Source organism: Centruroides vittatus, unplaced genomic scaffold (genome assembly GCF_030686945.1).
Source record: "Centruroides vittatus isolate TY-2023 unplaced genomic scaffold, ASM3068694v2 contig_975, whole genome shotgun sequence".
Lineage (NCBI taxonomy): Eukaryota > Metazoa > Arthropoda > Arachnida > Scorpiones > Buthidae > Centruroides > Centruroides vittatus.
The window spans coordinates 3,242,606-3,386,784 of record NW_027122648.1 but is presented as its reverse complement, the minus strand read 5'-3'; the positions used below and the strand labels follow the sequence as shown (position 1 = coordinate 3,386,784).

Genomic DNA, 144,179 nt, shown 5'->3' with positions numbered 1-144,179 from the left:
ATGTTTGTTGAATTTTTATAATAGATTTCCAAATTTTTCAAAAATTTTTAATAATTCATAAATAATAATAATACACTTTAAACACAATAAGAATCGTATTTGAACGAACACTTACAATTTAGATTCGATTTACTTTTCATACGCTATACAAATTCATAACTGAACAGACAAACAGACAAACACCAACATAAAAGTTGAAAGTTATTTATATATGTTTTACTTATCATAAATTATTTAAAATTTACTTTAAATATCAAACCAAAATATTTTAAATCTCAATTGGTTTTACATTTATTCTTATATAATCTACGTTGTTTATAATTTTTATATTTTCATAAAATGTTTTTTAAAATAACTTAATGCTGCATTTTTTTAATCTGTGAATATTCGAAAATTGTTTTAGAAAGTCCATTGGAGAAATATTAATTTTTAAAATCAGAATACTAAAAAATTAAAATTTCATAAGTACTGAATTAGACAAGATGGCTGCATTTAGGATTCGGATCAACTTGAAATTCTGTATGATTCCCATAATTGGGGGCTTATGTTATGAGACTAGTGTAACCAGGATGGGCCGTGCGAAGCCACCTTTCTATCTTCAGGGCGCAAAGAAGATGTTTTCCGTACCAATCATACAATTTAAAAATGTACCAAATGAAATAAAATTATAATAAAAACCAAAAAATTTTAAGATATTACAAAAAGTTCGTTTCTGTAAACAAGTTTATCGGTTTATTTACATTTTTATTGCTCAAAAAGTTAAATTTTACCCATTAAATTTATCAAGAAAACTGACTTTATTCAGATATGGTCTAGATATATAGTATTGTTAATCATCATAAAATGTTATATAATTAAAAATATATTTTAAAAACTTATCTTTAATTTTTTGGAATTAAATAGTAAATAACCCTTGAAAGAAAAAGTTACAATAATTTTTTTTTCTAAAAATATTTGTAAATTTTATTTGAACGTTAGATTTATAAATACTGTAGTTCCTGCTGAACATAATTAAGTTTTCTTGGAGCTTCACGCGTACTAATTATTTATGTTCAGCAGGACCGTTTATCTTGAAGAAATGTTCCTGTTAAATAATTTTGTGTTCTAATAAAAATAATCTAAACTTAGAACGAGCAATTATTAATTGTGACGTCGTCACAATGCCGGGCTGAAATTTTAAATTATATTTTAATTAATTTAATTTAAAATATATGCTCTCTACCTCATATTAGTAATGTTTTGCCCCTGTGCATCATACTTTTCCTTTAATGATAGCGTCGTGCCGGTCATTTATCTAGCACCTTTCAGGGGAATGTTTTGAATTGAAATCACGTCACTTCCGGCCTAGCTCGGAAGTTCGTATATTAGTCAATCATCTAGTCTCGTCTTTTATCTATATAACTCCGTTCTCGATATAAGGAAAGACAGACGGACGGACGGACAGTGGGAATTTATAGGTCTACAATTTTTTTCAAATTGCAGCCCAAACACTTAACAATATGAGTATAGTTATTATAAATCATTTTTATTTTTTTTGTAATGTATTTGTAAAATTGATAAATTTGATTAATTGATAAGACCGTTGTCAGAAATGTATTTTCTCTAATGTTAATTTAGATAGAAATTATCATACCGTTTTATATATTTCATATGTTTCTTTTTTTTTGCCTTTTGTAATAATTTTAAATAATTCTATAAAATTCTTCGATTGTATTGCAACTGGAAACTGGAAAATGCATTTTCCTACATCGAACTATTTTCCAATAGAATATTCTTTGATAGAAATCGCTCGAATTGACGACTGCGCTTTCAAGCGAAACAGATTGAATCGAAAAATTTTAATTAATTTAAAACTAAAGCCATGAAGATTTTCTTTCGAAGAGTTGAATTTTTCCACATTATGTATATTACTAAAAGTAATTATATTACACAAAACCGCTTTTGTAGACTCAACTTTTTCATCTTTTTTTTCAACTTACTATCTTATGAACATTAAGAGGATCTTTTCCATACTGATTATAGGTTCATCCAGGCCCATAATAGGAGCGGCCGAGTAAGGAGGGACAGCACCAAGTTAACCTAGCCATGACATTTTGGAGACACCCAACTAAACTCGGGTTTCCGGAACGGTAGCTGGTAACATAAACCATTCAGAATGATGAATGAATTCATCATTCTGAAATGACGAGGGATGAAGAACGAAACTCCGATTCATAACACCCACGAAAAATATTAAGAATCAAATTTATTCGAACCAGGATCTGTCAAGATGATTGAAGAAATCCTTACTTCTAATTACACAGTCAACAGTAACAACTTGAAGATACAATTGTGAAAAAAGAAAAGTATTCGTGGTTATATAAAGTCATCTCACACTATTTCATGAAATATTGTGAGTATATTTCTGTTGCTAAATGTTAATATAAATAAATGTAAGGCATATAAATGAATAATTTTATTTCCAATTTGACAGCAAATGGAATGCATAAATCATATATGCCTATGTCATATAATAAAGAGATGTGATTATTAATAATTCATTTTCTCCCTCATTTTTAACAATTTACTGCATATGATCTAACAATTTATATAGTGAACAGCAATATTAATTAAAAATAATAATAACAACTTATTTATTACGTTACTGAAATTCTCATTTTGTTCTTAAATATTTGCTGAATGATCAACGGATATGAAATTTCTCATATAATAAAATTAATTTTGAAATTAAAAAAATATTAAAAATGAAATGTAAATTATAGAATGTTTTATAGAGATATTTTTCAGTTTAAATCCTTCATGCTAATATTCTCAATCATTGGTTAACTTCTAATTTTGAGTCTTGATCTTTAGTTATGGATTCGGACATCAGACGACTTTAGTCATATGTCAATGACATATTTTACAAATGTATGTGAATGGCTTAAACTGGAAATGGAAATAGCCAATGGTGGTTTTAAAGATCTCAGATACTTCTAGATACTCATCATTGATCCAGTATTTCATCATCATCATTAATGTCTCATTGCCCGTTGGTGTCTGATGCCTTTACCACTATTTTCTTCCATTTCTCTCGATCCATTGCCGATTTTCTCAATTTCCATACATTCGCTCCACACCACTTCTTCACGTCATCAATCCATTCTCTATATGGTCTGCCTCTTTTGTTGGATTCATCCATAATACCGTAGACTAAAGTCTTAATTTTTCTGTTTTCATTCATTCTTGTAATGTGCCCAAACAGATGAAGTTTTCGTTGCATAATTTTTTTTTTGTAAGAGATTCTTTTTCATATATATCCTGTTATAAAGTTCTTCGTTTGTGAGTTTCTGCATCCATCCCATTTATAAGATCTTTCGGTGACAGTGTCTTTCAAATGCTAATATTTTTCTTTCCATATCTGTTGTTATTACCCATGTCTCAGTCATACAGCACGCAGGAGAAGATGCAGGTGTTCAATACTTTTAATTTTGTCTGCAAACTAATTAATTAAGCGAAGTTAATATTAAGGAGCAATTATTTATTATATTACATCGCCACAATAAATAATTGCTCAAACGTTCTGAAATTTTTAATCATGCTTTAAATTTATTTAATTTAAAATATAGGCTATGATTTTAGTAGTGTCTGGCCGTTACAACGGTTCCAACGGTTTTCGTTTAATTAGTCATCGGATTTAAAATTGGTTTTATTATTTGCTCTGAATTATATTATTTACTGGTGGGGTCAAATGGAAGTCCCAGGAGGCATACAGCCTATGGTGGTCTCAACTCCACTGAAGGTAACACATAAGGAATCACACAAGGAAATGCCTAGGCCAAAAGAAATGGGTTCCTCAATCGAAAATCAGATTATCGTAGAAGCAGCATCTCTGCTTGATAGAATAATGAAGTTATGTCCTCCGCTCAAGTCGGGTCCGAACACCCTTCAAAGGGCTGAAATTAGGGAGAGGGTTACGCAGCTACACGGGTGTGTCCACCAGTTAGTTGGAGTCCTTAAAGAAATAAGGGGGAAGACCCAAGTCACTGACACTGGCATGCAGAAAAGCTTCGCCGATGTTGTAAAGGCTAACATAAACCACAGTGTTACCACAAAAAACAATAAGTAAGGCTATTACCGGGAAGATTAATAGGGAGGGCCCAGGAGGGGGAGTGGCACTACTCTTGTACCCCAAACCGGGCGAAGAAGGCGACGGACAAAATTCGCAAGAGATTTCTAAAACTCTGAGGACCAAGATAGAGCCTCAGAAACTGGGAGTGAACATTAAATCAATCAGAAATGTCAGGGGAAATGGAGTTTGTGTAAGGGTTGGCTCGGATAGAGATGGGGCCAAGCTTCTGAAAGCAGTCCAGGAAGTCCTGGAACTTTCAAATAAACTGAACACCAAACTCTCACAGAGACGGCAACCTAAATTAATTATGCTAAATGTACCTGAATACATTGGAGACAATGAAGTCCTTCCTACTCTCTACAGCCAAAATAAAATATGAGGGAACTTGGCACAGGAAAACTTTCTAGAGCAGTGCAGAATAACATCCTTCCTAAAGAGAGGAAACGTTAAGGAGAAGTGCAGGCATATTATTGTAACGACCATACCAGAAATTAGGAAAATAATGATCAACGAAAAATATGTTGCGTTATCATGGAGCAACATAAGGGTAGATGATTTCGTGTATATATTGAGGTGCATCAGATGCTGCGGCTACGGCCACTATGCCAGAGAGCGCGACCAGCTGGTGACTTGCAGTCACTGTGAGGAGGAACATAGGTTCCACGAATGCCCTCACAGGGAGGAGGCGCCCAGGTGTATAAACTGCAACGAAGCTAACGACATGGTTAATAAGGGGAAAAAGATCAACACAGCACACAATGCATTTGACCAGAAATGCCCAACACTGCAGAAAATGAAATCAAGGGCCATCATGCAAACCAACTATGGACAATAATATTATTACAACAGCAAGTACAGCTAGCAATCCTATAACTGCAAACACCTGTATCACTCCTCCCCAGCACAATCTTCACATCCTCCAGGCCAATTTACAGAAAAGTAAGGCCACAACTTCCCAGCTTGCCTTGGATGTCACTACCCTAAATATTGATGTCGCCCTTCTCCAGGAACCCTACACTTTTAAAAACAGGGTTGCCCTCTTGGGTAAATGCAGGGTTTTCGAGGCCATTTCTCAAGGTCCTACCTTGGCTGCGGTGGCTGTTTACAACCCCCACTTAATTGTTCAGTTTCATCCGCAATTAAGTGGTACTTACCACGCCACAATTAGTATTCAGCAAAGCAACCTCAACTGCTACATCATCTCAGCATACTTTCCTCCCTCTGTCCCCATCCTCGGATTCTGGACTACATGGTCCCTAGTGACCACAACTACATCCTCACAATACTTGCCTACACCATTCCTCCTGCCATCTGCACCATCAGTAAGCACACAAACTGGGACCTCTACGAAGACTTGGTCAAAACTCTCTGGAAGCCTGACCCTCTTATCAACATCCAAACCACTGGGGAGCTGGACCACGCTATTGAAGAATTAACCCATACCTTACACATGGCATATCGGCTAGCCACTAAGGAGAGACTTCATACCACAAAAACAGCCTGGTGGAACTCGCACCTCCAGGATCTGAGGAAGAAAACAAGAAAAGCAAAAAGAGGCTACAGGAAGGCTAACGGAAACAGTAAGGAGGACCTACGTCAGGAATACTTAAAAATCAAAAAAGTGTACAAACAGGCCATAAATGAGGCGAGAACACAATCTTGGAAACAGTTTTGCAACAGGGTGGGTGAGAAAGGGCCATGGACTATACCGTACTATATAGCCTTTAACAAAACAAAAGCTGCACACACTCCCTGCTCGGTCAAAAAGGAAGACGGGAATTATACCAAAAGCATTGAGGAAACTTACAGTTATGTTTTTAATGCTCTCTTTCCTGACGATAACCCCAGCGAAGACACTCAGTACCACGATCACATCAGGACGTGCAGCGTGACAGAGGACGAACAAATCACTGACAAAAATTTTTCAATGACAGAAATTGCCACCCTTTTCAGAAAAATAAACAACAGGAAGGCGCCGGGTCCAGACGAAATTACCGGACAAATGGCGAAAGGGGCTCTTAGGGCAATCCCAGCCCACCTCCTGGTAATTTATAACAAATGCCTACAAATGAAACACTTCCCGGACAGGTGGAAGGTGGCAAAAATTAGGCTGATACCGAAATGCGACAAGCCAAACACCCCGAATGACTACCGACCCATTTCGCTTTTATTGATAATGGGGAAAATTTTGGATTCCCTTATGGCTAGGAGGCTCCAACATCATTCAGAACTCAACAACACCCTTCACCCTCTGCAGTATGGGTTTAGAATAAAGAAAGGTACAAATTTGGCCCTCCAGGAACTAATCAACAGCATAAAGGAGGCTAAGAAGAAAGACCAACATACTCTGGCTGTAGCCGTAGACTTTAAGGGGGCGTTTAACCACGCCTGGTGGCTGGCCATCATTCTGGCCTTGAAAAACATAAATTGCCCTTCTAACATCCTTGGGCTTTATAGAAGCTTTCTCACGCACCGGCAAGCACAGTTGGGCCCAACTGGCAAGATGGTCATCAAGCAGATTACCAGGGGATGCCCCCAATGGTCGAGTTTGGCCCCCTACTTTGGATAATACTATACAATGGTCTTCTTCACATCCAGGATAAGGCTCACTCCAACTTGAAAGCCAAAATCATAGGGTTTGCAGATGATACCCTTATCCTGATGAACCACAGGAATCAAGAAGTTCTTCAAAGCGGAATGAATTCCCTGCTGGACAACATCCAGGACTGGACTGTCAAAAACAAATTAATCATCAACACCAATAAGTGTGCTTGTATCGTATTCCCAAGGAAGAAACCGCTCAATAAAAAGCCATCAATAAAAATTCGGAATGAGAGAATCAGGTGTACAGACATGATCAAATATCTTGGAATACAAGTTGACAGCCAATTGACCTGGTCGCCCCACATGGACTATGTAAAGCAAAAAGCGGTGACTATGTCGCACGCTCTTATTGTCCATTAGCAGGAACCTTTGGGGCCTCAGCCACAAAAGTTCTTCTCTTATTTACCATTGTGCACTCGAGCCAGCTGTCTTGTATGGCGCCGAGGTTTGGGGATATGCTACCCATAGGCAACAAATCAGTAAAAAACTCCAAACAATTCAACGCTGCTGTCTCATTACTGTGTGTCGGGCCTATCGGACAGCCCTGACCAGTGGGCTGCAAGTGATAGCCAACACCGTCCCTCTCGACCTCAAGGCGGCTGGTAGATACTGGTTATTCCAACTCAAGCACTTCCCTTCTCACCTGGTCACCTGCAATACTACTCCACCTCGGATTAAAACCATAGCTAAAAACATTCTCAAAAATGGTATCGATAAATATAATGATTACAGTCTAGTGCACCCCGCCACCATGCCCCCAGTGGTGGACATTAACTCTGGGATTCGTGAGAAGACTTGCACCACTATCTACACGGATGGGTCGAAAGGCCCAATGGGTGTAGGGGCTGCCTTTGTGCACCTCAACAACAACAGTAGGGTGATCCATCAGGCGTATTTCAAATTAAATCCATTCTGTACGATCAATCAAGCCGAGAGCCTGGCAATCTCCAACGCATTGAAATACGTCCAGAGGACAGTTAAACAAGGAGCCAAGGAAAAGATAGCCTTGGTTAGCGACAGTAAGGTGGCGCTCCATCAGATCCAGGCACTAAACACAAATCTAAAACTTATTAAGGACAACACGCTTATGATCAACTTGCTGGCAAAGAAAAACATTAACATCTCTTTCCATTGGACCAAGGGACATTCCGGAGTACTAGGAAACGACAAAGCAGACTTCTTAGCAAAGAAGGCCATCTGTAATATAGCGGAACCTACCTTCTCCCTCGTCCCACTCAGCTGGGTCAAAGCTCAGCTCCACGAATTCACTATCAGTAGGTGGCAAGAAAGGTGGGCCACTGGTTCTACGGGAAGGAGCACTTTTTACTTTTTCCCAACCATCGAAGAGAGGAACAAAGTGAACCACTACACTCCTGACTTCCATACAACGCAGTTCATCTCTGGGCATGGCGGCTTTAAACACTACCTTAAACGTTTCTTGAACAAAGGCAACGGAATGTGTGATTGCAAGAAGGGGAAAGAAACACCAGAACATATACTGTTCCACTGCCCAGTGTACTCTACCCACCGTGTCCAGCTGAAAAGTGTCATGTACTCCCAAGGGTTCCATTGGCCCTGTCAGAATAAGGACTTTCTCTTCAACAAGAAAACAACAACTGCCTTCAAGACCTTCATCTACAACACAGGAATCACATCTCCGAACTTTCATCCTAGTACTAACCAGTGCTCCAGTAGGCGTCCCTCCTCTGATCCTGCCACATAGATCTACACGCGGCTTTTTGTAATCCTGTGCCGGTTGTAAGTCCGATACGGCACCCAGGACCTTCCCAAGATGGGAACTTGTCAGCAAAGGTTGTCGCGAATGCTTGCTTTTCGTGTATTGTCGTGGTATTGTTCTGTTATGTCGAGCCCTGGGGCTCTCACCGGATGTTCGTCTTTGCACCCACGTTCGGCTTCTTAAAGGCTATCTCATTGTGTTCGGTTTATCGGGACCGAGTGTTCTGTCGGGCGCCTCTTCACTATCGGGCTCTGTTCCCCCACATTGGGGATGTTATGTTCTCATCTGGGGAATGTTCATCACGCGACCTTTCTTGTACCCCTGAACCTGTAGTAAGTCCTACATGGTACTCAGGGTCCCCCGAGACAGTGGTTTGTCAGTTTATGTTCATCTGCCACCCGTGCTTTACTCGGAATTCCATGTAACGGCGTTTGCTTTGTGGTGTTTTTCGTCCACTCCAAGTTGGTGTTTGTGTGCTACCTCTCCTTCGAAGGAGCATTTTGTTCTTGTTTTAGTTAAGTGTACTGTAATTGTCGGGTTTCATCTGTCACCTCCAATTTGGAGCACCCACACTGTTCTCTGTGGGCCTAGGCCCACGCTTTGTAAAAGCTTATCTTGGCATTCTTATCTCTGCCCGGTACTTACCGCTCACGGCCCTCTCTTCACACTTTTCTATCATCCTTGCCCCATCTTCCCTCCCCCTCTTCCTCTTCTCACTTCTCTTCTAAGGCTAAGCCATAGGTACGGCCTTCTAAACTTTTATAGTAGTAGTAGTAGTAGTGTCTTGCCCTGCAAGGACGACGCCAGCCAATGGGCCGGAGAGAACAAGATGATGTAAATTGATAAAGGATATGAATTGTATGTAGGTAAAATAAAAACGATTCATAAAGTTTTAATCATTTACTATGTACCGGAAAAGAAATATCTTAATTAAAACATCCTTTTAACTTACAAGAAGCCTAAGAAGATTATTTTAATTAAAACTTAGCATTTAAATAATTTTTTCGATATTCTATGAGAGGGCAGCTGCCCCTCTGCCCCTCTGGCGACGCCCTTGTTGCCCTGTACTTTATACTTTTCCTGTTAACAATAAAGTCATGTGGCCATCTATCTAACTCCGTTCTGGAGAAAATTTTTGAATTAAAACAACGTACAAATCTGGTACAAATCAGAAATTCTTATATAGTCAATCGAGGCTTCCTGCACCTATGCTTTCCTCATCTTTCTCAACTTTCATCTATCTAATTCCGTTCTTTAGATTAAGGAAGGACAGACAGACAAATGGACGTCAGTGAGAATTAATAGGTCTACATTTTAAAAATTGCAGTCCAACTAACTTATAATAGAGGTTTTAGATCTATATTATATAAATATATATAAATTTATATAATGGTACCAAGAAGTCCGTGTTTGTCCATCTTTGCACATCTAAAACAGTTATGCGAAATGACAAACATTGTTCTGTAACAACATACTCAGTTATCATTGAAACTATTGTATTAATATAATTAGAATTGTATTTTTCAATGGATTAGTTAATTTACTTTATAAATTACGGAAAGAGATGATAAAACTCGTGTAAAGAACACACACTGTACTAAAAGAATTATAAAACAAAAATTACTCTTTATTAGTAAAAGAAAAGCACAAAACGTTACATTTTAGAATGAAAAACAAAAAAAGTGAATTTGACAATTCTGGTTTTATTAAGGAAATTAATTATAATGATTGATTTTTGTGAATTTTTATATTTTTAAAACGTCATCTCCTGTCAGAATATATTTTCATACAATAATATTTACATTTGATTACTCTTCAGTAAAAAATAAAAAAAATAATAATAATAATTTTGGTGTTATTATCCACTTTACTTGTATGCAAATTTCTAATATGTTGATTGATGTTTTTCATTATAGACACTTTACAATAAATAATTCAGTAGTTTTCATATTTTATTTTATTTATAATATTTTTATATTGATGTTGCATCAGTGATAAAAAACATTGAGATAAAATCATTATATTCAAGTTTATTTTTATTAAACGCTTTTATTTAATTTCTATTGTATCATGTCTTCAAATCTTACAACTCAAATTTCATCTACTTCTAATTATTGATAAGACAGAAAAGGCTGAAGCTTTCAGGACATAACTAAGTTCGATGACAATGTATTTTAATGATGTTTCAAGGTTGGCCACTGTAAAGGTCGCCTTTGGTGGCCTGTGTCAAAGAAACCGCCCGACTGAGGTAATTGCTCCCACCTGGGGTCGGGGCCATAAACGGCCGGAAGGATCAAAGGTGGAGCGTCTCCACTTAAGGGACAATGTGTTGGCCACGTGCCGGCCAGCTTGAGAAAACAAGAATAAATAAAGCACGGACGCAAATGTGAGCTACGTCGGCGGGAGATAGGGCGGACGTCTTGGAAGGCTCTAAGAAGGGGAAGGAAGTGATTGGTCGCAGGAGGCAGTGCCAGAATCCCTTAAATTGGAAGGGTGGCAAAAAAGCGAGGAGAAAGGGCGAGGGACCTGGTACGTAGCGGTCTCTAACAACAGGCAGACCTTTGAGGCGGATAGAGAGAGTGTTCTCCTCTTAGAAAGTCCTCTGGAAAAAGGTTGTTGTAGAGACGGACGGCCACGAGGTTAAGCCATCTCCGGAAGAGTGACTCGTGTTCCCCGGCCAGCTAAGTCGACGTGCGGCACCACGGCTTCGATACAGTAGAGTACGTAATGTTATTGCATAATGTATACCTTTGTAGATATTTGTAAATAAACTGTATATAACTAATTATCGAGTGTGGAGGTGTGACTTTCAACGGACCATCAAACGGACAATCTCGAGGCGTAAAGAACGACTCGGGACGGAACATTTGTAAAGATCACGAGACGAGTAGAAAGGATCTTCACTGGCGCAGTCTTCGACAGGATTTTCTTGCAAATCTTCAGGAGATTCTCGCAAGACGACAGGAAAGTACTGATCCCACATTCGAGATAGTTGAGAACTTTGGATACTTACGGAAGGAAGAGTAGCCGGAAATCAAGGCGGAACAGAACTCAACATTGGTAAGTTGTTCTTGATTGTTTGTATTCAGAATGCCGGGACGCGGAAGGACTCAAGGGTCAAAAAGGGGTATGCCATGCTCTGAGGATCAGGGGGGTCGGGCTGATCTTAGTCAATCCCAGGAAATGGACACGGAGCCAGAAAGGGAAATTTTGGACCCCGAGGTCGAGGTTACAGACAACCAGAATGAAATAGAGGGACGTGAGTCTGACGAGTTAGAGAAATTACGCTTACAGGTCAGACTAGCTGAGATAGACTCTAGAAACAAAGAAATGGAAATGGAAAGGGACATTAGAAAAAGCGAAATCGAAATGGAAATTAGGAAAAGTGAAATAGAGTTAGAGAGAGATCGTCTACGAAGCGATTCTAGGACGAGTAATAACTCTGAGCTGGGAGGTAACCTGGATAGCCTAGCTAGAAAAATTAGATGGGCTTTACCTAAAATGCCAGACAAGGAGGCGGAAGTACCGTCGTGGTTTCGGGCCGTAGAGGTAGTTTTACAAACGTACGATGTGCCGGAAGAACTCCAGGGGCAGCTAGTTTTAACGGTGCTATCGGAGAAATGTAAAACGGCGTTAAATAGGCTTACGGCAGACGAGATCAGGGATTACCAAACCTTAAAACAATTCCTACTAGACGAGCTGAGACTGTCTGCCGCTGAGTACCTCAAAGAGTTCACTTCCGCTGAAAAGGGAAGCAAAGAAACGTGGCCCCAATTTGCAGCTAGAATGGAGGATCTGTATCGGTATTATCTGAATAGTAGAGGCGTAGATTCTTTTGAGCAGCTAACAAAATTAGTGGTCTCGGATCACCTTAAGACTAAGTTAGATGCCGACACTAAGCGTTACGTTTTATTGCAAGAAGGTAAAGGCTGGCTCCCACCGGAAGAGATAGCCAGATACGCCGACAAGCATGAAGAGGCCGTAGGAAAGGGAGATTTCAGGCGTAGGTTCGAGAGGGGTAAAGGGATACCGTACCACGACCGGTATGCGGAAGCGAAGACCACCAATAAAACGGCGGATGCGACCGCGACCAACAAGGAATCTGAGGCGAGGGAAGCCAAAATCAAATGCTTCACTTGTGGTTTAATGGGACATTTCAGCAAGAACTGCCCGCGAAGGCGTAATAAAGAGGAAAGGATAAAGCCCAGGGCGACGCGAGCGGTTAAAATAGACGAAACGGTAGAATCGGACGAGCAGCTAGTAGCTAGGGTAAAGGTGAACAGGGAAACGATCAGCGGAAACGTACCCGTTAGTGTAAACAAAAATCTCCTGCTCGCTTGTAAAGATAATAAATTTTCTGCAATAGTGGACACGGGGGTAGATATGACGGTTATTAGGAAGTCTGTAGTGCCTGTTTACGTGTCGCGGGCAGCGAGAAAGGTTAAGTTGATCAGCGCATTTGGGCAGCAGGTATCAGCAGTGTTAGCGACAATACCTGTAAGACTAGAAGGGAGGTCGAATAAAAAGAAAAATGATTACGCTCCAGCCTTGATAACTTGCGCATTAACTGACGAACTTAGCTGCGGTACAGATGCATTACTTTCGGCAGCCGATTATTGCGTTTTGAGGAGAGTCGAACGGACGAAAACGAATAGGCGACGGAAACCAGTCGCGAGGGTTACGGTTGCGAAAGAAAGCGGGGAAAATAGGACGAGCCCCACGACAAATAAAAAGAGCGATGCTAGAAAATATTGTAAGGCGGGTCATAGTCGGCAGGCAAGCGTTCCCCTTCGGCTAGTTGACCGCACGCCTCTTAAGGAACAATCGGTCCCTAGGGCATTGGTAGCGCGGGATAATAAGGCAAAAATCGCGCACAGAAGAGGGAAAAATCGTAATGAGATCGACGTACTATCCAGACGGGAAATTAGGAGCAATCCGGAACCCCCAGATCGTACAGACAAGGCAGTTTAATTTCGGTATTAAGTCCTTCGGATAGGTGTAATCAGTATCCACCAGGCGATTCTGAATGCAATGTGACGGGACAATTTGCCGGAGATGTTATTGACTGTGTAAAATATCTTTTTCTGTAAAATATTAAATACTGTATATTGTTAGTATAGTTTATTATTTGTAGTAACTTGATCCTTGTAATAAGAAAGGAGGAAGTGTAGTGTAACAAAATAATTTGTACGGTAAAGACTGCTGTGTGTCGCGGTAGTATTGTTTATGTCAAACAGGCTTTTGTTGAAGCGCAGTTTGAACCTTGTCGGTGGGAGGTGTAAAGGTCGCCTTTGGTGGCCTGTGTCAAAGAAACCGCCCGACTGAGGTAATTGCTCCCACCTGGGGTCGGGGCCATAAACGGCCGGAAGGATCAAAGGTGGAGCGTCTCCACTTAAGGGACAATGTGTTGGCCACGTGCCGGCCAGCTTGAGAAAACAAGAATAAATAAAGCACGGACGCAAATGTGAGCTACGTCGGCGGGAGATAGGGCGGACGTCTTGGAAGGCTCTAAGAAGGGGAAGGAAGTGATTGGTCGCAGGAGGCAGTGCCAGAATCCCTTAAATTGGAAGGGTGGCAAAAAAGCGAGGAGAAAGGGCGAGGGACCTGGTACGTGGCGGTCTCTAACAACAGGCAGACCTTTGAGGCGGATAGAGAGAGTGTTCTCCTCTTAGAAAGTCCTCTGGAAAAAGGTTGTTGTAGAGACGGACGGCCACGAGGTTAAGCCATCTCCGGAAGAGTGACTCGTGTTCCCCGGCCAGCTAAGTCGACGTGCGGCACCACGGCTTCGATACAGTAGAGTACGTAATGTTATTGCATAATGTATACCTTTGTAGATATTTGTAAATAAACTGTATATAACTAATTATCGAGTGTGGAGGTGTGACTTTCAACGGACCATCAAACGGACAATCTCGAGGCGTAAAGAACGACTCGGGACGGAACATTTGTAAAGATCACGAGACGAGTAGAAAGGATCTTCACTGCCACATTTCCACAATCCTTTCCACCCCGAAACCCGATAAACATATTCAGAATTTAATTGTGTAAGTGCACCGTAGTAATGTATATGGTGAAATGGCCACACCTTATCACTCCCAATCTCAAAAAAACATGACCAATAAAATCGTTTTTTAAATTAAAAAAAATATATCAAAATTATTTTTTTTTCACTAAACATTTTTTTTATCTAAATGGCAATTATTGAGAATCTTTATCATTGATAAAGATTCTCAATAATAAAAAGTTTTTATCAATAATCTTTATCAAATTATTCCTTAATGAGAAATCCTCCAAGAAAATTCTCAAAAGACCTTTTAGCAAACATGTTTTCTTTTAATGAAGATATTTTAACTTTCCAGAAGCCATTTTGTGTGTAATTTTTTCATATCTTACAGGTGAATTTCTATTAAGATAAAAATACACTTCAAACTACTTTTGCAAATATGTTCATGAAAAATCCATTGTTAACTAAAAACATTTCTAAAATATAAAACTGTAATATAGAAATATGCCTTTTAAATCTTTAAAATACAATATATTAAAATTTTATGTAAGGAAAGAATTTGAATGTAAAATTTTCATTTTATAGAAATGTGCTTTTCTTTCAAAGTCCATTTAAATAATTTTTTAGTTTCTTTGACTTTCAAAAGGATGCCATTATCTAAAAATATGGCACTTGTCACTTTTGATATTTATAAATAAAAGTCTAAAAATTTTAAACTAAATACTTATTTATATCAATTTTATTAAAATTTAAATATTACTTTTATTTGTATAATAATATATAACACACCGTTATATATAACTGCTAAAACCCAATTATAGCTTTATAATTAATGATAATGCTTAAATCTAAAATATTTTTTTTGAAAAATTATCCATACCAACCGTTAGAAGTCATGTTTAATGTTTCATTATTGATTATAAGAAAAGCAATTTTAAAAATCCAGCAACGAGTTGCTTAACTTTCCCATAACATTTAAAACTGTGTGTGGCGCCATCTGTTATGATATTTTATTATTAAAAACTTTTTATATTTTTAATTATTATAAAATGGCAAAAAGATTAATTTTGAGGGTAGAGATGGTTTTATAAAAAAAAAACATTGTAAATGCTAATAACGAGTAAAATGGTCATTACTGTAAGTCCGACCTGACTCGAGATATGACACATGACTCCCCTTTACCTTCCCACCCGCTAACCTTTAACCACCAAAATTTAATAGCATCAATTTTCTAATACACAAATCTTTCTGCAAGATTTCAGAAATTTTTGACAAAAAGCAAAGGAGTTATTATTAAGCTTTAAAGAAGGTGAAAAAATCGTGTCATACACACAAACACACTAACAGCCATACATATAAAAAGAAAACCTAATTATTTTTGCATTTCTCGACGTTTTAAAGTTCTCTGAGTCAAAAATGTAAAAGTCTTGGAGGATCATTTTTTGATCGATCACCATAATTTTTTTCTGTTATATGTGTATATAACAGAGCCGGGAGGTTGTGATTATAAAAAAGCTGTACTTTATATGCAAAATAAGTTATCGGGTAACTTAGAATTTTGTTTAAGGCCTCGCACAAATATATGTTTACATAACTCGGTCAACATCCACTGTTAGAAATATAGTATTAGGAAAATTTGTCCTGTAAAATATTATGTAACAACGAGTATTAAATATACAAATTACTTAAAAATAAAGATAAAATCCCAATAACGGTTTTAAGCCTTTTGCCTTGGGTCTGACTCTTTTAAGGTCCTCATAAACTATTCAACACTATGTCTTGTACTTGAAATTCAGCATACATGTGTGTGATCTTAAACTTTGTTCAGTATCATATGATACAATCTTACATTATATAAACATTTAAAGGACCTACTAAGTTCATGCTTGCTTAGAGCCTTGCACGACATAAAACCGCCATTGGAAATAGAAATAAGGATAAATAAAATGTATCTTATAAAAGCTCTTCTAAAATAGATGAAGTTTTTCATTAAAAAAAAGGAGTCTTATTTTAAGGAAATAAATTCTTAAGAATTTTTCATTTTAGTTTAAAAATTTAACTTTGAATTAAACTTTTAACTTCAAGTAAAAATTATTTACTATAATATGCTAATAAATAAATAAAATCAAATAAATCAAACTAAACACAAATAATTATTAGCAATTTTATTATTAATTTAAATGTTGATAATAATTACATAATCAAATAACTATAAGATCAAACTTTTAACTAAAATTATTTTTCATTGAATTGTAGGTTATATAGGCCCACTGGTTATGAATTTTATCTTCAAGTAATAACTGATTTATGCAGTGCCTGTTTGATGATATGTGAGGCACTAAGGTAAGTGTAAACTTCCGTGGCCTCTTTATACAATGTAACGTCCATATCACACAATATTGTACGAGATATAAAATCCTGGTTAACATTGGATTTTAAATTCAAAACAGAGTATCGACTATCTCAGACTCTTAAAAGCCCTAAATAAAAACTTAGATTGTCTATGCATGAGTTTATGTTTTTATTTTAAAGTGATTTGCATGTGTATATTTAGTCACCTTTGTTTACATATATTACGATGTGTTTTTGTAGTTTTTGCATTTTGCTTTATTAAGATTGAACATAAACTAGAAGTCCATAAAAATATAAAAATTCAAATGTAATAATAAAAAAGAATATATCTCTTTTCGGAATATTAAATGACTCATTTTAATGTCTATTTCATATCATTCCTATCTGAGATTACTCTCAAATAATGTAAATTTATGAGTACTGTAATATATACAATTTCTGACATTTAAAAGAAAAAAAAACCTGAAATTAGATCTGTTTTAAATTTAAAAACTGTAATTTTGAACGAATGAAATGCTAGTGCTAAATTTTAGAATACAGTAGAGCATCGATTATCCGACCCCCGATTAACCGACTTATCGGTTAACCGACCGCGTTCTAGTCGGCAAATTCAAATGTCCGCTAGTGATGTGGCGCTACAATATTTGGTTGTCTTGGCTACTTTAATATTATTTTTGTTAAATTTTTGCATGTTTTAGCTGGCAGCACTTGCTCGACCCTGAAAGGGAGGCTAGTATTTAAACCAGGTCTAATACACTATACCAGGGCTGTCCAACTGGCGGCCCGTGGGCCGTATACGGCCCGCCAAATTATTTTTACGGCCCGCGAGTACATTTTACTATGAATAAATTTATGTTACCAAATTATTATTATTAATATTAAAATTATTTTACTATGTGAAAATTACGGCCACAATGTTCTCATTAATATATTACGAATATTTTAAAGTTTCTTTTTAGTATAAATAAAATATTTTCTTAATTAACATAAACTGACTTTTCATTTATCAACCTTCTTGGCCCCCGAAATGCTTGGTGAAGAAAATATGGCCCGCGGGCTATGGTAAGTTGGACAGCGCTGCACTATACTAATAATGTATTTTTTCATACTTTTCGGTTATCCGACTTTTCAGTTATCCGACCAACCCCAGTCCCCAATTGAGTCGGATAATCGATGCTCTACTGTATCATATTAATCAAAAAATATCATTTTATTATTTAAATTATATTTTCTTTTATGAATCGCTGTAGGCATTTGAAAATTAATGCTTTTATATATATATAATTGCGATAAATGCATTAAAAAATCATTAGTGATTGTTTCAGCTTCCTTACACCTTAGGCTAGTGTGGACTTGCGATGCCTTTTTATACAAAATTTTTACGGTATAATACAGTGAAAACTATTTAAAACGAAACAGGACAATGCTGGCTAGAGTTTTCCCTTATGTCGGATTTCTGTTTTAGAGAAGGTTTGGTATTAATCATGACTCTTCTAGAGGGTTGGGGAGAAACATTTGTGTTGTATTGTTACAGCTACATTTCAGATAACGAAAGTGGTCTTTAACAGAGAAAACAAAATAATAGACTGTAACTGCGTTAACTGAAAAAGCGACCGTGATCTGAATTCGCTCATTACATTATTATCATTTGGAATTTAGTTACTGCTAAGTCGAAAGATTATTCCACTTTACTCAGATTACATTATGCAATTTATTTACATATTGTTTTCCGTTTCTGCATTTGATAGGTTTCTGGGCTTTTATGGACTTACATTATTAGTACGTTATATAGCAAATTATTCTGTGCCGAGATTTATTTTTCGTTTAGGCAGGTTTTCGTTTTGAAGCGAGTCCGTTTTAGACAGGTTTAACTAAGTAAGTCTTGTATTACATGACATTTGATATTGTACAATATCCAGGATTTTAATTAGTTCAGGATTTCGAACCACGAGAACCAAGGATACAGAACCAAGAGAAGCAACATTTGTGAGACTTTTCTGAAGCCTCTAAAGTATAGACATAGGAAAAAGTCTAGATTACCTATATCTAAAATCGTTGCTGCAAGACATGAAATTTTTTTATATATAAACGTTCCAACAATAGAAAATAATGTAAGTCCATTGCTCGTAAAAGCTAATTCAATAAACGTGCTAGGAAAAAGTAACGAGAATCAATAGAAACAGAACATGAAATTTTGATCAGAAATGAATTAAATTCTCTATGAATTAATGTTTATGATATAGTGTATATATATATATATATATATATATATATATTGTTTTTAATTCTTTTGATACACATTTCTTCATATTAAAAATCATTATACTTTATACTTTAACCTTTCTTATTTTTTTTCCACAAAATTTTACAAAAAAAAAATTCTGGGAAATAAATATTTATTTTCATATTTTTGAAGTAAAATTTTTGATTTAATCATTTTTCTATATAAAATTTCTATTTTGAAACTAAGTAATTTATAAATAAATAATAAAAAATTTAATATAATATACTATATAAATCTGTAATAAAATGGGACAAATGAAAAAATATATAATTTACGACTGTGTTTATAATATACAAATAATTATTAAAGAAAAACTATCTTAAAATTTAGAACTTGAAATTATTTTATAATATTTTATATAAACAAACTATTATTTAATAATTTAATAAATAATTTTAAAATATTTTAAAAGTGTAGATACAGTACATTATATTAGAATTGTTTTAAATTTAGAAAATTATAATACTTTTAATGCATCTTTTGAGAAAGTACTGAACTAAAACACACACCCACACACACAAAAAAAGAAGGAAAATATAGACGAAAAAGGAAAAGAAAGTGATGTTTATTGTAGAGATGTTTTTAATATTATTTACAAGCCGAGAATTGGATAAGACTGTTCTGATTTAGATAAAAAAAAAACATAACAAATTTTATAGATAATTTTCGGAATTACTAGAGCAGTAAACATTATATTGTCTGATTCCAAGTGCCAAAATATCTTACAAAGAACTTGATATATCATCTGTGTTTATTGCTTTTCTTTTTGGTTAGTTGTTTCATGAAGTCTGAATATTCTTATAGTCTTATATTGACTATTATATTCTTTGAGAACTATTACAAAAGATCATGTAAAGATCTTTATTTTAGTGTTAGTTGATTATATATTTATATACATATATCTTCTTCGGATAGGTTCTGAATGTTAACTTATCATCTTCAGGACATATAGATCTTAAGATGATAAAGGGATGATAAAAGTAAAAAGAGATGATAGGAAATGATGAAAAATTTTTTTAAAAAGTTGATGAAAGAGATTAAAAAAGATGATGCTGGAAGAAGATGATAATAATGGAAAAAAATGATGCAAGATGATGAAAAGGTGATAAATGATAAAAGTTGACATTAAAAGAGAATGAATAAAAACATTTTCTATAGAAAACAGTACTAAAAATCAGTATAACAGAGTAAATACTCAATAACAACTAATTATTTTAAAAATAATTTAAATGAATAATGTGATAAACTTAACTAATGATTTAAAATGTAATAAATTACTTGAATATTTACAGAAAACACTGAAATATTTTAAAATAAATATTATTCAAACTATACTCAAAAAATTAATTAATTAATCTTTGTAAAGAAACACTTTAATTACTTGAACTTTCTAAAAACATTTTATTTGTTTTTGACTTCTTTATTCATGTTTACAGAATTTGCATTGATCTAAGTAATTTTAATTGAACCTTTTCCTCTTTTTTTGAAGAACAAACAATTCACTATTTAAATTTTTCTAAAGAAAAAAATTTCTTCTAAAAAAATGCTACATTCTTACTTTGTGTATCCAATCAAAACGTTAGAATTAACAATTAATAAATTTTATACTTGATTAAAGATTTACTTTTTTCAAAATCAAATTCAAGAAAACGACATTTATTTTTATTTATTTCTAAAAATCACTTTCCTCTCAAATTTCTTATCTGTATTAAATAAATTATTGAAATATTTTAATTTAACTGTGGAATAAATAATTTATTTTTTAAAAGTTAATTATAATGAATTATATTTCAATTACTAAGGCTAATTAAATACATTATTAAAATTCGCAGGTATCGAAGAAACACTATAGAATAGAAAAGGGGTGTCTTCATAATAAAGGTCAATTCCGCCGAGTGACTGTTGTGTTCCTGAGGTGTGAAAAGGACGAATTATGAAGACACCCTTTTTTCTTCTGTAGTATTTTTTCCATTTCTGTGAATTTCAATTACAAATTTGTCGTTCCGCATTTTTAAATCAGTTTTAATGCAAATAATTTTTTTATTCTTTAAATTTTTGTTTTTATTAAAAATAATTTAATAATAACTAACCGACATAACAAATAATAACCAAATGTTTTATAGGGTATTTGATAATAATTTTTATAAGTTATGCTGTTTTAATAAAAACATTAGCACAACGGTCATAATTAATTTAAATCATCCAATCATATAAAAGTTTTTAACTTAATGCGTTTAACATTCGTTTTAATGCCGCACTCATTACTGTATACAGTACAATTTCATATTTCAACAACAAAAAGCATGTGTCATTTGTCGTTGTTAAAGACTGATCTTCATTGCTGTTTAATTAAATACAGTACTGTGTTGTATTTCTTAGCGTAATAGAAGAAGCAAATAAAAGCGAAGATTTGTTTCTCAAAGATTAACTAGAAATTTTATAATACTAAGTTGGTAGTGAGACAACGGAATGCTGCTACACTGTTAATACTTTCACAACCAATTTTTTGCAAGATTTTGAAATACAGAGCGAATATTAGAATGTTGACGGGAAAAAAATGAGATAATGATTCAGAACAGTAATAGAAAGAAAAATATAATGAAGTTGAGTTAGCTTTGAAGTTATGGTTTAGAAATATTCGTGAAAATTTCACCTATTAATGGTGTCATAAAGCAGAAAACTTAGTTTGGTGAAGAAAGATTTTATTGTAACTGTTGCGTAGTGGAGTACGACTGTGAAGAAGTTGGCCAAAGAGTTGAATTTTCGAAATTTGTTCGAGTTACAATTTAATTCCACAATAAGGGATTATTTTTCATTATTATTATTTATAATTAGCAGTTTATATTTCATTTTAATTGTTAGTTCCCAAAACTTCTCGAGAAGTGAGTGATTGTCTTATGTTTCAGATATAATTTCGATTGAGTTTTGTTTCTATTACAAAATTGTGTGCCCAAGTGGATGTAATCAATAATCATCATTTTACATGGACTTGATTCCTGGATGTAAGAATATTACTACTTTAAACATAGTAACCTTTGAAAGTCATTTTAAAATATTTTAATTTTTATTTAAAGTTAAATCTTTTTTATTATTATTTTTATTATTTGTATACTTACTGTATTTATAGGCTATTTACAAGGCTAGCTTCAGCTGAAATTTATATCAGACTCAATTCATAGACTGTTTAAGTTTTAATATCAACAATTAAATCTAACGAAAAGACGGGATTTCAGTTTTATACTATTTTTATTCACAGAATATATTGTATTTCCAAACTTTCTGAAGACTTACTTTTGTTTTAGGACATTTATTTCGCGATTTTCCGTTTATATTTTAATACCATAAACTCCACAAATATAAATAAAATTCTCATACTAAAGCATTACTGCATTGTAGACACAATATTTTGTCCTTTTATATGTCTTTTTATATGTATCTGTAATAAAGCCATTTCCTTTAGTTAAAATGTAGTATATTTTTTATATACTTACTATTTCGCAAGTCTATAAGTTAACCGTGACCCTCATGGATTAATGACGTGACCCTCTACAGTAGGGTGCACGAACACTGTTGTAAGGAAATCATTATTTACGAAATTTCTTATTTGTTCATAAATAAATGACATAAATGTGCTAAAAGTAAAGTTTAGCACATTTGTTTTCACTGCACAGTTAAATTGTGAATTAGAATTGACAATGTTTAATTATTTATTTTTTCGTCTTTAAGTTGCAACACTATTTTAATTTCAATTATATTAAATAAGTGTATAATATATAAGAATATTTCAACCGATTTAAATAATAAAGTTTTTTAAATAATAATACTGTATGTAGATTTATTTAATCCTGTAATTAAGCATATATCATCCTGAACATCATGGGAGCAACCTTATAGGTTGCCCCATGATGTTCAGAATTTATACATGCTTTAGTTATAATTTTAAGCATGAAATTTGTGTGTAACTGGTTTTAATAATGTTAATTTTTTTGAATCTTTGTTTTGAAAATATGTACAGTAGTCCTTCCTTACATCGCAGATTTCTTTTTGCAACAAAATAAGGTATTTTATTTCTACAGTTGTTCTTGAAACTACTACTGCAGGTGAAACAATAAATTCGTCAAGATCTAAATAACTAAAACAGGTGAACAGATCAATTATCATTTACATTTCCTTTTGATATTAAAGTTGTTTATTTATTGGTTTTAAGTACTGTCTCCCTATTTACAAGTTTCTGTGAAATTTCTAATTCATCGCATAATGTGCAAGGAAAAAAATTTTATTTCTGAACGGAAAGTTTTAAAATTTTTATACAGTAGTAACTTTATTTTGCTTTTCAGAGAATTTTTGCTGTGTGATTTTATAAGTTTTGATGTTCTGTTATATGTTCACTATTTAATTTTTAAATTTTCAATTATTGTATTTATTGAAAAATATAAATTACACGCATTTTTAATAAGCTATTTATTATGAAATATAGTACTGTATAATAAAATTGCAACTGATATTTTGTTTTTATATCGACAGTATTTGTCTTTAAATGTCATTGTTACAGAAACAATAATGCTAAATGGGCGGTCATGGTATCGATGTTTACGTAAACGTCAATTAATACAATATAACGAATAAAATTCATTATTGAGAAACTAAGCCTATTTTATATCAGAAACACTTGCTGGTAAAATAATAGAGGATAGAGATTCAACAGCATGTTTAATCTGTTTAGTGAAATTCAGAATTTTTAGCACTCGGTTATATCGCGCCGCCGGATATATTATTTGTCTCCCGATAAGCGCGATATAACGAGGGGCTACTGTATTAATAATTGTGAATGTACACCAAAAATACGTAATATTTTAATGTATATACTTTAATGGCGTAATTTGTAATTGTTCAAAAATTGGCTGATATTTATTTGTATCTTTTATTTTGTACAGTTTTAATCTCAATGACTGTAAAACAACTGAAGACGGACGATACAGGTCCGAAATGCATTTTGTTAAAGGCGCTGTACCTAAAAAGAATAAAAGAAGAGTGTTATAATACACTAAAGTCGTTGTGATAAGCTTGGCAAAAAAGCACTAACAGGTTACTGGAATAACATTTTAGTACAATATAACAAACAAGAAGCTAAATGAATGAATCTATAAAGTGTTTATTTACAATAGGTGCAACATAAAAACTTTGAGTAAGCTTATAAATTCGTATTTAATATGTTCAAAATTTAAAAAAAAGAAACTTTTTTAATAATGTAAAATTATATTTAAAAACGCCACGAAAAATAATTGTGTGATTAAAAATATATATATACATATACAAAAAGCTGTAATTGATTATAGTAAACCTATTAAAAACACGTTAAGGAAGACATGCTAAATTATTTTTTATAGGTATAGTATTGAATAATTGTATTCAATACTACATATAATAAACCGAAAATGTAAACAGGTGTTAGCACTCTTTTCTGTATTTAAAACACAATACAAATCGTTCAGTTCGGAATGTGAATAAAAAGAAAACTTGTCTACTTCAGAAAAATTACGGTTCTGGCAAAAAACAAATGTTTTCTTTTATATTTTATTTTATGTAAAACTGAAAACAGAATTAATTTAATACTATAAAATGTTAATTTTAAAGGTAACTTTTTAATTTAGTAACATATTTTATTTTGGTTTGAATCAAAGTTATAATTTAAAGGCAAAGGAGGGTAAAATTAACGAATGTGTCGTTAATTCGTCTCAAATGGACTTTCGTTTGTTTTATTATCATTATTATTATGTTGGGATAAGTGAGATATACTCGGTTAACACCGGTGGCTGTGTACTATGCCGGACCAAAGTCAAGGCATAGTAACCAAAACAGAAATTAAAGAAGTGTATCAGTGTGTGTGTCTGTATTTAAGAATTTTCTCACAATATGACATGTATTCAATATAGTGGCCTTCTGTAGTGTGATGTATGTGTTTCTACTCAATTGTAATGTGCCCAGGCTTTTGTGTAGTGTGTGTGGTATGACACCTGTAGAGGAGAGAACAACAGGTACAATAAGCACCCTATCCATCCTCCACAGATGCCTTATTTCCTGGGCGAGTTCTGTGTACTTGCTAATTTTTTCGGTGCATGCGTTTTGTATATTGTGAGTGTTTGGAATGGATATGTCTATAATGTATGTGATTTTATTGTGTTTGTCAATGAGTGTGATGTCTGGTCTGTTGTGGTAAATTGTTTTATCTGTGATTATGGCTCTGTCGTAGTACATTTTGTGCGTGCTGTTTTCCAATACTGTCTGTGGAATGTATTTGTAGTATGGTTCATGGATGTCTACTAATTTGTGTTTCTTTGCAAGCTCTTGGTGTATTATATTTGCTACTTGATTATGTCTGTGTAAATAATCTGTCTGTGCCAAGAGCTTGCAACCAGAGGTGATGTGTTGTATAGTTTCTGGCATGATGTGACATTTTCTGCACGTGTCATTCGTGAGTGTTGCATCTTTGAGTATGTGTTTTCTGTAGTTTTTAGTATTTATGACCTGATCCTGTATGGCAATCATGAATCCTTCCGTCTCCCCAAAGAGACATCCCCGAGCTAACCAGATGCAGTTTTGTTAACAAAATCCTGGGCCAGGTCGTAAGGATGCCTGCCATTGGAGTGCCTTTCGAGCCCACGATTGCTTAATGGTGTCTATGCTTTTTATATGTTGTGTTGTGTCCATATGATGTGAATGTAAGTTTAATGGTTTGTTATTTGAGTCTGCTAGAGTTACTGCTTTATGCAATTGTGATGTTTCTTGTTTCTTGTAGAAAAACTTTCGCAGTGACTGTATTTGTTTGTAGTGAAGGTTAACTATGTAAATCAGGCCACGTCCGCCATCTTTACGTGGAAGGGTTAATCTTTCTGTGGCGGATTTAGGATGATGTTGTTTATGCTTAGTAAGTGTTGTTCTTGTTTTCCTTTGGAGTTGCTCAAGATCTGTGTGAGTCCAATGTATAACTCCAAAAGAATATGTGAGTACTGGAATGACATATGTGTTTATTGCTTTGACTGTGTGTTTTGCATTTAACTGTGTTCTGAGAATAGCATTTAATCTACTTTGGTATTCTTTAATTAATCTTTGCTTTATTTGTGTATGTTCTGTTAGTTTGGCCTGTTGGAATCCTAAATACTTGTAGAACTCACCCTCTTCCATGGATTCAATAACGTCTCCATTTCCAAGCGCAAATATCTTCTTTCTTCATGATTCCTTTTTCTATGTGAAGTGTTTTGCATTTATCTAGGCCAAATTCCATTTGTATGTCCTTGGTGTATGAATGTGTGATTTGTAGGAGTTGATGAAGTTGTTTTTGTGTGGATGCATAAAGTTTTATGTCATCCATGTACATGAGATGTGACAGTGTAAACTGTGTTGTTTTTTCGTGATATTTTCTGATATTGTAACCATATTGCGTGTTGTTTAACATGTTGGATAATGGGTTCAGGGCTAAGCAGAACCAGAGAGGACTCAAGGAATCTCCTTGAAAAATTTCTCGCCTAATAAAAATTTGGTTTGCTTGTATGGAAGTGTTACTAACCCTGAGATGTAGTGTTGTTCTCCAGTGCTGCATAGTGTTTTGAAAGAATGCAATGAGCGATGGATGTATTTTGTACATGTGTAGAATATGTAGCAGCCAACTGTGTGGAACACTGTCGAATGCTTTTCTGTAGTCTTTATATGCCATGTGTATGTTTCTGTGTTGTTTGTGTTCTTGCCGTAGAATGACTGAATCTATGAGTAACTGTTCTTTGCATCCCCTGTGATTTCTACGGCTACCTTTTTGTTGTTCCGTTAGAATGTCGTGTTCTTCAATATGTTTGTATATTTTGTTTGCGATACAGGATGTCAATAACTTGTACAGTGTTGGAAGACATGTAATTGGTCTGTATTGTGTGGGGTCTGTGGTATTGTTGTTTTTAGGTTTCATGTAGGTGATGCCCTGAGTAAGAAAATTTGGCATGTCTTAAGGATTGATGATAATGTGTGTTAGGTGTTTAGCTAGTTCCTGGTGCAGTGATGTAAACTTTTTGTACCAGAAATTGTGAATGTTGTCTACACCAGGTGTCTTCCAGTTGTGTGTTCTGTTAACAGTGTATTGGAAATCATGTATGTTTATTTCAGCACAGGGCATAGTTGGTATGTTGTGCAAGTTTCTGTTCTCCTCCTCGATCCAGCCTGCATCAGCATTATGCGTGACAGCACTGGACCAAAGAGAAGACCAATATGTTGTGAGTTCTTCTTCTGTTGGTGTGCCACTGTGCTGTGTATCAGTGTTTGCTTTGTTATTAATTTGTCTGTAAAAGAGTTTTTCATTGTTTGTAAATAATTTATTTTGTTGTTTTCGTAGTGTACATGTTTTGTATCGTTTGAGTCTACGTGCTTTGGCAGCAAGTTTTTGTTTTAGTGTATCAATGTATTCTGTAATGCGTGTGTTGTGATGTTCATGTTTTGTGTGTGTTTTTATTTTCTTGAAAATGTTTTTGAGCTGTTTCCTTAATTTGGGTGTTATGTTGTTTTTAGTGTATTGTGTTAGCCTGCCTAATTGCTGTCTAATGTCATTTATTTGTGTTTCTATTCTTCTCTGCCAGGCAGGCTTGTGATAGAATTGTGTTTTCTGTGTATTTGTCTGTGATTGTACTTTCAGTCCATGGTGTGTCACTACTGTGACTGCCCCAGCATAAACTAATGTATGAATGTCTGCGAGTGTAGAAATTGAATGAATGTAGTGTGGTAGTAAGTGAGTGTTTACATAATTTAGTGTTTTTCCTACTTCCTTCGACGTGTTGATTTTTGGTATTCGTGGTCGTTGTGTGGGATCTGTACCTGTATATTTAGTGAGTGTTTCCTGAAATATAAGTGAGAGCGTATTAACTAAATTCATGTCTATGTTATCAGTGATGGATGAAGAAGTGTCTGTAGTATCATTAGTGGTAATTGTTGTATGTGTGTTATTATCAATGCTTGTTGCTGGATTATCCTGACAGGTTACATGATCTTCATTAATGTTAGATGTTTCTGTCTGCTGATGTATTTGATCAGCAACCTGTTGTTTGATAAGTTCAAGTGTTGTTTGTGGAATAAGGTTGTTGTGTATAATTGTTCTTTTTTGATCAACAACCCTTTGTTCGGTGACAGTGAGATGAGGATACTGTTGTGTGAATCTATGGTGTAGTTGTTGTCTGTATGCTGTCATGTTTGTTTCAAGTTTTGTGATTGTGTAGTAAGTACGGATGATAAACTCGTTCATTTCTACTGTCCATTTCATCCGTTGGCGTGGTTTTCCAGCCTTTGTGGTCTGTGGATGCATTGCCACAGAAACACCAAGGCTGGGTTGGTTCCTCACATTTGTTGAGGGCATTGCAGTAGCCATGCTTGGGCCGGTGCTGCTTTCGCCACCGGTAACCAAGGGAGACTGTGGCCTATTTTTCGAACGTGAGCCTCTGCCTAACTCACGAACGCGGACCTTGTTAACTCGGGCGACGTCCGAGCCGGTATCACATTTAGATCTGGTTACTACCATGATACATATCTCCACAGAATGTGGGTGTGTGGTCACTCTTAGCTTCATTTCTCCCCATAGACCTTACTGGCATGGGTGTCCCTACCAGGAGCTTGTGCTCCAGCCTGCATTGCCCTATGGATCAGTAAAATTACTGGGTTCTCCCACCACGACCAGGTGGTGACCATGGGAGAGTTATTATTATTATTATTATTATTATTATTATTACTAAAACAGTACTTATTACTATTTAATACGATAAAATATGTACGAAGTACAAAAAAGTTAAGAAAAAACGAGAAAATAAATAAGGTTACACGCTGGACAAATTCGAAAGAACATTTGGTAGCCAAAATAAAATTTTTGTTCCCATGAACAACAGACAGTTGCTAATTTCGAACCGTGCTATTAAGTATTTGAGATTAAACATCTTGGAATACTTTATATCAGGGTTATTACGTTGATAAAAATTAAATTCGAATACTCCGAATATATCCAACATTTCGCCATATGTACAGTACAGTCGCAATGGCAGATCCAGAAGTACCCAAAAGGAGGCTAACTCAAAAATTAAAAATATGTGGATAATTAATAAGTATCTTTCATTAACACGTGCATGACGATTACATTACATATAGTAGGATAAACCATATTTTCCGCCATAACTGTTTTTAAAAACAACGTTTGATATTCGAACAAATAAATTTTAATTTTATTTTTTTGGAGTTAATGGTACCTCTTTGTATTCGTCACTGCATACAGACAGCGCTTCTTCAGTATCTCTGGCTTAATTTGCATTAAGAATAGAAGCAGACTAGATCCTAAATTTTACTATTTTATTCGAATTTAAGAACAACGATATTCAATCATCTCTACTGAATATTCACCGAGGAATATTAACAATACGAAACAGCATTTATTTCCGTGCAATGCCTGATCATACTTATATGTTTATGTATGAAAGTGCTGAAAGATTTAAATCACTAAAAAAGTGTTACAGCTCTTTGCTGTATTAATATGCAAGACCAGAAATAAAGACTTTTATGATTGGAAAAAGTGAAAATCCGAGATGTTTTAAGAGTGTAAAACATTTACCAGTGGATTGCTGTTCAAATGCAAATGCCTGAATGACAACTGACATATTTAACAGCTGATTAGTTAAATGGGATATGAAACATTTTTATGTCGGTAGACAATTGTACAGCAGATTCATGAGTCATTAAAAATATTAAAATAATATTTCTTCCTGCGAATATATCACTGATTCAACCACGCGACCAAGAAATCATATGTACAGTACACTACAGAAGTAAAATTAAAGCAAGAATTTTAGAAGAACTATATTATAGTGTAGAACGTATTGTGAAAAAATTGCCCTATTTGAGGCACTACATCTTATGGCAATGTCGTAGGATCAAGCGTCTGGAAAGACGAGAAGTTATTTTAATAAACCACTCTTTTTAAAACTGAGCACGAAAACATCTGAAAACGAAGTTATGTCTGTTGAAGAGAAGACCATAAAGGTCGAAGATATGTAAAATGAAAAGGTTAAAAACTGATTGGCAATTGACAAGGAAATTACAGTTTCTGCTAAGACACTGAAGAAAATTAACATGAAAATAATCTAGATCAGCGGTCGCCAATCAGTGGTCTGTAGACCATTGATAGTCCGCGAGAAAATATGGGTGGTCCGTGAAGAAATTTGGACAGTGATCAGCTCAAGGTTACGAGAAATATTACGAAAGAAATGCAAAGTGCTTAGTTGCTTTTCCTCACTCATTGGGAGTTTTTTATTCAAATCTAAAACCAAATACGAAATGACTTATCAATAAATAATCAACAATAAACAATGTTGTGAGTGTGATTGTCGTCCTTCATGGAAATGCTCTAAGAATCCATAAACTGATTTCAAACAAGCAGCGACAAATATTACACTAATTCATTATAATTAAACAAGTGAATTTCATATTAATATAATAAAATGGAACTTTTATGATCATTATTCTATAGATTTTGTATCGTTTAAAAAAATTTATGATAGTAGGCCGCGGAATTCAAAATTGTGAGTGAGGTCAGAAAGGTTGGCGACCGCTGGACTAGATAAGGGGTTCTCAAACTACGGTCTGTGGGCCTTATCTTGCCCGCAAAATGATTTCGTTAGGCTTGCAATAGTTATGAGAGTACTTTGTTGTGGCCTATATTATATATGTGTTGACTTTCAAAAACATTATGAATATGAGCATTTTATTAACGAAATATTGCCAAAAACAGCCAGCAAATAACTTCTGGTAATTGTTATTGTTGATATAGAAATCATAAAGTGATTACAATAAGCGACACCTACTGTATATAAAATCATGCATATAAAATTATAAAATAAATATATTAAAATTATATATAAAAAGTCAAACTTTAAATTTTATATATTTATTCACTTATTTATTTACTAATTTTATTTTAATGAAAATAAAAATTAAAAAAATAGCGTATTTCTCTTTTTGTTTTTAAATGATAAAATGTAACATAAACTGAATTTTTATTGCTGTTTTTATGTAAGAAAATATGTAAAAATTTACAGTAAATTATTTTATTTTAAGGTCTTACATTCCATTTATTTGCTCGTTTTAGTGCTTGAAATTTTTATGAGAAACATTTGAATCTTTTTTATTCACATTCAAGGTGTGAAAATTAATGATGTAAGGACTATAAACGCTAAATATTTTGCTAGAAATGTGTGTCAATATTTGCATGTTTTTATGGAAAAAGTGATATTAAATGATTTCTATTTCTCATGTTATTAAAAAATATACTTTTCAGTTCAAATATATTAAAAACATTTTTAAGATACATTTTTAAAATTATAAAATAGAATAAATAAAAATATTAAATAAAAACTAATAAAAAAAAAAACACGATGAAAAATTTTTTAAAACAATTTAACAGAAAATTTTAAATTTTTTGTAATAGTTTTAATTAATGCTTTAAAAGGTAAAAGTAATTAAATTTAATAAAATTAAGTTTAAATAATAATAATTAAATAATAAAAATATTTTAATGAAAATTAAATTCAGTAGAAAATAAAAATAATTTTTTTTTAAAACTTAGATTTTAAAAAATAAAATTATAGATATTTTTAATTTTATAAAATTACATAATCTAATAATTCTCTTCTAAAACCATCATAAACATATATTTTATAAGAATATAAAAATAAATGATTATTTTTCTGTATTTATTTTTTTTTATATAATTTGTACTGATAAATAATGATAATATCACAAAATTTAGGTTAGAAAATATTAGTTTCTATATTAAACTATTAATTATCTTATTATATTAGCTTATACAAAAGCATTTTATAATTTGTTTATATAGGCTTTATAGCATATATGACCTTATAATAGTCTAGCTATAAATCAAAAGCATCTCTGTATGTTTGTCTGTAACCAGTTAATGTGACAAGTCATTAACTGGAAAAGAGATAATGTTGAATTTTCTAAAATTTCTTATAAAAAATAGCTAAAATGATAAGGTATCAAAAGAATAAATATCTATATTTGTTGTTATCCACTAAAATCTTTATTGTTCAGATGATTTTTAAGTTTTATTATAGACATAGAGATTCAAAAGTTTCCTGCAATCATAAATCAAGTTTATATTACTTGTTTTGAGACACAGTCCATATATCATTACTCTTTCAATATAAATCATTCATTTGTCCTTCATTTTACTTTTATTACTTTATTTCCAACAACAATAATAAGAAAATTACATTACAATTAATCATAATTATAGTTAAAGTTGATTTTAATTGAAAAATTTGATCACTTTTTGGATGTCATATGGAATATGACATCCAAAAAGTGATGTCATATTCCATATGACATCACTGAATGTCATATGTAATTGGAAATTTGAATTGGAATATGACATGGAAATTTCTCCGTTGCGACACGCAACGGAGAAATTTGAATGTCATATGTAATGGAATGTCATATCAATTATTTTCTTCATATTTTGTTCAATTTTCAACATCAAAATAGTTATAATTAATTTAATTAAGTAGTTTTCACATATTAAAATTAAGTTTTATCATCTATAAATTATTTTAAAATGTTTAAATGATTAAAAAATAATTATATGAAATTATAAATTCAGTATACATTTCGTTTATTAATTAAATATCTATAAAACTAAAAAAATGTAAGCAATTTAGAGAAATTTCAAAATATAATTACAGTAGAGCGTCGAAAATTGGAACGTCGGTAATTGAAATGGCCGGAAACTGGAACGATTTTCAGTCGGACTGTGTCGTGCTGAATCGAACGTTTTTGATACTAAATTTACTTCTAAAGTATAATTTTCATGTTTTTTATATTCTTCAATATATTTATTTTGTTTGTACAAAATAAAGAAATAATTTTTAACGATACGATAGCCTCGATTATTATTATAAAAATTTTCGTTATGCTTAAAATCGACGAAAATTCAACACGAAGCGACACGCAACGGAGAAAAATTCAACAGGAAGCGATACGCAACAAAGAAAAATTTGAACATCGGACAGGTTAATATATTTTTTCGTACATAATCGGAAATTGGAAAAAATCACTACTTGGAACGACCCCAGTCCCCAATTGGTTCCAATTTTCGACGCTCTACTGTATTGATAGACTATTATTGATATCAATATTTTATTTTATTTTCAATTTATTCAAACTTTTCAAGCTGTTTAGTGTTAAAAAGTAGAAAAAATCTAAATAAAATTAGTAGTGTTAAATATAAAAGCATTATTTTTAATTGTTTCACTATTCAGAAATTATTATTGAATTATAATTATCAATAATTGTTATATTATTTTTCTATAATACTATTTAAATAAAGTATTATTTTCGTGACAAAAGTCATTGATTGATATACAAACTTTGAGGTATACTGAACACAATTTTCATTAGTTTTGAAGTGATTGATGCATAGAACAGTGGTCTGCTAAAGTATCTATCATCACTAAATAATGGATAAACATATGATAATGATTCCGGTATCAAGAATTTGACATATTCATACTTTAAAATTCATTGATTTTCGGAATAGTTTACCGTAAACGGAAGTTATTTATAATTTTCTCTCGTTGCATCGCAATGAAGTGCATCAATATTTTAAAAATATCTTCAACATTTGAAAAATATAAATATATTTTTTAATCTTTATTTTTAAATATATCATTGAATTTTATTTAATATTTTAAAGTATAAATGTTATTATTATTATTATTCTCAAAGCACATCCCTTACTGAGGAGGAAGCCTTAACATGTTGAAAAAGGCTACATTTATTCTTCAAAAAACGTAATTAAAAATGCAAAATACAATCTTAAAAAGTTTAAATTTACATTTAAAAATACTATTGTTAATGAATTCTATCATAAATATTTAAAATTATGAATAAAAAAATATTTTTTTCTTTTGGTTTATATTCGATATAAAAGTTAAAATACTATCGACAATAATTCAAGGTCTAAAAAAATCATTAGATCCATAAAAATTTCTGTAAATATCAGAAAACCATAATTTACATTTAATGTAATCAGTTTTGCTCTTGTAACGGTCAAATCGCCATATCAATGGACTTCGGCCAAAACTTGACATTTAACTTTTTTTGCTAAATGAAAGTAGAACTATTTTAGTACATTTAACAAAAATAAATGGAGTAAAATGTATTAAAATCTTATACTAAATTTATCAACATTAAATAAAAAATAAAGTAAATATTTAAATTTTATATTAATTAAAACATTAACTCATCAACTACTCAAGCTCCAAGATTTAAACTATTTAATTAACTTTATAAACTTGTATCATAATTTAAAAGTTAAATTAACTGTTAATTTTCAACTAAAATGTTTTAAAATTTTATTTTTCAAGTTTACGACAAGTAAAAACGGTCTTTTAGAATAATAATTTAGAAAATATTGACTTAAATGACAATTTTCTTTAATAATTTGAAGGTAAAATTGCATCTGTGCATTCAAAAAATGTGTATTTTATAATTATAATTAAATAAACTATACTTTAATTACTATTTTGTACGATTATAATGAACTATAGGCCTATATAATTTTCAAAATCTCTTCGTAAATCTATCTTAAAATATATAAAAATTAATATTAATCTTTATAATTAAGTAACTTGCTGTAAGACAATTTTAAGCTGGTATCATTGTTTATATTATTGTTTTAATTAATGGTAAATTATTTTAATATATTCGTATAAGTTAATAAAAATATTTAATAAATATTAAAAATAATTTACAAATATAATTTATTAATTACAGCCATTTAAAATTTATATAAATTGCCACAAAAAATACTGTCTTATGTTCCTGTTTTGATTCATAGATGCTCTGCTATGATGTTAAACAATTGACTGCTCTCTCTCTCTTTCTGGCTTTTTAGAAAATGTAGTAAAATTTATTTTTAGTTTTCAAAAAAATATGTTGTAGAAAAGAAAATATCGATCGACTTTACATAAGTATATATTAATGTTACAGTATTACATGTTTAATGCTATAACTGTATCAAGATATATGAAAATAATGAAGTTAAAAAATAAAATTACATAAGATAATATGATCTTGTTAACAAATTATAACATTTTATGATTAAACTTTATATAATTAGTTTATTTAATGTTGTATAAGTTTATATCTTTAAAAAAATTATTAGTTTTTTTAAAGATATAAACTTATGTAGAAGAATGAGATAAATTTATGGTCCTGTTTTAGAGGAAGAGTGTTTTGTTATTTTTTTTTAAGAAAAGAATTATGAATAATTTACCTTTAAAGCTTTATTTTGTAAAGATAAGAAGAAATATTTTCATTTATTTATTAATATTTTTAATTATAGCAATGATTCTGTATAAACGGATTAAGAACTTGGTTATTTTAATATTAAGACTGTTTATGTATGTAAATAATGTTAAAATGCTTATTTTCATCTTTATGCGAAGAATTTATTAGAATCCAGAGACATTTTCGACCCCATAAAATTCATAGGTAGAGTAATATAATAAATGACAATTAAGTACACAAATTTACATATTTCTGTTATGGCATTCACATTTTAATCATAAATAATGTAAGTTTAATGCTTGGTATTTTTTTATAATTAATTAATTAATTAAGCTGTTGATATTTTAATTTATTTTAAAATTGTATTAATTATAAAACACTATTTATCATTAAAGCATTATAGGTTAATTAATTACTAGTAATTAGTCATAAAACTACGATTTATTGGAAAATAATATATATATATATATATTTCTTTTTTATTAAATAAATCAAGTGTGAAATTTACTAATTGGATTCTTTTTTTGGTTAGACTTCGCTAAATTAAATTCTGCATAGCCTGAATATCATCAAGGCCAAAGGTATTTTTACTGACCTATTAAATAGTCCATCTCACTTTTTCATCGTTATTACACAGGCTTCTCATATATTTGTATAGATTAAATGTTATATTATACATTTATATAATATAATAAATTATAAAAAATTGTCGAATTGTCAGCAGAATCTTCAAAAAATAGGATATGAACCATAATAAATTACATAAATATATTAATTATTGTAAAAATTTTAATATTATAATCATGTTGTCTGCATTAAATAGTAACAGCATGAAGAATTTCAGACAAATTTTTAAGATTTTCTGATATATTTTTATTTATATTTATGATAAAATCATTATAAATTCATTTTTAATTAATTATCTCATTAAGTGATAAATTTTGAAATTAATATCTCAGTATAATATTGTATCAGAATTGCTCTCATTAAAAGAATATATATTTTGTTCTTTAATGAAAGATAACAGCTATTATATAATTTTATAAGGATAATTTATAATGTATTTTTATTCTACTGTATTATAATTAAAAAATTGCAATTAGTAAATTTAAATCGTCTCAATTATGCTCTTCCGTGTACATTCTAAGACAGCAGTATTAAAATAAGCTTAAAATAATAATTTATAATTAATAAATTTATTTTAAATACTTAAAATTGAATATACAAGAAGAAAAGCTTAAACAATTTGAAAGATTGATTTTATATAACAAAAACAAGAAGTAGGGGGAAAGGAGATAAAATCAATTTTGATGCTTTCTAGATGCAATCATTTCCCTTCCTGGTGTGCTATTTTAAATATTAGTTGTTTACGAAATAGTAAAATATAAAATATTAAAAATCATATTTTCTTATTGAATATAATATATTTTTTCCCTCTAAAAAAATAAAAATATGATGTATTTCTTCTATAAAAAAATCCCTATATAATTCATACCAAAATCCACATCAATCAAGATAATCCAGGAAGTGCAATATTTGGTAAATTATCACATTTTCTACAAAAATATCAAGTTATTGGAAAACTTACAAATGATGGTGGATATATCGAATATCCATTTAGTGGTATTTTAAATAAAAAAAAGTTATCAGTTTAATGTCTTAGCTGAGCTAGAACTACAAACTCCTCGATTGATTACTTGTCAGCAAAGAACAGAGAGAACCATATTAGTGGGCTAGTTAACTGAGAAGGACAGTCTGAAGTCTGTCTTCTCCGGTAACGGAACTGATTGGGTTCTGACGATCATTTAGAAGTCAGTTATACTTAACGAACTAAATGAGGTCAATTTTTTGAAACTAGAGAACTTTATTTCTTACAAAAGAAAAGTAATTTTCTTCAGTGAACAATTGTAATATTACCTTGTTCAAATAATAAGATTCAATGATTCATTATCACTTTCAGTAAAGGAAGATATTTATTTTTATATTATAAAAGTGGAATGTTCAAAAAAGGAAAACGTTAAAATTTATGTTCAAAAAAGGAAATTATTTAATTCCAGCTTTTGAAAAAATATATTGATTCATTATATTTTTAAAATGTGTTCAGAATTTCGTATTTTAGAATGGAAAAATACTGTTTCTGGATTTTAAAAAGAGAAATGCTCAATACATTTTTGAGAAAAGAATGTATTTAGTATACAGTTTGAAAAGAAAAATATCTAGTTTTAAGTTTTAAAAAAGGAGAAATATTCAATTCCACGTCCAAAAAGAAAACTGTTCATTTCTTATTCAAGAAAGAAAAAATATTTAATTTGATGTTCAAAATATTCAATAGGCCTGCATGTTCTAAAAAACATTCATTAACTTATTTAGAAAAATAAATATTCAACTCCATACTCAAGAGAGAAAAATATTTAGTCTTGATTTTTTTTTTTTTGAACATCCAATTGATTTTTATAATATGAAACTTAACATTTCTCTATTTGAACAAAAGAACTGAACATTTTTCTTTTCTAGATATCGAACTAAACACATATTATATGAAATTAATATTTGAATAGTTTCTTTTTAAAAAAATTTATTTAAAATTCCATGTCCAGTATTAGAAAAGGAATTTAATATTTCTCTTTTTGGACTCATGTTCAAGGGGAAAATATATTTAGTTCTGTATTCAAGCAAGAAAAGATTTAAATTTTACGAAACTAAAAAATAGAAAAATATTCATTTTTATATTAAAAAATAAACATGCAGAAGAAAGGGAAATGTTCAATTGTGATAAAAAATGATAATGTTTAGTTCTTTAATAGAAAAGTAAGAAAATTCAATTGCGTGTTTAGAAAAGATAAAGAATCAATTCTGTTCAATAAAGGAAAAAATAACGTACAGTAAAACGTCGCTTTGTGGCCATCTCAGTTACATGGTCACCTTGCTTATGTGCCACCCATAAAATTCTTCGTGAAACTGCATAAGTTTTAATTAATATAAATCAAAACTTTATACATAATTTTTATACTCACTTAAATGGCCTAGATAGGAATGTCCTAAAGTGGCATTTATTCTCGTTCACGCGGCCAACAAAACAGGAAAATTCTGCATTCTTACTCTTTAAAGCGGTTTAAACTGAATTGAGCATTATTGCTCTAGGTTTGGACCAGTTTGCTGAGATCCCTCCGACAGTTGATGTTCAAATAAAATAAATCTTTATTTATACCTGAAAAATTAAATTTATCTTCAGCATTTAGAAGGACAATTATATATTTATTCAATAATTTTATACAAAATCTGATTGTATTTCGTAAAAATATAATTATATAAATCTGCGAGTACCAAACAATTCCGTTCAGCACTATACTGTATAGTACTTGAATGAACGCTACTTTAAACAATTTGCATTCATTGTACAGTACATTTACCGTGTATTTCAACACTCATTCAATGTTGAAATACGTGGTTCAACATTCAATGTTAATATATTACTCTGCATAAGATTTTGAATTGCTGTGTATTACAAAGGATTATAGTATTATGTGAATTATTTATATTTTTGTTTAGTTTTACAATCTTATGAAACTTTTAACAATATTCAGAACAATACTTTAATTACAGTTTTATACGTCAAAGTTTTTCATAACCCGATCTAGATGACCATTTCATTTATTTGTAATTGTACACCCCAAAATGAACGAGGTTTTACTGTATCGGAATTTTTAAAGAATTATACATCGAAATACTAGATTTATATTTTATAAAATTTCAAATACAAAGGAGAATATTCATTTTCCTATTGAAAAGTAAACATGTTCAAGAAAAGAAAATATTTAATTCTACGTTGAGAATAATATAATTTTTACAGGTTATTAAAAAAAACAAGAAAATTCAATTGCATGTTTAGAAGAGACAAATAATCAATTGAATGTTCAACAAGAGAAAAAGGAACCTATAAAATAATAATAATAAAAATACTGGAGTATCTAAATAAGAATACGTTGTAGTACAAGAAAACGACATAATAATTCCTCTTCAAGTCTACTTTACTGCTTGATAATCGTTAATAATAAATATACTAAGTTACTGTTTATCTTAAAATTCTTAACTTTGGAATATTCCCAAGTGACATTTCATTAGATTACGGAATGGTGCACGTTTGGAAGATAATGTTGCTAATAATTTGTTAAATTAGCCAGAACAACGACTTGATCGCTCATATATCGATCTATAATACTAAACTTTTTTCCTCCTCCCCTTTAGTAAAGTACATAATTAAATGAATATATGAATATTAAAACAAGAGCATTAAATTATTCTTTTAACGTAAAAAATTTAATAATCAATTCCAAATATTTCTATTTATTATTAATCCTATTATAATTTTGCGAGAGTTTGTATAGTTTCAGATTCTAGATTAAATCTATTTAAATTTAAATTTTGATGCTGTATTTAAGTCTCATCAATTATGGAAATTTGTTAAACAAAATTTAAGTAATGCTTTAACGTTTAAATCATTATAATTTAAATCAATTCTAAAAATTAAATTATATAATTAAATTCTCAAAAGTCATTTTTTCGAGGTGAAGATTCTTCCTGTTATATTAATATATTTGTATATTTTATAGTATAATAATCATAATTAAGAAATTTAAAGTAAATTGTATAATTTTATTATAATATATCATTATAAAATTTTTTAAACGAATTTATTCAAGCAGTTAACACTCCAGCAATAAATTTCTTGTAACTAATTCACATCGTGCAGTTCCTAATTTTATAACCAATTTATTTGAAGAAAAATTTAAGATATAAAATAATAAATATAAACAGCACTTAAGATTGTGTTTTAGCTTTTAATAAACTCAATTATTGCTTCAATTTAACGGATAATTTTTTTAAAAATTTATATTCGTGAGGTACTTTTATGTGCTGTCGTGCATCAACTGGGTCTTTGGATGACGACACAGTTTGCAGATTGTCCACCAGTAGCGCTGTTGCTGCACAGTTTGCTTCAGTGTTTGCTACCAGACTGTCAGAGAGTACCAATGAACTACACCAGTGGATCTGCATCCGCCAACATCTCGGGAAAAATCCGAGACTTGCCTGTATCCAGCAGCTCAGGACATGCTCAACAAAGTGATAAATCCAACATCAATGATCAATTTGCCGTGAGTTATATGTATATATATATTTATACTTTGAAAAATTTTCTTTTATTCCTTTTAACGGAACAGGTGGTTTGAATGTTGGACCGATGCCGAGAAGCTGAGAAAAATAAAGATAGACATACCCGAAGACGTATCTTTATACCTTAAGCGATCATTCCGTATATAAGCACATATGGTATCGTGATTTATAGTAATAAATATTTGTAAAAATTTATATAATTATATATATTATTACTTATATAAATAAATAATTTGCATTAATTTTTATACAATTTTTCTGTACAAATATTTATTAAATTAATATAGAAAGTAGTTGTTAATTCAGCAATGAAATCTGATTGTTTCCTGTAAGTCAGCTTCACTTCAATATTAAACATGAATTGTTGTAAAGCTTTCTACATTATAATTAAATGTAGTTTACTTAAATACAGTTTAACCTGCTGTAAATTTTTAATTATAATAATTTAAACATTTATATAAGTTTTATAAATATATATTTCTTTTCTAAAATGTAATGAAAGTAACCAATGACATTTATAGACAGTGAAAATGTCATTAGTAGTGATGGTTTTTATTCCTAATTTTGGTAAATTTGATTAATTTAATGTGCAAGATATGTGGAAATTATGATAAATAGGGGTTATAGTAGGCTGAGTTTAACAAAAGCAAGGTTTTTTGGGCGTGAAGCAACGTCTTGCATTCATGGGTGTGGCTATATCGTGGATTGCATTCAGAGCGCTTTCTACTATACAGCATTAGGAAAAAAAAGTATATGTATATCTGTATCTATCTATCTATCTATACATATATAAATATCCCAACGAAGCTACACATTTAATAAAGGAAATGTAATTGAATTTCTCTTTCCTTTGCATTCAATATAATGCATCATATTGAAGTACCAATAGATCCAATTTCATTAATTTGTTTTTTCACAATAAAATTTCTCTTCACAATCCAACTTTTTACGAAATTAAAAATATATTCATTTTTAAATAATTTATTTTTTTAAAAAATGTCATTTTTTAAAATTTTTAAACAAAAAATTCATAAAGAAAACGCCTTTTCTAATTATATTTTTAAATTATGTGACTTATAAAATGCATTTATTAAAGGAAATTTAATATTTTCTCATGATTTTTATTAAAAAGGAAGTTTTTTAAAAATTTATAAACACGCAAATTCGCGTGATTTATTACCTTTTTATTGATGTACATATATATAAAATGAAAGTTGATATTTTATATTTTCTATATCTGATTCGTGCATGCCTTTAAAGAAATTAAATTTAAAAAATATAATATAAAAATATTATAGAATAAATTATATTACTTATAATAAAATATATCGTATATATATATATGTGTATATAAGAATTAAATAAAAATATATTATACTGTATATTTTATATTAATGTTATTTTTTTTAAAGAATAATAAACTCAATCAGATAAATGTAACTTTTAAAATTGCGATTTTTCACTAAAACACAAATTGCAGGTTATTGTAAACATTTCTCAACATTATTATTTATTACATCGCGAATGGTCATGAATATTTATGATGTTTTCATCCAATAAGCATGAGTTACGATCTGGAAATGTATAAAAGGGTTTCTTCATTTCTTTCTTGAAAAATTACTTATTATTGAAAGATTAATATTTATTCATTTAATTATTTTTTAAAACAATTAATAATATTAAATTATAGTTTTATTTACTGAAAAGATAAAAAAAAAATAATAATAAATCGACTTGTTCTTTTCATTATTTTTTTCTACTGAAATATTGTTTCCAGTAGCAATTTTTTATTGTAAAAATTTATATTTTAGTTTGATTTATTCAGAAAAAAACCTAATTTGATTGATGTTTACGCTCTAAATTGGGGTAGTAACCAATTAAATTGTCGATAATGAAATTAAGGGTATAAAAATGTAAATATTTTAATTTTTACTACAGAATTATTGTTTTCAGCAGCACTTTTCTATTTAAAAAAATATATTTCATGATTTTTTATATAGGATAGAATTAATTTGATTAATGTGTTTGTTCTAAATTAAGAAATTAACTAATTAAATTACTCAACAAAGAAATGAATTGTATAATATTAACACTTATGCTGTTTTTATGTTGTACAGCATAAGTGTTATGTACAGCACGAACATTTTAAAACAATACCTAACATATAATTTTAAATTTATTATTTAAAATAACTGAATAAATTGATTACTTTATTAAATTATTAAATACTTTATTAAACTAATAGATAAGTTGATTATGAAATTAGTTAAATTTATTAAACTAGTTAATAAATTTATTCAACTATTATGTAAATGTTTATAATGAAAAGAGATGACAATGCTCTGATAAAGAGCAGAAAATTTAAGAAAAATTATTAATTATATTTTATAAAAATTATTTTTTATTAATATTTCTCGTTAATTTTTATATATATATGTATGTATTATTAATATATTAAAATCCAAAATTAATATTTTATATGTTAGTTTTGATTCTTATATATATTAACATTTCACAATAATTTTTAAAATAAAATTAATATCTAAAATAAAAAATTGTCCAATGAATAAAAAAATTTAATAAAAAAAGTGTGAAACACTAATTACAAATTCTTTTAATATTATGCAGTTTTTAATGTTATTTTTTAATGAAATTTTATTTTTTACGTTACGTTTATTATATTTTATATCATTTTAATTACGTAATATTTAAAAAATTCTAATTAAATTGCTTTGTTACGTCTTGCAAAACTTGTGTTTAATATTTTAATTTAATTTTATATTATACTTTTTTAGTATTCTTAAAACCATTTTAAAAATATTTTTATGTATAAAATATCAATTTTATTTTATAAATTAATATATTACACATTAATTTTATGTTTTAAAATATTTTTTTTAAATAAAACATAGAAATAATGTATGAAAAATTTAAAAATTAAATTATTTTTTGAATTTATATGTTTAATTATTTATTCTTATTTTTTTAAATGTATACTTAATGAAAAATAAACATTAATTAATATATTAAATTAATACATGGTTTTTTCGTTCAATTATGGAATTTTAGAAACATTTTTTATGTATTTTTTTATTTTTTTTTTTTTAATAGAAAAAATTTTCATTAGAGAAGTGACATATTTTCCTACATTTTTCTGACTATAATTATTATTTAGTAATGAAAAATTATGAAAATAATTATTTTTCGTAAGCGTGAAAGATGAACGTTATTTACAGACAATGCATCTATTCTTTACTCTCTAAGAATTAATTAAAATGAGATTTTAAAGAATAGCCTTTACTCCCTTTTAATCTGTCTAAAAGTCTTATTAACTTGCAACTTTAATCTTAAAACTACAATCATTAATTATCTTAAGCTTAATAAACTTTTAAAACACATCATAACTTAAAGAAAATACACAACTTTTAAACTTTCTATCAAACTCATTTGACTTTTATACATTTGAAAAATTAAAATTTATAAAATGTCAGTTTATTTATATCATTTTTACTAATTATCAATATAAAATATACATTTTAAATAATTCTTTTCCTCATTTTTTTAAAATAAAATATTCTTTAACTTTCTGTCATTTTTATGAAAATTGATAGAAGTTAAATTAGTTTTCTATTCAAATTTATTTGATACAAAGTAAAAAAATATTATGAAATCTGTCAAAAAAGTTATTTTACTTATATTATTATTCGTTAAAATAAAAAATATTATAATAAAATTGGTATTTTTAGAAATTTTTATCTCAACTTTATTATTAAGTGATCAATTTTTCTTAGTAAAGATTTATTAGAATATCTAGTAAAATATTCTTATTTCCTTTTATGTTAAACTCTATATTATTTGCTCTATATTATATCATACTGTACATTCTTGTCTACATTATATATTTTTTAAATATTTATATTACAAAAATTATAAAGAAAAACTGTTTAAATTGTTAAATATAATATGCAAAAATATATTTTTAAAGTACTTTTTATTGCATTTAACTTATATAATTTTAAATAATTTACATATGTGTAAAAAAATATATGAAAAAGTATATCTTTTAATATGAGTTTTATTCATTAATTTTTTATAATTTTTATAAAACAAAAAAATAAATAAATAAAATAAATTTGAATAATTTAAAATATATTTAAACTATTATATTCATCATCAATATCACACGAATAATTTAAACGAATTATAAACCATTTAAAAAGTAATTTTTATCATTACTTTTATCAGGCAAATTGCATTTAGTCATTGGAAATTGTAATTATTTAACTGTAAAATTTGTAATTTTATCTTATTTAAATTTAAAAAAAAATAAAAATAAAATTTATACGTTAAATTAACGACTAAACTCTCAAAATATGGCCTAAAACTCTTCTGATCCTATACAATTTAAGTAATAAATTAAAGTGGATAAACTCCAAGTAAATTTTATTGATTATTACATAAAATATATAAAAATTATATTAAAAATTAAATTTTAAAAATTTTATGTTTTAAATAACCTAAATAAATATTATTTATATATATTTATTTTCTAATAATCTTTTAAATGTCAAGATATTTAATTTCGTAAATTACATAAATCCTCATTAGAAAAATAAGTAAAATAAATTTAATTAATATTATTTTTATTTTTTTAATTGCGAATAAATTTATGAATAAAAATACATTTAAAAAACTCTAAATGGTATTTTATTGATTAATTAATTAACTTTTTATACGTTAAAAAAATTAAAATGCAACACGATATCTACAAGTTTTATCTATTTTTGATAATGAAATTCATTATAATTTTTAAAACATTTTATAATTTATTTATTAAATTTAATTATTTATATAACGTGATCCGAAAGTCAGTTGATCATTGTATAGACTAAATTGCTCTTTTTCAAATACTTAAGCACTTGATCATATTTTAAAATTCTATTTCTAGCAATCTTGTAAAAGAAAAAAAGGTATATTTGTATCTACAGAGTGGGCCAATTAACCAATGTAAAGGTTAAATTGTTGTCTTATTTAAATACTTAAATGCTTAAATATATATTTTATCATGTTTACATCAATTGTACACGCTGTTTTAAACTTAATTTTATGCATTATATTGGCATCTCCACTTGTAATATACAAAATAAAACAGAATTAACTGACTTTTTGTCCACCCTGTACATATATAGTTAAATTTAATCAATAAATTATAGTAAATTTAAGAAATTAAGTTTAGTATTAGTTTATATAATTTTAATTTGAAATTATTTAATGTATTTCTATAAATTTTAGTCTTTTTTTCTTTTGGAGTTGAGTGAGTTGGGATTTTTCCAATGTTTCCAAAATTCCATTGAGGATAAAGATGTCAGATGTCAAGAATTTTAACATTATTGTCTCAAAGAAGAGTTGAGAATAAATTTCCTGTCTTCAATAAATTTGACGTGGATTTTGTTCTTTATGAAATGAAATTTTTTAAATATTTTATCTTTCATCTGATATTGTTTATCATCTGATAAACCTCACGTCATTGAAAAGAGTCAAATTATTTTAAGATACATCATAAATTTTAAATTAGAAAATACTTATCCCATAATAAATAACTCTATAGAATATATATATAGTTTATGATGGATATAGTTTATCCTCCGTAAAAACAGAAAAATAAGTCTATACTTTTATGAAAGAATTTTTTTCTTGTTCATAAAAAACATGTAGGATCGTGAGATATCTTCTTTATTTTTGGTGTTAAGTTACTTCTGTGCTATAAAAATTTGATAAGTTATGTATAGAATGGGATTATGAGAACCTTTATTGTTATTTTTCTTCTTATGATTGATATCTGATTATAGAAAATTGCATTATATCTATTCAGGAAATTGTTTCTCTGATTATACAAGAATTTCTTTTGTGCAAAATTCTTCTAAATGTTTCGTGCCTGTGTAAAATTATGTCTGCAACGTGGCATACTTTTGTTTAAGTGCATCATATTTTTAAGTGTATGTTTGATAATTTCTCGTCACTTGGTTTAAAATTTTGTAATTTATCCTCTAGAATTGTTCTTAAAGTTTAGGTTTTAGTGCTAAAAAAGGCAATAAAATGTTAAAATTTCGACAAATGTTTTAATTATAAAACTTTAGTGTTGTAAATTTAAAAAAAAAAAATAAATCAAAATTTTAAGTGTCATTATTGAAAGAATTACCAAAATTTTCTATTTTACTATTAAAATTTAGCAAAAATTTTAAGTTTTACAACAGAGAAAAGGAAGCCAAAATTTACATTTTATTGCCAAAAAGGTGTCAAAATTTTATATTTTATTACCAGAAAACCTGAACCAAAATTTAAAATTTTAGCACTAAAATCGAACCAAAAATTTCTCGTTTAATCACAAAAAAAGAAAAAAAATGTCAAAATTTTATGTTTTAGACTTTCTTTTATGTCATAATTTCGCGAAAAGATTCCCTTTGAGACAATTTCATAAAGCGTTTCATCTAGACGAATTTAGAGAAGAATTTGAATAAAATTTTTCCTTTAAAACTGTGTAATTTCTGGTCCATATCACGTCTTCTCTGTAGATACTTTTGCTTCCGCGCCGTAAGGTCAAAGGTTACGGCGCCGAACTTTTTTGTTTCCTCTTCTTTTATTGGAGGATTTTGGAAATACCATATCATTAAATGAGGTTTATAAGAGGGAAAATAATGAAAAGAATTGAACAAGAAGCGTTGTAAGTGAAAGTCACCACTTTTTATTTATTTTTTGTGTTAAACAAGCGTGTTTAAATAGCATTACATGCACAGAAGCTTTGTATGAATCAAAATGATTTTTTATCATATTAAATAACAACAATATGAACAAAAGATCTATCCACAACATTCTTTGTTCCACATCATCTTGTTGCTATGGTTACCAACGCCTCAGGCTTTTCTACACTCTGATACGACTGTCATTCCCAACGATCGATTGAATTTCTAACGGGTGGAATCACGAAAAATGAATTACTACATGATTTAAAATTAATATTACTTCATATTTACCATTATAAGTAACTAGATATCATCAGTTAAAACCCATCTTAAGTCTAAAATTTGAATTTTGAATTCAAAAAATTAATATTTAATTAACAAAAATTCATTAAAACATCCGTAATTTAGGTCAAATAGATGTCAAAACTATTAAATATCTTATAGCGAATTTCATTATTCATTAATTCTGTTTAATAAATATTATTTAACGTTCCATTAATAATAATTCAAACTGATGTAAATATTAATTTATTAACTTTACTGTATGTATACAGCTCTACATTCGATGATAAAGCATTAATTTTGTAATTAATCAAGGGATTATTACGGTTTATAAGTAGATATTTAGCAATTGTTTACGACTTCATCACTAAAGAAATTGCATTTAATTCGAAATGATTTGCAAATTAAAGATGCAAATTGTTTCATCTTTCTTATCTTTTTTTCATCCTTCTTCATAATTCTTTCTTTTGGTTTTTTCTAATAAATATTCGAAAGGTTACTTACACAAATTTTCGGTTGTTTGAAGTGAAAGGTTGAGTAACAAAATAGCTAAATAAGTAAACAGCAATGAAGAAAAACGTCTGTTTTTTTATCTAGAGAGTAATAATGTTAATATAAAATAAAATGAAAATCACAAGAGTGAGAAGTATATGGTAAATGGTACACAGTTTTAGAACGTACGTTGAAGTGCATAGATAAAGTGGAGTGTAAACTGCACGAACGAAAAGTGTAAGGTGAAAAGTAGAGAAATGAATGGCTTCGATAGGATAGAATATGTCATAGGAATGAAAAGCACACAATGAAAAAGTATAGAATTGAATGGCATCTATAGAATAGAATGTAAGTGATAAGAACGAAGAACACACGATGAAGTATAGAATTGAATAGCACTTAAAGAGTAGAATATAAGTCATAAAAGAAAACGATAAAAAAGTATAGAATCGGATGGTATTGATGAAATAGAATAAAAACGACAAATGATTAAGCGCACAGAATTAAAAATATATAATTGAAGAGATAATATGAAGCGTAAACTGAAAAAAATGAAAATTATAAAAAATGAACGACTAACAGAATATAAACGATAAGATTGAAAAGCACATAGATGAAGAAGCATAGAATTGGTTGGCATGTATGGAGTAAGAACATGTCATAAGAAAAGTATACGATTGGATGACACTGATAAAATAGAACAATTCACAGAAATGAATAATATTAATAAAATAGAATGTAAACGATAAGAATTAAAAAGCATGTAATTGAAGAGTGTATAAGAAGTAGAATATAAATTGTGAATGAAAAGTGTGATATTTTATACAACGTCGAATAGCAATGATAAAATAAAATATAAATCACAAGAATAAAAATTTTATAATTGAACGGCGGCACTGATAACGTAAAATATAAATCGTAGGAATGAAAAAAAACACTGTGAAATATAGAATTGAATAAAGCAAATCCGAACATTCGAATGCACGTAATTGAAAAGCATAGACAAAATAAAATATAAATTGTGAGAATAAAATACATGATATGAAAATTATAGAATTGAATGGTGTCTTAAAAAATAAATAAAATAAAACGCAAAGAATGAAGAAGTGTAAAATTTTTGGAACAGTTTAATATAAAATAATAGTCATGGAAGTAAAACGTAAAAGATAAAAAAATATATACAGAGAGAGAGAGCTGTTTGGAACTGAATAAAATAGAATATAAAAATCTTTAATAGTAAAAATTAATTCTGAAATTTTCAAGAATTGTTTGGAAAGCACAGAACTGAGTGTTAAAATTAAATACAATAAAATAGAATTAAAAATGCAATTAAAAAAGGAAACAACAAAAACACAAAATACGGAAAAATTCAACAAATAGCAAAGGAAATTTTTTTTACTATTTGTTGATTTCTATTCTACTTTTTTATTGTTACCATATTTTAAAAATAGCTAAGAAAAGAATACAGAGAAGTCTTTGAGTTTTAGAAACCTCAAGAGATAAACTTGGTCTCTCACATCTTATATACGACCTATAAATAGTTGCACGTGACATTATAAATCATCTACTGATATACGCTGTAAACTATCATTTAAAACTTTAATAGTTACTCGATAAAAATATAAAAACTTATCTTCCAGTTAAACGTAATTTATTTTACGAAAAATATGTCGCCATCTTAAACGATTGTATTGCATGTTGTATAATTTCTACATTGTTTTTTAATGAAATTTTCTAAAAATGAAATTTAAGGATAAAGTTTTAAAAGTAAAGTGGTATTATTAATAATAATGGCAATATAAATATATGAAAAATTTAGGAATTTCTAAGCTATAATTAGCGAAATGTGAATATGAAAATTAAAAATCCAGAAACAAAAGTTTTCATAACGTGATTAGAAGGAAAGTAAATATAAATATTATAAAGCCAAACAATTTCACAGCTTATAACATTAGTAAAAACGTAAGTGCGACATTTAAATAACATTTTTTTAGCTATTTAAATTTGCATTTTCACTAATTATGGGCTAACCTGATGTCATAAAGGGGCATGAGGGCATTAGGAAATTAGATTTGTGTATAAAAGTATATTTGTGAATAAATCTGATATGACTTTTACTCGTAATATATGAAATAATTTTACATTATAAAAATATTTAATTAATTTATTTTTATTTTATTATTAGAAAATCATACGAATAAATAGTCATTAAATATTTATTATAAATTTCCTTATGTATTTATTGTAAATATTTGGTGAAGGAAGAGCATATATCCTTCCGTCTTTTGAAAACGCCTAAGATAAATTTTGAAATTTTTAAAATTTTATAATATTTTTAACCTGTAATTAGTGAAAATATAAATACAGATATTTAAAAGGGAAATAAAAAATTCATACTTATTATTTATTATTATTTTTTTAATTTTATTAATTTTTCTTTTGTATTAATTCTATGGGTTTTATTGGGCTATAATTTGAAAAAATTGTAGATCTATAAATTCCCACTGTCGTCCATCTGTCCGTCTGTCTTTCCTTAATCTCGAGAACTAGATAAATGAAATTCAAGACCAGATATGGAAAAATGACCGGCACGACTCCATTGCTAACGGAAAAGTATGATGTACAGGGGCAAGACATTACAGTACTAATTTGAGGTGATCACACATTTTGAATTAAATAAATTAAAAATATGATTAAAAATTCCAGCCCGGCATTATGACGATGTCACAATAAATAATTTCTCGTTGTGTTTAATTTAATGTTTTTTTTCTAATTCAGAGCTTTTAGTTCTTTACAGTTTTTGATGTTTTCACATGAAATTCTTAAGAAATAGACTCTTATAAATATATTTTATTTATGTAATTTAAATGTAATAGGTTATAATTTATTTTGCTTCCATTAAGCGCATTTTTGCGGAGTTTACAGGCAGAGACTTATATGAATAAAAAAGCAGCTTAGTTTTGTGATGGGTTTTGGGCCATCCTGTATATTTATATAGCCTCATGTAGTAAATATAAAAAGTGCTTATATTTTAGCATTTTAAATGGTTTAAAAGCAATGATTTACATACAAAATTACTGTTAGTAACATTAATTACTTTAAAGTGTAATAATTACTTATCGATAAAAGATTTTCACATAATTTGCAAAAAAAAAAAAAAAAACACACACATACACACACACACATACACAAATAAGATATCAAATTAACGATTTCCTATACGAATTAAAGTTCTGTTAATGACAATTAATAATTTAAATTTATTTAATATTTAATTTGAATTAAAAGCCCAGAAAATATATTTTCTTTTCGGAGTTTTTAAAGTAGTTTGATAGAAAAATCATGATTAGATATATTTAAAAGAATTGCATTTTATTCCGGTTTCGTGCTTGGCAAATGACATTTTCTAAAAGAAACAACTTTAAAATTTAAGTGATAAGAAAGAAAATATATCGACCCTGAAGAGATTTTTTTGACTTTTTATTTTATTTTATTTTTTTTGTTTTAGCAATCCATTAATTATTTTAATTATCTTTCAAAATATCTGAATAACTTCGATACTTAATCTGAATGCTTAAAAATTGTGTGTATATAAGTTCTTAAGGTTGTTAAAGAGTTAAAAAAAATTAGAATGTTCTAAAAATTACAAGATTCTTTAAAAATCCTAAAGTTTAACATGTTTTTTAATGAATCAATGCTTACTTTATATAGCTAAAGTTATAATTTATAAAGATTTATATATATAATTTTGGATTATTATAGGATTTAGCGCTATAAGTTATCATTACTATTATTATTTTAATTTTAAGAATTTTTAAAAACCTAAAATGAAATACAGAGTTTAGGTTTTTAAACCTCAAACTTTGTAACCTTATAATAAAAAATCCCTTATAATTAAAGGAATTAATATTTAAAGAAGAAAATTCAAAATAAAAGAATTCTATAATATAAGGGTTTTTCTTTTAAATCTTCTCTATATTGATATATAAGTTTTTTCAATTAAGAAGGTTCTTTTTTAGAAGTAGGCTTCTTAGATAACTTAAATAGTAATTACTCATATATAGCAGCTTAACATTTTCGATGATAGACTAATCTATCAACAGAACCTGAGGGAGGGAATTTGGCGTTAATGAGAAAACTGTGATGCTTCGTGAGAATAGATAAGCTGGATGGAAACTAATTAAGATCTATGTAACTAAAATTAATTATGGATTGATTTTTAGAATTCTAGAAAAGCTAATTGTTAGAAATTGTGTTATTAACAAATCAATAAAAGCTAATTTGTTGAAAGAATTTTTAAGCGGTCTTTTTTAAATAAACATTTAAAAATTTAATTAAATAATTTGTGAATAATTTTTAAGATAAAAATATTATATATTATTACTAATTTTATATTGAAATTCTTACTCAATTTTCATCAAATTTGTAATAAATATGTAAATTGAACTATTGAGACTAGTCCGAAAATTTCGTTTCCAACGTCGGATATTTGTGAAAGATTCACTAACGTACAGACTAGTAAGGTATTAACAGTAGCTATTTTTTTAAATGCCGAGAGATTTTAATACTAAAGATTCAGTCGAGAAAATGTTTTTATGAAAATTTTATCAAAATTTTTGAAATTCTTGAGCAATCTTAATGAAATTTAAAGTTTAAGAGAATTGGCAAGATTTAAGAGTTAAACCCGGAATTCGAACTCTTGAAATAAACCAGAAAATATTAATTTTTCTTCTTGAATGATTTCATAGATATTCACCTGCTAGGTAATCGAATGTTAATATAAGCTAATTTTTAATATGTAATAAATATTTTAAAAACGCTTTTGCATCACTACAATGCACTTAAACACACATATCTGAAATATTATTTACGAATATGATTATTGATTAAATTATACTTTTGGTCATGATTTTAGAGATTGGGGATGGTGGGAATGAGACCAGCTCCACCACTCCGAACTCGATCTCGAAAACAATATATACACAACACCGTCAGCATCGATCTGTAAATATTTCCGGGATCGGACCAATGAGAATGTGTAAGCATAATTTCTTAGATATCAAGTTTTGAGTGGATATAAAAAAATATCCAGTAACGAGTTGCGTAACGTTTCCGGCTGAAATTTAAAATTATGTGTGGCGCCATCTGTTATGATATTTTATTTAAAAACTTTTAATGTTATTAATTATTATAAAATGGCAAAAAACTTAATTTTGAGCGTAGAGATGAGTTTTATAAAAATTTATAAATGCTAATAACGAGTAAAACCTTCATTAAGTCCGATGTCACTCGAGATATGACACGATTCCCTTTCTATCGCCACACTCCTTCGCTTCTAATCACCAAAATTTAATAGCATCTATCCCCTAATACACAAACCTCTTAGCAAAATTTCAGAAAATTTCGACAGAACACATATTGAACAGCTCGAAGTGGGTGAAAAAAATCGTGCACTCTCACACACTAACATCCATAAATACAGAAAAAAAAACAATTTTGTTTTGCATTTCACGAAGTTTCAAGGTGCCCCGAATCCAAACATGTAAAAATCTTGGTGGTCATTTTCGACCGATTTCCATACTTTCCCTCTGTTGTATATAACAGCCGGATCAGTATCGTTTCTATTCTTAATTTTTGTAATACAACAGAAAATAAAAATGCGTTGGGAAGAGTTTTTCTAAGTTTTCTGGGTATATATTTTCAGGTACAAAATATTGATGGGGACCTCTGTCCCTTATGGATCTACGTCCGTGCGCATCAGTACAGTACAATCCAAATGCATTGTAGTGAGGCACACGACGAAGTCCAATTGATATATGCTACTGATTAAATTCTATATTTTGTAATGTTTATAGGGTTTCAGAGCGGAGAGGATATTGGGGTTGGGTCACTCCTTAAAACTCTAAAATGTATTGTACTCAAAGTTTCAGCCTTTTATTTTAAGTAGAAGAGGATGAAATTTGAGTTGCAAGATTGAGGACATGATGCAAAAAAGTTACATAAAAACGTTTAAAATAAAAAAGAAGAAATTTTAATGTTAAAAATTCGATTAGAAAAGAATGTCTCTTACTAAAAATTTTACTGAAACTCTTGAAATTCTTATCAAATTTTTGGTAAGAATGTAGGGCGAGCCTTTGAAATTAACCCGAATATTTCAGGTTTCCTTTTTAAATGGTTTTTGAGATATTCATCAGACTGACAGCCTGACAGTAGCTTTAACGTAAGCTAATTTTTACTTAAAAAGACAAATATTTAATGTTAAAAATTTAACCGAAAAAAGAATAATTTTTGTACTTTTTTTTATTTTTGTAGCGTAAGAAAAAGAATAATTGTTTCTTATTGAATTGTGATTTGGAAACGTGACAATTCCCTTGCCTTTACGATGAAGATTTCAATAAGAAAAGACATTTTCTGACCAAATTTCTCGAATCTGTTTTGAATTTGTTGTTATTCTGTCTGAGAAAAAATAAAAAATAAAAACGAAAGCACTATTCATTTTAATAGAAAAAATTAAATTTTAAACAAAATTCACTTATTTTAAACTGTTCAATTTTATAATACAAATCTAAAAGTTTATTTCGAAATATTAAACATTTTAATAAAAATATTTTAAAAAATTAAATTTTATTAAAATTATTTTTACACTAGAGCTTATTACAAACTACAATAGACATATTAAATTTAAGGCTTATTGTACTTATTTATTCAAAAATATAAAATTGTATACTTGTAATAAATTTAAATTTTTTTATAAGCATATCTTTATTTTTTAATATAAAGACATTTTAAGAAAAATAAACATAAATATATTTATAATATATCTGGCAACATTGTTATAATCCGGAACTACTGTAAGCAGCCATATTGCTTCTTTTCCTCACGCGATTTCTTGTAACAGAAAGTATTTTTAGGGTAACTGAATTTAGCCAAAATTTTCGTGACTTGTATACTCAATCCATATTACTTTCGAACTCTAAAAATAAAATAATAGCGTAAAAACATATGACAGAATCTGAAACATTTGTATTTTTCTATATTATAATATTGTTTTACTAAAAAAAAATATTTTGTTTCGAATTTATTATAAATATTGAATAAAGAGTATTTATATTATAAAAAATATAATGAATAATAATATATATTCGTTAAACTTATTTGTATTATATTATTACTTATTATTATCATTTATTGTATGTTTAAATGATATGTTTAAGAAATATAATTTTTATCTTATAAATAACATTTTTGTGTCTATATTATAGTTTGTTTTCAAATTGTTTTACTTATTTTATTAAGAATATTTTCATGTTTATAATATTCAAAAGCCGTTTTTAAGTATGGCCACTTGCCAATTCTCTAGAACGCTAAGTTATATATACATGTCAAGGTTCATTTTTTGCTTTAAAATTTAGTGTTTTTGCATCATTATTTTGGAAGTTTTTTTATTAGATTATTAAGTATATTCATAATTTAAATTTCAGCATTTATTAAAATATATATACATGGAAATTATTCACAATATTCATGTAAACAACAACTGACGCATCTAATCAATCTTAATTGTTAACCATGCTATCAATATTCATTATTAAAGTACAAAAAATATTCCGAAAATTTCGAAAAAATAAAATTTATTTTATAAATTCATTTAAAATTGTTTTTAAATTTAAACATATATGTTCCTAATTTTTCTAAATAAAATAATTCTGCATGCATGAAACGAAATTAACGAATGAAAAGAAAACACAACTCAACGAATTATTTGATAATGACTGGTATTTGCTTCCATAAAATTTCAAACACGCAATATCTAAAAATATAAATATGTAATAATATAAAAATTACTTCGATTTATTCATTATTTTTGTTTAAGCATTAAATATTCCTAACTAAAGAAGAATATGCATGTATATACTGTATATAGTGTTTTGATTTTCTAAGAAAACAAAAAATATTGTTTTATATTTTATCATGGAATATATTCTACTTTGTATAGATAGTTTTGTGTATGTTGTTATACTATATAAAATCTTACTGTAACATGTTTTTAATATATTAAATATACTCTGTTTATAATAAGTAAAATTTTGTATAGTGCAAGACTTCTTAAACTTTTTTCATTCATTTTTCAAATCTTTTACCCGAGAAAATTTTACGCGACTCTTGTTATATAATTATATAAAATGGGTATACAAATAAAGTTACTGATAAGAAATCATAATACAATTAATTCAAAAAGAATTCTTTGATGTACGTGTTACAGAATTTAACCGTTTATTACCATTTTTTAGAGACATGAGCAAATTTTCATACTAATAAGATGGAAGCGCTTGTTTATTTTTACATAAAGAATTAAAGCTTGGCTGAATATTTGATACTGCAGGACACGGAGCATTTTTAACGTTTTTTCAGAATTCACCAATATTTTGATTTTATAATCTTTATTGCTGAAAATGCCGCTTTGCATAGATACTTAGTACAAAATTTTACTGTTGCTAAATTTTTCTCAACCATCTCTGGGTCTTGATCAACAGTTTAGGAAGCTCTGATATAATGTAATGTATATATTTCATTAATATAATATATAAAGTAGAGCATCGATTATCCGTCCCCCGATTAACCGACTTATCGGTTAACCGACCGCGTTCTAGTCGCCAAATTCAAATGTCCGCTAGTGATGTGGCGCTACAATATTTGGTTATGTCTTGGCTACTTTAATATTATTTTTGTTAAATTTTTGCATGTTTTAGCTGGCAGCACTGGCTCGACTATGAAAGGGAAGCTAGTATTTAAACCAGGCCTAATACACTATACTAATAATGTATTTTTTCATACTTTTCGGTTATCCGACTTTTCAGTTATCCGACCAACCCCAGTCCCCAACTAAGTCGGATAATCGATGCTCTACTGTACTTAATATAATATATATATATAACTTCCTGAATTACGGCGATCCAAACGATCGCCGTAATTCAGGAATAATATAATATATACTAGTATAATATATACTGTTATAAACTATTATATATATATTATATATACAGTATATAACAGTATATATAATATATACTGTTATATACTGTTATATACAGTATATATAATATATACTGTTATATACTGTTATATACTAGTATATATATACTTAGTATAATATATACTGTTTAAAACAAAACAGCTTCTTTTCTATATACTATAATTACAACATAATATGAAAACATATAAAATATATAAACCTGTAAGAGAATAGATTATATAATAATTATATACTATAAAATATACTTCACACTATAGAATTTTATTAATTATATATCTCAGAAAGTAAATATCGTCATACAATAATAATTAATATATGAAGTATAAAGTGCGATGTTATATCAACGTAAGTATATAAACTAAAAATATCTAAAATATTTTTCATTATTTTAAGATATATTTTATGTATAATTTTTAGCGTTTTAATTAATTTTTTTTTAGCATTTTGAGGTAAAATCTCAAATTTAAGATATTGTTTCAAATTCTATATTTTGTAATTTTAAATTTATTTTTAAATTGATTTTTTGAAATTTTTAATTTATTTATTTTGTTTTAGAATTTGAAAATATTTTTTCATATTTTTTGGCATTTTAAGATAGTTTTCGAGATATTTTTTGAGGGAGCATTTTTTAAAATGATTTCCGGTTTCACGTATTTTGACATCATCGTCCTTTTTTTTGCCAATTTTCACGAAATATATCAGAAAAAAGTCGATGCCAAAAATATATACACGAACTACATATACACAGAACTTTGTAATTATAATTATGAATATTACACTAGAGCAATGACGTATAAAGCACGTGTGTGTGATTTTGTATTAAATAAATTATTATTAACACAAACAATGCAAATTAACAGTGATTATGTGTAATATTATTATATTACAATAAATATCACGAATTTCATTATTTTAATTAATTTTGAATTATTGCGATGATGATGATGCTCTCGTCACGTGACATGCGCGCAAGCGTCATCTCTCACGTAACGGAATTTGTAAATGCAGTCGCTTGTTAGTAATCTTCAAAATTATGAAGATAAAATGGATGAATTAAAAGGCGAAAAGGTCTGTTAATTTTTATTATATAATTATTTTTTAAATTTATTATCGGGTTAAAATTGTTATAAAATTCGATTTTTACCCAATCGCATAAACGTTTTTGTTTTAATTTTGTTTTATTTGTTTTTTTCTTTATAAATTCGAATTTTTAAACTTGTAAATATCATATTTTGATTTATATATATTGTCTAGCGTATAATAATAATAATAATAGTTTTGCCGTATCGATAAAAAAAATGATCAAATGTTATTGTAAAAATGATCGAGATTATTTTCCAATAATTCCTGTAAATGGCTGAAGGAAATCTAATGATCGTAGAAGACAGATATGTTGTTGTCATAACTGTTGTCGTCATAGCAACAAGTTACATGGCATCGATATTATTTGCACGTTCGTTACTTAACTTTATAAAAATTTATTCAAATTACGAATCTAAAATTTGTAAGAAAAGGAAATTAATAATTCTTACTTAAATAATAATAATAATAATAATAATAATGTTTGAAAAATCTAAAAATATTCTTAAATTTCAAAAAATAAATTTTTGTAAAAAATAACATTTTTGTTTATTGATAAATTGTGTGAAAAATGGAATTTGGTGAAAGCAAAATTTGTCACGATTATTAATTTGTGTATTATATTTTTAAAAATTTTACAGTTTAAACATTTGACATTTTCGAAATGTCGAATGGTGCAGTTGTTATATAGGTAACAGATAAAGTTGTTAATGCGAACGAAATGCTAACGTTTTGATTTTCGAAACGACTCTCTCGATTTGATAGTTAACATAAATCTATAACTATTGATTGGATTTGTACGAAATTTGAATAAGAAAACATATAGTGGAGATAAGAAGCAAGTATTTATGCAACTGAACACATGGTAAACAATATACAATATACCAGGGTTTTTCTCGTAAAATTTTTATTTCTGCTAGTGTAAATGAAAAATAACAATTTTCCATTCCGCGGTATTTTATTTTTCATTCTACAAACTTGCAATTGTAAAAAAACAATGAAATTGTTTTTTTTTTACAATTGCAAGTTTTGTATAGAGCATACTTCAAAATAAATTATAGAAAAATATAATTGAATCATATTCTAAAGAAATTATGTACTGTACGTATATGATATGGTTGCAATGCACAAGTAAACAGAGTTTGTATTTTGTATATAGAATAAACACTATATTATTTATTGATACGGTATGTAATAATATAGTACTGTATTTGTATACAAAATTATATACAAATACTATACAGTGAGCTATATATTGTCATACTAAGATAACGTAGTATGATAATATATACAATACTGTGCAATGTATTATTATACTGTACCATACTATGTTTATCATATTGCATTTTAGCTCTGTACGGTGTACCATAGAACAACAGATTACATATACACGTAGTATGTTATGTAATATATGTGTGTATATATATATATATACACACATAGCATATATATATATATATATATATATATATATATATATGCTATATGTTGTGTAAAGTATGGTACAGTATGATAATATAGATTTCGTTCACAGTTTTGTATGGCCGCGTTTCTTTATGCAGCGCTCGAGAAGCGCTTTACAGCGAACACACTGAAACTGGTTTCTAATTGGCCAACACTGCTCGTGACGTCATTTCGCTACACTCTCGCTGCATAAAGAAACGCGACCTATATTATATAAGATATAGAATGATATATTAACTTTACATTGTATACAAATTCAATAATTAGTATTTAAAATTATCTTCATCAAAGAACCTAAATTAATTTATCACAAAAGTTTGATGAACTATAATTTTTTAATAATGTTCTCCTATCATTACAACATCGTTTAGAAGAATTACAACATTTAAATTACAATATTTGCATAATTTTTAGCTAAAATAAAAATATAAGTTTATGAAAATATTTGGAGTCTTTTAACATGATTAAAAAGTAGATACTTTTATATCTACTTTTTAATCATGTCTTAAATTTAATTCAATTTTTACATCACACTTTTGTTTAAATAATTAAAATATAATTTACAGAATTATAGTAATATTCAATTAATTAATGTAAATTATTTTTAAAATAAAAACAAAAATTTTTGAATAAATTATAAAAATCAACGTAATTGGTCGGTAATGGATGACCTTTTTAAATACAAAAATGGCGGCCGAGGATAAAGAACATTTTTCTCTTTTTCTTAGTTTTAAAACATCATTATATCAAGATGAGTTTTTTTTCATTATTTAAAAATGTTTTGAAAGTTTTAAATGCTAAAATATTATTTTATTCTGTTTTTGTTAGATATTCGGATTATTTTTTAAACGTAACAAGTGGTCTTACTCCACATTTAAGATTACTGGTAAATCTACATAAAAAATAATACTGGATGAAAACAATTTAATATATTTTCGAATAATAAAATGAATAGATAAATTATTATTATTTTCAGTAGTTTTTTGGAATTTTATATGTATATGGCAATTAATTTAATGGAAGATTAATATTCTTATAAAAAAATAATTTTTTAAAAATATGATAAAAAATTTTAAAATACAGTAAATTTTAAAAATCGATCACGGCGAATTCTTGTTACATTCTTTAAAAATTTATTTTTCAGAATTTTATTCTTCCCAAAAAGAAAAAGAAACTAATCAAAACATTTCTATGTGTGAATGTAGTTGAATAAATATATCATGATTGTATTTTAGTGATAAGTTTCTCTTCTTATTTATTTTTGGCATAAAAATTTATCTGATGTTTGAAAGTTCTTCATCCATTCGATCGTTTGGTTGTCTGTATGAACTTTTATTTCCGAAACAGCTTGAGTTGAGCTGTAGTTATACTTCAGTTATGTTTGTCACAAAATGAAACAATTCATTATGCTAATGTGAAAGAACAAGGTCTCTGAAAAGTTAACAGAAACCTGAGTCATTATCTTTTTTGAGTCGTTTTGTATATTCCGTTGAAATTTTACTATAGGTTTGAAAAATAAAAGTTCTTTTCATAATTCATAAGAAATACAGTGCTCCATCAAAATGGATTCTTATACAGGCTCTATATTAGGGCACTCACTTTTTCTCAAGCTTCGTCGCAAGGGAACCAGAAGATCAAACAGTTTTTCTGGTCTTTCTGTAGCAGTGCATGTATGAGTATAAATGCATTTTAATAATTCACTTATCAATTTTTCTTCAAAATATATATTATATGAATTTATACAGTATTTTGAATTTTCATAGAATCGAAATGGCGACTGTTTCAATTACTGAAATTAATATAAATCCAATGTTATAAAAGAACTTCTTGTCTCGAAAATTGTTGAAACTAATATTTCTCTAATAATAAACTCTGTTATCTCTACTATAGTATTTGAGATATTAGTTTCAATAAATCCAATGTTATTGATTGATATTGAATAAAATATTAATTTATGCATTCAATTCTCATGAAGTTGCGTGCCGTATAATAAAATGTTTTATTTCGTTTTATTATTAAACAATAAAATGAAACCTTTTTAAAAATTAGAATTAATTAATTAATTTTTTCTTGTATCCAATTTTATTTGAATTAATGATTAAAATATGTAATTAATTATTGGAGCTTAGTAACAAAATTTTCATTGTATTTCTTTAAATATTTTTTTTTTAATTTTGGAACTAAAATTTCTCTCCAATTTAAATTTTTTAAATGTTTTAAATAAATTGAATATGTATAAAATAATACGCTAAATGTAAATATTTAATTTACATTAAATTTAAATTAAATAAAAATAAATCATGTTCTTGCCATATTTTTATTAACGAAATTCTAGTAAATCAAATACAGAGACTGAAATTCCTGCAAAATAAATTAATTTTTAATAACTAAATTAGAAATATTATTTAAAAAATTAAGATATGTTTAATAGGCTAATACATTGGTGTGTACATATTAATACATATAGTGTAGCTACGTGTATACATGTAATATATATACGTGATATATATGAATACGTGTATACACATTACTGTACAGTACATGTATACACGTAGCTACACATTACTGCATACAGTATAGTATATGCATTCTATATACATGTTAATGTGTTAGTATACATGTAATATATTAACTTACATATATACATATAATACATATGTACTGATGTATTACATAACTGATGTTTGTATATAGTTTCCGTAAAATATGCGTTTAAGTTCGTATAATATCATTGGTATAATTTTAAATTAATTGATTATAATTAAAATCTGTAATTAAGTATTAATTAATTTATAATTGGAACCCATTAATCAGTTGTTGGCATTTCTGACATTTACTTCCTAATTTTTCGATAATTTGCATATTTAAAAAATTGTAAAGAGAAAAATCTATTTACGATTAATTTATTGTCAGAAATATTATTAAAACATGAAATATTTGAAGAATATTTTGTAGACGGAGGAGACATGACACGCATTTCTTTATGGGTTATTCGCCATGCATAAGAAGAACTTTAATAAAATGATTTATTTTCAACGTCGAATGGTAATCTCTCTTATCGAATATAATCTTAGAAGACACACGAGAAGAATGGATTTTCTTTGATAAAGAATTGAAATTGAGTCACAAGTATTGACGATTACTGACTTTTGAGAATTGAGAAGTGTTATTTGACACTTTGCATGCGGAATGGGAATTCAAATGATGTCGAATTGCCTTAGAAGAGATATTTATAATCCTTTGCTTCATTAGTTTACGTCACTTTTCGAAAGTCTGACATTAAAAAATAGTTTAATGATCTTTTAAACGGAATTTCGAATTATTTTCGTGGCTGAATGTAGATGTAAATGATTGCTTTAATTGATGTCTTGTAATTTGTATCACGTTACACGATATCTTATGCAAATCAATATGCATAAGAGTATATGCATCGATGACATTTGGTGATGTAACAGCTACGTCACTTAGACGTGTGTCCCGTCATATATTCATGGTATTAGTAAAGAACAGACACATAAATTTTAAATTGCGTTTGAATTAATTGTTTGATAAAATTATGCCAATTATATTAAATTAGTTTTTGAATTTAAAAAATTAATAAAGTTTTGGTTGAATTTTTTAAAATTCATTTTCGTTGTTTAGAATTTTTTTTCTGATTTTAATTAAGGATGGATAATTAATGTTTATAATTTTTAAATATTGTCTTATTTTCACGATAAGGAGTAAATGATATACGGAAAGAAATTAGTTTATTTTTTTAAATTGTGATTTAATAAAAGATTTATAGATTTGTAAACTTAATTATTAGCCAAGATATATTATATTTAAGCTTTTATATATTAATTAGAAAGATTATTATTTACAGAATTATGTTTTTTAAAATCATTAAAGTAGGATTTTAATGGCGTTTCTTGCATGTGAAGCCCCAAAATAGGATTATAATAAATTTCTTGTTTATGGGTACATGAATTTATTTTGATATATGTGTTAGGCTCAAAGACCGAAATCGCTCGTTGAGCGAAAAAAAAACGACCACAACGCGTTGTGGTCGTTTCAAAACGGCCACGAAGCGAAATTCACGTCGTGGCTTTCATGATATTTGACCACTACGCTTTCTGGTGATTAAGAAAAGCCATAACGCGTTCTAAACGTTAGCTGATGCAACCACGATACAGGACCATACGACGCACAGTAGTTTGTAACTTTAAAATATGGATTCTAGGCTCGAAACATTTTTATTTACAATTTTTAATGCCGAACAACATTAGTTCTACAAGTTTTTCTAGAAATTTAATTTTCATACTTAAAAAAATTTTAAATAAATAAAATGTATGGAGAAAAATACACATTTGTTTCTTTTGTTTTGCTAAAAAGTGCTAAAGGTCTAATTACATATACCTGTAGGTGCTTGATACGCGATGAAGTAAAAATCAGCTGCTAAAGTTATAAACCACTGTGCGACGGATTTATTATGGTTAAAAGCCACCACACGTTCTGGATGTTAACTAATAACGAGGTAATGATAAGAAAATAAAACTTTCTTTTTCATTATGATTCAATCATCTTATATACGCAAGTAACAAAATTATTTACCATATACAGAAATTTAACTTGGTTACTTTACTTTGTTATTTTTTCGTCCGATGGTTATTTTTAAGTTTAAATATTTACAGACATTGTAAATATTTAATTTTATTGGTTACTTTACAACAACATTTAATTATTCATGCATTCTATATTCTTTGAGCGATATTTGCATTTTTATCAATACAGTATCTTTTACAGTGACACATTATAAACCCTTGCTTACTTCCAGATGTTAACATGGATGCTGAGCGAAGTGTTAATAAAGTTGAGGGTGCGTTCTGAATGTTAATAAAGTTACTGTAGAAATTGTAAATTCATTACGAGCATAAAGTCGATCGAGAAGACTTCCCTTGTTTCCTAACTGATAGACCTGATGGATTAATGCTCATAACAAGAGCTAAAACATTTCTGGGAGCTGCACGTCCACTATCAACATTAGGCACCCTAACTAAAACAATCGAACCAATTTCAACTGCAGAAAATTACCCTAAATTGAGAAAACTCTCCGTACTCGAGCTCAAGCTCAAATAAAAAAAATAAAAATTAAAAAAATAAGACGAACGATTCTATGACGCAGATCCCTGTACTATCATTGTGAATAATAATCAGAACAATTCTTAATTCATTGTTTTTGAAAATTTTAATAACTAAAATGTCTTAGGATTTTTAGGCATTATCAGAGATATTAATTTGCATCTGATATGGAGAGTGCCAATGGCTCAATGGCATGAAGGTTGAGAAAATCCTACTCGGGTGTAATATACAGTAATACCTCGGTTTTCGTTGATTTCGGTTATCGTCGGTTTCGAATTTTGCCGATGTTTTCGGACGGACTATCGACGAAAACCGAAGTATTACTGTACAGTGTACACCCATGTACCTAGCGTCAATCTGCATTATTTCTTTAGCTTCTGTTGTCCTATCCTAAAACCCTCCAGTTACAGGGAAAAGCAGAATGGTTTCAGGCTAAAACTTTTTCCAGCGAAACTTGTGAAGCAATGAGTAATAGCATCAGAACACAGGGTACTTTTACCCTAGATTTACCTTAAATATAAGACTACACGAAACATTAATCTGAGAGGTTGAAATTACTCTAGAAAAGGGTAATTCCCTAGAAACGGCAGCACTGGTCAAGAATGAACACAATACAAACTCCGCAAGTGTTTGCAATGCGCCCGTTGATAAGTTACAACCTATCCTTCGTATCGTGGTTGCATTAGCTAACGTTCAGAACGCGTTATGGCTTTTCTTAATCACCACAACGCGTAGTGGTGAAATATCGTGAAAGTCACGACACGAATTTCGTTTTGTGGTCGTTTTGAAACGACCCCAAAGCATTTTTATCGCTCAATGAGCGATTTCGGTCTTTGACCCTAACATATACAGTACCTAAATATATAAAACAGAAAGATTCAACAGGTTTTTTAGAAATGTGTTTTAGTAATTAAAAAAACATGATTATTTTAGAGAAAAATAATTATAAAATTATTTAAAAATAAATTAGAGGAATGAATAATTGTTGTATTTATAATTAACAACAAATCCTAGATTCTTAAAAAATAAAAGGAAATGAAAAAAACATTTTGAAGATTTGATAAATATTTAACTAATTTTTAAGACAAAAAGCTAAGATGTATGAAAACTTAATTAAAGAATTAAATTTTTAAAGAATCATTTGTTTTTCTAGATTTATTTATTTCTGTTTCTTTTTTATAAATTCATTATTTGTTTTCAGAACCAATTTTATGCATCATTAAATGATGAAACTGAATAATGATTTTATGTCTAAAATGATTTTACCTGATATTCATTTAGAGCAAAAAAATAAAAGAATATTTAAGATAAAAAAACATATTCTTAAATGTAACGTTTTAATAGCAGTTTCATGTAAAATAAAAGACATTAGAATGAACAAGAAGCTGTTATTTTTGTAATAATTTCCAAATAATAAAAACCCTCATTAATTTCTAAAGTGCATAGAATAATATTTTATGGCAACTCTCTGTATAAATTATTTATTATTATCGATTCGGGTCATAATAATGAATTTATTTACTCCATTCTATTGAAAATTCTATCTTTTCTGTAGATTCTATAAATTAAACTTCTCATATATATTCATATAAATTTATAAAATATATTAAAATCTTTTGAGCATTTCTTAAATTTAAATATATAATTTTCATTATAAATAATTTTAATTGTGAAAGGATAATGTATAATTGTATACTGTATACTTTTTTATAAGATCTACTATAGCTTAATCTTCTTTTGTAATTTATTTTTGCAATGATAAATACGTTATTACGTTTTAAAACATTTTAAAAATATTTTTAAAATTGCATTCTGTTTGAAACGTAAAATCATTTTACTTTTACATTTAAAATGATTTTTATCCAGTAAAAAGTTTACTTTTATGTAGAATAATTATATTAAATTTTTAAATGTTTCTCATATACAATAATCTTAAGTTTATATTTACATTAAAAAGTTAAGTTTAATAATTGAATTGTTAACATTATTCCATCCACAGTACATTACGAGTATATAATCTCAATTTTTTTATTTATAAATATTAGATAAATAAGATAAATTATATTAAAAATCTCAACGTTTAAAGAAAACTTACCAAGTTAAATTTATATTCAATAATAATTCATAATTTTTTAAAATTTGATATTGTTTCTTTATTTTTATAACACCAAGCTTCTGGTATAGAAAAAAAAGGAAAAATGTTAAACAATTTAATATAAAGTATAACGTAATATAATTATCATTATATTTAATGTTGCAAGTCTATATAACTTTCAATAAATCAATCCAAGTAACAGATAAAACGTGAGATTTATATTATTTTCTAAACGTTCGTCGACTTTTGTTGAGTTTGAACCATTAGTTTAGGAATTTCCACTATAAAACAACGTTCAATAAATATGGATTTTTATAGAATTGGATTTAAATTTTAATCGTTTTTAAACGCAATTAAAAAAAATTAATAATAAAATACTTTAAGCAACATTTATCTTAACTTAGAAACTTAAAATTAAAGTTTGTGAACGAGAGAAAGTTCTGCACATATTGTAAGATATCTAACGTTCTGCTCATGATATTCCTAACATAAATTTATTCTTGATGATTTAAAAATCCAGCTGTAGAGATAATTCCATTCTCGAAATAAACTTTTTAAATTTGATAATCTTCTACAGTTGTATTCTTCTGTAGTTTAAGTATGTTATTTGCTTAATTTTCTTTGTTTGTAGGTATAATTTCAAACTTTAAAATAGATCTATTTAATGTATTTTAATCTAAATTTTGACATTTTGAAATATTTTAACATATTTATAATTACAAATTAACATAGAAAATTTTAAATAATTAATTATATTTAAGCATATAAGATTTTAAGCTATTTTATTACATTCTCATCTTAATGTTTTATAAGAAGGTTTTATGTTATAATCAATAATTTAAGGGAATTTTAAAGCTAATTAATAAAAATTTTATTTTCTAAGATATATTTTTTTAAAGTTTAAATAATTACAACGTTATTTTTTTTTAATCATTATCTATAAACTATGCACATTTGTAATGGTACTTTCCAGTAAAATTAATAGTTGGTTCCAAGCTCTTCAATTGGATAAGATTGCAATATCAATAAAACAAATAAATAAAAATAAAAGAAAATTTAAACAGTTCCCTTGATAAAATTACAAAAGAGAGGGAGAGAGAGAATAAATTTATTGCTCCAATGGTAGGATATTTATCTTTAAACTGTTGAAATTAATGGTTCGTTCGATACAATTCATAACAGTTACATTTAGTAATAGTTGTAGAAAATTGAACTTTGGCATATATTTCTAACCCTTATAACACAGAAAATAATTTAAAGAACATAAATAATTTTAACGCAAAAACAAGAATTTTTAGTTACAAAATAGGAAAAATTAAATCAGTAGTAGTTACTGAACATTTAGTATTTATATAACCTTTATAATACTTAAGATAAATGAAAAATAATTTTAAATAGGAAATATAACATTGATTCACAAAAAATTGAAGTTTTATAATTAAAATATGGTAAAAGTTATGTTTGGTAATAGTTTTAGAAGGTTCAACTTTTAGCACAAATATAAAAACAAATAAATAAATAAGTAATTTTAAAATGAAAACATCAGGACGATAAAAAAAAAATAAATATTTTAGTTAAAAGATAGTAAAAGTTACATTTGATAAGTAAGTAGAAGATTGAACCTGTATAATATATGAAACATAAATAATTTTTAAACGGAAACATGAGCATAACTTGCAAAAAAAATTCATTTTTTTTATGTAAAAAGTTGTAATTTTGTTGAAGAAATTTCATGTTTTTTTTTTTAATAACAGAAAATAAAGAATTATTTGGAGAGAATTAATAAGTTACACTATTTAAATTCCATTACTATTAAAACGTTATTTATTATTTTTTTTTTTTTAAACAACGGTTGATGTGATGTAAGAAAATCCAATTTTTGTTATCGATTGAATTCTCGTGGTTACGTCGTTTTATACGACGTCATAGATTATAAACGATACTGTGTTATCTGATGAGCTTCTACCTTTTCATCAATGTATATTTAATATGGAGAAAAATATATATAAAGGGAAACCTCGAGTCGTCATTTTCGTCAGGAGATTTGAAAAAAAAACTGAATACGGTGAACAATATATGCAGGGACCTACATAAAATGAAAAACAAAGTCTCATTTGCTGTATGTGTATTTAGTAAACTTCTAATGTGTATTCACTACCAAATCCAAACAGGCTTTTCACAACAGTATTCCTTTTCAAACCGAACAATAAACTTAATATTTACGATGTTTGCTTGGTTTCTTATGGCGATTTCGTGAGCATACGAAAACTCTCTCATGGGCTCGAACTTACGAAGTGCTTTTGTAAACTCGGCGCTGGTTCGTGAACGGCTTGATCATCCTCATCCCTTTCCACCCCCTGCAGCTCGTGTCTGGAAGGTACGACGTGTGTAGGTTGTACAGAATCCAAATTGCTACTTGCTATCCACGTTCTACAAATATCAGATGCTGTTACTATTTCCGATGCGTATTAACGATTAATCCAGGATTAACGTACTGTACTCCAGGAGTAAAAATTTTAACCGCTAGATGCGGGAAAACGATAAACTAAGGAACGATTGATGCGGGATTAATTTTTATAGTTAGTTTAAATACTGTAGTATTTATCAGGACTCAAGAAATTGAGCAATGTTTCTCGAAAAGCGATATATCCGGGAAAGGTAGAACGATCGTATATATATATATATTTATTTATTTCTATTAAAGAAAATCATAATATAAATGCAAATTATATCTTTTTAAACAAAATTTTTAAATTCGTGTTTTACTTAATGTATTGAAGAAAATAATTTAATAAGTGGCAATTTTATGATTTTAACTTGTAAATTTGCTTACTTATTGCGAAATTTTTCTTATAAGTTGATATGTTTTTCGTCTTTTAATTAAAGTAACTTAAAATATATAATAAAAATGTTAACGCAGCATTATCCGACTGGTAGATCGCGATCTCTTAATTCATTTGAAAAGGCTGTCTTTTAAAATAGGTTGAGAAGTTAATGCTTTCTGAGTTGTTTTTAATGCAATTTTTGACAAATAAATATTTTAATAACACGCAAGACATTGTCTATTTAATTGAAACTAATTGTTTTAATTAAATAGACTTTTTTACGTTTGTGTAAAGTTATTCGAAGAATTTAATCATTTTTTAAAATTTTGTATCATAAAGAGCTTCAGATAAATGGAGTTAATCTTTCAAGCAAAGTTACCGAAAAAATAAAGTTTAAAAACTATTTAATTTTTACAATATTGAATCATTTATTTCAGGTAAATCCAATATAAAAAATGATAAAATATAACTTCCAAACAATTCGTGCAGAAACAGTTAAGTTTACCTGAAAGAGTATTACGAGCATTAATTTTCTTAAATTGAATATGCTGTAAGATTTAATTTAATAAATAAATCTAGAATTTTGCTATGATTTTGATTATTTTTAGCATAAAATACAATTAAATAATTAAAAAATAATAATAATTTTTATACAGTTTAACTTGAAAAGAAATAAGAAATGCTTAAGCTTGAGTGCTGAAATTTGAAAGTTTTAAGACAAGAAAATACTTTGAAAATTTTAAATATATTAAAATTTTATGAAGTTCTGATATTTCCAATATCTCATTTATTAATTATTTATCTTTATTTATATTAATTTCAATTTTAAAACGGAAACAATGCGCTACAATGAGGTAACTCGAATTTCAAGAAAAAGTGGAAAATTCAATTAAATGCTCAATTGACCATCTTGATCTATTCTCAGGAACTGTCCAATTGAAGAAAATCGATTTGTAAGGAAAATCAACCCAAAAATTTAATTTTTTCATGATTCGATTTCATGTTTTATGCCATTCAAGCTTATCTAAAAAGCCTATTCCGATTAAAATTGCGATGTAAACTTTAAATTATAATAAATTCTATGTTTTTTACCGCAAAATAAAATAATTTTCATTTTAAAAAATATACCAAGAATTTTAAAGTAACACATTAATTTAATTTATTAACGTTATTATCATATAAAGTTAATTAATTTATCAACAAGAAGATCGCGAACCCGTTTAAGTTATATTGCTGAATTTATACTGATAAAAGGTTGAAAAAATAGCTTCTCGAATGGTAGAAAATCATTTAATAAAATAACTTTTAGTGAATTATGAATAAGATCGATCATATTTATCGATATAAATGTATTATATCTACATACATTTATTTTCAATTCGTTATTTTGGAGATTTACTTTAAAATTATTTTGTAAATAACATTGATGTGCGCCATATGTTCTCTTAAAATCAAAGATTCAAGTCAAAGAAATTCAATTTTATTCTTTTATGAGTTTACTCAGTATATTAAATTCTTATCACAGTCTTCTTTAATATTATTTTGTTCCCGCGAGTGTTCATATTACAGAAATCAAAATTTATGAGTTAGTTCTAAAATCAAAATCGAATTAATTATAATACTGCAGGGAATTAATGTTTTCGAGTTCTTTGAATATTCGATATACCAAAATTGACTTATATAATAAAAAATAAGCATTAATTTAAAATATTTAATACAGAAAAATATATATATAAAACTTAAAAAGGAAAGGTATATTTATTTTACATATTCTATAACTTATATTACATCAATTAATTTAATTCTAAAAAAAATCTGAATTTGTAAAATTATTTTAAAATTTTACTTATTTTAAATGCTGTTTTGAATAATTTAAAAAGTTGTTTAAGTTAAGGTTTTGTTCGTGGGTATGTCTATACACGTTTGAGAAATGTCTGGTAAAAGGTTTGCAATGGATGCTTGAAATTTTTATGATAATTACTGCCGAATTTAATTAATTCTCATAATTTAGTTATAATAAATACCGTTTAAAGTAATGTTGTACCATATTAAAATAGTAATATTGAATTAAATTAAATTACAGTAAACAATTAAATTAACACCATATTAAATTAGGATGCTAATAATATTGAACCAGCTGTGTTGATATCTTAACAAAATTTCGTACGAATCTTGGATCGGAACTCTAGAATTTTTATTCAAAATTTTGAAATAAAATTAAGAAAAATTCGAAAATTATAATTCTGAATAACTTTCTATAAAGTTTTAATTATAATAATTGATACAATTACCATAAATGATAAATATACTAAGGTAAAAGATAACATTGTGCTAATCTTAGATAAGCTTAATTTAATATGAAATTTTTGATTAGAATTCCAGAATCTTCATTAAAAAAAAAGTGTAAAATAAAATTGAAAAAACTAAAATTATAATTTTAAATAACTTTCTGCATACTTTCAATCTTAATAATTTAATTGATTTTCAATTTTTTTTTATTACCTTTTGTTTAAATTGCTTTCAAGCAATTAATTACTTTGACTTTTTCTTTTTGTTCTGCACGTTATTAAATGGTACAAACTTAATTATAGTTTTAATCATATTTTACGGAAATAATAAACAGTTTCATCATATTTGCAAAAATATCCAAAAATACTCAAAAAAATTTAAATTATTTGCAATTTATCAAATAATAATTTAAATTTTTTAAATAATAATATTGTTTAAATTATGTATTTTTTCATTTTAATATTTGATTCAATGCTTAAATTTTTATACATGAGTGCAAATAGTGTAATAACGAAACTACTTTGTAATAAAGAAATAGTTACGATCCATCAAGAAAATTATATTCGTTTTCATCTATTAATATGGCACACGATATGTCTCTTTCCTCTTATTTCATCATCATTGATAAAAAAAGAAAAGAAAAGAAAGAAAAAGTTTAATTTTCTTGATAGAAACCATATAAATATCATTCGGGAGTGAAATTTTACTTTTGTAATTTTGGAACAGCTAATAGCGAGGTTGAGGCCGAAGTTTTAAACGCGAAAACGTGTACGTCGGACGTTGAGCGCCGCTTTCCTGTAAGCCTAGAAGTTTGACAATGGTGGTTGGAAAGTCAGTGGAATCATGCTCGACATTCCAAACGCCATTGTCAAACTACTAGGCTTACAGGAAAGCGGCACTCAACGTCCGACGTACACGTTTTCGCGTTTAAAACTTCGGCCTCAACCTCGCAAATCTTTTGCTTAAACATTGATTTCTTTTTATCATTAGGACACTAGATATATTGATTACTCAACTTAGAATACCATAAAACGACAATTATTTATGATTATTTTCAGTATATTTTTATTTAATTTAGTTTAAATGTTGTAATAGATAATAATGTTCCTTAGATTTATTGTAAAACTAGCAGGTAGGCCCGGCGTTGCTCGGGCAAAAGTAACAATAGCGAAGATAGATTATTACGTTATAGTCACAAAAGAAAAAGAGTAATTTCAAGTATTTCTAAAGAAAGGTCGAATTTGAAAATCGAATGTTCTAATATTGTTAGATTTTCACGACATGTTCTGATTTTATCGTTCGATTTTTATCGAATGTTCTAAAGAAAAACCGAACTAATCTGTTTAAATTTGAAAACCGAATGTGTTCTAACATATTACTCTTTCTCTTTTTTTTTTTTTTTTTTTTTTTCCAGAGCCCATAAATCTTGCACGTCGCTTTCTCTTGTTCTCCATTGTTATTTAACACTTTGGTACTTAAATATGGTACCCTAACTGTGTACCAAATTTCAACTTTCAACTCCTAACCGTTTTAGCGAATATTAAGATTATTACGTTATAGTCAACCTTACCCGTTTTCACAGAATGCAAGAATTGGGTCCTCCCTGTTTCCAGAGTAATTACAGAATTTTTAGATAGGTCTAAAAATATGTTCGATTTCCCGCAAAAACAAAAAATACTGCATCTGCGTCTTGCACGTCGCTTTCTGTTAATACTTCCATTGTTACGTAACACTTCCATCGTTGATGGAAGTGTTAAGACTTAATCCTGTCCCTCTCCCCCGCGGGGAGGAATTTCGAAAAATCCCTTCTTAGTGTGCGTTCTCGTGACGTACCCTAACTGTGTACCAAATTTCAACTTTCAACCCCTTACCGTTTGGGCTCTGCGCTGATTATTATTATTATTATTATTATTATTATTATCAACTCGTCTCGATTATATATATAGATTAAAATGATATAATATATGCTTAATTATTTTAGAATTTTCAAGTATGGTTATACTTTCTATATTGATCGATATTTACACGATGACAAATTTAAATATCATTTTCAAGTTTCGTGTTTTTCAACTAGTTTAGACACAGATCTTACTTTAAAATAATAAAATGATCATCGCTTTATTCGGGAATAAGATTTAGGACCTCTCGAAGTGACCGCGATCCACTGATTGAATATTCTTTTGGTTTATTTTCTTGAATATAAAATTTAACTAATTTAAAAACTTAATTATATTCGAACTTCATAAAGTTACGATCATGATTTTTGCGACTATTAATATGGTAATAAAGATCCTAACCAATCATTTATTAAGCAAAATATATTCATGTTATTTGATAGTATAAATTAACACATTATCACAAAATTGTGTTTATAAACAAGGTCAAATTTAGACTTATTGACTCCTAAGCTATAATTTATAAGATCTTATAGATATTCTATGAAATGTTAAAAGGTTACGAGGTTACTACTTTAGATGTGGGTCCTAATTTTTAACGTATTTTTCTTATATGTGAATCTGACCGTGTTTATAAATGACGGTTATAGCTTTAAAAATCGTATATTATATATTGAAAAGATTGGAATATATTTAAAATATGCCCATATATATTATATTTTATATACTTTATTTCTTCCACGTATTACTTGTTATTTATTCGATGACTTTATCGTTAAAAATCCATTAATCAACTAAACTTGACTAAATTTCAAAAAATTAAATATCCTTATAATTTATTAAAACTCATAAGAAAGTATTTATCGATCTAAATAAATACTCTTCAACAATAATTTATTTCTTAGAATTAAAAGAAATTACTATTTTTAGAATAAATTGATCATCGAAGTATTTAAGGTTATCATTTCCAGATGCCTAATATATAATGTTACTTATTGTCAGAAACGTTTGAAATTTTCTATTTAAAAAATAATCGAGTAGAACAAGTAATTCTGTAGAGTTTGTATCTATGTAAAATGTTTTTTTTTAATCTCGCTTCGTTTACTATATTATAGTAATGATGAATATGGTACTTGATTTAACATGATGCAGTATGTTTGTAATGACCTTTTTACGACACTTTTCTTTCAAATATATTATTTTATCTGAAGTTCTGAATTATAAATTGGATGTAGAATATATATTTATATATATTTAAACATTTTTTATATTTTAAAACCAATGCAATGCGCGTTTTTACAAATTCTCTCCATTACCTCAACCATTTACGAAGACTTTTCATGTTTTTTCTTAAAAGACCTTAAAAACAAGCTCTTAAGTTATCTACCTTTTGTAAATCTAAGGAGATTTGGAATAGAATGGGGAATTGAATTCGGACTCTTCGGCTAATTCACTTGAGACACTATATTTCCAGTTCATTAGGAACGTATTGATTGTGTTTATCTTCATATTCAATAAGTGTATGTAGTTGAGAAGTTATATAAAATAAGAAAAGGTAAACTATATTTACATCTATTTAATTAAATAAGTTAATTGTTTTAGCTGATATGTGCAATACATTTGAATGACCTTTCACAACTTTTTATTTTCAAAAATAACATTTTATTTGAATTATAAATTTAATAATAGAATACGTATTTTCATATATTTAAAATTTGCATGAATCTAAAAATATAAAAGAATGTTGATTTTTAGAAGATTTCAAGGCATTCACTCATTCTTCTAAACATAAAAACTTTATAAATTTTTCAATGATAATAAGTATATCAGGATAAAATGTAAATTACAAACAACTCAAACTTTGTCTATAAATACAGTAAAAGTGCATAAATATCGAAATAAAAATTCACAAATTTAAAAGCAAAGAAATTAATATTATTACTTATAAGAAGTAACTTATCATTTATATTTTAGAAATATATAAAATAAATAAATTTAATAAATATATAGGATGGTCCATCAACCGAAATAAACCATCAAAAGATTTTTAAAGAATTTTTTAAAGTTTGTGATTAATAAAGGATTTGAATAAGACAATAATTTAGCTTTTATAATAATTAACTGACTTTAGATCAGCCACGTATAAAGTAAAATCTATAAAATCCCGTACAGCAAATTTCTTTATTTATATCTAAAATTAACCTAATTAATTTAATAAATATACAGTGTGCTTCAAAAGTCAATTAATAGTATGAATCGCTCGAAAGAGCTATTTTTAAAAAAGTTATAATTTGCATATTGAACAAGAAAGATCTCATGTTTCGAACAGTTTTCTTTTTCTTTTTTTAGTTTGCAAGTAATATCTGAATAAGACAGCAATTTAGTCTTTACAGTGGGTTAATTAACCGACTTTTGTGACACCACATATATCGTAAAATATTCAAACACTAAAAGAATTTTTACAATAAAATTTTCATGAAGAAATGTAAATATTTTGAATATATTTTGAAATATTGAAACTTTGAAAGACATAATATATAAAATCTTAAATCGTTATTTGAAAATTTTTGAAATATTTCTTGAATGAAAACAGTTAAGAAACTGTTATTAAGTTATATATTTACAAAAATAAATAACAGATATTTCGCAAAAAGATTTTAGAAATTATTGATATATCGATTATCCAGTTCCGAATGAATCATTTAACCTTACTTCAGGAAATAGTTCTTCAGTAAATCATTGTAAAACTATATTTATCTGAAGAAAATATCTAAATTTCATCGTACATTTTTTCAAATATCGAATACCAGAATCTAGATATATATATATATTTTATTTAGATAGTCGAATTTTTTCCATTTTTAAGCATTAAAATAATCGACTGTTATTCTTTTTTTTCAATATTGCATTGGTATTTTAAGAAACCCATTTGCAAATGTTGGAAAGGTTTGAAGAAATAGACTTTAAAAAAATGTTTAAAATATATATACATATATATAGATAGATTTTTAATATGTAACGAGTAATTATTAATTGTGATATCGTCAAAATGCCGGGCTGCAATTTTTAATCATACTTTTCCTGTAACAATACAAAATCGTGTCGGTCATCTATCTAACACGTTTTAGAGAAGAATGTTTGAATTGAAATAACGTGACTTCCGGTTTGTATCTGATGTTCTTGTATAGTTAATCGGGGCCGCCTGATCGTAATGTTTCCATATTTCGTCTAATCTTTCATCTACCTTACTTTTGTATTGAAATTGAAGAAAGACAGACGGACAGACAGACGACATTGGAAATTTATAGGGCTACAGTTTTTCAAATTGCAACCCAATAACATTTTTTTTTTTTTTTTATAATTCGAATCATTTGCCTTTTAAAATATTTTGTTTTGGACTAGAAATTATTCTATTTAATCAGAATTTAGTGTTAAGAATAGACTATTTCTTTTAATGGAATTAATTTTTATAGAACGGAAGCTGTTTTCTTTAATTTATGCTAGAATTAACCATCGGAAATGTGAATGAACTGTAATGAAAATTTGGATTTATATATAAAATATCAAGAAATATAGTAAATATTTTAGTAACAATGCACAATTACTTTTATTTTAGTGAAACAAATTAATGAACGTTTCATTACAGTTAATTAAATTAGTGATCGTTTCATTTCGTGCCATTATGAAGCATTATGAAAGAGTTCATAATGACACGAATAACATCTAATTCTATTTCTATTCGTAAACAATACACATTGTTTCGCTTTATCAAATCAAATTAATGAACGTTTCATTATAATCAATAAAATTATTTAATGTTTTAGTTTCGTGTCGTTATGAAAGCTTCCAATACATTTTATAATGACATAAATTCGATAATTTCAATTGGAATTCAGGACATTTTACTTTGACATTTTATCAATATACACAACGTAGTTTACTTTAACGTTGTTTCATCTTAAGGTTACGAAACAAAATGCCATCCAAATAAAATTTTTTCTGATTTTATGCAATTTTTGTTAAGAATAGATTTATTTAATTTAATCGGCTTTATAAAAAATACATTTATTAGATTTACATTATAATTTCGCAGTAAAAGTTCCATTTTGGTTTTATTGGGCTGCAATTTGAAAAATTGTAGTCCTATAAATTCCCAATGTCGTCCGTCTGTCCGTCTGTCTTTCTTTAATCTCGAGAAAGTAATTAGACAGATGAAGACTAGATTAAATATGGAAACCTTATGGTCAGGAGGCCCCGATTAACTATATACAAACTTTTAATACAAACCGGAAATTGTGTTATTTCAATTCAAAACTTTTCCGCTGAAAGCTGTTACATAGATGACCGGCACGACTCTATTGTTAAAGGGAAAGTATGATGTACAAGGGCAAGCCACTACTAATTTGAGGTGGAGAGCATATATTTTAAGTTAAATAAATTAAAAATATGATTTAAAAAATGCAGCCCGGCATTATGACGATGTCACAGTAAATAATCGCTAGTTTATCTTAAGTTGTTGATTCAAATGTTTAACGCAAATTTAGATAATTTTAATTATTTAATATAATTAAATTTAAATTAAACATAAAACTAAGTTACATAATATACATATATAGTTCTGAAAGTTCGAGATGCCTAAGACTCTTAACATTTTGAAGCTCCCGTAAATGTGAGGCGCAAATTAAATTGCTCAGCTGAACCTCCTATGAGAGAGCCTCTATGCATATTATTTATAAATATACTCAGTTGTAGAGAATATGGATATAAATATAAATATACTGTCAATTTTTGAAGATCTACATGAACTAAATGTTAAAATCTTAACGAGACAGGATTTCATTTTGCTTGATTACTCTTTCTTTTGGCTTAATATATAATTTTTGCACCAATGTGATATATTTCTACGCTTTCTTTTTTTCACATATATGCCTTTATGTAACCCATATAAATAAATATTCACAAGAGCATTCATGGGCATCATGTAAATTTGTAACACAATTTTTTTGCTACTGAACTTCTCTTTGTTTAGTAGCAAAGAAACGGTATTGGTAATGTTAACTATATTGTTCTATAAGCTTATATAAAAATATATGTCTGAACCAATATATACATTGCAAGAATATATAGATACTTGTATGTAGAATATATATGTTTAATGACATATAACAGCATGCAAAGAAAAATGAAAAATACGCTTCAATAGTATATATAAATATCATGTAGAAACATGTTCGCAAGAACATATTTGTAGCCTTATGTTCAAAGTCAACAAATTCAATTTGATAACGTCATTTATATAATTTATTGCCTATTTTGTAGCCAAGTCACAAGTATATTTCCTTCGAATTCAAAGTGCTCTTACTTGATATTAATAATTCACTGGAGAGCAATTGTTCCGATTGTAGTGAATAAATCAATTTTAGTGCAATTAGTTATGCTAATTTCAACTAATCTTTCGACCTTTTGAGGTATTATTTCATAAAATTCAACAGTCTTTGCAGGATTTTCGTATAGAATATTCTTGTTTTACGCTACAAATGACTGTATAATTGTTACTTGTTACAGATACGTGTAAACTGATTTATTTACTTTTTATCGATCTCTCTTGACACGAACTCGCATTTTGCCAAGACATTTACATTATTATTTAATAGCTTTTAACATAAATAATTTAAAAACAATAAATATTAAATAAATACGAATCATAAAATATTCAATATATGATATTTATTCTTACTTTTAATTATAAAATTATAAGAATATGCTTCAAGTTATTGCTCTTCTACTATTCACTAGGATCGATAGATATATCTTAAATTTTTATTTTTTTTATTATTATTTTTTAACTCTTTCCGCCCTGTGGACACTAAGAGGGCCTCTTTTAGTAGGCCCATTATGGGTTCTGCCAATGGGGCGACCGGGTGGTGAGGGACGGGGCCCGACATATCCGAACGGACCACCACCCGAAAAATTCCTGGGGATTATTCGACCCGTTCGGATTCGATCCCGGGTCCCCCAGAGCGGTAGGCTGCCACCTTTACCGCTCGGCCATCCGGCCGTCAGTTTTTTTTTTTATTTATTTATTTATATTCGTATATTTAAATATTTCGATATAAAATACGAAAATATCAAAAGATATCAAGATTTCCTGCTCTTGTGTATCATGAAAAATTTCTTTCGATATCTTCAAACTAACAGAAATCGGATTCGTCGAGTGAATCAATGCGCTTTCATCCACTCAGTCAAAGGTCTTGCCTTTCTTCAAATAACCAATAAAAAAATGAAGCTTAACATAAAATTCGCCTTTTTTTAAGATCCTTTCACGTTCAAAAACAAGAATTTTTTTTTTCTAAATTCTTGTTTTGACCTTTTTCCGTGATTCTTCCATCATGTCAACAATACTACCTTGTTTGTCATGGTTTTAAAAAGGTTGTAATTCAACTAAAATATAAATTTTAACAAATCAAATTATATAAAACTATAAAAAATATAACAATTTATTAAATTTTTATTTAATCGAATAATTTAAATGGCTACAAAGCACAGAAAAATCGATATAAAGAATAACTCCTTAAATGCCGCAACACCGCATAACTTATTTTGGCATTCAACGGGTTAAAAATAAATTACTAAAAATCTTATAGAACTTCAAGAAAATCTTAAAATTTTCAGGATTTATTAATTCTAATTTAAATGAAATAAATTAAATAAAGTTTTACGCATTTTATTTTCTACAGACGTGGGAATTATGTTAAATTTTGTGTTGATGACACCAAAAGCTACAACCATTTGTATAATTTTCCGATATAGAATCTATAAAATAATATTTTCGTTAGATATTTTGAAATATTATTGATGTTTTTAAAAAACGATGAAATCAATAACTAATCTCGAGAGAATTCTAATTCGAAAAGTTTAAACTTTAGATTTCTTATTCTATAGAAGTAATGGGATCTCCTCCCTGGTTACTTGTCTCTTGAAATTTAAACAAGTAACACATCAAAGAATATTTAAGAATCTATTCACATTTCGATTTACTGATCAATTTACTGATCATTGATAAGTAAATCGAAATGTGAATAGATTCTTAATCTTAAAGTGAGAAAGAATTACTTGGAATTTAAAAAAAAAAAAAAATTGTTCTTTTATGGGAAGAGCAAATTACAGTCATTAATGGCAGCTTAGAAGATTAGTTTAATTTAATTATAATTTAAGTTAAATTTAAATACATTTATAACTATAATGATGAAACCATAAAATGCATTTTCTTTACATAATATGTAAATTATGAAATGTTTTGTTTTCTACAGTCAAACTTCCATTTAGCACTATCATTTGTTAGAATGAAATCGAATGTCACACTGAACCAAAGTACCTCAAATAATAAAAATTATACCGTACATATTAAACTGTATACAAGTTTAAACTTAAGAATTTTAAATCATACAATTTAGTGACAACAATATGATTTGCAAAGCAAAATAGTACGTTTAGTAATTCACAGATAATGAAGTGTTCTCTATCTGATCTGTTTACAATTATTCGTTGTCGCTACGGCAGTATTTAGGAGGTCTGTTTATCGAGGTTTGGCTGTATTCATGAGGAAGATCAGTTTATTGGCTTTTTACAAAAATATCTCTGTTTATATTAGAGGTATGTCAAAGTTTGGCTGTAATGTGCATATTACAAAATGTATTGCTCCTGTAAATAGCATATAAATTAGGATTCCCAAATTTTGGAAAGTCAGAGAAAATCAAAGAAACTCAAGAAAATTAAGTATTTCTAAATGAAATAGGCTACTATAGTCAGCTATTTTTATTAACTTATTGAATGTCACAAATTGATTAAATTTTCGTTAATTTTTTGGATAAAACGTGTTACTGCATTACTTTCTCACAGAAAGCTCATTTCGACATACCATAGTAATTAGCCTGTTTAAAATTTAGTACACTTGGCCCTACGTCTTAACTCTGCAGTTATATGAACATGATGTCGAAAATGGAACGTATTTGTTAAATCGTCTCAATGAACTTGATCCTATCACAACTTCCTCAATAAATTCGTGTTGTACACATAATTCAAGGCTAAAGCCCTGCTATAACAGATGACATTTCCAATGTATTATGGCACATGCTTATACTGACAGTTTGATGTGACCGTTGCTGTAGATTGCGGTCATTTTATTAAACGTTAAATACGTTATTTTTTCCTTTATATTGTTAAGTTACTTTCTAGTAGATTCAAAGCTGTATTTATCATAACACAAAATATAAAAATTGAGAGTTATCTACTTGGAGTAAACTTTAATCCTAAACAGGAATTCTAACAGCAAGATGTTGATAAGGCTGTTTTATTCATTAGTTTAACAATGTCTGATGTGGTAAAAATATCAAAGATTATCCCTCTTAACATGAAAAATGTTCAAAATATTATATTACATACAGTATCTTGCATGTGAAAAATAACTAATTATTTTACAAGTTTCTATTCTCGATTAATACCATATTGCATACTAGAAAGCAGTGTATAATGGGGATGAGTGGAGAGAGAGAAGGAAAATTGTTAGGCCAGGGATTAAGTAATATGCAGCTAAATTGAACTTCCTACCACTCACAAAAATAAATATTAAAAATATGCTGTGACATGTATTAAAAAAAATTAGGTTGGGAAGAAAATTGAAAGTTGCTTTAGAGGAAATTTAGGATTAGAAAATCAGGGAAATGGGTATGATTTTAATTTGGGAACTTGATTATATATTATCTTTCATTTAATATAAAAATATTGAAATTATTTTTGTAAAGTTTTTAACACTTTTTCATGTATTTTCATATTCTCTATTTAATATATGAATTAAAATTATATTTATTTAGATAATTTTCATTCGTGCATTTACTACTAAAAACTTATTTTTAAAAATTATATTTTAATATATATATAATAATTCTATACAAATCTGTAATAAAATATGATGTTTTTGAGCAATTTTTTAAAAACTAATTTAAGTTATATAAATTTAGATAATTTACTTTTTTAGAATTTTTAATATCTTTTTCACTAGTATCAGTTTTAATTATAAAGATATAATAATAAATTATTTAACAGGATTTAATATCACCCGGACCGGATGATAGGAACTGGAGAGGTATTGGTATTGCTCTACTGGTTATTGTAGCTGTGTGTGCACTCATTGTTGCAGCAGTCATTTTATTGACTCCAGGTAAGTTTTCCTTACTTTTTAGCTCAATATATACTTTTAAGATATTTCTGAACGAATTTTTACAATAAATGCAATAATTAAGCCTGCTTGTTAGATAACAGGAATCTGATATGGAACTTATCATAAGCTTCTTAATTTAATTGATGAATTTAATGTAAAACGTAATAAAATAATATATAAATCATTTAAATTAATAGGATGAAAAGTTATTCTATAGAAGAGAATTAAATATTATATTAATTGCAATGAAGATTATGAGTTTTCGCGTTCTAAATCAATCGATCGTTTCGTGTACATTAGCAGAGGATATCCTTAAATATTTACTTAATCATCCAAGATGATTAACTGTTGATTATTATGAACAAGATTAATTTAAATAAATAATCGTGATGTAAACCTCGATGTAAGAAAACAAGATATTTAAAAGTTAACAAAATAGTAAAAGGAAGAGTACTAGGTGGAATACACGGGAAAATAGACAAAAAATTTATTTTAATCACAGATTAAATTTTTTATATGTTATTTTTCCACCTAAAAATGAGTATATATTTTCAATATTAATAGATATATATATAGAGACTTATAAAAAGGTTTATAGGCTTATAAAGAGATGCAGGCTTCTTGCTTCTCTTGAAGGCTTCTTGCAGCTCTTCAGTGGCTGGATGGTCGAAGCGACAAAAGCGTTAGTCTACACAACGATCCTAACATTAACCCGAAGATGTCTGGAGGATTCGGCTTCGAGTTCGGATCGGATTCACAAAGATTTCATGAATGATTGATCCGATGTGCGAGAATCGGAGACGGCCCTACGTAAAGGTGAAAAAAAGCGACGCATAGACAACGCAGATTTGGTAGTATTTTGATAGTTAAATCAACAAATTAGTAATTATTTAAAATGTAAGTGTACTTGTTGCATCTGAAGAACGATCATTTTCGAATTACTACCACCGAACAAATGTCAAAAAATTTTCTTTATTTTCGATCATGTCCATTGAAAGAGATATTGCTACAGAAGTGAACTTTTCTACTGTAATTAATGAATTCGAGCTGCTAGACCAGGAGAGCAATTTTGTAGGTGAATTTCTATAAACCTATTGAATTTTGCAATTTATTGTAAAACTATTGTATACATTTTTATTACTTTCTTGTATGTTTTACTGCCTGTTTATATATTTAAAATGTTCATATTATTGTAGACCTAAATAGATCTAACTTCTACCTCCATCGCTCTTTTAATGGGCCTCAAAAATAAATTTTTTGCCTAAGGTCTCACAAATCCTAGGGCAGAGATGGCGAATCTTTTTGTATTCGCGTGCCATATTGTAAGCATACTTAGCTGTAAAGATCTTAATGCGTGCCAAAGTTTCAGTCTTCGAATAACGATATTTAAAGAAATTAAACGAATACGCTTTAATTAGAATAACTGTAAAAAAGCTGCTTGAAAAAAGGATGATCAGGTGATAAACCAAAAGGATGATTGAAAAAGACAAAAATCGTATGATACATTACGTGCCAGATCCGTTCTCCTTACGTGCCACTTCGGGCACGCGTGTCATAGGTTTGCCACCTCTGTCCTAGGGCATTCTCTGGCGAGACCCGCTTACATCCGGATCAAATCACTCACGAAAATTTTGTTATCCGACTTGCTCGGGCCTGTTCCTGTGATAGACATTAATACAATTCTTCATAGTGCCATAAGGTGGCAAAAGTTTAAAAAACAAATGAATAAAGAAAAGACATCTTTTCAACCTGTAAAGTTAAAATCGTAGAGTCATTTTATTATTAGTATTTTTCAAATTGGTTATTATCAAACAGATTTAACAATATTTTTACTTTCAAATTTAAATATTAGCTTTTTGCTAATCTGACAGACTTAATTAATAATATTGTACTTCAAAATTCTCCCGACATTATGTTTAAATCTTTAATAAAAATATATCATAATTCTTCCGTTCTAACATCTTATTGGGTCATATTGGTCCTTCTATTTTTTTCCTATCTTCCACATTCTTCCTTCGTGTACTACCTTCTAGTCTTTTTAATCTGATCCCTCCATCTCTCTTCTTGTCTTTTCTTTTTGGTCTATTGCCTACAATTGTTTTATCTGTGGTGCTTTCTTTGTGTCCTTCTCGCGTCTTTCATATGTCCAAACCACTTCAAATATGTCTTTCTCATCCTGTCCATCAGACTGCTTACATTTAGGCTAATCCTAATCTTTTCGTTCCCTATTCTGTCTCTTCTAGTTTTCTCTTTTATTGTTCTTAACATTTTTACTTTCATTACTTGTATTCTTTCGCTAGTAAAGAAATATATATAAGTTATATAGGGATGGCTCAAAAGTTAGCCGTATTGTCTTAATTATAGATGTACAGTACATGTCAGTATAAATCGTGATTGAGTTTCTTTGACGAGAAAATGTGATTAAAAATTTAAGTATTTGAGTAAGCTTTACAATGGTTAGCTGACTCCTGGGCCACTTTGTATATTAAATAAATACATCATCACTAGCTCTTACTTGGGTTTAAGTTAATGGATAGCTATTAACACGAAAAATTTATTTATTATTTTATATCATAAATTATAATCACGAAAAAAGAAATTGGAGATATTTCATTCATATTTTATCCTCGAAGACAAAAATAAAAAATAACATTTGTTATAAATTTAAAATTATTTGCGTTTGTAACGATAAAATGTAATAAAATACAACATTTTATTTTCATTTTTTCGAAGTAAACAACGGAGAAAATCAAGATTTATCACTTTACAAATGGATTCTTGCATTGATTCTAAGCACTTTTAGATTTACTCAGTACATCTGTTTGTAAAAACAGTACGCTAGTAGACAGGTTATCAATTTAAAACATACAAAATATATCTTTGAAATTAGTCAAAATTATATAATTAGGATCCACGAAATTCGATTTATAAACTAAATTCCGATGGATGAAATTTGTGGATATTTTTTTTTTCTGAGTTTTAAATTAAATACCAGCAAATAATTAATTTCAATAATTAAATTTTATTTAAGTTAGTATTTGGAAACGTTATAAATTTAATTTTTTTTAAATTTAATTTAAGATACAAAATCGAATTTTGGGATTCTTTTATCATAAAAATATTAATCTTATTAATTAATTAATGAAAACTTCAAGAAAAGTCTGTTGAAGTTTAAATAAATTTCGTTAAATATAATAAATTAAATTATATTTACGAAAAATAATTATAATTAATTGCTTTAAATCAAGTAAATTGAATAATTTAATCAAGAAAAGAAGGCAATAAATTTTATAAAGCGAAGTAGTTAATTAGAATCAATTAACAATTAAAAGTTAATCGAAATGATTCAAAATTCAGGAATCATTTTACAAATTGATTTTATTGATTTCTTTAATGTCCTATTCTCGTGATACCTCTTACATAGATTGACTGTTAATTCCTTTCATTATAGATCCTTAGCCATTTATTGGAATCTTATATTATTGTTTGGAATATAACATTTGTTTCGATTGCAAACATTTAGTCTACAAATTCATTGTTAAGTGAATTAAATGGATAGATGCTAATTTTAAAATAATTTAGTAAAATTACAATTGAAATCTACAAGAATTGTAAGAGAAATCTTTAAAGCCATGAAGAATTTCTGATCGCTTTCTCTTGTAATTCTTGCAATTTTCAAACTAAGTTATATGTGAAAATGTATACACTTAATGATGGGGTCTTTTAGATGTCCAGAGTCCCTAATTACTTTCTAAGGTCCCTAATATATTAAAAAGAAGCGTTAAAAATCATTTTAAGTAATAATATTTGAGAAAAAATAAACGTTTTTAATACTCAAGAAATGCAATAGAAGAATGAATAATTCGTAACAGCTGGTTTGAGCTTATTAAATACGAGGCCTGAGAAAAAAGACCCTTTTGTATCCTGTCATAGGGCCTTTTACTAATTCCATACTAAGTTATTGATATCATGTAAATTTATAGTCAACCACACAGAAAAAGTTGCGAAATATTGTAAGAATTCCAAGCATTTCCTTTATTTTCACTTGGTTTAACTCTCAATAAACTTGTCACTTTGATTTATTGGTTTACTTTCAAGAAAGTTTCTTCTTTCTCAAACCTGTTAGAATCAATTGAACCAATTTAACCTTTCATTAATAAATAAATTTAAAATTAATCAATTTAGAATATAATTAACTGATAATCAGAAGTTAATAAAATTCGAAATTCATAAAATTTCGAATTTTAAGCATTGAAATGAAGAATTAAAAGCAAATTCAGAGCGATTAATTAATAATTACCTGAAATACATTGAAAGTACAGTACAAGAATTAAGTTTTTATATGCCTTTTACAGTACATTTCTATCACATTTACATACAAAGTTATTAAAAGTTTCATGTTGTAAAAGGATTTTATAATCACTCTGCATATAGCTTTATCCACAAGAATGAATACGATTTATGAAAAATATTTCCAATGGGAAAAAATTAAATTAAATTTTTTAAATGAAAATAAAATTAAATATTCACTTATTTGTTGACTTATAAATCATTTACCAGAAGTTTTAATGTATGGTTGATTTTCCATGACTTTAATTAGATGAGCGACATCACGGATTTAATTTAAATTAGTTTTCAACTGTTGCATCTCTTGTGAATAAAGTTGACTTTTATGTATATAAAGTTATTGATGCAAATCGTTAGAATGTAAATAGGAAACACCATTAAATCAAATCTTTCAAATAAACTTTCGTCGAAATTTTAATTACTAAATTAATCATTAACTATAATTACAGTTTAAATGAAATTTGCATTTTATGATCAACATTTTTATATGATTTTCTTTTATTTTGCTGAAAATTTTATTTGTTTTAAGTTTTAAATAATTTTAATTACATTAAAAACTTTTAAATTTTACAATTTAATGAGATATAAAATTTGATCTTTGTTATGATTGCTGTGCACACTACATGCCGATTTTTGTGGATCCAGCAGCAAGTATAGTTAATTCTTTCTTTATATTTGTTAAATATAGTTAAAAGCATCATTTTAAATAATATAATTAGCTAAATTGAATCTTATTATTCGCTGATATATGAAATTCAATCTTCGTATCGAGTGGTTTCGTGTTCTCTTTACAAAGCACATTATTCCCTGATTTCTGTAGATCAATAAGCAGGGGCGGACTGGCCATGTGGAAAATGTGGAAAATTCCACACGGGTCGTATACAATTTGGGCCGTTTTTCTAAATATGTACATAATATACCGTTTTGTTCGGTTTTATTTTTTAAAAAAATTCATTTATTTTTTTTCGTTAAGTAAGATAAATTTCAATTTTTAGGTGTAATATAGATATATGTGTAGGCCTTTATCGTTTTACCCGGCCCTATCAGAGGCCGAAGTTAAATTAGTCCAGCCGACCCGAGTCCAACACTACATTGGCCGACTCGGCCCAAACAAAGCATCCTAAGAGAAAAATAATCAAAACAGACAAAGTTGGTCATTTGTTTACGTTGCTAGAAACTATTCACCACCCCTATGAATCTTTGGAAGCACGAGTTACTGGTTTTTCACCCTGCCACTATGATTACAATCAACGTTTTGTTGATTGTAATCATAACAGATTTAATGGCCAATTATATCATTTCGTTTATTTTAGATAAATTATTATTGAATAACATTTTTACTTATCTATATTCCAAACGATTTAATTAAAAATAATCTATTTTTTAGGTTCAGCTAACTAATTTTTAGTTTGCCATTCACCCACAATGGCGTTGATTGTAGATGGGCAACCTGCGGCGTCGAACATAATATTACAAAACAATATAACGCTATATAAAATAAAAATTTAAAATACTGACATCTAGTCGTTTGTAATCGCACTAAATACCAAGAGCCCGCTTCGTACATATATTCGACGCAACTAGAATTGGTCCTTGGGTTGGTTAATTTTTGCGTCTTTAAGGGATGATAGAATTGTGTACAAATGCACATATACTTTCGTAGACTGTCCATACGCGCTTGACACCTTTTCAAGACTAAGTGAAGTCCAAGGGAGTATACGTATGTACTGTACTGTACAGTACATTCGTAAACGATTCTATCATCCTTTAACTAAAGACGCAAAAATAAACCACCCGAGGGCCAACCCTAATTGAAAAGACTATTTGGACACTTCATATAGAGCTGTAAAGTGTTACTACAGTTTAATCCAAAAGCAACTCAATATTATTTCAGAATTGCAACATTTTAAATCGTCGTGGAATATTTTAAAGGAAAATGTCAGTGAAACTTTTATAAAATTAAACGAAAATGAACATTCTACTGATGATCAACTAGAAAACGATAAAGATTCGATTTCATCCTCTTACTGCAAAGCTTGCAAAAATTGTCCTATTTGTTGTTATAATATATTATTCGGATATAACGTGTTAATATTATTGCTCAACAAAGCAAACTTCTAAATAAAAAATTAATGTTCTAGACTTGTGCTTATTGCAATTTTTGTCAATGTTGTATTTTTAATATATTTAAATATAAATAGAAAAAAGTCATTTTTTTTATTTATGGGCTGGGCCGGTAATGATTTTTTCCACACAGAAATTTTAAGGCCAGTCCGCCCCTGTCAATAAGTATCAATATATTTAATATTTTTCCTTAATTTATATTAAACAAGTAAAATTATCGTTTAAAATAATTTTAGTTACACAGAACTTTGAAATCTTTGTAATTTAGTGAGGCGTAAAATTGATCTTTGTTGAGTGTTCTCAATCATGTGTTTTTGCAAAGCGCGTTATATGGCAAGTTTTATACAACTAATAACACATACAGTTAATATTTTCTTTATTTTTTTAAATATTCATAAATATTTTAATAATAATATATTTCTAGCAGAATTTAGAAAATATATGAATTCTTTCTGCTATAGTACAGTATAATGCCGTTACTTTATAGAAAGATCAATTATCATTAATTTGCGATGCGACCTCCACTGGAGATGGAAAACAATTTTAGTGATTATCTAAATTTATTGCATGTATAAATAATCTTTAATGACATGTTTAAAATATAAAATCATTTTATTATCGAATTATTAATTTTCCTAAAGTGTATAATATAGATAAGAGAAAGGAACAATCGAAGAACCTTTATCAGAAAGGAAAATGAAACAGGAAAATAAAAGTTGAAAAATGGAAATTTGACAATCTCAAAGCTGGATTTATACACAAGCTAAACGTGTTACAGCTCAGAACTTCACGCCATGAAGCTGCGGCTAAAGGAAAAGCTTTGATGGAAAAAGCGCTCTTATATATTAGAGATTAAAATGTCAGCAAGTCTAAATGCGGCTTTGGTGTATATGGCAAATATTTCCGTAAATAAGAAAGAATATGTTACGAATAGAAAGTAATAATAAGAAAAGTGTATTGTTTCATAGAAAAATTGATTTCGAAATTTGAACTGAAGTCCTCTGCATGGAAATGACTAATTTGGAAATGGTTTTTGATTTGTTTATTTATAGGTTATTTGGATAAATTTAACATTAATATATTTTCTATAAATGATACATTTTCTGCACATTTAAACATAAAACACCAAATCATATTATAATAATATGATTTGGTGAAACTATTATAGTATAATTATTATAAGTTTCTACAAGTTTACGAAATGAAAATAAAAATATCTTTTCAAATGTTTTATAAAATCATTCAAAACGCAAGTAAAAGCTTTAAAGTATTTTTTATTAACAAAGTTTATAAAAATGATTAAAAATGAGATTCTCCATGTTCGATATAAATCTGTAGCATTGCTGCAAATCTTCATCACTTATATATCACAATATATATATATATATATATATATATATATATATATTTAACCAAAAATGTTTGAAGATTGTGTTTTATTATAATAATCTTAATTAACTGATTTTTGGACCACTCTTAACCTCATTCACATCATATTCTGATTTATTACACAGAAATTTGCCTGATGAACAAATTATTTGATAAAAGATTAGATTTGAGAAGCATTTCAGAGACACATTCATCTATCTCTGAGCGATCCTGGGAACAAATATCATATAAAAATCACAGAATAATGAAAAAACTTACATTATTGTAAACATAAAATAAGTAAATGTTATTCTCCATAAAAATTTTTGCAAGAAAGTTATCAAAAGTTTTTTCGCTACTACAATTATCGAGTTTAAAATCTTGTGAAACTGTAACATTCAATGATAAATGATGATAAATGTTCACCCATTAATCGCGATTTTTTTTGAAGTATGTTACTTCAAAAAATCGCGATTAATGGTTCAAAAAAAATCTCAATGGTTCTTTTAGTAATTGATATCTATTTTTGGAAATATCCTTCATTAAATAGAAATTAAATTAAATTTATTCAACTTTATTAAATGTTAATTGTAAAAGAAATTAAGATGAAATATAATTGTTTCTGGGAGATCGAAAGAAGTCTTGGAAACAATTTTAGGTTTTGAGGCTTAGTAGGCTATACAGTACAGTAATAAAAATATATTTTCAAAGAGTTTCATTATACTTTTTAAATAATAAAATTAAGCAAAAAATAAAACTTTTTTTCTAAATATAAAAGAAAGTTAATAGAATAATTTTAAAAAATATTTTTGAGGACCAATAAATGTGAAAACCGAACCGAATGCCCATGCTGGTCCCCTTGTGAATTTGTTTGATTATTTCTTTTAGAGTATCCAAACTTAAAGGGCATATTAAACATAAAAATTTCATTTATAGAAATTTAAAATCTTATGTTTAACACCAAATTCATTAGTAAGACCTAAATTTAAATCTTCATTTGATCTCTTTATTGTAAACAGCGGAGGGACCAAAGAGCAAAATGACCACGGATCTCTATTTAAAAATTATTTGTAAAAGCTCAAAAATTTTATATTTATTAAATTCATTATAATTTTTCATTATATATACAGTCGAGTCCGCATAAGTCCGTCATAAGTATAACTAGACACCGTCTAGACGTAGTCAGTTTTCTGTGGTTCCGGCCGACTTACATAGGCATTAATGTTAAAAAAAAACTCCGGTTTACTCGACACCATTTAACTCGTCACCACTGGATAAGTCGATATACTTTTCCTGTCCCACACTCGTTTAGACGTCTGATAAGTCGACTCCCCTCCTGAAAAAACCGAGTTCACACCGCACAGCGTAAACTCATTTTTTTCAGAAGGAGCGTCGACTTATTTATTAATATGTACTGTACATATTAATAAAAATACCTTAACATTTTATGTATTTTTATATATAAAATAATAACAGATAAACAAAAAGAGAACATACAATCTATAACATCATAGCAAAATCCAATCTTGCATTTTCTCACCTTTCATTCATGCGTTATTTGTAGCATGTGTTTCACATTTCAGTTTGAAATGAGTATCCTAAAGCTAACAACGCTTACGCGACGGCCGGATGGCCGAGCGGTCAAGGTGGCAGCCTACCGCTCTGGGGGACCCGGGATCGAATCCGAACGGGTCGAAAATCCCCAGGAATTTTTCGGGGGGTGGTCCGTTCGGATATGTCGGGCCCCGTCCTCACCACCCGGTCGCCCCATTGTGGGCCTGGCCGAACCCATAATGGGCCTTCTAAAAGAGGCCCTCTTAGTGCCCACAGGGCGGAAAGAGTTAAAAAAAAAAAAAAAAAAAACAACGCTTACGCTGAGGGAAAAATACGAACATGTATGTGAATTTGAGTGTAATAAAACTTCGCAAGCGGAATTTGCAAAACAAAACAAAAAAAATTTTCCAAGAACAATATTGGTGGGAATTCTGAAAGAAAAAGAGGAAATTAAGAAACTTTTTCTTGGTTCTTCGTCGCGGCTCTCTCGATAACGCCAGAGAAAGTAGCCGTACAAAGATGTCGAAGATGCTCTGGTACGTTGGCTAAAATAAATTTGTTTATCGAATCTTCCTGTTTCGGGACCGATACTGAAACAAAAAGCGATGGAAATCGTTAAAGTACTTGCAGTAGAAACCAACTTTAGTGCCAATGATGGATGGTCAGAGAGATACATTGCATTGTATTGTATAAAGCACTACTGTATTTTCCTACTTGTGGTTTTGCGATTTTTTTTTTAACTTTGTTTTAGTCGTCATATCGGAAACTCGACACATTTATACTTCCCCTTGAGGTGTCGACTTATGCAGACTCGACCTGTATTTCACATTTTTGTATTGAAGTAACCAGCCTGGCCACCCAAAAGCCTGGATAGTGCCAAATCTACTTAAATCCTCACTATTAACTCTTCTGAAAATTTCTTACCTCCTTGTACAAAGATATTACTAGATGGCCGGATGGCCGAGCGGTCAAGGTGGTAGCCTACCGCTCTGGGGAACCCGGCATCGAATCCGAACGGGTCGAATAATCCCCAGGAATTTTCGGGGGATGGTCCGTTCGAATATGTCGGACTCCGTCCCTCACCACCCGGTCGCCCCATTGTGGGCTTGGCCGAATCCATAATGGACCTTCTAAAAAAGATGCCCTCTTAGCGCCCACAGGGCGGAAAGAGTTAAAAAAATATATTAGTTCATTTGCTTTTTTAAATTTTATATTGAATTCAATAACAATTTGAATTTTATGATCAAAATGTTCGTTAACTTTACATCCAGCATCATTTTCAGAACCAGTCATTGAAGGAATTTTATTGATCGTTTTATACACGAATTTGTTACGTGGAAAGCCATAATTGTTGGTGTAATTTTTTTAATGTAAAAAATTCTTTACCAGTAAAAGTATCATTCGAAGAAATTAATCCTAAATATTCTTCATAATAAGTACCAATTAGCTCATAGGTGCTTAAAAGTTGTTAAGTATCTTTACTTCAAACCAAGAGCTCTTGATTAAACCTGAATATCTCGTTTGGACGTTTTAATTGATCCATTAAATCATTTGCTGTATCGTTTACACATTATGCAATTGAATTTCTGTTAAAATCTTTGATTATCCGAGTTTATAATTTTAGTTAATTCGATAAAATTGATCATTCCTATAAACGAGTTTAAATTATAATCTAATAGGGCCAAGAGCGTCGCCAGCCAATGGGCCAGGGGGGGCAAGATGATATAAATTGATAAAAGATATGAATTGTATGTAGGTAAAATAAAAACGATTCATAAATTTTAAGAAGCGTAAGAAGATTATTTTAATTAAAACGTAATCTTCTTGGGTTTTTCGCGCGGGAATTATAAATCGGGCAATAAATGACTTAGCATTTAAATAATTTTTTTCGCATGTCTAGGGAGCGGCAACTGCCCCTGTGCCCCCTCTGGCGACGCCCTTGAATAGGGCAATAAAACGTATTTTGTCTTATTCAATTGTTTAATTATTTTAGTACGTTCTGCTATTTTTTAAAGTTAGTTTGTGTTTAGTAAACGGACCTGAGAGAGATGAGACGAAGCCCACTCCAGTCACAAATTTAGTGCCCCTTTCCTATCCGAAAACCCATAAAAAATACTTGAATAAAATCAATAAATCAGTTTTTCGTTATATATTAAGATAATTTTATATCACTTTACAAAATATCGTATTATTTTTTACATAAAAGATAAACTTTTAAGACTTGTGTTTCGGGCCCGAGACAAATAGCCTTGCTGGCTTCTTATATCTTGCATACTTGCCAACCTTATAATGGGGAAGAGCTGGGACTTTGGTAGAAAAACGCTGATTTTTAAATAAAAATGCCGAGAAGATAAAAAGAGAGAAAATCTTTATTAACATTGATATTGTGCAATGCTTATATTAAATACCTTTAACAAACGAAATTTAATGTTATCTCTGCGTATGATATCTTATAAAGCTATTGCCATAGGGACTGTCAGGAGCATGGCAATATCTTTATAATCTTTAACATCACAATTTAAAAAAGGTACAATATTTTAATATCATAAATCTAGGTGTTACATGCCTTTGTGCGATGTTTTGCTTTGTTAATAATTTTTATGGTTACAATGTACTTATGACAGTTGCTATCAGTCAGTTTCATTGCAATTATTAAGAACAATAATTTTTCTGGCTATTTATTTCCTATCTCTGTCTTTTTTTTACCATACTGAATATATTTTCCTTTTGCCACACAACATTTCAGGGCCTCCCCTGCATTGCTTTTCTTGAGAAAGTGCATCCCGTACGGTCTGTATACTCTTAAGTGATGAATCAGATGTTTTCCTTTTTTAGGGATCAGAGAAATGTAGCGCTGCTCAATAATTTGGTATAACTAAAAGTAACTTATTTCCTTCCGCTGATAAGTCGGCCATGATTGATTTAACCGTCAACGTGATGACACTAACGTTGCCAGACTTGAAGATGCAATTTATCTTATCTACCATTTAACATCATCACATTTGAGCTAAAACTCTCATACATACACCAATATTCCAGTGCCTGGTATGTGTAGTAGGGTACTGTTTTTCTTCGACGTCGTACCCAGAAATTGGAAAAAAATAATAATTTTATTGTTACAATTGTGTATCATAATTTATAAATAATTCTATAGCTACAATTAAAGGTTGAATAATTTTATATCATAAACTAATAAAGAAACCTTTAATTTTCTTAATACCAAAAGACCACTGAAAATCTTAATTCTCCAATGAAGAAAAATAATGGGCATAAACGCAGGTGATACAAACATTACGATATAGCAAGACACATGAAAAGTTACGTGTCTACTCTAGAAACCTTTAGGTTAAATGTTGTGGGTCGTCAGACTTTCACATTAGCGGAGTCGTAAATTGTCAAGAGCTTCTACCCGCGAATAAAAAAATTGAAATCATTTTTTATAATTGATAATATTGTTTATAATTATTATTTATTTTAGATTTTGATATAGCATTTAGGAAATAGAATGGTGACAATTGGTTATTAATTAGATCTATTCTTTGTAAAAAGTGTCCTTTATTTATTTGAAAATACAGTATTATTCATCATCAGAGTATCAAATATGCAGGATGAAATCAATTTATTAAAGTTTATAACATAAAATTTGGAAAAATAATACCATAGTCATTTGCAGTTTATCATATAAAAAATTAAAGTATACAATGATTCATTTCAAAATTCTGATTATTATTGTCATTTATTATAAATTTATTATAAAAAAATATCTTAGATGTTGGTCTAATATATAACAGTTACAGATGATGTAATATACAGTATTTGTGGGTGCTTCCCTCATCAAACCCTTCCTAACTCCTTAATACATGTATGCTATATATTGTGAAATATATCAATTTATGTATATATAGTTCTGTCAATTACAGCTTATAATGAAATAACTTATCATCTATAACTTTCTTCATTAATGATATAATGTAAAATTCACTTGTAATCTCCATTGTTTACTCTGTGTTCATAATCAAAGATCTAACTGAATTGATTTGGTATGCTGCAAAAATGATTAGTATTTATTATTGATCAAATAAAAATGAAAATTGTTTTACTGATTTTCCTATAATTATAAGATAAGCATTTAATTAGATATGATGTTTCATTTTTTATAATGTTGAGATTGTTTTAACATAAAATTAAACTTATTTAAACAACAAAGAATAACCTTTTCTTCTTTTGTAGCAGAAATTTTAATAAACAGACAAATGTCTTTGGCCTATTAATATTTCTGCTGGAAAAGAATAAAACATTATTTTTTGCTGTTTGAACTGTTACAATTTTTGTTGTATATTTCTTTTGAATCTTATTTATTTTAAAGCTGACAAGGGACTTCACATAAGAAATGTTAGACTTGATATGAGAGAAGTTATTGGTGGCAATTTTGAGCCTGCTACATTTAATGGAACATGGATAACAGGTAAAATATCTTATTTGGTACGCTTTTAGATTTGTTTTGGAATAATTTAATTCATACAGTTTTTCTAGGAAAAGAAATACTGTATATAAATCAGAAAGATTTCTGGTATTCATCTTCTTGTTTACTTTTCATATTAATCATTCTGTACTTATTTTTGTCTGTATCATAATTAATAATAATATATTTACAATTTTTAATTTACAAATGAAGGAATTTCTTATGTAATCTTGAAATATCTTTATATATCTATGTAGATTAACAATTACTTTTCCACTGTACAATAATTTTTTTTAGAATTTGAGGAATAAGTAGAAATGTCTCTTATCTTTAATAATTTCCTATGTAGTCTTTAGTCTTTTCTTAAATGTTTTTTAAGGAATTGAGAGATAAATTTACATATACAGTAGTTCTTTGCTTATATCTTAACCTAAAAACAGAATAATATTTATATCTATTTTTGCATAAATAATTTGTCTCCAACCATCAGCCAAATTAATCTGGCAGAAATTATGCTACAGAAATTTGGCTGATGGTTGGTTGATTATTAATACATTGGGTTCTTGGTATGTTTATATCTAGTTTGTCTCACTTGTAAGTAAACTTCATAATTATTTAATTTCATTAGCTTTTTAGTCATTATATTATTCATAATTCATTTAGTAGGTTTTTTTTTTATTTTACTATATACTTTTAGAGATTATTTAATAGTATAGAACACTACAGCAAATTAGACTAAAGTTGATTGATGATTAAATAAGTCCAGTAGTTTCAAACAACATTGTGTCAGATAGAGAAAAATTGATCTGTTCAAATGGATAGATAAAGGATTTTGAAGTTGTAGCTGGATAATATATCTCCATCTATCTTGTTCTTCACTAAGTTATTTTATTAGGAACTAAAAATTATTATATGACCTCTAACTTTTTAGGATAACAAATCATCTTTAGGAATTAAAAATACTTTCCAAATACAGTAATCAATTTCAAGAGTAATTCAACTTTTATAATGTCTGAGAATTATTTTTTCAACATTATAATTATTTCAAATTTAATAAACAAAACTTGCCTGTTTTATTAAACATGGAATAACTTTGTTTAAATGCATGTTCAATTTGTTACATTTTTGGAGATCAAGATGAAAAATTTTTTAAAATTCTTATACTCTTGGCCATTCTCAGAGGTATTGAAATGGTATTTTTAGAATTAAGATAAGAAGAAATAAAAGAGGAATGCTATTAATACATTACATATTTAAGTACTGTATTTCCTTGATTAAACCCTGGAAAAGTTATTTTTAAAAAAGTACATATTTCCCTAGGTTTATTTGAAGACTTGGGGTGTTTTTGAGGACGTGGTTTATTACCTTGCATGAGTAGGTAAAAATTGAAGAAATATCTTATATATATATATGTATTCTTAACTATCAAATCCATTTATTTACTGTATTTATGGTTATAATTACAGCATTTGAAATAATTACTGTTTTCATAGTTAATCAAATTTAGTTACTAAATTATAATTCATGCCTATTACAATGTTGTAAGAATCAAGATCTCGACTACCATTTTTTGGTTCAAATTCACCATCTATTTTGGAAAAAGATGGGGAGTTTGATCCAGAGTTTTCCTAGTTCCGTTTGACTGATAAACTCTTGACTTAATTGCAAATTTTCCATGCTCAATATTCAACATTATTTATAATTTTATTTTAAAAAATGTTTCCATGAATCTTAGAATAGAAAATGCTGTCCAACTATAGAAAATTTGAAGAGATAGAATTTTAGTTAAATTTCTTATCTGTCACTTTAAATTACATTACCCTATACAATGCAGTACTTCAATATGTTTTTCATGCTTTTCAGCCCAGGGTTTATTTTTAACAGTACTGTTATTCCCCAGGGTTTATTTGAAATCCAAGGTTTAATCAAGGAAATTCAGTATTTATTCATTTTGGTGTTAGATTAATCTATTTGCAAAGTCATAAAAAATATATTTTACATATTGTATAGAATATTTATGTTGGTAAACTGCACTAATGTTATGAAATGTAAGCTCTAAGCTTTCTATAAGATAGAAAGCTTTCTATGTAAGCTTTCTATCTAAGAAACTTCTTAGACAGAAAGGTCTCATGTTTAAAATTCTGTTATGTAGAAATACAATATAGAATTCAATCTTTTTTTATATATATACAATATAATATCTGGAGAAAGCATGATTGTTATCATGGTCCTTTGGTTATCTAGTCAAGAAAAACAAAGAATATGAAAATTGCATCAATTTAATAATAATATAATTTTCATTTAGATGCTTATTTCCTGTTATTTTAATAAAATGAATTCTTTCAATAATGGGGATCTCACTCTTACTTATATAACAAGATTAAGTACATTTATGGTGCGGTTTGCACCAGGCCCCTGGAAAACGATAGGCCCATGGGGGCCCCAAAATCACGAAAAAAGACCTGAAAAAATTTTTCGGGGGCCCACAAATCTGGTTCCGCACCGGGCCCGGAGAATCCTAGCTACGCCACTGCATTTATAGATACAAGCCTCATAACCAAATTTATCCATGCCAAGTTATACATTAACATTTTTTGACTTAATTAATACAAAATAAAATATTAATTAGTTTACTTATTAACATAATTTTCTATTTATAAGGAAAATTTTTTACCAATTATTCAAAATTTTAAAATAATTTTTAAATAAATTAAACATCTAAGGAGTGTTCCAAAAAATAATGAGATTCTTTCTTTTACAAGTAAACAGCTTATTTGACAACTTACCTTAATGGCTTTCAAAGTAATTTTTCTCTGACACCAATTGATTCCAATGATTCTTTCCTTTGAACTACAGTTCAAAGATCTTGTTAGGATGTTATTAAAGATTTTCATTATTTTGTTAATTAGTTCAAAATGCCTTCCTCAGAGTTGTCCTCAGAATCATTTATTTATTATAAATGGAAAAATAATGCATGAAGCTAAGTGAGTTTGGTGGATTCAATAAAAATTGATAATAAGAATGTGGATAAAGTGTTAACTTTCCATAAAGAAATTTTTGAATAGTAAGACTGAACAATGATGATAAAAATACTGTATTTGATTTATAAATAAATAGCAGCAGTTTATGAAAATTTGGAATAAATTTCTGCAAAAAGCTCAATCTTTCATAATCTAAAAAATAGTAACAACATTTAGCAAAAACTTTTCAAAGACATCCATTATATAACATCCAACAAAAAAAAAATGTTTTTGTACTTTTGGCATTCTTATATAGGTGATTCTCATAGAAAAAATTCTCCTGATTTTAAAAATTACCTTTAAATTTTCCTGTCATGAAAGGATCCTAAGAATATATACATGTATATATAATAAACTTTCCAAAGCCTGATACATAGTATATATAGATTTATAGTTTGATTAATTACAATGATTGTTTAGTTGTGTATACACATGTAGAATAACATAGATATGGATCATGTACAGTACCTGTAAAAATATTTTCCACATATCAAAAAAAAAAAAAAAAAAAAAAACACATTTTGAGTCCACTGAAAACAGATTAATAAGCAGTTCAGAAACATTTTTGGAATCCAACTGATTTCAGCTTCAGGTTGTAAGAATTTCTTTTGATCAGAATGCTTAGAAAAAAACATGCATGCAATTCAAAATTTAAATGGACCAGTATCGGACATGCATAGAGCCATCCTTTGTCACTGTGACTATAACAATAGATCAAAAAGTGCCTGCCACATGTGTTAATTTCTAAGCATTCCATTTGAAAGATACTCTTTTAACTTGAAGCTGGAATCAGTTGGATTTCAAAAACGTTTGTGGACCTCTTATTAACCTGTTCTCACTGGACTCAAAAAAACGTTTTTTGTGATATATGGAAGATATTCTGTCATATCCAATGTAATAATAGTATTTGTTATTTGTTTTATTGTTACCTATAAAAATCATTCTAATGTGGTTTTGTTTCTTTATTTATACTATTTTGAACATTGGCAGATGTACAGGTATATTAGGAAATCTATACATACATATTTTTATGTTGAATTTGGATCATGTTTCAATTTTGCAGAATATGAAACTCCTTGCACCAAAAGCAATTGTTCTAAAAGTTAAATATTACTTTTACTCATATTAATATATATTTGTATCTAAGTTTTATAATATATGGTAAAATGAGAATAAGATAAAATAAAAGAACAAGTTAAAAGATGCACCACTTTGTCTTTTTGGCCATTAACATATCAGTGAAAGTGAATTCCTAGTTTGGTTGACATTTAAAGTAGTAAAACTTATTGTAGTCTTTCCAATTACAGTTGGTATAGATTCTTATTAAATTCTGAAGATAAATTTAATTTGTCAACTATAAATGAAGATTTATTTTGTTTCGATGTCATCTATCAAAGGAATCTCAACAAATTGTTCCAAAACCTAGCAACGTAGTTCAGCTCCAGTTTAAAGTACAGTATTTTAAACAATATGCTCACTTAAGGAATGTGGGGTTTCATTTTCAAGTTTCAGCTGCTTGTTTTACTTCACTGAAAGTGCTTCCTGTGGTATTAATTCCTAATATTTGTCATGTTGCATCATCATAATTTACATTGGTAAATTCAGAGATATTTGATGTAATAAGGACTTCAATATCTGAAAACTGTGATATGATATAATATTTTCTTGTTGATTTTTGAAATATAGGTATTTGATTGATAAGAAACTAACTACCAGTATTTCTCTGGAAATAAAAATTATATTGGGTAGTGTAATTATCTCATAAAAGTATTTAATACTGAATCAAAAAACGACTTTAATATAATGTTACAATTAGTTTCATTGACCAGCATTTTGCATATTACTAAATTGCAAATAATGTTAACAGAGATTTCATCAATTGATTAAATAATGGCACTTTTGGTGATTCATTTGATTTATTTTATTCGTTTAACAGAACATACGGCAGTATTGATGTGTAGGAAAAAGTAGGACAGAGAGTGTCAAATTGAATGTCGACAAGTATATTTAAGGTTAACAAGATGTGTGTCATTTATAGCATCAATGAATTTGTTTTATATTTAAATTTTCTGTTTTCTATTTTTATTATTTATGGAAAATTTTGTAAAAAACAATGAAATATTTTAAAAAATTTCTTTATTATTAATGCATAATATTAATTTTTATTTAGATATTTATTTCTGAATTTAATTTGATACATGAACTTTAGTGCTCTAAGGCTTTATATGATAAAATGTACTTTAAGGTAATCTATGAATTCAGATCTGATTTTTTTCAATTATAGTCATACAAACAGAAATCATAGTCTGATATATTTGAGCAGCCAAAGACTTAAACAACTAGATATTAACAGATTGTAATAGTACTATTAATTAGATAATTAAATTACATAATTTGGGCTAAAGGTAGGTAGTTAGGCTGCCAACTTACAATGATAATAATAATTAATTTTAAAGTAAATAAATTAATTTAGAAGAGTCTGGAAAGAATAGATCCACCCAAATTGTAGCTCAAATCATTGTCTGTACAGTACTGGTATGCAATAGATGGTTTGTATATAGATGTGTCAGTGGTTATGCTACCCAGACCTCTTACTGTTATTCCATTTAGCCCAACTGTTTAATTTTAGAATTCAAATTACTTAGTGGTATTAATTAGGTAATTTAATTGTTATAGTCTATTAATAACTTGTCCACTTGTGTCTTTGGTAGATTTAATTATAGCCATTGTTGTCTATATGGAACAAATTGATGCATTATTATAATTGAGCATTTAATTAGATTATGCATATTTTATTGATTTAAATTCTTTTGTTTTTCCAGGTATTAAAAAATATAACAATAACAATAATCTATTGGAGTTTTTAAAGAACTTGGAGTTGTTTTACATTGATTTTTCAGGAATCTTTTAAAAATATTATAATAGTAAAGTTCAGTTATTTTTATGAGGCTTACATTTATTATAAATTATTTATTAGTTACTATTCAATTACTTTGTGAATGTTTCAGAGTAACTCTTGCTCAAATTTTATACCCAAGTTGAGATGAAAGCAGATGATATAACAGAGACATGTAAATAAATTTTTATAAGAATCAATTAATTTAAATTGATTGGAATGTAAGGATGTTTATATGGAAGAGAATAAACTAACGGAACAACAAAATATTTACAATTTAGTAATAATGACATCAATTTCATTAATTTTTTGAAATACTTCTTGTCAATTAATTTTAAATAACATAATAAATATAATTATATTTAATTATTTTTAGATAATCATTACTTTTTTAAATATTTAACTTTTATTTTATAGATGATGAATATATGTTTCAAGATAAATATGGAGCAATTGTTCTGTATAATGTAGATACAAAGAATATTACTGTATTGATGACTAACATTTCATATGTATGTACTATTAAATTTTTAGCATATATTTAATATTTAATTAAACTGACAGAAAAATATAATATAAAGTTCTTTAGTGTAGTTCCAAAAGAATTATACTGTTATGTTAGTTAAAATTTAATTTTGTTTGCATTCAAAATATAAATCAAGCTTAAGTATAATTTTCATGTTATAGAAATATGTTAAATTTTTTACATTAGGGTAGAGTTGTTTTTGTTTTTTCACTTTTTTAAGTATGTGGGCACCCTAAGAGGGATTTTCTCCCAGGCCCATCTTGAATTTGACCGAGCTCACAATGTGGATAGCCAGATGATGAGGAACAGAATCTGACATAACTAGGATTCACTCCTGAAAAATTTTTGAGGTTTCTGACCCAGACATGAACTTGAGTCCCCAGAGTCTTAGGTTGATGTCTTTGTTACTTCTACCATCCTGTCTTGTTTGGATAGTTGATTTCATGAAACTGAATCTATGACTAAAATAATTTATTTAAATTGTTTTTGAATCCTAAGACTCATCTTTAGATTAAAAAAACCATACAAAAGCATTGTATTTGAGAGCAAAAACTTTTTATTATATTTTTTAAGGATTCTTCTGCTCATAATTAGGATATGTTGCTTAAGTTTTAAAATTTATAAACTTATAATAGGTTAACCTGAAGATGCAGTAACCATGACAGTATATCAGCATGTATATATTTATTGATGTATATATATATTAAATGAAAAATTTTTTCATTCCTGAAATGCTTATTTATAGTTTATTTTAGGAATAGAAATAATTAATTATAATGCATCTTCAGAAACCAAGAAAACCAAGTAAATGTAAATGCTTTTCTTAGAATGAAAATTTTTTAGAAACATAATCTGATGATGACTAGATGGTTAAGGTGATAAAGGCACCAGCCTGTTACTCTAAGTGGCCTGTATTTGAGTCTGAGCTTAAAGAAATTTTTATGGATGATCAGTTATGAGTTATGTCAAGTCCCATCCTTCACCACCTGGCTATTCCCATTTTCAGGACTGGCTGAATCCACAATAGGTGTTAAAAAGGCTTTAGTGCCTGAAGGACAGAAAAAATTAAATTTAAAAAGTAATTTGGATATATTTTTTGAGTTCTTTTTTCTTGTTTAAGCACATGTATGTTTTTTTGAAAGCAAAAGCTTTGAAAAAAAAAACAATTAAACAGTAATTTTCCCAGAATAAGAATAAAGCTAATGTACTGGATCTTGAATGTGTATCATTCTATTACTGTAACTAAATGACAAAGCTATTGCAGCAGTAATAAGTAATAAAATAGAACAGAATAAAAAGTTTGGAAATTCAAACATCACATCATTGTGATGTTGTATGATGTTTTTTGTGAACTTATGAACATCACTTCTATTCTTATTCTGGGAAAGAGTATAGATTTATTTATGAGGGTCTTCCTTAACAAGTATATTACTCAAATGAACATTCTGTTATAATTTTAAACATTGTTTAGAATTTTTTTATAAAATATTTATTTAATATTTATCATCCTGAAAATCAGCACTAAACATTATATTGCATTGAATGAACTACAAAATACTTTAGTGCTACACTTAAATTCAAAAGAACCAATAATTTAAAATGTTACAATATCATGGATTTCTGTAAAAGATATTCATAGAATAATTTACCATGTTATAATTTGATTCATTTTTTTTTCAGAACCGACATTATATTGATGGATATAGTTTATCTCCAGATAAAAATTATTTACTAATTGTTCAAGACATAAAAAAGGTTTGTTATGTTAATTTTGATAAGTTTTTTTTTATTATATTATTACATCATTTTAATATTACACATATTAATTCTAAATAGAAAATTTAATGTATTTCAGATATACAGATATTCATTTACTGCAAAGTACCAAATATATAATATTAGTGATGAGTAAGTTCAGTAAAATTTTTAATTTACATATTGTTTTAATATTTAATTTATTCTGACTGATATTCAAAATTCTACAAACTTAATTTCAGCTGAGTACAGAAACTTAAAAAAAATAATTAATTGATAAAAAAGAATAGTTTTTATAACTAAAGTTTTGACCATTATAAAATTAAATTTCAATTACTAAACATTAATTATTTAATAATTTTAATTCCATTATATCCATATAACATATATAATCAGCTTCATATTTGCAGAGTATTGTATTACTAGCCTATTGTTTAAAGTAGCCTATTCTTCCTAGTGATAGGAAGAATTGGCTACTTTATTATAATATCATCCTATCTTTCATGATATCATCATATTATTATGAATGATAGTATGATATCTTTTATTTTTCTTGCTCTTTCTGTTCAGTGGGCACAAAGAACTGTGACTAGATTCTTGATGAGATAGTTGAGTTGCAAAGAATAAGACCTTACACATCTGAATCAGATTACCTATGAAAATTTCTGAGATTCCAACACAAACTTGAAACCAAGTTCCTCAAAATGGAAAGCACACTTTGATCATCTAGCCATTAAGATACCATAAGATCAAATTGAAATTTCTAATATTACATGAAGACTTTAAGTTAGGATAGTTTTTTCTATTTTGTATTTTTAATGGCCACACCCATTGCACATCTGTCCTTCATATTGAACAAAGAGTGAAATTGGACATATAATCATTAATAGCTTGTTTAGTCTGCTGGTGGTTCATATCAACAAATTAATCAACATTATGTTATAACAATAAATTCTAATTCTAACTTTTATGACAAAGTAGAAAGAGTTCTCTCTGTTTAAAGCCATTTATTTAATTTCTGTATAAAATACTCTTTGACTTATTGATGTAATATAATGAAATTTTAAATTAGAAATGAAAAATGCATACTTCAGGATATATATATAATATATATATATATATATATATATTTCAAATTATCAATTATAATTTATACAATAGTTATATTTATTGACGTGTTGAATTTTGCAATTCTAATCATAAAAAATCAATTATCATTAAATATTTATAGATTATTTTACAGTAGAAATGAATTAATTTTTTATAAAATTTGTCTAGAGATATACAAATTTTGTTTTAATTCTTGAAAAATTAAAACAATTAATAATTATTATATTGTAAAATTAAAATTTAGCAATTTCTGAATTTATTCTTTCTAATAATATACAATTATTTATATTTTTAACATTATACATTTTTTTTTCTAGCAAACTTTCTCCACTACTTCCGAAAAATTCCTCAATAAGATATCAATATGCAGAATGGGGAACAAAAGGAACACAGTTGGTAGTAATCTGTTATTTATTTTAAAAGAATTAAACTAAATTATTTATAATAACTTTTATAAATATTTTCAAAAATCAAATTTAATAATTTAAATATTTAATTTAAAATATTAAATATTAGATTCTCCACATAAGATATTTAACAAATTACAATGCATAAATATAAAATTGTATTTCAGTTTATATTATTAATAATATTTTATTAAACAAAAATATATATAAATAATTAGAAACATAAATAAAACTTTAATTTGATTTCATTTTACTCTCTTAATGTTATAGAAAGCTATGAATGAAGGTGTATGCAGTAATGGTTACCATACCTTTGCAAAGATGTGCATAAGTATGGTACCATTGGCACCATACCCATGGACATCTTTGGCTTTGAATAACAGTTTAATAATTGTGATAAAAGTTGAATCATACAGTCTACAGTTTAATAATTATAAGTTTAATTATATCTTCTTCTTTACAGGTTTTATTATGATATGATAATGCTTTAATTATTATGTTAAATTTGTAATTATTATGTAATTTATATGATTGTGTGTGACATTATATTTGTAATAATGGTTATTTCTATGTCTATTATAAAACATTCCACAGTGTCACATAACAATGACAACTTATTTTTTTCTTCTAATTTTGAATAAGCATTACCATTAATAATACTGTTTTTCCAAAGAAACAATAATATAAATGTCCATTAAAATCTGACAAATAAACATTATGTTTAAATGTTTATTTGTTATAGGACTTGAACCTGTAATTGGGAAAATTAGATATGATGCCCTTATATATTTTGTAATTAGTTAAACTTGCTTAATAAGTATATATAAAGTTGATGTTTATTCAACATAGGAATTTGCAGATTTTTGTGTTGGAACTGTGTCTGCTTAGACTTGATTACTTCAAATAAAATTCTTATGTTCAATGCTCATAACAACAGCTAAAACATTTCTGAGAGCTGCACATCCCCGATCAACATTAGGCACTCTACTAAAACATTCGAACCAATTTCAAACTGTCTGAGTAACCTAGCTTAACCTAGCCTAACCTAACCTAACCTAACTAGAACGCATCATGGTCAAATATCATGAAAGCCACCACATGAATTTTGCTTTGTGGTCATTTTGAGTTAGCTATGTGTGTTGAGGCCATTTTTAAAAATGCCACAACGTGAATTTTGCTTTGTGGCCATTTTTTTCGCTCAATAAGCGATTTTGGTCTTTGAGCCTAACATATCTTAACATATCTACCATATGAATTTGGTACATGTTGAGTCATTCGAAATTTTAAAATTGATTTTTTGAATATTATCATTCTAGCATTCCATTTTGGAGTTTGTTTTGTTAAAAAACATGAGGCAGGCCTTGGAAAGGCCAAAAACGTTCAAAGTTTTCATTAAAGTTATGTTACTGGTATTTAAAGATTTTTTTTTTGTTTGATCAAATCATAAATCACATTTAAAGTTGTTAATTGGATATCTCATGTTCATTTCATTGGTATTATTAATGGTTTTACTATCTTCTATGGTCTTATTTAAACACTAAGTAGATAACAAAACTGTAATTAATGAAATATGTGATAAAGAGTGAACTATTCAAAAACAAACTTTTGTCAAGCTAATCAGACAATGAACAATTTTAAATAATGTCCAAGTACATGTTACCAGAGTTTACAAGGGTTGCTCTGAAAGTTTGAGTTGTTGATGTTGCTCTGAGTTTAGTTCATATGTTGCTGTATTTGATATATAGAAAAATCTGTTGTATATGTAGCAAAGCAGTTCTTATTAAGCATTTTCACCAAGAGGTGTCACTATCCATTCTGTCACCACCTACAAGTGTGCAAAATGAAAGTGGTGTCATTTTGACTTGAAGAAGCAACAGAGGTGACTTGTGAGCATTTTTGGACAATGATGTTTGTGAAGATTGAGTGTTGATACAATGCTGACAAAAGCAATATACAGAGTGTAATACCAAAATACAAATAGTGAACAGATACAATTAATACATTTCATTTACACAGAACAAGTGTTACAGGGTATTTTGTTGGGATTCCAACTAAGATTGGATATCAGTGAATTTTCCCTGTGCGTAGTTAGACCAAACAAAAGAAAATCGTTTCATGTGTAACAGAAGTAACCCGAAATTAATATTACCTTAAAACTACCTTACAATCTAAATAAGAGGAAAGTAGGATATAGAAATTAGAAGGATAGAGATAGAAAGATCAATAGTGAAAATACCCAGGATTTTGTCTGGGGGATACTGTTTCTCGCTTGCAAGATGGGGTTCACAATGAATTCTTCTGGCTTTGTGATTTTCTGGCTTTTGGCAAAAATATAGTTCCATTGCTTATCCAACTTTGTGATGATGGAAAGTCTTGTTCGGAAAGGAGCACCAATAAAATTTATGTCCTGTTGAGCCACACGGTATTCGCCGAAGCTTAACCTTTTTCACTCTTCCATTACCTCCTCAGACTATAAGGACCTCTGTGAATCCTCTCTGAAATCAAGCTTAAGAGTGACCAGTTTCTCTTTCCCCTTTGGGCCCATTGCTGTTCTCTCTATCGTTCTTGATGTTTCTTGGAACAGACTCACCCCACATTTACAAAAGAGAATTAAAAAGGGATAGAAAGTTCTAGAAAGGGAAAACAAGAACAAAGGAAAAACGTTGAGAATTAAAATAATCAAAATATGTCATCTAACATAACCTTAATTGTTCCAGTTAATCACTTTCATACTTGTTCAAACGTTTTTGACCCCTCCTGGGTCATCTTCAGGAGTTTGTTTTTGTTTTTTTGTTTGATGTTTGAATAATCAAAATACGTAAAGTTTAAATAATTAATAAGGCAAGCAGCCTCATGTGTTAAAACTATAAAAAATTTTAAATATTTTTTTTTTTGAGTTAGTGTTTTGTCCATTGCAGTAGCCTTTCTGAATTTACCCATTATAGACATAGGTTTTCTGCTGGTTTGGTGAATTTTAACATGGTAGAACAAGCCTGAAAGATGAAATTAGAAGCAGCTACCCCTCAACTATAGTTACTGAGGAGAATATTGTTTGTGTGGATGTCATGATCTGAGTGAACACCCCTGGATTCTTACAAAGAGATTATGCAATATCTTGAAGATTAGAGTTGCAGCAATGCATGAAATTATTCACATATACCTTTTATTTAAAGGTGGATTCATATTGCTGACTGCAAGTCTGTCACTGAGGAAAAAAAGGAACCATGTGTGGGATGTTACTGGTGATGAAATATTTATTTATCAGTATAAGCTAGAAACCAAGTGTGAATTCCAAGTTTGGATTCAGACATCCAAGAAATGTTGGTTGGCAAATGTTGGCCATATAAAAACTGGACACATTTGCATCATTTCATTGGTAGAAAGAAAACTCTTACTGCTGAATGGTACACTACTCTTTACCTAACTAAGATCTTTGAGCATTCAAGCAGGAGACTGCCAAGACCAGATTGTGAGGTCTTCTTGGCTACAACAATGCATCCACCCACACAGCTATAAAGTCCATCAAAGTTTTGAATGAAGTGTATCTTTAGTACAACTGATAACCTGTCCACTTGATAGCCTAACCTGGCCTATTGCAATGTTTTCCCTGTCCGAAAGTGATGGAAAGTTTTCGTGTATATCATTTTGAGTCACCAGAAGCTGAAAATACCTACAATGATTGGTTGGAGGTCATCCCCAAAGAAGAATGTCTTCATGTTTCCAGAAGTGGTTTGACAGAATGAACAATTGCATTCACCACCATGGAGAGCATTTTGAAAAATTGTGAACAATGTCAATAAGTTTCCCACAAGATTTTTCATATAAGCTGACCCTTGTATGTTTAATTATCATGTGGTGCATTCCAACATCATAATGCATTCATATTTTAAGTGAAAATAATTTTTACATTCTAATATTTAGATTTTTTGCATGAATTTAGTCAAATTGAAATAGTTCATTACATGTGCTATGTGTTTAAATATTAGTATATTAATAGTGAAAAGTTGACATGAACAATGTTGAAAGAATTTCAGTGTTGTTCATTGAGGATTAAATGACTAATATCATACTACTTTTAGAAGAAAATCTTTCATTCTTAATTTTGTTTTGCTGCATTGGTGAATTTAACCTTCATTGAATTGTTAAATGTAACAATACCTGATTTTAAGTGTGTTAAAGTAGCATCTTTATAGTAATCACATCAATCACACTAAGTTCAACAATTCTGCAAAATTCAGATTTCACTAGTTTATATTAGTATTTTTCCTTCAGACCCCATTCACTTACTACAGGGCTTCATCATGGATATCCTCTTCCAAAGATACCAGCAGAATGACAGCAATTGCCTTTGGTTTTCTATTTTAGGACTTTTGTTTAATCATTGTTTAATATAGGTTCCAAATTCTCCAAGCTTCATTCTCTCCATGTTTTAAAATGAATATATTAAATTTAGTTTTATATAAGAATATATACTATTCACTTTAAAGTAATTACAAGTTTTATACTAATTTAATCAAGATTTTTGCATTTAATAAAAATACTTCTGATAAGTTTTAATATTTTTTAATTCATTTTTTTACTAACAGGTTTATGTTTATGAAAATAATATATATTATCTTCCAAGTGTTTTTGAAAGATACACACCAACTCCTCTCTCTCACACTGGAGTTCTTGGAGCAGTATTGAATGGGATTCCAGACTGGATTTATGAAGGTAGATATTTATAGAAACTTACAAACTTTTTACTCTGATATTTAAATGTAGTTTTGAAACAAATAACACTTATTATTAAAAATGCATTATCGCGTGGTTGCTGGTATTTATCCAAAAATCTATTTGGTATTATCTTCTTATTTGTTAAAGCTACTTCTTGACAAAATTGTGATAAAATTGAACTTGATTTGCCTCATAAGCACATCAATTTTCTATCTTGAAGTGACAATGTGACTGAAACTGTGTTACTGTATATACTTATCATTTACATCTTAGATTCATCATAACATAAACTATTAGCTTCATGTAGAATGATATAGCATATAATTTGGAGATTGATAATTATGTATAATTTTGGTTTGAGAAAATTTATTTTGCTTCAAGTTACCGTATCACTGTTTTTCAAAAATTGAATTAAAAATTATATATGAAATGATGAATTGTATGTATACACATTATTGTTCTATTGTAATAAGTTCTCATGACATAATTAACAAGATGAATGATCAGGAAAGGAAAAAATGAGTAGAAAAAGATCAAGAGTTGGAGGAAAGCAGTAATTCAGGGAGCATGAGATAGAGGGCAGGAGACTGAGAGGAAATGGAAGAGGATAATTTTTAGTTTATTGCATAAAATTCCAAAATCATTAAACATACAATAAAAAAAATTTAACAGTTTATTTCTGAAAATCATTTCAAATAATAAAACAAAGAAATAATAAGAAAAAGATAAAAATAAGTAAAAATATTTTTAAATTTAGGAAAATATTTTAGTTTCTAATAAAAGAATTTTGTTTAATCCTATTAATTTTTCTTTTAACTTTCTAAATATTTTTTCAAAATTTAAAGTTTTAAATATTTTTATATTTTAGTCATTAACTTTTTAAATTTTTTAGAATTTTTAATATATTTTTTAGTACATTTTTTTCTTGCTTTTAAAAAATTTATACAAATATGCTGCTAATTATATTATATTAAATGTTTAGTTATTTCATTTAAGAATCTTATAATTTTTAACTAAATGAGATTAAGATGTATTTAAAATTGTTTTTACTTTTTCATTTAGGTCTACAATTTTTAATTTTTTAATCTATTCAGAAAAATGATGAAATTAAGTAGCTTAAAAGATGTTAGATAAGTAGAAATTATCACAAGCTTTAATATCCAATCCACTTATAAAGTTATTAAAATAAAGTAATAATTACTTTATTATTTTACATGAGACTAAACTTACTGTAATTCTTATAAAAAAATTAACAAGCTAAAAAGACACTTAAAATCAATAAAAGTTTTGCTGTAAACATCCTTTCAATATTAAATTATTTAACATAATGATATTTTTATCTAAATTTTGTTAAGAAGTTTTGAAATAATAATTATGAATACACTTCCACTACTTAGTATTTAAATTGTTTTTTTTTATTATTAATTCTTTCCATTCTGTATGCATGCTGTGAACATTTTTCATATTCATTGTTGGTTAATCAGGCCCACAATTGGTGAGGTATGGAGTCCAATATATCTAGGTCAGATTACCCATGAAAATTTCTGAGGATCTGACTTAAATTAAAACCTGTCCTTCAGACTAGCAGCAATTTCTGAAGCATTTAAGCTTTAAATGCTTCAGAAATTTGCCGTTGTACATTATTCATTAATCTATCTCCTTCATTTATCATGACTTTTTTTATTGTATTAATTTTTAAAGTAATGGTTTTCATTTTATTTGTATTCAAAAACTAATAACAAAGTTTTTTGATATAATAATTTATAATTTTATAAAGTAAAAGTAATACTTATTTACCAGTATTATTTTTATTTTATCATCTATAAGTTTTATATCAGTGGCATGCCATCCATGGAAGCTGTCGAAGCATTGCTTCCCTTCTAAAATATAAATATATATTGAGTGATTATTTTTATATTTTAATGTACTATGAATTACTTAAAATTAATATTTTATTATAACTGCATTATGTATCTTATTACAAATTTCTAAACATGTGAAAAACAATAAGATTGCTATTGAATATTTGAATATAAATTTATATGTGCATATTCCCAATGGAAGCATTGTATTGTTGAATACAGGACAGCTTCCATGGCAAAAATATTTGAATCGTGTAAAGCAGCCAGATTACAGGTATTTGCGCATGTGCTTTACAGAGCACCAACCTCATGTGGTTTAGCTGGTGGATGCTACACACCAAAATATTGTATAACGCTTCCAATGATTCTATCCAGGCCAGCACAACTTCCCATCATCAAATGTCACCACACACCACTGTTTTATATCCTTATAATTTAAAGCATTAAATTCATTACATTATACTATAGAGCATTAAATTTATATTGTACTTTTTAAATTTGTAATTTGAAAATATAAATAAAACAAAAGATTTTTTCATAATTTCATTTTGTTAAATTTTTCAGAGGAAATATTTTTATCTAACAAGGCAATATGGTGGTCTTTGGATGGTACAAAATTATGTTATGCCACATTTAATGACACAGAAGTTGATATTACATCGTATTCATGGTATGGTTCTCATAAAGATGTAAATATATATCCAGAAATTGTCCAAATACGATATCCAAAGGTAATTTAAAGCATAAAATTGAGTACTTTAAAAGTAATTCTATAATTAACTGTTGTTTTAAATTTTTCATTAAGATTATCATAGAGAAAATAAAATATATGAATGTTTTTATTCATCATTAACTGTTCTAAGGTTTAACTGAAAAAAATAAAAAATTTTTAATCTTTAGATAAAGTGTTAAATTTATTTTTAAATAAAAAGAACTAATTGATAAATGATTGTACATATTATATTAGAGATTATTTTATCAATAAATTAATAAAATGCAAATAGTTCAATATTATTTTAAATAATTTCAGCTAAACAATAATAATAATAATTTATCATTTCAGCCAGATCGAAAAATTCCAACCATCAAATTGCTTGTTGTTGATCTTACTCCTGGTAAATTTGTACCTCAGACTGTTCATCCACCACGAGAATATGCTGACAAGTATATAGCTTCATTAATAATTTAATAAAATATAATTTATATTATATTATATAGTAGCTTTTATTATATTGACATAAGACAATTTCTTTATAGTTAGATTTAGTATTTTTAGGTTTAAATTTAAAATTTTTAAATAGCTTATTCAGGATTTTTATATCTGTGAATAATGATCCCTACATTGTAGTTTGTAATTCATTATTTATAAACTAGCAAATGAGCCCGGAGTTGCTTGGGCAAACAATTTGGATGATTTGGTAAATATGATTTGGTTCATTTGAAAATTAAGTTACTACTATCAAAAACAAAAAATCGCATCTAAAATAGCACAGTAGAAGCCATTTTTCATGTTAAGCCTTAATCCTCTCCCCCTCTCCCCTGCGGGGGAATTTCCAAAAATTCCTTGTTAGTGTGTATTTTCATGATGTGTACCCTAACTGTGTACCAAATTTCACTTTTTTAGGTTCAGCAGTTTGCTCTGGGTGATGATGAATCAGTCAGTCAGTCAGTCAGGACATGTAATTTTATATATTTAGATTATAAATTATAATGTATGGATAATGTGTCTAATCAGTAATGGTTTGTGGGTAATCTTGTAAAAAATATTTGTGTCTTCATAGATTCTACAAACTCAGAGAAAAACTTTCAGATCATTAGTTCTCAATCTATTCTATACATCTATGTATACTTTGTTGAATATATTAATATGTATTATTGAGAAATGTCTGCCTAACATTTTATATAGATGTGTCTCCAAAATAGTCTAACGCACTTGACTATTTCAATAGTTATCTATCTAACTCACAGGATGTACTATACTTCAATTGATCCAATGAGACAGATCCAGAGATCTCTTTAGTTTGTGAAATCTGTTGGTCTTAAGAATAATATTTCTGAACTATTAAATTAACTAATTTAATATCTGGATGATTAAACAAAAACTTTACTTGCAAAGAGTGGAGTTGGTAATACTGTGAGCTGGCCACACTTGTTACTGTCTTGCTTTTCATAGTGAGAAAATATTTCAATCTTTAATATTTATTTATTATGGACTTGAAGGATAACATTCAAAACATCTCACAGGCATCACTAAGTTTACTCCAAACAAATGACTTTTTCATTTGGTCATCCTAACATTAACCAAACTTTAATCATAAAAATCATAAACAATTGTTTTAATATTTTACAGAGATTATTATGTAACTTCAGTACAGTGGATTGATTCTAATCAGCTAGCAATTGTTTGGTTGCAGAGGCTTCAAAATTCATCAATTATTAGTATCTGCTATGGTGATAAAGGATGGAAATGTGTAAAAGTATATAATAATTCAAATTTATAATTTATAAAACCTTAAATAAAAACAAAATTTTTCGTTAAATTAAATTGAATGTGTATTTTATATTTGATTCTTTATCACACATTTTTAATATTTCATTCAGAATTATCAAGTTAGCAGTGACAGGAATGGTTGGGTTGAAATGAATAATCCTCTTATTTTTTCTTCAAATAAACAAAATTATTTCATTTATCTTCCCAAGTCAGAAGGGTTTTCTGGAAATTTTAGACATGTTGCTATGATTAATGTAAAGGTTGGTTATTATTTGAATGTGATATTAAACAAATTTTAATATAAAATTAAATTTTAATAAAAATAAATTTTCTTCTAGAACAGTAGTGTGCAATTCTTGACAAGTGGAAAATATGATGTTGTGCAACTTCTTTCTTATTATAAAGCAAACCAAGCTGTGTAAGTATGAAATAAATTGTTTTAAACAAATAAATTTAATATATTTTTTTCTTTTAGGAATTTATATTAACTTTTAGCAAAAGTAATTTATTTAACCATTTCTTTCATCTCATCTGGATAATCAGGAGTCTAACAGATGTAAGAAACAAAAGAATCTTTAATATCCAGCATAAAATTCACACAAGAATATTTTTGGTTAACTAAATTAACCAGCATCATTGTTCCATTTGAATGCAAAAGAATTTCTAGATTTTAGAATTTACTATCTGAGTTTTGATGTCCTAAGCACATGTTATTTTTTTAACGTCTCTGCTTCATGTGATACAGAATCATTGAGTTACATTTTTATTATTTTAAGTTATCTGAAATTCTTACTTTTTAATATTATTTTCAAAAGTTTTTATATCAGCTGCATAATTTCCATGGCATATTTATATCTTGATTTTTATCTTAATAATATATATTGTTTTAATTTTTACAAAGTTTATAATAATAATATATTAACAGTATTTAAAATAGTAATACAAATATTTAATTCTAAATAAAAGAAATTTTTTCAGATATTTTATCAGCACTTTAGAAGACAAATCGGGTGAACAACATCTATTTGCAGCCAGTTCTCATAAGAACATCACATGTTTGTCATGTAATTTGGGGAAATCTTGTCTTTTTAATAATGCTAGATTCAGCCTGAATGCTAAATATTTCATTCTTGAGTGCCTTGGTCCTGATATACCACAAATAGAAATGAGAAGAACCATTGACAATAAGCTTTGTATGATTATTTTGATTATTTAAAATATGTTATTTAGTACAAATATATATCAAGTATTTATAAATAAGTTAGCCAAACTGTTTTCATAATTTTATTTGTTTAAAAAATTATCAATATTTGAAAAATGAATCATTTAATTCATTGAACTGTACAAAACTTGGCATATAGTACAAAATATGGCAAATTGAATAATTGATTCAGGTAATTAAATAAATATCCGAATCAAGCAGTTTTATTATTATGAAGCAACATAAAATTATTTTATTTGAATAGTACTTTGATTCAAATACAGATTATCGTCAGTCGGGTGCTCTAACATTGGGTTACTTGGGGCATGTGCCCCTTTTGTCATCAGGTTGTCCTTCTCTTAATCCCCAAGGGAGCTCTAAGATTTCATTTTATTTTTTATTTAGTTACTCATTTTTATCAAAAAAACAAAAGAATTAAAGCACCATATAAATCCTTTAATGAAAAATAAGGGTGAAATGGGATTTTATCAAAATCCCATTTCACCCTTTTTAAAAAACTTTTTTATGATGACAAAATAAAAATAAAAATATTAGTTATTAACCAAAATTTGTTCTAGCAGGTTGTGATTGTTCAGTCAAGTACCGAGGTATACTGAGGTACCACTGTATTTGATTAACACGATTTTGATATACATGGTAGCATCGAGGGATTAATTAAATGCATTAATAAAGGGATATATATATACATATATATGTGTTGTGTGTATGTAAAATGTCCTTTTTTTATAGCTTGTGCCCCACTTTTTTATAGTCTGTAGATGCTGCTCTCATCAGGTCTATTCTTCACAAATGTTTGTTCAATTTATGTTAAAAATAGTAGACTTGATAATGATTTGTATTTGGATCAAAAATACTGATCAAATAATTGATACAAACTTTATAAACCAACTAAAAAGTATTTTTTCTCTATTAACTAGTTTCATAAGATTAATCAATTTTTGTCATAATTACTTATTTAGTTTTTTAATGCAAACATTACATAAAGTTAAATGATTACACAATGTAATATGAGTTAATTTATTAACAGAATCCATAAAACTTGCTCCACTTACATTCTTACCAAAAAATTAAACTGATGGTAATTAAATTAGAACATGTAGACAAGAATAAAATTTGTTTCCATATTTTTATCATAAAAATAGGAACACAATATACTTGTGTAATGATGGAAATTAAAGATGGAGATCAAGAATATAACATATAGCATATTTATTTATGTTAATGAATTTGTGCAAAATAGGAGTAAAAAAGTAGAATTTTGGAAAAGTAAATTTTTTGTTGTCTCTTAATTCAGTAATATTGTAAAATAAAAGTTAAAATATGTTATAATGCTGAGAAACTATTTGAGAGACATTAATTTCTTCAATTAAAACTGTACAGCAAGATTGTTTTAGACTTTCCTGGTTACTACAAATACTTAAAAATTGTAAATTCTTTCTGCTCTGTACGCATTAAGAGAGCCTTGTAGTCATATCGTCATAAGTTCAGTGAGGCTTACAATGAAGATGGCTGGATGGTAAGGGACAGAATATGGCCTATCTGAGCAAACTACCCCAAAAATTTCTGGGGTTGTTCATTTAGATTCAATTCTGTCTTCAGAACAGTGGCTGATGCCTTAACTGCCTCAGCTATCCAGCAGTTAGTTATTATTTTTAGATTTTGTTTTGGTATATCAATACATTTATTTTGTAATTGCCAACACTGTCTTATTGTTCTTTTATGCTCTTTTAATTACTATTTTATCAAATATACCACAGTAAAACAATTTCTATTAATTTCTCTGTGTTACATCTTACTGATTAATATATCCTTGTTAATGTAAAAGGTATATGTATGCATGATTTAGATATGTTTTATTTTTATGTTGATCTAAAACTCTTGTAAAGATGAACACCATGGACGATCAATGTTAATATCCTTGATTCATCACTATATATTTCCTTACATACTTTTTAAAGTTCCTCCTGTTTATAAAACTAATATCATTAGTTTAATACTGAATAGAACTTCCTCAAAAAACTGGAACAGTATATATAGATTCGAACATACACCTAAGCACTAATTTTCCAGCAAATAAACATAAACAAACTTACACTTCAAACGTTATCGGCCACAAATTTTTATTGGCCTTCTTCAGGAAACAACGGAAAAAAGTGTTCTATTTGTGGTCGAAAACATTTGAAGTGTAAGTTTGTTTATGTTTATTTGCTGGAAAATTAGTGCTTAAGTGTATGTTTGAATCATTAGTTTAATTTAAAACAGATTATTATTATTAACCCATATAATTATCTTATTTACAAAATATATTATTCTAAAATGGTTAAAATACTTCCATTGAAGCAATTAAATCATAATAATGTGCAACTGTTGTAAAGCAATTTTAGATGCTCTTAAAGCATTTCTTAATTCACTGACTTTTGTACTACACTACATGTAGAAATAAGCAAATGTAAGTGACAAATCATACACTAAATTTGTAGCTTTTATTAATTTAATTATAAATTTCTAATAAATTATATTTGTTACATTTTTTTAATATTTCTAGTGTATGTCATTAATGATAATAAAGCTCTGCGTGAATTAGTTGATAAAAGAACTTTACCAAAAATTCGTTCCTTCAAAGTACCATTGCATAATGGATATAGTAAGTATATAATAAGTTAATTCTTGAAGAAAACATTAAAATATTCAAAAGAATTTAAAAATTTTCAATAAAAATAGAAAAATAATTTAAAAAATTGCTAACTTACTGATTTATTTTATTTTCTAGAAGCAAATGTACGTTTATTTCTGCCCGCAATTTTGAGAGATGATGAAATCACAAAATATCCAATGGTAGTAAACGTGTGAGTTATTTTAGATTTTAGTGTTTAATGTAAACTTTTTATAAATTTTTTTCAATAAATTTTGACATAAATAAATTTTTTAAAGAGATGGATCACCAGGAAGCCAATTAGTAAATGAAAAATTTAGTATTCATTGGGGAACTTATTTAGCTAGCAAGAAAAATTATATTTATGCTTGGATTGATGGGCGAGGAAGTGGAAACAGAGGAGAAAAAATTCTACATGAAATTTATCGTAGATTAGGTACTGTTGAAGTAGAAGATCAGGTATCTGTTACTAGGTAAAACATCTTAATTTATCATATACAACAGATGAAAATTTAAAATTAAATGATAATGTGTTCATTCTATCAAAATGTGGATATTCAATTAGATATATGAAGAGTGCCTTACCATTTATTGATGAAAAGAGAGTTGCCATATGGGGATGGGCTTATGGTGGATATGCTTCAGCAATGGCATTAGCTTCTGATGATGGAGCATTCTCTTGTGGCATTTCTGTTGCACCTATTACCAGCTGGCTTTATTATGGTGAGATAAGTATCAAATAATATAGTAATGTTTTGATAAAAATTATTTAAACATTAATTTCTTATAGATTCAGTTTATTCTGAAAGATACATGCAGTTTTCTGATCCATCTGATAATTCTATTGGTTATAAAAAAGCTGATTTAATGAAAAAAGCTGCTAATATGAGAAGGAAGAAGTATTTACTTGTTCATGGCACTGCAGATGGTAATTTTATTTAATTTTAAATTAGCTTAAACATATGTTTTAGTTATTATAACAATCTAAATCTGTGGTTTTCATCATGGTTTTTATAACACTCCAGGATGGCTGTTTTGGAGAATTGGATTTTAATTGTGGTTGGCTCAGAGATTTTTATGGGTGAATTGACCTAGATATGATGGATCTTATTCCTTGCCACTTGGCCATCCCCATTATGAGCCTGGCCATACTCATGGCCAGGAATGCATTCTTTATGCCATTCCCATGATGAGTATAGAAAAAGGTCCATAAGGTGGGAAGAGTTAAACACGAAAAGAAAGATTATTCTAGAGTGTTACAGGTTTCTATGGGTATTACATGATTACCTGAAATTTAATAATTTATTTAAGTAAATAGTAAGATATCAGATGTGTCACACATACTAAGATAAGCCAGTTAGAGTGCAAGCTTCAAAAAAAGGGGAGGTTAAAAATTACTGGTCTAAATAAACTTATTAAAAAATTGAAAGATAAAATCAAAGTGAAATCATGTTTTTAATACTTGTATTTGTAATAGGAAACATGTTCTCATTGCCTTACCCTTAACAAACAAACAGCATTTTATTCAAAAATTGATATTGAAAATTAGTTTTATAATCACAAATAATTAATTAATAAATTTTATAAAATTTTAGATAGTGTCCATATTCAGCAATCAATGTTATTGATTAAAGCACTTACAGATGCAGGTGTTATTTTCAGAACTCAGGTAAGATTCTAATCTTTTTATATGTTAATTCAACTAAACAAAATACATTAATGTACCATTTATATATAGATATATCCAGATGAGAAACACAGTTTACATAAAGTAATATTCCACTTATATTGGACTATGGAAGATTTTTTGGAGCAGTGCTTTTCTTCAGATCAGCAAGAACTTGAAATTGGTTTACAGAAAACCAATGCAGTCAAAAGTGATAAGAGATAGCCAAAAAGTGAAGATAACCTTGTAAATATTAGTTAAAGCTGAATAGTAGATAACTTGTTGACTACGATCAATTTCTACAAAGTAAGAGAGACATTCTTATGTTTAATGCATTGAATTATTTCATTACAAACCAAATTAATTCCTGCAAACATTACTAACAAATTTATAAATGTAACCATATCAACTATATTAGTGATAACCTGTAAGATACGACCATTATTCCATGCCGGAGACATACATATATCTTAATTTTTGATACGATTCGATTATTTATACCGAATTGTAAGATAATTTTTTGGTTAGATTTATGTAGAATGAGTTCTTAAGAAAAAAAAACATTTAGTGATCAATCTGTGATATATAAATCAATCCTGTGATTTAAAAAACAAAAAAAAACTAAAAAAAAATAGGTTTTAAGTTTTAGATAATTAATAATAGTTCCTTGATAGTTTAGAATTTTATTAAATATTTTTACTTAATAGATTATTTAAGAATTGTTTTATACAATATACTTTACACAACGCTTAATAGTGATGTGTTGTAAATATCTTGTGAACTTGTATGGTGCATATCATGTAATTATATCTTCTATGGGATCATAAACATTTTCAACATCAATCAAGACGATTTTAAGTTATAATATCTAACTTAAAGAGTCAAAAATTTAAAATTACAGAGAATATAAAATATATATGTATGTATATATATATAACTTTTTAACTATGTTAATCATAAATTATATTTTTAAAAAATATCAATAACAATCTAACAGAACACAATGCTTCAAAATTGCAATGTTTTTTGTTGACTGGCAAACTGCAGTATTATGTTGTAAGGAGAAAAAATATTTAAATGAAAGACTATTTTTATTGAATTTATTGTCATTTACAAAGTAGTATTTTAGTGAAAAATAAATAATAATATGTTGCTTATACCAAAAGTATTTGTTGGCTTTTCTGATTATAAAAATGTCTGTTAGTCTGGAAAAGCGTTTCAAATAAAATTTTTTAATACCAATGTTTAATTAAGTTGTAATTTCTGTTGGTGTATAACTGTCCAGAAGTAAGAAAAATTTGCATTTTTCGATTCCCATTCAGTTATTATGAACAGACTGCTGGATGACAGAAAAGTAAAAGTATTAGTCTGCTGCCCTGAGGGATTCTAATTTGGGTCAAATCTTGAGCAATTTTTATGAGTGATTTGATTCAGTTATGTTAGAATCCTATCTCTCATCACTCAGCTGCCTCACTGTAGGATTAGTATGGCATAGCTTAACTTAAATGGTCTTTGCACCAAATAAACCCTATTAACCAATCAAGCCATTGTGGACTAAAACAATTGTGGAGTTAAAAACAACATATCTCCAAAAAGAGTTAAAGAAACTATTGAAACAAGATTATCATGAATAAACTATCAAAAAATAATTTATATATTACTGAAATATTTTATTCATTAGGTATATAAGTGGGTTTTTAATTAAATTTAAAGTATATGATTTTGTTTTTCTGCTATCAAATTGTTAAATCTGAATTCCCTGATTAGGAATTTACATTAGTTTCTACAGAGGATGTAATTAATTATTGCAGTGCTTTCCAAACTTTTTAGAACAATACAATTTTTAAAATAACAACTAACCCAGGTAACTTTCAAGACCCGCTTAACTTCATTTGACACGAGGAGATATTTAATTATTTTATTACTGCTGTTTTTTGAAATTTATTATTGATTATAATTGAATGTAAAACTGACTGACGTTTTGTAATGATGTGTTCAAAAAGTGGCTTGCTACCCTCAGTTTAGAAACTCTAATCATTATTGTATATATAACTTAGTAGATTAATCATCATTCTTAAAGTTATATTTGATTATTATTAGAATATAAGAGATGGAATACAATCTAGGATTATTTCATAAATTAATGGAAAAAGAAGTACCTGCAACAAATGCTATGATTATCTAATTTTTTTATGATAAGTATTTCAAAGAAAATCTTTATTATAAAAGAAATAGAATAATTCTAGTATTTGATGGCTATTTGATATAAATGGAAATAGAATCAAGATTCTAAAGATATATTCCATTATGTAGTTATAAGAAAAAAGTTTATAATAAACAATATTGGCAATCTCTATTGTTTGTTGTCAGTCAGATGACTAACTACTAAGATATTCTCTTGTTTTTATGAAGAATTGATTTAAATTTGTTCTGTGTTGTTCAAAGCTAGAGCTTATCCTAACAATAATCAATCTTAAACCTTCCTTACTATCAGCAATATTTTATTAAAAACAAATATTTTTGGCCTAGTTTACAGACCTATTTCAGGTACTACACATTCAAATTGAACAGTTTACTGTGTTCCAAAAATTGGAATGTTCTAACATTTAAACTGACTTTTTATTAAAATCAAACAATCTAAATATTCAATTTTTTTTTAACTATTTTTCTGAATTATCATTGAAAATTCATGATGATTCATACTGTACAGATGGTTCTGTATAACAAATCAGACACATATCAAATTCAATACATTCATACTTGGTAATCTCCAGGCCTGCAATTCTTACTATTTCGATGTATGGGCAAGACAACAAAAACCTCAGATTCTACATTTGGATCTTAGGGAGTTTTTTGGGATAGCCAAATGCATGGATGAGTTTATTTCTTACAAGATTTATCCCATTACCTATCAAACCAATCGTAATGAGTAAATTGAAATTAGCTATTTATTGTTTCAAATCATTATATGAACAAATCAATTAACTTTGAATACAGGAAATTTTTATTGCAGAAATGCAGTAAGTATAAAGTTATTATTTCAAAAAATGATATCTCTCAACCATTGGAGGCTCGAGATGTAATGGGATGCCTCCAATCCTATTACAGCACAGATTTATTGCAATGGAAAAATCGAGGCCTTTGTCACAATGTACGGGACCATTGATATCCTCTGTAAAAGTGCAATACAAAATAGAGTTTGTAAGTTTTTGGTATGATTATCGTGATTGCATAATTAAAATATTGAAGTTAAAACCAAAAAGAGAACTGATAAGATCATAATAACTTTATTTATAAACTCTAAATATAACAAATTTATATATTCACCTTAAGATAAAATTCAAAATGCCCTAAATTTATAAATGCTGATTATTTAAAATACAATTTATGTACAAAACTTTGATTATGATATTACATATTTATAAAACTGTAACAGACTAGCTTAAATGCTTTGCAACATGAAATATCTTACTTAAAAGTAAGTACAAAGTAAATCCAATTCTAATTTTTCATGCCAAAAATTTCATTCCATCTGCTTTAATATCTGATGAAATAAAATTTTTATAAATTAATATAATTTAGATTATGATGAAAGGAAAAAATATATATAAATAAATTTCATGAAATTTCTACAGGAAGAAAAAAGCAAACTTTGTACACAATATAAATGATAAACTTTCATTGTATGACTAGAAAATTTACAATAAATGAAAAATGTTTTTTGAACTTTTAAATATAGAAATAGTTTTCGTAATCATTGAAAACTGGTTGGGATGAATGTAATGTTTCTGAATGAATTTCATGCTGTTGCTGTTGATGTTGATGATGATGTAGATGGATTTCGTTTCTTGTTTGTTGCAACGGTTTTTCTTGATAAAAAAGCCAATGGTTCTGTAATAAAAGCAAGAACTTAATGACTTTTGCATGATAAAACAAAGTATTGCAAAACGATTTTCATAAAGACACCAGATATATATAGCCTACTGTTTATATAAGTATTTATTGAAAGAAAAAATATATAAGATGGTTAGTTTTATACTAAGCAGTTTGGTACTTTTATAACAGAAAGAACAGTTTGTTTTATTTCTGTTCTTCACTGTCTGATTCACTTCGTCATTTTTGTGAATGCATTCAACATCTTTCTTGCCAGACTGTCAAATTCAAGCAGATATTTATATAAATGCAACTTATTCCTTTGACTATCCAGGTTACCCAGTGGCGTAGCGTAGTGGGGGCAGCATTTTTTCACAATTAATAATAATAATATCTTATGAAATGAAATGGTTCAAATTTTTACATTTCTGTCGCACCTACGATTCGGACCGATTGAAATGAGCATGGAATTTTTCATTACTTATTCTGTGACGAAACTGGGGAATCCCCTTTCTTTAAATGAATGTATAATAATGACATCTTGCTCATTGTAGCGACTGACAATACCGTCTGTACTGACTTGTAGGGATTCCCCGTATTTTATTTAGGAGGGGCGAAATTTTCCTTCGCCCCGGGCGGCTGACACCCACGCTACGCCACTGAGTTTACTCCAGTAATTTTCTGAATGAAATATATTCCATTAGATCCCAAGCCACCAAATTCATATTATTGATATTTTCCACAAATACACTCGATTCTTTTTAATTTCCAGTTGTCTAATTGGTATAATTGCAAACGAAATTTCCCATCTGAGGCAGCCAAACACTTATTTTTTATCATATTCACTTTTTGCCTTTCTTCTCAGCCCAGCAGTGGCCGAATGGATAAAACCATGAACACTGGTAGTTGATCGCAGGTTCGCGCCTCACCAACGGGTTGTTTTTCGGATTTTCTTCACGTGGCTAACACCTAAATAGGAGATGGTTTCCTATAAAAGTCTTCCACAGAGGTCTCTCTCTTGGCAGATTGCTGACGTGTTGCGTTGCTCATCCTTTCTCTTCCCAACTGTTTAAATTAGTTTGATATTTTTGTAAATGTAACAATTCGAGTATACTATAGTAAGATACATTCTATTCCTAAACTACCAAATTCAAGCAAATATTTTTTTAATGCATCCTACTGATTTATTAAGGACTCCGGTTAAATCTATTATTTTTGCAAATGAAACACGTTTTTTATCTTCAGCTTTCTAAATTATTATATGCAAATTGAGCATATTGTCCTGATACAGAATTTTGTCTATTATTTTAGCCAATCAGCACAATTCTACTCCTAGACGACCATATTCAGACAGTCATTGCAAATGCACCCAACTACTAAAGTTTTGACTATCGGATTTTGTCTAACAGTTTTACATATTTCTTTATTTCATAATGACTCAAATTCTGTACTTAAAAACCGAACACCTGGCAATGTTAACGAAAAAACAAGAAAAAAAGTAAAGTAACACCATTAAATCTTACCCTTTTAATTGGCGTATTATTAGGATTCCTCCTCAACTGAAAGGCGTATTGTCCTGGAAGTGGCCAGTTCTGTTGGATGCGTAGAGGTTGTTCGTTAGCATTTAGTTTTCTTTCGTCTGAAATTAAATTATTATAAACCTTTATTATTTGTAATACATAAGGAACTATATCTGTATAAAATTAAAATAAAAACTTACATTTTCTCATAAAACATAATTCATATAACGAAAATTTCGAAGGCATCTCCGTCGAATTATAACAATGCAACAATAATTGAATCAATTCTTCGGCTGTTGTTCTTTCCGATACCAATAAACTTTTGTACATTGACTAGAATATATAAAAATTTTTACATAAATTATCTAAAAGCACAAAATTAACTAATTTATTTATCTGAAAGCTTATTTTATTTAGAATAGCGCGAAAATAAATTATGAAAAAGCAAGCAGTAAAAGTACTACGTATTATCCTGTTGCTATGGAGGATTCAGGTTAGAGCCAAGAGCAGCTCAGAAATGGCGGCCCTATTCCTTATTACTGTACTTACTTTTCCATTGTGAGCCTGGCCTAACTCACGAAGAGTATTAAAAAAAAGCCACGGTATCAAAGAACGAAAGTAATTTTAAAAAACTATACAAATTATCAAATTTCAAATTACTTTCCAAACCTTACTGGGCATTAAACATTTTATTCCTTATTTTCCTAATTAAATTGTTATTTTTTAATAATTGAATAGTGTAACTTACCCCCGCCATTAGACAACTATCATACACTTTTACTAAACCGCCTCTCTTCATTTGTAATGAAAATCTAAATAAATAATAATAAAATAATTAAATTTAATTATAATTTACTAACAAACATTCGAAATAAATAAAGAACTTACTTTGATTCTCCGTGAGGATGACAACTTTGTAACTTAATAGGACAAGCTTCATCATCTAAGACCATCATTGTTTGTATGGGAATGCCTGTTTTTCTCACCCATACTTCCATTGTAAGGTAAAATAAATTCGGATCTCTATGTTTCATCTTAAATTTTCCGAGCAACATCCGAACTACCTCTTTGCTAGTCGTGTGATATCCTACGGATATTGTTTTGTATTCGATATCCGAGCATAAAACTCGAGCATAGATTTTTAATGGAACCTGAAATTCAAATGTTTAATTAAATTTATTGGACACTTACTAAAGAAAAATTAAGCCTATAACATAGTCTAAAATTAGTGACCTTAAACTAGATTTATAACACTCGAGTTAGAATTACAAGTTATCACTGTTGAAAGAGCTCTGGATGTATAAGGAATCGAGGCATTGTTCCTCAACCCTTCATTCATGCTGGCTGACTGTATTATGTGTCAGGCATACCCATAATGGATAAATTTGAGGTAGGGCATCTCTCCCTATCCCTCATTCATGTTATTTTAACTGCAACATGTGTCGGGTATACTCTGAATTGACAAATCTGAAGTATGATCTAGCTATGTGAAGGTTTCTTGAATCAAGGAAAGAACTTACTTGCTCATAGAACTAAATTAATTTTCGGTGATACAGTATTGTTATAAGTAAAGCTTTTTCTTATTTTACTATTATAAATCAATGATTTAACATAACAGAATGCCGACAGTTCATAGTTATAAATTATGTCCATACTAAAGCTATAAACAATAAATATAGTTCCTGATGACAATAACAAAATTTATAATAATAATTTTATAATTTCCTGAAATGAAACGATCTGTAACTAATGATATGTTTAGTTTCTTAAAATATAAATATAAAATAGCAAAGCATAAAACTGTATCAATGAAACATCTTATTAAAGATTTTTGACATGTTTCTATTTAAAAATTATAAAAATATATAGAAAAATAGCAGGAAAATGATTTTCGAATACAAAGGAAATTTATTTTTATAAAAAATATATAAATATAAGCCGAAATTATTATTAAATTATAGTATTTTTCATAAATATACGCAATTTTCCTGATTATATTTGAAGGCCCTCGCTTTACGACCGCTCCTTTTACAAACTTTGCCTTATGACAAATATAATTTTTATTTTATAAATGTATGAAATAACATATTTAAAACGGTAATTTTTGTTTGTTGTTTATCTACGTTTGGTATTATACAGGTAAAATTGCTATGAACGTAATTTCAGTTTATAATACTGAGCTTATGAGGAAAATACGGCTGGCTTAATTGGTTGTTGAAGACCGTCGTTAAGTCGTATAAATGTAGACAAATTATCATAATTTTAAAATTAAATAAAAATACATTTTTATTAATATTGCTTGAAGCTATAAAAAAATTAATACAAAATTATATAACATTTATTACAAGTTCAACTGTTTAAAATCAACGAATTAGCATTATTTAAATGCTAATTATATAATAAAAATAAATTTTTTTATTATAAAAAACATAAGGAAGTCATTTTAATTTATTAAATAACCATTACTTTTACGTAAATGACACATTTACGACCTTCATCCGTCACTTTCCCAGTCATAAAAGGTCATAAAAGTTGAAAGGTCATCGCTTAACCTTTAAGTAGGATTAAATTCTATGGACAAAAAGCAATAAAATGAAAACAATTTTCCAGAAAAACAAAGTAAAATGTCGAAAATTTAAATAAAATAATAATACTTTTCCATCTTAAATGCCCCATAATTATAGAAATTGTATAAAATTACAAACTTGGCCACAGCTGGAAAAAATATCAATTTATATTTATTTTAATTACTTTTTTAATTTAAAATTTTGAATACTTTATATTTAGATCGTTCACCTCAAATATATTAAGCAAAACTTTTTTTACGTTAAGTTATTTTCATCTGTACTAATTTTAACTGGTAAGTATTACGGAACGTCAAGAAGTATGCATCCTAATTACTGATTGCTGAACCTGAACAAGTTCAACTTTAATCAAATTTAATTATTTTTCAAATCTCTAATTGTTAAACACAGTAGCTTCAGTACCAAAATTCTGACATATTAATAGCGACAGCTGTATTCAGCCGTTGTACTAGTGTACAAAAACATATGGACTACTTCAGAATCCCGTCCTTATAAACAGAATGACAAGGAACAGTCGAACTGGCAATTTAAACAGAACAGAAACGTGCTCTAAGATGTATATGCCGACTTATTTTTCTTTCTTAAACATTGAAATTTTATCTGGCAGCTTCCAGGTGTCAGCCATTTGCATGGATGGAAGATATATACATCACTGACAAAATTGAATTCGATACGAGTAAAAATGTAGTTTATAGTAAGGAATTTTAGAAAATAACTGCCACAGGATAGAAAAAGCTAGAGGAGTGAACTTTTGGCAGGTTTATAGAGCTGTAAAAGTGTCTTCTATATGTATGTATATATATATAGCGACATGTCGGAATGACACGCCGATATGGATTTGAATGTCATACGATGTCACACGATGACAGACAGCAAATAAACAATACAAATCATCCTTCAAGTTTGATAGATAACTGTAAATATATCGAACCGGTATTTAATATTTTATAAAGTTAAATTTTTAAATTAAAATATATATACATATATTGTTTAACAATTAATTTCCGATTTCCGCTTTTGGTCACCAGGTGGTGATTTTATGGCCAACCGGAAATACGTCATTAATTTATTTTTTCCCCAAAATCCCATTATTATAGGAAGAGGCGATGCATAAAAAACGAAATATATATCTCATTTTGGTTTCTATTTATAGACGATTTATAAATATATTAAATATGGAAACAAATATTTGGTTGAATGATATTAAATTATATGTTAGAAGCCGTATACTGTAGAAATATTATAAGGTTTCGTTGTTAAATACGGATTTGTGGGAAGTTAATACAAACGGGAAACGTTTTGAAATGGATCAATAATTTTTTTTTGTAAGAATTAAATTTTTTGTAAAGAAATTCTGCTGAAAATTTTTATATTTTTACTGTATCTTTTTCTTAAAAATTATCTCATTTTTATTGCCTTTTTCTTGATAACATTTAATTTTTATTAATTTTTTTCTTAGGAAATTTTTAATATTTTAATTTTTCTTTCTCTTTTAAATATCCCACTTGAAACTCTTTAACTTTTTTTAAATATATTTATTTAGTACATTATTAAATTACATTAATCAACATTTACCTCACTTATAACGGAGATATATGAGTGAGATGTGTATAAAAGTATAGTATTATATACACCTCACTCATATACCGCTTACATATACATATATATAATATTTCAATTCATATATACTGTACTTCACTTAAACGCCTCACTTAATTGCAAGAGCTTATATAGTTTTTCTATATAAATATAAACTCTTTGTAAAAGTTCTGAAACATTAAAAAAAAAAAAAAAAAATACTAAATGGAAATTTAATATTTTTGATGAATTTTAAAGTAAGGTTAACTAATAATGACGAATTGTAGAAGTTGTCAAAAGGATCTGTCACAGAGAAAACAATGAGATCATTCGAACAAATCTACAATTCGTCATTAATTTAAAGGACGTAATTACTAAATATTGTTATTAAAATTCATTTTGTGTGTATATCTTAATGCATTGTATTTATGGCATAGCGTAATAGCGTACATAACAGTATTTTTTCATCAATGTAATTATATTTTTATCGTTTAGTTTACTGAAAATACGCGTTAAAGGTAGTAATTTGTGAATAAACTTTAATATATCGTATTTACAACGTTGTTTTAGTAATAAAACAGTATACATAACCGCATTTTTTATGTTTCCTTAAAAATAGCATCTTTTGGGGTGTTTTTTAAAATAGATGTACAATAGAAGTTTATAATTTATATATAGTAGAAACCCATACATCATGTCTATAACATTGTTTCAGTAATGAGAGCGTTAAATAACATTTTGTTTCATAAATTTCAATATAAACAGCAATTTTTCAAATAAAAATCTACGGTAGAATACCTAAAATTACATAAAACATAACCGAAATCCTTGCGACACTCATTATGAACATACCAAATTCGAGTATCATCATCATCATCATCTAAATTGCCGTTTATCTTGAAAGGAATGTGCATCATGAAAATTCATTCATACTTATACGAACATTAATGGCATTTAACGTTTAAATATATTAATCAATCAATCTTCTTAACGAGTGTTTTGGAGCTATCCAACGATGACCTTTCACCTTTTAAGTGCAGAGTAGACAATGGGAAATTCGTTCTTAGTATAATTCATATAAGAAATTACTAACTGTTATCAGATAAAGAAAGTTATAATTTAAAAGTTCATTTATGTTTACGTCATGTTAATTAATTAATTTAATTAGTTTTTAACATTGTTTTAATTGTTGATAAGATTAATAATAGCAGAATATCTTTATTTGATAGCTAATTAATTAGCGAGATAATTAATTAATTAATCTAAAAAACTGGAAATAAAAGTTTATTAATTCGTTTATTAAGCGATTATAATTTTAAAATTATTATTCAAAACACGCGTCGTATGCGAATTTTTAAGCTAATTTCAAGCCTAATACATGTTTTATAAGCTCTTTTAAAACTATAAGCTCTATAACTGTAATTTTAGGCCAAATGTAAACTTTTTGGAATTTATATTCTTAATATTACCTCATTAAGTAATAACTAAGTCTAAGACAATGCTTTTAATATGCGGACTTTTAAGTTTTATGCTCCTATTTCAAGAGTTTATAAGGCCAAATTTTGATTTTGAGACTTATTTTTTAAATATCATCATACTTATTAAATTTTTTTAACCCAAAATGCTTTCAATACGCAAATTTTTAAGAGTCATGCTAAATTTATACTTTTGATTTCAATCATTTAAGCTTTCTTTAAAGTTAAATATCTATAATTTTACGTCAAATTTATGTTTTTTAGAACTCTTATTCTTCATAAGAAAAATATAATTCAAGCGAATCACACAATTTTGCGTGAGTGAAACAGGATTTCAAACGAATATGGAGAACGAAGTCAAGAGGTCAAAGCAATAGAGCGACTTTTAAGTAGTCGAATCATGTCTTACACGAATCACTGTTGCAGAACAGAAGATGCAATAAAATCACCAAACACAAAGATTTCTACAAATTATACCCCCTTCTATTTCTATATTTTAAGCTAGTTTTGTGGCATTTTTTATGACAGGAATTGCTCTCTTAAAGGATGAAATGCGGGGTGCTCATTAATGGTTCGATCTTCTATGCTCTATTGTTTACTTCCAATTACAATATTCGAACTTTTCACGTGTAGCAGTTGGTTTGTTAGTGTTTAAAAACGTATCCTTCCGTTCTTTTCTTCATAAATATACCCTCCAGCTTACTTAAACCCACCTGTCATATCAGGAACCACGCGCTGATCGTCAGAGCTTCCTGCTTCACCTGGCTAAACGCCAAAGCAGGTATATTATGCAACTAAAAAACACTATAATCTACAGTTTTAACAGTTACATTTAATCTAATTTTAAGTTTAAACATACCTTTTGAGTGTGAAGATTAGGTTCGTGAAGACTACTGGAACTGCTAGATCTGCTAGAAAGTGGATCTTGAGCACCACTACTGCCCAAACTGGTGACACTAACATTATCACGTCCACTACAACGATACGTAGAGAGGCTCGAAGATGAGGAATGAACGTGTTTCAACATATTATCACACTGTAAAAAAGTAGTATACAAACAGTCAAAAGTTAGATCGGGAGTGGCGGATCTAAACTGTGAACCGTGACGTAAACCTCGCCTCGCGAACTGCAGCCACCCAATGCTGACATTGGTCCAACACGACCTTAGCATATTAGGGGGAGGAGGTTGAACTCATTCAACCATTGGTACAATGGAAAAGTGGGACTATGGAGGTGATCGCACTCTTTCATCCCCGTCCTTGTCAGAGTTAATTTTAAAAGATGCTACACAGGGATAGTGTTTGATTACGTCGCTTACTTTGTTCTTAATTAGTAGTGTTTGAGGGACTTAAATAATATATTTTCTACATAAACACTGCATTAAAATAAACAGAAAACTGCAAAAAAATGACGCAAAAAGTTTACTTGTAACAACATTTTCTACGCTATTTTTTTTTTCTTTTTGATGCATTTAGAGATAAAATACTTAATTAATATTGCTTCGTTTATTAAAAGCACCGCAAAAACCGAATTTTGATATAGAAATATATAGAAAGTAGCTATTTATATAAGTAGCACACTGTATATCCTGTAGTTAGAGGTGTGAAGCAACAGCTGTTTAATGTAGTGGATAGGAAGGGAGGAAGGGAGATACCTGCCCATAAGACATCATCACAACCTTACATACGGGCATCCGGTAAGTACAGCTGCTTTCTCAGCTGTGGGAACAATTGTCGCCCTTTAAAAGCAGCATCCTGTTTGGTCCAGGGACCGTCTTACCAGTTGAATGAAGGGAGAGAGTGTAATGTGTCTAGGCCAAGAGAACACCGACAACAGCTTGAGCAAAACAATATAACAGACAAGTGACAACAAAATTATCGTCTCTAGACAGATACGAGTATATATAATAATTATAAAGAAGAATCGAATTCTATCGAGTTTTTTAATACACTTCTTAATAATATATTCGTCACATATACAATAAAATTGGTGCTTTGTTCATTTTTAATACAGTATAAAGCATCATGATAAATTTAAAGCGTAAATTTGAGTTTTTAGAATACTGAATTTATTTAAAAAGCATTAAAATTTTATATATTTTATATTTTATAATTACATTTTAAAAACGTATTTACATTATTTAAATTCATTATAGCGCTGCAAAAGTCAAGGAATGCGCTATACAAAGGTTTATGTTTATCAACGCAAACATGCAATCTTAGAGATTCATGCGTGCTCAATCAACCCCTAATTAAACTATAGAGTAATTGTTGGGCCCCCTAAATTGTCTAGGTTCTTCGAGTTACTAGTTTTGAATCGAAGAATATACAAGCAGACGTGCAAGTTCTAGAAATTGTAGACTGAACATTGCTTATTGACAAAATATTTGTTAATTTTATAAAAATATAATTTTTAATTAAATTTATAATGTGTTTCATCATCAAATATATTCAAATTTTATGAATGTTTTAAGTAAAATTTACTCTTTCTGAATATATTACTAGTGTTATTGACTAAAATTAATTTTTATATGCAATATTTTATATATTTTCTTTTAAAAATAAATAAATTTTAAAATATGTAAGTTAAAACATAAACAAAAGTAAAAAAAAAAAAAAAACATAAAAGCCATGGGCTTGCTTCTCATTCGTAAGAACGAAACTACAACCAGACTGTCGAGAGCTTATATGGGGCCCAGGGTAGAGCGGTTTAACCTTTTGTTCTTTGAACAAATAAAAATATGCATATTGTTTCCTTATTAATAAAAAGCAGATTTTATTTTATTTTTCTTAATAAAAACAATGCCAATTTTATGGCACCAGGAATTACTATAGGCCCGAGTATTCTTCGGGCCCGGAGAAAAAATCCCATCATTCTCTCGACGGCCTCTTCCACGATTCTTATAATACAGGCTTACTAACAGCTATAATTGAAATATTTATGCATAACTGATATAATTTTATAACAAAATTGTTTAGTATATATTTTTAAAAAATCAAAATTTAAAAATAAGCATTTCATAAATATCTAAAAATAAGACACGCGTTTTCCTTTTATATGCCACGAAAACGATTTTAAAAGAATTGTAGCAATTTAATTCAATAAAGTAAAAATGTAGAATATATCGAATGTGGTCCTACCACTTTATGAATCAGATCAAGCATGCAGCATTTCAATTAAGCAATCTAAGAAGACATTTAAAGCATGCCTTCTACATTGAATAAAAGGCACGCATGGGTTCGTTCCTATTGTAATTCGTAACATAATGCAAAATACTCTCACCTCTATATAAAAAGTACATTGGCCTATCGACTCACCTTCTAAAAAACATTCGAATTTGGGCATGGAACAACTAAAAACAGAGCTCGTGAACTCCCTCCTTGATGCTCCTTTGTGCCTGAAGCAACGTGATGGACGAGTGCAGATCCATCGAGCGGAAATGATCTTTAATTAACCGCCATTTTTTTTTACGTATTCCCTATTTTACTTGTGTGAGGGTGTTGTTTATTAAAGAGGTTTGACAAGTAGAATCGTTACTCTACAAAAAAAAAAAAAACTCCGCAACGTTATGTGGTTTAGTGGTAGACCTACTTTTTGAACCACCATTTAGCATCCTGTCTCTCAGGTTTGTTCTGTGGGAAAGGAAAGAAATCAAGGTTATTTATACGAAAGTGATGTTACGATTCGTTAGGGAGGGGTGTAAAAATTGTTCACGTGCCAATTTTTGTAGAGATTGTTACGAAATTTATCGTGAGAATTAGTTTAAATTGATAAATTGCTTGAGGAATTTCGTGTCTTGCTCTTCTTTTATAAATTGACACGACACGGTGGCACCCATTTCATATTCTTATAAATGGTCAATATTACATCGCTTTGTTGAACTTCTTATTAAATTTAATAAATTATCGTCATTGTTATAAAGTTCTTTTTCCTTTACTTTTATTCTATTTTAGGCAGAACAATTTTTCTAATGATAAAATAAGTATAAGTATTTGATATATTGTTAAAGTAAGAGGGAAGTTTAAAATAGCTTTTTTGATGAATTATTCCTGTAAATAGTAATATCAGTCATATCTATAATGGTTAAGTTGAGTGTTAAACAATTTTATGTATTGTTATTTTATTTAAATCGGATATGAATGTTATTAATGACAATAAAATTCAGATTTTACGAACATTTAATGAAAAATTTGCATGTATTTTAACTGTTTTTAATACCTGCATACATGATGACTGCGTGATTTACAATGCATAAAAGACAAAGAATATGTTTCGCATCACGTAAACACCACTTAAAATAACACTTTATTTTGCATACAATATAAATAATATGCAGGGCCGTCGAGAGCTTGTATAGAGCGTGCCCGTCTTGTTCCCCCTTTTCTTTTGGAATTAATGAAATACGTAAATTTTTTTAATCAAGAAAAGACTTTAACCAAAGTTAACACTAATTTATAAGAATAGGAACCACTATGGGCCCGTAATTTTTCTCTGGGCTCGGAAGAAAAGTCTCCAGCTTCCCCCCTCGATGGCCTTGATAATATATATGTACAGGATGTCTATTAAAAGTCAAGTATGCGAAACTTTATACAGGGTGGCCCAAAAAATCTCAGTTCACCGAGATTTAAAAAAGTCGGTTAACTTGATTAATTAACTGACTTTTGTATCTATAATAACATGTATGCATATTATTGTGTAGGCCTATATAAGCTACTGTATATACAGTATAAATACAGTAAAATAAGTAAACGAACTGATGCTACAATCCTTACACAATAAACAAAACATGTGCTTAAATATTACGGCGTGAAGCATATTCCTCATCTTTTTTGTACTGTCAATCGCATACATTATTTAATATGCCGATATAATATGCAAAACACATAAAATGCGTATAAATAAATTAATTTTCGTTGGAACTGTTTGAAAAATTAATACGTAACCGTTGAATTCTATTTGCAATCCATTGTCATTAACAAGATTTGCATCACAATTAAATTACGTAACAATGGAAAGAAGTGTAAAATACTATTCTAGAATGTCAAAGCTGCATACAAGGACACTACTCAAATTTATAGGTTAAAATCTGTTTTAAAGTTTAAAAAAAACACTAAAATAAATAAATAAAAAAAATAAAATAAAATATTAATATTTATATTATGATCTCTAATGTATTTTTAATCTTTTTTAAAAAAATTGATGATTCCAGACGTCAGATAAAGAAAATTAACTGTTTAAAATATGAAATACCTTATTAATTATTTCTGTTTTGGTTTTAAATATTTAAATAAATGTCTGATTTTTGGGTCACGTGATTGCCTTCCCACACGTCAGACTCCCAACGGTTAGGAAAATATAGCCCAAAGGCCAATAAATCGGAACCGTTGTTGACCTTGCAAGGATAACCGGACAGAGACTTGTGAAAAGAAAACGACTTTCTCGTGCGAAAACTTCGGTGTCTTTCCGCTCACGTGACTCGCGTCGACGTCGTGCGCGCGAGGGAGTCTACCTGGTTTTTTAAAAAAGATTCTGTAGGGAGTAGATGCGCCGTTTCCACGTTCCACCCTTCTTTTTAACTAAGGGTGATGTCTCGGTTGCATTTTGATTTCTCTACGGTTTTAAGGCTAACTGGAACGGGTCAAAAATGACGTCATTTTAACCATTATTCTCGTCGATAATCACCGGTTCGAGAAGATAAGAATACATTTTTCAATTTTGTAAACACTTTTTATATCCTTTTAACTCAAAATGAAAGGTTTAAAGGTGTGCAAGGATTATATACATTTGTAGTAGATTTAATTCTTGTTGATAGAGATTAATTTGTTAGAAGTAGGTGTAATGAAAGACACGTTACCAACGGTATTAAATTAATGTAAAATAATCAACTAGAAATATAAAAAAGATAATTAAAACTTATTAATTAATAACACAAATATAGTAAAGTAGAAGATATTGCTTTTTAATGAAAAATTATTAATCAGCTGAAAATAATAGTACAGTTATTTTCAATTGATTAATTTATAGTACCATATATTGTTGATTATTATATAGTATTATATAATAGTATATAAAAATAATACTAGATAAAAAATATTAATTGCTTAAAATAACAATGTACAAGGTAGACCTACTATTTACTAGATGAAAAGTATTAATTGAAAGTAATGAAACAGAAGTTCTGTTTACAAATTGCAAATTAGATGATACTCTTCACTTGCTTAAACTGTGGAGTTCAAAAAGTAAAAACAATACCTACAAAGTATTGATTAATCTGAAAATAATAAAAAAAAACACTGTTTACTGGCAAAAAAACTTATTAATTAGTTACAAATAAAACAAAGAACAACTGAAGTACAAAAATAAGCTGAAAATAGTAAATGAGATGGTACTGTTTATTAACTGGAAAATATTAATTAACTGAAAATAGGAAAATAGAAGAGGAGATTTACTAACAGAAAAGTATTTACTGTATTAATTGCAAGCGAGATGAACTGAAAGATAGTATTTACTAGCTCAAAGTTAATAATTAACCAATAGATACTGATAACAAAAGAATAAAAGTATTAATTAACGAAAAATTAGCACGTGCTGATAAAGCCGTTAATTATTTAAAAAATTAAAAAATAAAAGTTAATAATTGTTAAATAAAGCATTTATTAGGTGATAATAGTGAATCAGTATATAAGAATTTACTATTAAGCAGTTACGAATCCTCAACATATCCAGTATAACAAATAGTATGTTTGTTATACTGATAAGCTGAGTTATTACTTTACAAACATTAGTAACTTCGACAAATAGAACAGTATCAAGCACAGTAAAATAGTAAAAAAAGAAACAAATAAATAGATAACAGCAAACAGTAAATTAAATAGTGTTAAAATAATAAAACAGTAGAAAGAAAAATACATAGTAATTTTAACGGTGTATAAAATAATAGAACAATAAAATAAAATAGTAACTTTAACAATTAGTGTATAAAATAATAAAAACAAAATAGTATTTTTAAAAAAACAGTATATGAAGACACTATTTTTTCACACTTGTCAATTATATAAAAACATTTTTACAACTCAGGAAGTACACAATAAAGAAAATATTATTCTTGCTAATAAAAATTACAGCAATTTTGAATAATTATAACTCAATAAAAGGGAATAAATCTCCCAAATAACTTAACCCAATTGTGTATTTCGGAATCACGGTTTGATGATTTTCGCTTCTTTTACAACTTGCAACTACAAAACTCTTATATTTAAGTACAAGGGGGAGTGAATTAGAAGTTTGGAAAAGTTATATTGTTTATATTATCACGCCATTTGGCGTGGAACTCCCATCAAAACATCCGGTTAAAAGGAGAAGACGAAAGCTTTGTACACGAATTGCGTGTCTGTTGCAAGTAATAATAATCGAAGATGAGACGATATTGCTCTCTCTTGGGTCAGGAATAACACAGCGGACAATACCTCATTGTTGAAGAAGAACGATATTTTTCTAAAACAAATGCCTTATGGCTTTTGTTTATGGTGTAAGGAAATGTATTGTCAATTACAAAAAAAGTAAAGGATGTCATTAACACGAATATCCTTCTATTTAGTAATATTATCGATACGAAGAATTAATTAATTACTTTTTGTTTATTCTGTAAAACTGTTTCTCAACCGCACGCCGAAACTTGTGGCAAAACAAAGATTTTCCAACTCGTGGCGATCGCGAACTATCGACTGGAGAACTGTGTGTGTGTGTGTTCTGGCACTATTCCTTTATTCTGTAATAGTGTTTCTCAGCCATACCTTCACAGAGCGTTAGAAAATGATATTTTCCTACATTATGCGGATCGCGTGCTACTGGTTGGGAGAGCGTAGTGTAGGCTACATTCTAACCAGTTCTCTGTTCAAACCACATAGCCTAAATTGATAGCACTAAAATAGAGCTAATTATCTAACTTCTCTAACGATAAAAGTGTTAGATTTTTGCTTAAAATTCAACTAATAATTGTGTTTGTAATTGCTTTCCCATGATTTTTCTTCATTGTTAACTGCACTTAAACAAAAATTATAAGTGCAGAATGAATTTACTAATAAGATTTTTTAAATAATTGAAGTAAAATAATTTGTTATAGATTATTAAAAATAGCATTCCACAATAATTTTGAAATAATTTTCCACGTTCGATTGGGTTCAATGCATTAATAGTAATTAACAATAATAACAAATGATAGATTTTATATATAGTTCTAAGTTTTAGGATTTCAAATTTTTATTTATTTTTTAATAAAAGAAAAATTACTTTTAAAAAGTATCTTGAAGAATTTAAATTAGGCCGTATTTGCTAAAATATAGCCTAAATCATAGGAATAGCAAGAAAATAAATTGTTAATCAATTTAAAAAATACACAATATAAGAATTTCTGATATTAAACAATGATAGAAATTTCAGATATAAATGTAAAAATTCAAAATTATTAGACAAAATCATACAGATTTATTCCTTAATATAACTCCTTTTAAATTTATGGAGGCCTGATAAAGTGGACATTTAGGCTAATTGTTCTTTATTCTTTGTGATATTTCGTGCAGGAATACGTCTTCACGATGCTCAAGCTTCACGATTGAAAGTAATGTAATTTATTCATTAATGTTGCTCAACTTACAGAAGTGCTATTTAATCTAATAATATTATAAATTATTCGAATAAATAGCATTATTAGACCTACATATGTTTAGCATCGTCTATCGACGATAAGCATAATTAACGTGCTCTTTTTCTCATTAATGATGCTCAATAGAAATGCCAGTTGACCATTAATAATGAAACTCCACATCAATATTGTGTTGCTCGTTTGTCAGGAGTGAAGCAAAATCTGTTATAACGATATTATTTGTTCGTCAGTAATGAAGTTCAACATCTAAGACGGTCTTACTTATTTATCGATTGCCTTATCTACATACAGCAACCTCGCCAGTGCACAGAGAAATTCAGTGCTGATTTATTTACCTATTCTGTCGCTTTAAACAATGCTTTAGTTTTACATTGCATTAAAAATTACTCCCTAAACGATATGAAAATATTTTATAATTATCATTAATTTATTAGTTAAGTTAAGCTGTTTAAGTTGAAAGTTTTGTAATGTTTACATGAAACTTATATTTTGACATTTAATACATTTATAGTGTTAGGTGGTACTTGTTTACATAGGTTGCATTATGTTTCAAGGCAGTTAATTAATCAAACACCCACAAAATGGGAATGTCGACAGTTCTTTGTGTTGACTTAAAATGAGGATAATCGAATCGTTATGCATTAAGTGCAAAATTTTTATAATTACGTGAAGAATATCCGTTTCTAAGTCGAAGGAACAGTCGCTAAAAGCGTCATCTGGTGAACAAAATTAAAACTTTAACATGTTAACTGTAATGTTTATTATAAATTTATAATGTTTCGTGAATAATTTTACGCACTTTACACATACTTTTTACACCACAAATCCTTTTTAAAATATATTATTTATAATTAAATTTAAATCGAAAATTAAAAATAGAAAGTAATATTTTAACTGTTATCTGAAGACGTTATGTTTTCAAATAAGGTTGGTTGTACACTATTATATGACAAAAACATTTTCGTTATAAGCCTGGTAAGAATAGAAGTAATGAACTTCTAATATTAATCACTTGTTTGGCGAATGAATTGAAAAAGGTGAAGGGATGAGGACACATTTACGTACAATACATTACAAAATATACAATATTTATAATGTATAATATACATAAATTTACTTTAAATTTTAACATATTTTTATTTAAAAAGTTTATCTCTTTACATGTTTGCTGGCTAAAGTCATGTTTCCTGTGAAACAAGGATGTTCGACAGAGAAACAAATTAAAGAGGAATAAAAAATTTCTTTAGCAATAAATGAGGCTCATATTGGATTAAGAAGTTTAATACTCATATATTTATTATAGATTCACAATGAAAATGTTTCTTAGCGATTACAAATTTAAATCGTTTTATTGTAAAAAATTCTGTTTAAAAGTTGTAAATAATTTAGATAATAACTGAATAAGTTTTATAATCTGAAAATTCTATTTAAATACACAGGGTATTACAAATAAAGTGAACAAGTCTCATAACTTCGGAATGACTAAAGATAGGAGGATCAGACTAATTATGGCTAAACAACGTGCCCAAAAGTTGGCGAGTTATGCTTAGATGTTACCATTTATTGTGATCGTACTGACCACAATCTATGGTGACATGCTCATGGCTACAGTATGGTTAATATGATCAGCTTTAACAGCACAGAGCTGTAAACATGCATGCTAACGATAGTTGTGTTTGTTTACATGCTTGCTTACCTGCCTTTCCGACATGTAGGTTACTCGACAACGGTGCGAGTTATCAAAAATTACCAATTTATCCTAGAATAAACGTTGTTTAGATTTTCACGTACCTTCCAATGACACTATTTTTGATACACCACGTACCATTGAGATATGGTGTCCTTTCGGGGCGAGAAAACTCCAAAAGGACATCATATCTCAGGGGTTTCCTAGACTCGCCGACTTTAGGCCATGTATAATTTCCTTGCATTTTGTTTGACCATAATTAGTCCTATCCGCCTATCTTTTGTCATTCCCAAATTATGATTCACTGGTTCACTTTATTTGTAACCACCCTGTATATGTTTGTATGCATATAAAAATTATTATTAAAACTAGACATTAGAAACTCTTACGATATATCCTGTGTATAATTGTATAAATTCTACCTTAATTCTTTATTATGTAAAAATGATTTGCAATAATTAATTATAAATATACTATGTAAAGGATATATTTTACAATAAAAATTAATTAATAGTCAAAATAATATATAATTAAACATTTCAAAGTTCATCAAATAATTATTATTTTTGCAAACAATTCTACACAAAAATATTATTATTATGTTGGGTTAAGTTAGATATACTCGGTTAACACCGGTGGCTAAGTACTATGCCGGACCAAAGTCAAGGCATAGTAACCAAAACAGAAATTAAAGAAGTGTATCAGTGTGTGTGTCTGTATTCAGGAATTTTCTCACAATATGACATGTATTCAATATAGTGGCCTTCTGTAGAGTGATGTATGTGTTTCTATTCAATTCTAATGTGCCCAGGCTTTTGTGTAGTGTGTGTGGTATGACACCTGTAGAGGAGAGAACTACAGGTACAATAAGCACCCTATCCATCCTCCACAGATGCCTTATTTCCTGGGCGAGTTCTGTGTACTTGCTAATTTTTTCCAGTGCATGCGTTTTGTATATTGTGAGTGTTTGGAATGGATATGTCTATAATGTATGTGATTTTATTGTGTTTGTCAATGAGTGTGATGTCTGGTCTGTTGTGGTAAATTGTTTTATCTGTGATTATGGCTCTGTCGTAGTACATTTTGTGCGTGTTGTTTTCCAATACTGTCTGTGGAATGTATTTGTAGTATGGTTCGTGGATGTCTACTAATTTGTGTTTCTTTGCAAGCTCTTGGTGTATTATATTTGCTACTTGGTTATGTCTGTGTAAATAATCTGTCTGTGCCAAGAGCTTGCAACCAGAGGTGATGTGTTGTATAGTTTCTGGCATGATGTGACATTTTCTGCATGTGTCATTTGTGAGTGTTGCATCTTTGAGTATGTGTTTTCTGTAGTTTTTAGTATTTATGACCTGATCCTGTATGGCAATCATGAATCCTTCCGTCTCCCCAAAGAGGCATCCCCGAGCTAACCAGCTGTTTGACGCAGTTTTGTCAACAAAATCCT

The 144,179-nt window shown here is 28.1% G+C and overlaps 3 protein-coding genes across 7 annotated transcripts; 2 read left to right on the top strand and 1 right to left on the bottom strand.

Moving 5' to 3' along the window:
• The first annotated feature begins 11,543 nt into the window (after nucleotides 1-11,543).
• On the top strand, nucleotides 11,544-13,424 carry LOC136985672 (uncharacterized). The gene has a single exon (XM_067282996.1). The coding sequence runs from the start codon at nucleotides 11,544-11,546 to the stop codon at nucleotides 13,422-13,424; it is 1,881 nt and encodes a 626-aa protein (XP_067139097.1).
• A 27,022-nt stretch (nucleotides 13,425-40,446) lies between these two features.
• Nucleotides 40,447-122,594, top strand: LOC136985710 (inactive dipeptidyl peptidase 10-like). Of its 2 annotated transcripts, none has more exons than XM_067283046.1 (21): nucleotides 40,447-40,620; nucleotides 83,059-83,173; nucleotides 96,933-97,031; nucleotides 103,362-103,456; nucleotides 105,151-105,225; nucleotides 105,326-105,378; nucleotides 106,653-106,731; nucleotides 111,329-111,455; nucleotides 113,885-114,051; nucleotides 114,384-114,484; nucleotides 115,671-115,797; nucleotides 115,922-116,071; nucleotides 116,150-116,229; nucleotides 116,790-117,004; nucleotides 119,579-119,677; nucleotides 119,804-119,879; nucleotides 119,965-120,159; nucleotides 120,252-120,409; nucleotides 120,477-120,614; nucleotides 121,282-121,355; nucleotides 121,425-122,594. In XM_067283046.1, exons 1-21 carry the CDS (start codon nucleotides 40,498-40,500, stop codon nucleotides 121,575-121,577), a joined length of 2,499 nt encoding a protein of 832 aa, XP_067139147.1. In that variant the 5' UTR covers nucleotides 40,447-40,497; the 3' UTR covers nucleotides 121,578-122,594. The 2 variants fall into 2 exon arrangements, with proteins under 2 accessions (XP_067139147.1, XP_067139148.1); XM_067283047.1 differs by lacking the exon at nucleotides 40,447-40,620 and adding an exon at nucleotides 58,129-58,255.
• Nucleotides 122,595-124,623: 2,029 nt separating this feature from the next.
• Nucleotides 124,624-137,826, bottom strand: LOC136985646 (uncharacterized). Of its 4 annotated transcripts, none has more exons than XM_067282971.1 (7): nucleotides 137,634-137,826; nucleotides 133,243-133,419; nucleotides 127,634-127,896; nucleotides 127,494-127,557; nucleotides 126,946-127,078; nucleotides 126,749-126,864; nucleotides 124,624-125,243 (listed from the first exon to the last, which is right to left on the bottom strand). In XM_067282971.1, the coding sequence occupies exons 2-7, from the start codon at nucleotides 133,408-133,410 to the stop codon at nucleotides 125,082-125,084; spliced, it is 906 nt and encodes a 301-aa protein (XP_067139072.1). In that variant the 5' UTR covers nucleotides 133,411-133,419; nucleotides 137,634-137,826; the 3' UTR covers nucleotides 124,624-125,081. The 4 variants fall into 4 exon arrangements, with proteins under 4 accessions (XP_067139072.1, XP_067139070.1, XP_067139071.1 ...); XM_067282969.1 differs by lacking the exon at nucleotides 137,634-137,826 and adding an exon at nucleotides 135,975-136,016; XM_067282970.1 differs by lacking the exon at nucleotides 137,634-137,826 and adding an exon at nucleotides 135,701-135,958.
• Between the last annotated feature and the right edge of the window lie 6,353 nt (nucleotides 137,827-144,179).

Bases quoted from the DNA above. Each gene is read 5' to 3' on its own strand.
- LOC136985672 (XM_067282996.1), top strand. From the start codon at position 11,544: ATGCCGGGACGCGGAAGGACTCAAGGGTCAAAAAGGGGTATGCCATGC.
- LOC136985710 (XM_067283046.1), top strand. From the start codon at position 40,498: ATGAACTACACCAGTGGATCTGCATCCGCCAACATCTCGGGAAAAATC. The intron at 105,379-106,652 runs GTAAGTTCAGTA...TTTTTTTTCTAG, and splicing joins ATATATAATATTAGTGATGA to CAAACTTTCTCCACTACTTC. The intron at 120,160-120,251 runs GTAAAACATCTT...ATATTCAATTAG, and splicing joins GATCAGGTATCTGTTACTAG to ATATATGAAGAGTGCCTTAC.
- LOC136985646 (XM_067282968.1), bottom strand. From the start codon at position 133,554: ATGCTAAGGTCGTGTTGGACCAATGTCAGCATTGGGTGGCTGCAGTTC. The intron at 127,897-133,242 runs GTATGTTTAAAC...TTTGAATTTCAG, and splicing joins CTAATCTTCACACTCAAAAG to GTTCCATTAAAAATCTATGC. The intron at 125,244-126,748 runs GTAAGATTTAAT...CTTTTATTACAG, and splicing joins ATAATACGCCAATTAAAAGG to AACCATTGGCTTTTTTATCA.